This window comes from Dicentrarchus labrax, unplaced genomic scaffold (assembly GCF_905237075.1).
Source record: "Dicentrarchus labrax unplaced genomic scaffold, dlabrax2021, whole genome shotgun sequence".
Classification (NCBI taxonomy): domain Eukaryota; kingdom Metazoa; phylum Chordata; class Actinopteri; family Moronidae; genus Dicentrarchus; species Dicentrarchus labrax.
Window position 1 is genome coordinate 30,341,402 of NW_026136705.1, and position 144,179 is coordinate 30,485,580.

At 41.0% G+C, this 144,179-nt stretch overlaps 7 protein-coding genes and 3 non-coding genes across 14 annotated transcripts in view; 3 read left to right on the top strand and 7 right to left on the bottom strand.

Annotated features, from left to right (window-relative positions):
• kctd7 (potassium channel tetramerization domain containing 7) overlaps positions 1-4,519 on the bottom strand; it is an 8,910-nt gene extending 4,391 nt beyond the window's left edge. Inside the window, exons 1-2 of the mRNA XM_051401072.1 lie at positions 4,211-4,519; positions 1,503-1,672 (exon numbers count right to left, since the gene is read on the bottom strand). Coding sequence (XP_051257032.1) covers positions 1,503-1,672; positions 4,211-4,519 — 479 coding nt within the window. The remainder of the gene's footprint in view (positions 1-1,502; positions 1,673-4,210) is intronic.
• A 64-nt stretch (positions 4,520-4,583) lies between these two features.
• Positions 4,584-12,856, top strand: myl10 (myosin, light chain 10, regulatory). 2 transcript variants are annotated; one of them, XM_051401074.1, is made up of 7 exons: positions 4,584-4,692; positions 9,385-9,477; positions 9,819-9,894; positions 10,922-11,026; positions 11,324-11,402; positions 11,802-11,850; positions 12,679-12,856. In XM_051401074.1, the coding sequence occupies exons 2-7, from the start codon at positions 9,442-9,444 to the stop codon at positions 12,781-12,783; spliced, it is 450 nt and encodes a 149-aa protein (XP_051257034.1). In that variant the 5' UTR covers positions 4,584-4,692; positions 9,385-9,441; the 3' UTR covers positions 12,784-12,856. The 2 variants fall into 2 exon arrangements, with proteins under 2 accessions (XP_051257034.1, XP_051257033.1); XM_051401073.1 differs by lacking the exon at positions 4,584-4,692 and adding an exon at positions 7,301-7,398.
• A 37,465-nt stretch (positions 12,857-50,321) lies between these two features.
• pgk1 (phosphoglycerate kinase 1) lies at positions 50,322-61,507 on the bottom strand. Its single transcript, XM_051401664.1, has 11 exons — positions 61,315-61,507; positions 58,463-58,513; positions 58,018-58,173; positions 57,777-57,921; positions 55,520-55,623; positions 55,304-55,423; positions 53,956-54,070; positions 51,591-51,770; positions 51,330-51,507; positions 50,918-51,016; positions 50,322-50,815 (listed from the first exon to the last, which is right to left on the bottom strand). Exons 1-11 carry the CDS (start codon positions 61,377-61,379, stop codon positions 50,775-50,777), a joined length of 1,254 nt encoding a protein of 417 aa, XP_051257624.1. The 5' UTR covers positions 61,380-61,507; the 3' UTR covers positions 50,322-50,774.
• A 1,287-nt stretch (positions 61,508-62,794) lies between these two features.
• LOC127364480 (cytochrome c oxidase subunit 7B, mitochondrial) lies at positions 62,795-65,435 on the bottom strand. Its single transcript, XM_051402069.1, has 3 exons — positions 65,308-65,435; positions 63,605-63,726; positions 62,795-63,024 (listed from the first exon to the last, which is right to left on the bottom strand). The coding sequence occupies exons 1-3, from the start codon at positions 65,342-65,344 to the stop codon at positions 62,941-62,943; spliced, it is 243 nt and encodes an 80-aa protein (XP_051258029.1). The 5' UTR covers positions 65,345-65,435; the 3' UTR covers positions 62,795-62,940.
• Positions 65,436-65,632: 197 nt separating this feature from the next.
• trnal-caa (transfer RNA leucine (anticodon CAA)) lies at positions 65,633-65,743 on the top strand. Its single transcript has 2 exons — positions 65,633-65,670; positions 65,698-65,743. It is a non-coding gene; the product is annotated as a tRNA-Leu (tRNA).
• Positions 65,744-66,618: 875 nt separating this feature from the next.
• On the bottom strand, positions 66,619-73,027 carry pgrmc1 (progesterone receptor membrane component 1). Its single transcript, XM_051400767.1, has 3 exons — positions 72,687-73,027; positions 69,263-69,418; positions 66,619-69,026 (listed from the first exon to the last, which is right to left on the bottom strand). The coding sequence occupies exons 1-3, from the start codon at positions 72,979-72,981 to the stop codon at positions 68,932-68,934; spliced, it is 546 nt and encodes a 181-aa protein (XP_051256727.1). The 5' UTR covers positions 72,982-73,027; the 3' UTR covers positions 66,619-68,931.
• A 2,748-nt stretch (positions 73,028-75,775) lies between these two features.
• Positions 75,776-83,546, top strand: rab24 (RAB24, member RAS oncogene family). 4 transcript variants are annotated; one of them, XM_051400762.1, is made up of 8 exons: positions 75,776-75,945; positions 77,034-77,102; positions 78,109-78,187; positions 78,895-78,962; positions 79,126-79,225; positions 79,566-79,616; positions 80,245-80,331; positions 81,561-83,546. In XM_051400762.1, the coding sequence occupies exons 1-8, from the start codon at positions 75,829-75,831 to the stop codon at positions 81,629-81,631; spliced, it is 642 nt and encodes a 213-aa protein (XP_051256722.1). In that variant the 5' UTR covers positions 75,776-75,828; the 3' UTR covers positions 81,632-83,546. The 4 variants fall into 4 exon arrangements, with proteins under 4 accessions (XP_051256722.1, XP_051256723.1, XP_051256725.1 ...); XM_051400763.1 differs by having other exon boundaries at positions 81,564-83,546; XM_051400765.1 differs by having other exon boundaries at positions 80,245-80,304.
• Positions 83,547-87,370: 3,824 nt separating this feature from the next.
• Positions 87,371-112,686, bottom strand: nsd1b (nuclear receptor binding SET domain protein 1b). Its single transcript, XM_051400949.1, is given in 24 exon segments — positions 87,371-89,859; positions 90,117-90,318; positions 90,408-90,514; positions 91,624-91,765; positions 91,878-91,994; positions 92,102-92,224; positions 92,369-92,628; positions 92,720-92,925; positions 93,438-93,594; positions 94,673-94,852; positions 94,936-95,136; positions 95,519-95,642; positions 95,803-95,940; positions 97,535-97,803; positions 98,376-98,418; positions 98,755-98,855; positions 99,905-100,145; positions 100,148-100,229; positions 100,346-100,475; positions 101,119-104,134; positions 104,270-104,442; positions 107,015-107,156; positions 109,567-110,345; positions 112,530-112,686. Coding segments are annotated over 23 exon segments (7,641 nt in total). The 5' UTR covers positions 110,329-110,345; positions 112,530-112,686; the 3' UTR covers positions 87,371-89,134.
• A 21,156-nt stretch (positions 112,687-133,842) lies between these two features.
• On the bottom strand, positions 133,843-133,953 carry trnal-caa (transfer RNA leucine (anticodon CAA)). The gene is made up of 2 exons: positions 133,916-133,953; positions 133,843-133,888 (listed from the first exon to the last, which is right to left on the bottom strand). It is a non-coding gene; the product is annotated as a tRNA-Leu (tRNA).
• Positions 133,954-134,844: 891 nt separating this feature from the next.
• trnay-gua (transfer RNA tyrosine (anticodon GUA)) lies at positions 134,845-134,933 on the bottom strand. The gene is given in 2 exon segments: positions 134,845-134,880; positions 134,897-134,933. It is a non-coding gene; the product is annotated as a tRNA-Tyr (tRNA).
• Positions 134,934-144,179: the final 9,246 nt, after the last annotated feature.

Consider the following 144,179-nt stretch of genomic DNA (forward strand, 5'->3'; position numbering starts at 1 on the left):
ATTTTATTTATTTAATTACTTATATGGTTACAGCTCTCATTCTGCCAGCTCCTTCTGTTTAAATCTTTAATACACATCTCCTCACACAGCGGCATTCATACAGAACTGACCTTGCCCCGCCACCCCGCTTACATCAGTGCTACATCTTCACTCTGCTTGTTTCCACATTCATATTTAAAGCTATTTGCTTTTGCTCTTTAAGCCTCACCGACGCCGCTGGCTCCAGGGACGCTGATGTCAGTCGGTTGGTTCACCTCTTCGCTCCAAATAACAAAAAAGGCTAAAGCTTTAATTACACCGCAAATGATCATCATGATTTGATGTCATATTATTTTAATGTAACAGCGGCAGTGGAAGAAATAGTGGAGCTTGAAAAAAAATCCCCAAATGACTTTGAATAGCTTACTTTAAATTAAAGTAGTGTTCGGCCAGTTAAATGCTTTTAACATGAAGCTGCAGCAGTAGGAAATGTTCAGTTTTCATCAGCAGCAACTTAATGTTTTAAGGAATTAGTTTCCAGACTGCAGCTGCAGGGTGTGCGTGCAGCGACACGACAGCTCCTCCAAAAAGTAGAAACCAGAACATCTGGATCCCCCGCTGTGGCTACTGTTAATTTAGGAAGTGCTTGATTCGATATGCAGCAGAGTTTTCTATGAGCCGAGCATTTTAAACATTAATATCGTAGACGATCGTGTTCATTTAACTGTGGGGAGCCAAAATCAGGATTGTGATTAATATTCGATTAACTGTGCAGCCCGAGGTTCTCATTACGACGCTGACTGCGGGAGGAAACACAGACGTTTTGGTAATACTGAATCCAGAAGTTTCCACACCTCTAACAGGCATTTATGTTCGTTGAAAAGCAACAAGTAAGAAAGGTGAAGCAGCACAGAAATAGACACTGTATGTAAATCAGTTTACAGCGTTGGCAGAAAGCAGAGACCAATTTGTTTGATAGAAAACTGACTCCTGGATACCTGTCAGAATATAATGAGTTCCCATCAGCAGCTTTAAAACCTTTCAGACTGCAGACGGAGCTTAAATGTTTGTGCTCTCGGTAAACTCGCATATAATCCTCCTCTCCGCAGAGCTTCTGTCACACTCATCAGAATATATTACTGCCACCAGTCTGAAGACGGATAACAACCACTTTAATAACCACAGAAAATCTACTGTTAATATCTGGCCCCGCTCCCTGGTCGGAGGTCACACACAGCCCTGGTCGGAGGTCACACACAGCCCTGGTCGGAGGTCACACACAGCCCTGGTCGGAGGTCACACACAGCCCTGGTCAGAGGTCACACACAGCCCTAGTCGGACGTCACACACAGCCCTGGTCGGAGGTCACACACAGCCCTGGTCGGAGGTCACACACAGCCCTAGTCGGACGTCACACACAGCCCTGATCGGAAGTCACACACAGCCCTGGTCGGAGGTCACATACAGCCCTGCACAGAGGTCACACACAGCCCTGCTCGGAGGTCACACACAGCGCTACTCACCCAAAATATGTCCCGTCCCGATCGATGAAGTAGCGCCCGTCGGCGTCACGTGGGATGTAATGGCGTCCGCTGAACATGGCGGCCAACATGGTGTCCTCGAACCGCCGCAGCGTGGACAGGCGAGTGGTGAAGAACGTGCCCCCGACATTCAGAGAGATGACCTCTGGGAACTTTACATTGAGAACGGAAATATAAAAGCTTGTTAATAAAAGAGCTAAATGGATGAAACACTAAAAGAACGATGAATCTAACGGAAGAAGATCAATGCGGTCGCAGCACGCCACTGACTGCAAGACCCAGTGCATGATGGGTAACGAAAGAGCTGACTGGCTCTCTGTGTGAATGTTTAACTTTAATTTTAGACTGTTAGCTTCATGTTGTCCAATGAAGGTTTAATCTGTTCACAAACATATCCTAACAATAAAGTTTATTTATATAAGTCTAGTTTAATGCTTTAGATCTTTTACTGTATATGTATTATGTATTATATGTACTTTAAGTAAGAATTATTAAATAATTTAAACATTTGTTCATTTGTTTTATTTTTAGGATGTGAGCACATAAAAGTAACCGGTTTAAAGGATTTTAAATTACATTTTTTATTTGTATGGTAGCAAATCATAACGTTATCTTTAAATATATTAAATAGTAACAATAATGTAATTATAGTTTTCATAACTATGACTGGAAGCACTTGTATTAACTTGGTTCCCTGATAATAAATGTACAGTGTATTTGTGTATTTACCACTAAAGTTTTTCCTCATAATATGTTTATATAAATCTAGTTTTTATGCTTGTTCAGATATTTTATTGAGGTGTTTGTGACATTTGTTGACAATTACAGGTAAAATAAATACAGCATTGTTGTTGTTTTAGATGCAATCATTAGTAATGAAGTAACTAATAACTCCTTTAGTAACATGATATGTACCTATTATGGTTCCTCCTTGTATATAGGACTGTATATATTAACCCACCTACAGTACAGAACTTTATCTTTTAACCTTGTTTGTTTACAATTGGAAGAGCTAATTGACCTTAATTTGAATGGTTGCCAAGGAGACGCTGCTGCCGCGCTCTGATTGGTGGCTTTTACTCAGGCTATATTTACACATACATATATTTCACCGGTGCAGTTTGTCTGTATTAATTTCAGCTGATAATAACAGTCTGAGGGCTGAAACTCTGACAGGTAATTAACTATGTCACCACTAGGAGGCGCTGTAAGATAACCAGCTCGCTGTTAGTGGTCGTTAATAGTTAATTCCAGTTAAATGTTACAGAGCCGCCCACTTCCTGTGCATGCACACACTATATTTAGTGGAAACCTGCTGATTTCTTTGGCAACAAAAGTTGCTGTTTCACAGGCTGCATCCAGTAGACCAAACTCCATTCAAAAAACAGCTAATTTAATGCCTCTGTGTTTATCCACAGAGCTGTGAACAGGCTGTGTGAGGCGCTACGTGTCTGACTCCACTGATATAAGAGGATTATAATGCTGGAGATCCATCAGGCTGCACACGCTCGCTCATTAACTCAAGTCACGTGACAGCCAATCAGGAGCAACCACTGACACCTGTAAACACCCACATACAGCAGCAGATACAGAGGACTGACTGTGTGTAATGTGATCAGCCACTATGGACACAACTATTATATAAATATATATCTATATATATATATATTATAATGTGACAGTGACTCCAACTGTGGCTGTATTTATTCATTCTCTGATTTTAATGTATTATTTTTATATGTATTATTTTACTTATTTTATACAGAAATTTGGGTTTTGGTCCGATTAAAGCTCTAATCGCAAATCACTTCGCAATATTGGTCAAAATAATCGCAATTGTATCATATCGTGCAGCTCTAGTTGTAACTAATTATGTTTTTGGTGGGTAACTAATATTATTACTGAAATGTAATCAGTTACACTATTATTAAAGATAAAATGTTCCTTTATTGATCCCCTGTGGGAGAGTTACTGGAGAAAGTAATGTCATTACTGAAGTTTATTATTAATTAGTTAGAGTACTAGTTACTGGGGAAAGTAATATTAACTGTAAGTTAAATATTAACTGTAAAATTATTACTGAAATATATCAGTAAATAGTTACACTAGTAGTTACTAAGGAAAGTTACATTATTACTGAAGTTTATTATTAATTAGTTACTGGTGAACAGTAATGTATTACTGTAATATTATGAATAGTAATAACTTACTGCCCAGCACTGTTTGAAGTTAAATATGGAGTTTAAAGTTAAATATGGTGTTTAAAGTTAAATATGGAGTTTAAAGTTAAATATGGTGCTTAAAGTTAAATATAGTTTTTAAAGTTAAATATAGAGTTTAAAGTTAAATATAGTTTTTAAAGTTAAATATAGAGTTTAAAGTTAAATATAGTTTTTAAAGTTAAATATGGAGTTTAAAGTTAAATATGGAGTTTAAAGTTAAATATGGTGTTTAAAGTTAAATATGGTGTTTAAAGTTAAATATGGTGTTTAAAGTTTAATATGGAGTTTAAAGTTGAATATGGTGTTTAAAGTTAAATATGGAGTTTAAAGTTAAATATGCAGTTTAAAGTTGAATATGGAGTTTAAAGTTTGAATATGGAGTTTAAAGTTATACATTGTCAGTGTGCTGTTTGTTACCCTGTGTGCTGGTTGAACCGGTAGAACCGAGCGGTACAGCGGCCTACCTACCTCCTGCTCCCCGGCGCTCAGTGAGGGGCGGAGCGGCTTGCTCAGGCTGAAGTTCGGCGCTGGGGAGGCCGGCTTTCGGAACTCGTCCTCCGCAGAGTCCGAGCTGGACATGGCATCGCCCGGTTTGTCGGTGTCACCCGCGGCCGAGAATACCACCATCACTCTGGGTAGAGGCAGCGTCCGTCTCTCCTGAATGAACCTCCTCACCCGGGTCGTCGCCGCGGCGGGCAGCGGGCTGAAGGGCAGCGACTGGCGGTCTCTGCTGCAGCCGTCGGAGCCGTTGGAACCGCTCGAGCCATTCTGCTGCATGCGCGCGGCGAGCCAACGGTCGGCACAAATCAGGGGAGGACAGCGCGAGCCACAGCGCGCGACTCACAACAAACAACAACGCAGGAGGGAAGGTGGGGCGCGAGCGGCGACAGGGACACACCCCGCTATCCACAACGACAGCGGAAGTAGGAAAAAACAACACACACCCTCAGGTTAATAAAAAAAATAAAAATAAACAACGTATAAAAGAGAAGAAGTTACGTTTAATGTTTAATGCAGGCTTCATTCTCTGTTAGCTGTCCGCTCTGCTGGGCCCCGCGCTGTCTTACGGTCGTACGTGCTGTGACGTGACTGCAGCGCATGGCGTCATCACGTCAAGCTTCTTGGTCGCGAGGGGAATCCGTCAGGTCTCATAGATCTTATCAATATTATATAATATAATATATATAATATTTAATATAATATAATATAATATATAATAAAATATAATAATATTATATAATATAATATATATAATATTTAATATAATATAATATAATATATAATATAAATATACATAATATTTATATAATATATATATATATAATATTTAATATTATATAATAATATAATATAATATAATATTTAATATAATATAATATAATATATAATACAATACAATATTATATAATAATAATATAATATATATATAATAATAATATATAATATAATATATATAATATTTAATATTATATAATAATAATATAATATATAATATAATATATAATATAATATATATAATATTTAATATAATATAATATAATATACATAATATTTAATATTATATATATATAATATAATATGATATAATATAAAATATAATAATAATATATAATATAATATAATACAATATAATATACAATATCATATAATATATAAAATAATATATAATACAATATCATATAATATATAATATAATATAATATATAATAAATATAATAATATTATATAATATAATATATATAATATTTAATAGAATATAATATATAATATATATAATATATTATATATATTATATATTATATATTATATAATACAATACAATATAATATAATAATAATATAATATATAATATAATATAATATATAATACAATATAAAATAATATAATATAATATATAATATAATATAATATATAATAAAATATAATAATAATATACAATATAATATATAAAATAATAACAGTGAAAGAAGTACTCAACATATTTAATTTAAATAAGTTTAAAATAACTAATATTACTACAGAAGTCCATTTCTGCCAGTGTCATTATAATGAAAAACCTTCTTAAAAATATTGACTTTTTATCTCAACATTTTTTAATTAGTTTATCAATATAATGACATAGTATCTCAAAATAATAAAAACTATTATTATTATAATAACTTACAGAATCCTTTCTTCTTCGTTACATTGGCTACTATTCTGTTTTTTAGATATTTAAAAAACTATTGAGCCTCATCTGATTGGTTAAAAATCCCCTCCACACGTTTTAATTTATATAAAAAATTGTATGTTTTGGATTATAATTTGTCTCAAATGTTTTTTTTTTTCCACAAATAAGAAACATCGATAAGGTCTAAACTTAATTATTTCATAAAATTACATCATTAGTAAAAAAAAATCCTTAATCTACAAAAATGTAAATATTGCTCCCAAACTGGGGTCGGGGGCCACCACGAGGGGTCACCGAAGCTTCATAGGTGGCCGCAAGGCCTTCTTGATTTCAGGGGATGTAAAAAAAACGTAATATAAAATATGCACAGTAGGCCTTTATCTCAACTTTTGGTTCATTGCTATGAAGAATTGTAAATGTAGTAAACACCAGAGGCAAGAAAACACAGAATTTGTCAAAAAAGAAGCTTATTAAGTCTGTATGTTTGTTAAAAACTAATAAAAATACATAATACAAACAAAGAATAGTATAATAAGTTCCTTAAACAGGAAACAATCTGCTCAAAATTAATCCAAATCACTGGTTTTACACAAACTTCTTCCAGTTACTGAGCTCACTGTTTGAATCTAATATGAAATATCCATAAAATATGTCACGGAGTCAGTTTATTAATGATAGAAAAGGGCTCCCTCGTGGAAAAAGAACCACTGCCATACAGTATATCTCAGCCACCAGAGACTCATTTAATCAAAGTACAACTGTGTGCACATACAGTACATACAGACCAGACACAATGGATATAAAAATATACACCTGCTTTAGATAACATATCAGTTATCCAAAACATGTGTCTGCCCTGTCAAGGTCGTGTGTCCACAAGTTATAAGAGATACAGCAGTTTTTCTTTTATTAACCATCAAAAACATCTGCTTCTTCAACAACTCGAGGTTCAGCACGAGTGTTTTCATACTATAAAGTAATTAAAGTAAATTAATCTGCTCTATTTCTGTCCCGAGCTGCTCTTTGATTCACGATGAAATTGAGAGAAACTGAAACGTAAACACACAAAAACTGAAACAGAACTTATGAAATTAAATCAAATTGAAGGTCGCTTTAATGTTTTAAAGCCCTCTTCTAACCCTCGGGGGGGTATTATTTTATTATAGGTCTAATGTGGGCGCTACTGTGAGCTATGATTAGCCTGGATGAAGCTTCAGGTATGAGCATTTGTCCATGGCTCATTCCCGCCCTGTGGTGACAGCTCCTCCTGTCAATACAGCGGATAACAATAGAAGTTTTATGGATGATGAAGATGGGTGTAAAGTGTTCGGCCTCTATAAGGCAGGAATACCTGGAATATTAATCCACCCCCGATTGTCTAAACTTAGCCCAGGTGGCTGATGTGTGGCCAGGTCTATAAAACAGTGGAGGCAGTGTTGGACGTTATCTCTCAGGTTCAGAACGTGTGAAGAAACTCCTCATCATGGTAAGACTGAACTCCTTCACATCCTCCTTTATTTGTCTGTAGCCAGAATGTTAGAAATACTGAGGTCACGGGTTCGAATCCCACCGCGGGGGGTTGAAATGGGTGCAAATCTGTGCATTTTAATACGATTTCAAAGCAACAATATTAACTTATACACTCTAAAAAGTTTGATTCAATGTTTTCTAGTTATGGCAACATCACTGTAAATCCAGATAAGTGCATTTAACTCAAAGTAACACAAATAAAAAAATTTTAAGTTTAAAAAGATTCTTGATTAAGCTTTTACTGGTAATTTTAAGTGGCACTAACTTATTATTACCAATATTCCTGATTAATAACTTTTAACTGGGTATTTTGTTTTCACAGCACTAATAAAGTTATTTTCACTTGGAATTACTAAAGTTATTAGTTTTAAACCCCCCCAATGAAGATATTTGAATTTAAAAACATTATTGTGGCACAATAGTAAATCATTTAATATAAATAATCTAAAAGGTGGCATTAGAAATTAATAAATTGTTGTTTTTATAAACAATTTTTAATTCTTTACTCATCACTCTGTCTAAAATGTGGCCATAACAGATACATTAACTTTTAATAATTAATTAATTAACATCATGTCATCGTGTGCTTTGAGTAAGAGATAATGCCTGACGAGGTATCCATTATCAGGAATTAATGGACGACATGGAGGCCATTAATTCCTGATAATGGACACCTCGTCAATCTAAATTAATGCCTTAAATTCGACAGCATTTGAATATTTGAATTTGAAAGCATATGAATATAGTTACTATTTGTATTATATATTGTGGCAGTAGTAATGTTTGCCTCCATATTTAATCTTCAACCTGTTTGGCGTGTTTTTATTAAAGTTGCTCTTGTGATCCAACGTATACACTCGTGCACTCGTGACTCTTATATTTCAGTGTCACTGAAATGAAGCCAAACACATAAATAGCTGAAGCTAAATGCCCTTGATGAGCGTTATCTTCTGACTCTTCTGCCCTAAGCATGAACACAGCAATTTTTAAAACAGAGTTAGACCAAAGGTACTGTTAAAAACTTTCTTTCTACACTTTCTTTTAGTTTATGCTCAGGGAAAAGTTGTTTTACAAAGCTTTGCATTTATTACTGCACGCATAATTGGACTTTGGTGCACTTTGAGAGTCTAATTTCATGTTATTCATATGGCATTTGGTGAGTTAGTGTAGTGACCTGGGTGGGAAATTAACATGTTAAAATTAGAACATTTACCAGCTACTTACAGATAAATGTTTAAATTCACCAGCCATTCAATAGTAAATAATAATTTTCCAGAATTTGGTTGGTGCTAATTTGCAAACCTGGTCATGACAATGAAACTGGATTCTTAAAAATAAAGTGTAGGCAGAAACAAGGAAAAATCAACATGAAGTGTTCATAGAAACAGTAAATAATCTAATAAACATACACATGAGGTCCACAAGTAAAAGTTAAAAGAGTAAAATACACAACCTCAAAAAACAATGGCTAGCTATATAGCTGTTGTATTAGCATGTGGTAGCTAGTAGTAGTGGCTAGCTTCATAACCGTAAGCTGAAACCAACTTCTGCAGGCGACATAAAGGAGATATCAAATAAATACAACAAGAGGTATAGGCAGAAACATTAAGTTCTCATAGAAACAGTAAATAATCTAATAAACATTGACATGCAGTCCACAAGTAAAAGTTAAAAGAGTAAAATACATACAATATACAATGCATTAGGCTCGGACAGCCAGTATAAGCTAGTGGCTAGCTTGGTTAGCAGGAAGTTGATCACAAAAAAACCCCAAAACTTCTTAGTAAACTACTAAATGAGCGGCAATAAAAGGAGAACGTATGGATAATGCTCCAGCAAGGAGTTAAACTGCTTGTCAGTTAAACTGCCACGGAACTCTGCCGGCAGTTGGTTGCTACAGCAACGGAATGTACGAACAATCTCTCTCATATTCTCCCATCAGTCCCCGAAGAAGGCGAAGAAGAAGGCGAGCGGCGAGGGCGGCTCCAACGTGTTCAGCATGTTTGAGCAGTCGCAGATTCAAGAGTTCAAGGAGGTGAGACGACTAATGGCAGCTACAGTTTTTATAACAATAATTATTCTGTCTGAGCGAGTCGTTGTTAATGTTAGACTATCCCTTTAACTTATTACTATAAGCTTAAAAACTTTAAAATTAGCTCCATTACCATCTATCATAATAATACAATAACACTGAGAATAACTACTTTTAAGCTCGTTAAAGATATTATAACTTATTTCCTGAATATTTGCTCAGCAATGTTGAATACTGATTAATTAATTAGGGCATTGACAACATTAATCAGATGCTTTAAGGCCTGTTTCTGTTATTGACAAACTATAATATTATATTATAAAGATCTCTGTGTGTCTCTGCAGGCTTTCACCATCATGGACCAGAACAGAGATGGTTTCATTGACAAGGGCGACCTGAGAGACACATATGCTGCTCTGGGTGAGCTGCCTCTTCCTTAATAAAGTATTAATATATATAAAGGAAAGAGCTTTCGAGTCTGAAAAGTAAAGCCAACTCAGAAGTGTCTTAAACCTGCATTCTATGTAACAGCCAGCAGGGGGCGCTCCACTGGTTGCAATAACACACAGATACCATTCAGTCTTATGGAGAAGTTGATGTATGAGCTCAGTAAACAGTTTCCTGATGAGTTTCTGGTCTCAGTCTCTAGTTTCAGTCTTCTTCCATACAGCATGATGTTCATTTAGTAACTGATGGTCCCATTTAGAGTAAAACAGACCATAAAGCAGGGTATGCTTTAGGGCGGGGCTACCTTGTGATTGACAGCTCATTCTCAGTGAGTCCGTCCAGCTCAACACACCAAACTCAGATCAAACTGTCAAACAGTGCTGATCAGATATGGATCCAGATTCTGTTGTTGACTGTTTCTCTCCTCAGATCTGTTCACAAACACATTTTACTGTTTATCTGGAACACCAGATCCTGTGTGAGCAGACGAGCAGCTCAACTCGCAGTACGCCACGTCCACCAGCTCGTGTTCGGTTGAAAAGACAACCACATTTTGAAGATAGTTAAACATGCTAACATTGTTGCAGAGAGTTACGCTAGAAGATGCTACTCTCATATCTGTACAATAAATATGAAGCTACAAGCAGTCGGTTAGCGTAGCTCAGTACAGAGGAAACAGGGTTGAACCGCTAGCTTGGCTCTGTCTAACCATTCAACTGTATTAACGTGTTTACAGGGTTTTATGTGGGTTGCTATATATGTCGCACTATCTTTATTTACTGCCGAGCAACGTGACTTCCTGTAGTCTCTGCTGGTTGCCTGGCAACCACAGCGAGGAGAGGTCGCTGCTCGCTGTTTGAGGGTAGATAATGAATCAAATACAACAATAACGCACATTACTAATATTAATGTAAAGAAACTGAAGCCAGGGCTGGTTGTGTGTCCGGCTATATATAACCTCAGCAGGTGAGTTCAGACTGACCGTGTGCTGTTTGTGCAGGTCGTCTCAATGTCGGCAACGATGAGCTGGACGAGATGATGAAGGAGGCTCCCGGACCCATCAACTTCACCATCTTCCTCGCGATGTTTGGCGAGAAGCTCAAAGGTCAGTCGGGATATCTGAGAACTACAGCTGAGTTTAAACCGTGTGTATATCCAGATTATACTGACGTCTATAAACCTCTTTTATTAGGATTTCTTTTATCTTATTTTAAACTCCGGCTACACCACGCCAACGAGAGCTGCGGCCACATGCATATAAAAAAGCCTTTAAACAGTCAATAAGCTGCAAAAATGTATTATTTTAACACATTTTATGAAGCTCAATAAAGAGATAGTTCACCATCATGTTTATTTTTCTCCCTTTCTGTGGTATTAAAGCTGTATTTGTTAAATCTTTTAGGAACGGACCCAGAGGAAACTATTCTCAACGCATTCAAGATCTTTGACCCCGAAGGAACAGGCGTCCTACGAGGAGACGAGTGCGTATTTTATTCATATTCTGCACAACACTTAAGAGTCTGTAGCCACACTGAGCTACAAACTAACATGTTGATGTTTAGTAATTGGGGCAATTGAGGTATAAATCTAAAGATTTGACCTGAAAAAGTCTCATTTATCTGCTTATTAGCATGTAAAAGCTTCCAAAACACAGGTGGGGTACTTACTGACATATTTTATGTCACAGTATATGACATAAAAATAAGGTTGTGTTAACCACAGACTTTATTTCAGGCATCTAACCCCAAAAAACCCTCACTGACTTTGAGGAGGGGGAACCAGAAATGCTCACCTGAGAGTTTTAGGACTCATTCCTGCAACACTTTGTTTTTGTTGTGATTAAAAAGTTAAATTAACATATGATAATTTTCCTTTCACAGCATCAAATATCACCTAATGTCTCAGGCCGACAAGTTCACAGAGGATGAGGTAATGATGCATTTATCTGACACACAGGGATACTAGCATGATCAAAGGGTTAATATCAGATTCATAACACCTTCACACTGAGGTGCGTTTGTAATTGTACCGTACGTCCTGCCCGCTGTGTTGTGGTAGATCAACTATCAGGATAAAGCAGCAGTGAGTTTTCTGATGGGAGCTGAAACTGTGAACTGGATCGTGGGAGTGAAACTGAACTCCAAAACCACAAAGATTCAGTTGCAGACTATAAAAACTACAAAATACACACATTAATACACAATGTTGTTCCTCTAAAACCAGCTGTCAACCACTTCTGGTGTCAAGGATCCCAAATTAATACACATCAGACCCTGGATTCTTCTCAAGGCCATTATAAATGCAATTTACAACCAATTTAATGTCGATAATGGCAAAAAAAAGGACAAAGGATATGAAGGAAACTCAGTATTGGTTCCGTGTCAGTTGTATTTTGTATTTGTTACATAATCAATACAAACTTTCCACAATAACATTATTTAAAAGCTGAAACTGCAAAAGAAGTTTGTTAATTAACATGTTATATCTTCCTTTAGAGCGAGCCAGGCTAGCTGTTTCCCCCTGTTGCCAGTCTTTATGCTAAGCTAAGATAACTGTCTTCCTGGCTGTAACTGTAAAAGAAAGTGAATCCGTGTGTTTTCCCAAAATGTCGAACTGAACCCCGTCAGAGTTTTTAAACTAAGAACTGTGCCAAGTTTCAGTTCACTCTCTAAATGTTTATATATATATATATATTTTAGATAATTCATATTTTGCTCTGACGGATATAAATCTAATATTTAATCCCGCTTCCTTTAGATAAACCAGATGTTCTCGAACTTCCCGCTGGATGTTGCCGGAAACCTGGACTACAAGAACCTGTGTTACGTTATCACCCACGGAGAGGACAAGGAGCAGGAGTGAAACCGCCATCGGAGATTCTTCGACCATCACTTTCAGTCTTGTTTCACAATTTAACAATAAAAGTTTCATACGAGTTCTTTGTTCATTGATCCCGTATTGGTTTGAATTATATAGTGTACGTTTTTTGGCCGTCGATAGTATCCGCGGATACAGAGTCCGGTGTTTATATTTACCTAAAGTATCCGACACGTTCAATAACAGCTACAGTCGGTTTCTTTAGCATTTAGTTCGTTAGCTTATAAAATAACTAGTTTGGTCCAGGGCCCTTCTGGCAAGATGATTTTAAATTAGCTGCTGTATTATTTTTATTATAAAGCAACAAATTTTATTTTTCACTTCCACGAAACAAGAAAAAGGGAGTAAACTGGGTTTAATGTTAGCTAAAGCTATCTCAACAGCTAGCCTCAAACAGAGCACAGTCCTGCAGTTGGACCTGTTTTATAGCTGTGAATGTATAAATCTGTTATCTAGTCATAAATGATAACATCTACAGTTTAAGTCGTATTTAAGGAGAACTCGCAGTGGATCAGAGTGGTGATTTCGCGTCCACCTCAAACCGCACACAGGCTGTAGATGTGCTGCTTCAGGGAGGTTGTCTTTGTCTTGAGTGTGACGGATGTGGCGAGGTGTTGAAAGAGGAAGCAGAGTTTTTACTGCTGCCACTGTCTGCAGAAGAATGAAGGCAGCCGGACAGCTGAAGGTAAAAGCAGCAACGTATCAGAGAAGAAACCTTCTGTTGGTGAGTTTTTAAAGCGTCGTATTAACTTTGATTGAAAGCTTCAGGACTCTCAGACACTTAAATGTGACCAGAGAGACATTAAACAGGACAATGAGGAGAAGTTAGGGACAAAAAACTAAACGTGGGTCAACGTAAATACCTCAAAATTAAAGTATTTGCTCACGAATCTGCTTAACAGATTCATTTTACTACATTTCAGAGGGACTTTTTACCTTAAATTGATCTTCTAGTTGTTTTTATTAGTTACTTATGAGGTTATGATTGATAATAGTGCAGTAGACACTATGAAAGAGGCTCATTCAGTAGTTTTTGTGATGTTTAAAGTACATTTTAGTGGTAATACTCGTGTTCTGGTGTATTTTTACAGTGTGGTATTTCAGCTTGTGTAGCTTAATCTTCCAACACGACCAAAAACAACAGAAACAACATTTAAATAATGATTTAAGTAATAAATATTTATTAAATCACATGCTAATCGCCTGTTTTTCATTGAGTTTCAGTGTAAATATGATATAAATATATAAATAGTGTGTGATAACTTACTGGCTGGTAAGGGAAGAAGGAGAAGGAATTAGTGTTGACCAATTTAAGAGGGAACTAGAGGCAATGTTGGAATTACACCATAAGTAGTTTTAAATTGACCAAGTACTTACAAATAATACCACATTGGAAGAAGGAAGTGTTGTAGAAACTTAAAAAGCAGTTATATAAATAATATTATATAAAATATACGATATATTAAATGTCTCAGGTACAAAGAAAGTTACAATAAACATAAAAAAGTTCAAATTTAAAGATAAAATCTGTATGTAGTATGTGACTGTTGTAAGTTACATTAATGACATTAAATATGTTTTAAATACACAATAATAAGTTATATTGAGAGGTGTTTCTAATGTTTAGTCAGTCAGGAGTAATGATACTTTAAATAATAAAGTGCAACCAGCGCTAAAGTGCATAAAACAACAATAAAGTGCATAAAATCCAAACAGTACGAACAACTTTAATGTACTTTTACTTAAAATATCTTAAATTTACTACTTTTCAGAAGAATATATACTTTTAAATCCACTAAAATGTATCTGATAGTTGTAGATTTGCAGTATTTAATGCATTAGGGGCCATTTTGTGTCTTAAAAAGTTATTTTTGTGATGCTTCTTTTACTGTATCTGGATCTCTTAACAGAGACATAGTTTATAATATTACATTATCACTCTGTTGAATCAGTGCTCTGTCATTCTAAAAAATACAGTAATTCAAGTTATTCAATGTTTATTACTTCCTTATTCTTTAACCTCTTGTCTCCTTTACCTTGTACGAAGCATCACGACCCCACGAATAAAAACAGACAACAAAGGAAAAAGTCTGACAGAGAAACTGCGACTGTGGAAAGATTTTATTTTCCAGTTTGACTCGAGATATAAAACTAAAAACCACACAGAGCCTTTGAAGACATCAACAACAACAACAACAACAACAACGTTACTGTTTTAGAGTCCAGACCTCAGTCCAAAAAGGTCGAAGAGATAAAAGAATGAGGTTTGAATCTGTTTAACCGCGTATCTTTAATCTGCTTTTATTCATGTTGCACTGCCCACAGTTAACCTGCTGATATCTGCAGCGGCTCGTAGGAGATTTATAGGATTGTTGCGGCTTAAAATACCTTTTCTTTCTTTCTATTGTTTGTTTTTAAACTTTATTTTTATCATTTTCAGTCAGAGTCATCGTACAAAAAAAGATATTTGTGTGGTAAAAAACAGTCAGAACTTTACCAATATCAGTATTGTTTAAGTATATTTTTTGGGCTTCTATGGCCTTTATTGTAGTGACAGCTGAAGACAGACAGGAAGGGGGGGCAGAGAGAGAGAGGGGACGACACACAGCAAAGGGCCGCAGGTCGGATTCGAACCCTGGGCCGCTGCAGGAAGGGCTCAGCCTCAGTACATGGGTATCTACCCACTGAGCCAACTGGGCACCCCAGTATTGTTGATTTCAAGCTTGATATTTTTCTATATTAATACATTTCTACCATCAAAAGAAACAGTTTTGTCGTATAAAAATATCACATGATGTTCTGACGGTGGTTTTCTGTCCAATTTACAGTCTAATATTTTAAAAAAAAGCTACTTTATTCCGTATAATTTCCTTTAAAAATGTCATAAATAAACAGTTTTGCCGTGAGAGATCAGTGTTTTACTGTTTACGGTATTTCATTGTCACAGTTTGACAGTTTTTTGCCGTAAAATCTAAAAACAATCACTCAAATAAGATTTCCAGTTTTGGATTTTCACACTTTTTGGTGTCAAACTATTTTCATCCATTCAAAGACTGTCGGAGAATCTTTAATCGGCCACCTGCTGTTAATATTTGTTGTAAATATCCTTCTTCTGCAGCCAAGTTAGCAAATCCCAAATATATAAACGCTAAAATTAAAGTCCTGATTTCACACATCAACCCAGAAATATGACACGATCTCCGACACCGAGCGTGTTTAGGTTTGTTGCCTTTTTATAGCTTTTCTTTTTTTAAATCATAAATAGTTTATTGTTTTCATGATAAACAAAACATTTGGAAGTTTCACAACCACAAATGTCAGAATTAAATCGACATTAAGCAAAAGTGAAATGGAAATATTACTAAATACGTCCAAGACAAAATATATATATATTTAATTAAATAAAATAATAGTAATAAACACAAACATGTACGAACTTACAGACGTACACAGAATAAGGAATATTTAAAAGTTTACAGCATTGGTTGTTATTTAATAATTTACGCCACAAAACCACAAAACTCTTTATATATAAAAGTTGTCCTGCAGCTTCTCTAAAAAAAACTTGTGATGCATGTTGTGACGTTTTTAGGCAATAAAATTCAGGAGAAAGTGAAAACTGCTCAAATATTAGCGATTTATTTTGTGTATAATTGATTAAAAATCAAAAGGTAATTTGTTCCAGTGAGAATAAAATCACTCGTTTGGAGACGTATGGTCAAGGTCGCGTAGAATTGATGAAGATCGGTTGAATTCACGTTACTTGTTGCGATCGCGACTTCCTGGGGGAACTGCGATGTACTTCAGATTTTATCACAGAGTCGATTTTATCAAAGATTATAAATTCAAAAGCACAAATTGGTGATTTTTGTACATAATATATTAATTATATATAAATTGAGAGCGACTACCATTTATTAATGAACAACCCGTTTGGGATTTGGGATTTGGGACCGATTAAAGCTCATATATTGTAGGTTGTAAGCAGACTGCACTTATATATCTCCGTTCTCCGACCACTCAAAGGCGGTTTACAGTAAACGTCACATTCACACACCGATGGCACAATCTAGGGTTCAGGAGCCGGGGATCGAACCACCAACCTTCTGCTTCGTGGACGACCTGCTCCACCAGACCTTGAACTCTGGATGAACAAACTTCCTTTTTCAAAGATAACTGAGGTTTCTGGGGTTTCCCTCCACTGCAGTCCTGCTCTGCATTCATTCTCACTGTCCAACAGCTAACTAGCTCGCGAGCTAACCGGTTTTACTGGCACAGTGAACGACATCAAACAGGAAGGAAGTGGTGAAGTAGTAAACCCTCAAGTAGCCTCTCGATTTGCTGCTATCACACCAGCTAGCTGGGTTAGCATCTTCACCTTTAAGGATACTGCTATTATTATTATTATTATTATTATTATTAAAGTGGGTCAGGAGTATTTATTGTATCTTAACTTCTGCTGCTTGACTTCAGGAAGAATCATAATAAAATTAGCATTAAACTGAGATAACGACTTAATTATTGAGTTTGGGTGACATTTTCCTTTTATCCACTAATGAATATATGACATAAATATAAATTAAAAATAAAAATAAAACATGTCAAAGATCCAGTCTGTAATCTTCTGTCTATTAATATATTGTAATTAAATAATTAATTTATTATTTATTGCACAATATAGTTTAGCTTGTTTAAATTATTTAAATTATTTATTTATTTATTTATTTTAAGCAGAAATTCTGGTTGGTTTTGGGCCCAAACCGACTTCCAGATAATTTATCTTAACTAAAATACAAAATGTTGAAACATAGAACATTTTAAGTAAAACAAACTCAATTTTGTGAGTTAAATTTATTATTGGTTAAGTAGCTTTTATTAGTAAACAAAGTTTAAAGTTACAGAAATATTCCTGATTAATTAGATATTATATTACCGTCATTTTCTAACTGTAGCTCTTTAAATGTTCTTTAACTTACAAATTTGTTGGTTTTACTTATTATTTTTTAAATTAACCGTTTTCTGTGCTTTTATTCCAACGTCGATCTCGACAAGATAAATCTGCGAGCGAATTCCACAGATTATCAGTTTTAAACGTTTTTACTTTAGTTGCACAAACTTCAGATATAAAGTCGTCGATTGTTTGTCGTTCTTCTTTAACCTGATTGGACTCGTTTGGTTTCTTATTCTGGGTCAATTAAGCGTCTTCAAACCGTCGCTGCTTGAAAAAGAAACAACATGTGGTTCATGTTAATGTGTTTTAGGGTCAGCAGATCTGAGTGCAGAGAATATTTGACTACATACTTTCTTTGGGGTGTGTGATTGTTCTTAAATGTCAGCGTTCGTAGGTGTGAGTCCCCTGAACAAACTGCTCACTACGTTTCAGTTTCGTTTTTTGGCCAACCACATCCTGTGGTTCGATCAGGCTTGTTAACAGGAAAACAGCAGCAACTTCAACCATGACGGACTGAGTAACTGTTGACTTCTGACCATTAAAACCAGCAGTAATATAAATATACATATATATTATATATATCTGTAACATTAATGCATTAACATGTCTATAAACTCTACAGTTATATTCTGTATGTAGTTGAGTTGACTTACATTATCACTAATGTTTCCTACAATGTTCAAACTCAGAGAAAGGTCAGCTCCGGAGGACCAGGAGTCAAACCCCGGCAGGAGAACCACCTCCTCTCCATCGGTCTCCATCGGTCCCGGGTCCGCTGTGTTCACACTGAGCTCAGCTAGCTCCAGTACCCAGCTACAACCAGCTACCGCCGACTGCTGCTCTGTAGGCTGAACAGCTGCTGATCACGCAGATCAATACACACATTTACAGATCTGCCGCGGTAGAAGTGAAGCAACAATCCGGCGTAAAAAGAGCCGATCGAGAGTCTCGTCTGAGTTGTAACCGATTATTTGTTTGTATTTCCAGCTGTTCATCAGTCACACATTGACTGTTTAGATCTTGGTGCTTTTTAACTCTATTTGAACCTGATGAAGGATTTTAGTCATCGGACGTCTGGATCTTAAGTTATCAGAGAAACAAGCTGAGCTAACGTTAGCAGCAGCTCCTTCGTCCTTTCTCTGATGAACTTCGTCAAGCAGAAATTATTTTACATTTCCTTAAAACATGTATTATATCTGTAACAGGTTGCAGTCACATGGCTGATGATTTCTGTCTGTCTGTCTGTCTGTCTGTCTGTCTGTAGGTATGATAGGAAACTCCAGTCTGTTGGCTGCTGTCCTGACTGTTGTGTCAGTGATGACCATGAGTCTGCTGTCTGCTCTCTGTCTGCGATGCAAAAGGAAATCCAGTAAGTGAGACTGTCTGTCTGCATGTCTGTGTGTCTGTCTGTGAGACTGACTGTCTGCGTGACTGTCTGTGTGTCTGTCTGTCTGTCAGTCTGTGTGACTGTCTGTGTGACTGCCTGTCTGTCTGTCTGTCTGTCTGACTGTCTGTGTGACTGACTGTCTGTCTCTGTCTGTCTGTCTGTCTGTGTGACTGTCTGTCTGTCTCTGTCTGTCTGTCTGTCTGTGTGACTGTCTGTCTGTCTGTCTGTCTGTCTGTCTATGTGACTGTCTGTCTGTGTGTCTGTCTGTCTGTCTGTTTGTGTGTCTGTCTGTCTGTCTGTGTGACTGTCTGTCTGTCTGTGTGACTGTCTGTCTGTGTGTCTGTCTGTGTGACTGTCTTTCTGTCTGTCTGTCTGTCTGTCTGTGTGACTGTCTGTCTGTCTGCGTGACTGTCTGTCTGTCTGTGTGTAGAAACATTTAAGGAGGAACTTTTCACTACAGAAGCGTTTTTTCATTCAGCTGAAAATTTATTTTTTGTCTGTTTTTCTGAGTAATTTATTTTCTTTATTTTTGAGCATTTGAAACAATTTCATTCCTTATTGAAGCTCGATTTAATGGAAACAAACATGAGCGGCTTGTTTAGTTCAATCAAGTGTTACTTTGATCTGTGTTTCAGACACTGGGAGATAGTCCTGTCTTTAAGTCATATAGAGGGTATTATCATTAGTCTGTCGACTCTACGCAGGAACCCGAGGTAGAGAGCTGAAGATGGGGCATTACGTGGGCAGGAGTCACCACGAAAAACAGAAAAAATTAGGTTTTTCTTTTTCAAGTGAATGCAATACGCTTCTGTATTTCACAATTCTACTGTTTAGGTAACAGTTTATTAAACAAACACACACACACACACACACACACACACACACACACAGTTAATCTACATCAATCATTAGCTAGAAACATAATTAAACGAGCGCGCAGTGCCTGAACATTAATTATTATTATTTATTGTTATTACATCAACAATTTCCACCAAATTGATTTGTTTTATTATAATTTAATATTATTAAAGTGTCAGAAACTTATCGAACAACTTAGATTTAATTAATAAACCAATAAAACACAATAAAGTCACTAATTAACTCCACTGAAGAACTCTGTGATATAATAAGTCATAAAATAATTGACTAACAATAACTTTACTTTGATGCTTTGCGGCCCCAAACGCCCCGTTTTATTTCTAAAACCGTGATACAGTCCTCGTTAAAAACAGCTGATTAGAGTTATGTCTTGTTTCGGGGATATTTGGGGCTCCGGCTCCAGTAAAGGAAGATAATCTCCATCGTTTCCTCTCAGACACGAAGCAGGTGGATGGAAACAGACCTCTGAAGCTCCCCGAGTGACGGCCGCAAGTAGTTTCCAGTTCCTAGCTTTTACTCTTTATCTCGTACAAATGAGTCAGAAAACATCAGTCCTGTATGTGTACAGTAACCACACACACACACACACACACACACACACACACACACACACACACACACACACAGTTCAGAGTTTAATTTCTTTCTTTATTTCTTGCAGAGGTCATTCATGAGGAACATCAGATATACAACCCGCAGACGTTGTGAGTGTTTGTTCTTTATTCTCCGTCAGATGATCGAGGAACTCGGTGACGTCATTAAAGTTCTTTGATAATAAAATATATTTCTTTATGAGATTTTTATTCATTTTTTTTTTTTACGTTTTCTGTGCACAGCCAGCGCGGGGGGAGTTTGTTCGCTGTGACACAATCAAAACCAGGTAGCTAAACATCAGCTGTTGTTCACCTTTAACCTCAGATAATAAACTAATTAATTAGCATCTTTAACTCACTTTGACACTTTTTATTTTTCAGTCACCAGAGCCAATCAGATTCCTTCAACAGCAATGTATGTATATATCCCTCCACACGTCACATCTGATCACATCTGATCACATCTGATCACATCTGATCAGTCTGTAGTTTACAGAGTTTGAAGGAACAGTCGGGTTTGTTTTTTGCACACAGACGAATATAAGCTATAAGATAAACACACTCACATATGCAGTAGATTCATGTTGTCATACTAATATATAATCAATACAGCACATTATTACTATTATTAAATGAGCTTCTCTGTGTCTCTGGCTTTGTGAACATTCATATTAAACTGGGGTTTACGCATGTGAACTGGTATTTATGGCAGGAAACAAGGTTTTACTTTGTTTTTTAACCAGTAAAAAGTTATAAAATGTTGTTATGAACTATTAAATAGGCTATAAATTATCCTGGGCATTCAAATTAATGCAGAAAACCCTGAATGTCTTGCATTTAGCTTTCAACTATTTCTTCACAGCGTATCCCTCCGCCCAGCTGTTTCCTGTTTATGTAGGAATTAAACAAATGAGACACAAACTGTTAATTAATTAACTTTATGGTAATTGTTTTCTCTTTAGTGGAACTGGTGAAGAATCTCCACCAGGTAAACTCATCATGTTTTAAATTTAATATAAAGAATGTAAATTTATTCTGATGTCAAATATTTGAACAATAGTTGTTGTTATTTTTAAGATAAATCCATCAGAGGTTTTAGTTTAATCTCTTTATATTCCAGCCGACTTTGATGATGAACAAGACTATCAAAACATCACAGAAGGTAAATTTAAGTACATAAAACAATAAAATACACATAATTAATATTTATTTATTTGTTTGCACTTATATTTCTCATTGTTTAACTGTGTTATCGCTGCGTCTTTGATATAGTTTCAACAGGAAGTGCAGAACATACATATGTGTGAGTATTTCATCTCTTGTCATTCACTTCACACACAATATATATAATATATAATATATATAATAACAATTTGTTTACATTTTAATTTAAAAATCATCAGAATTCAGTCTAATTGATGATGTGAAATATTAGTTTAAACATTATATATGTGTGTACATCTTTGACATTTAACTTCTTATGAGTTCACAGATATCAGATTCAATCTTTGGACAGATGGGATTATATTTTTTTCCTAAAATGGTAGAAAAAGCTTTGAGTTAGTCGTTCAAATTTTAGGATTTTTACTGTTTTTAGTTGACATGTGTGACGGGCTCCAATCTTTATATTCCATATAAATAAAAGTTACACATATTTAAACAGTCGGGACAAATTCTGCATATTTGAGGGAATTTTCTACCATTTCTGGAAAGAAACAGTGGTTGAATTTGTCCAAATACTGAATATAATGTGATAAGAAAAAACAGCAGATCATAAAACTAATTTATATTTTAATGATCAGATTGTTCTGGATTTGTCTAATAAATTATTTAAATGTAAAATTTAATTTACACGCAGAATAAAAAGGTTTAAAAATGTCATATTTGTGTCTTTCCACAGAGCTCCACTCGCGATCTCAGTGTATGAAAATGAACTTATAGAAAAAGAACCTGGTGAGAAATTTAACAAAATACTTAATAAATAATAATTTGATAAATAATAACGTTAAATTAAAGACTTTGAGTCTCTCTCCTTAGGTACAGATGCTCCTCTGGCTGTGGATGTCTACGCAAACATCACACTGCCACCAGTAAAAGAAGGTACGATCAATCAGTTCTGATCAGTTCCGATCAGAGATAAAAGCTCACAGGATCAATGATACGATTATATTGATCCAATCAAACTGTTTCGCCAAACAGACGAGGACGACTACGAGAACGCCGACTATCTGGAGCAAGTTGTGAACGAGGAAGACAAACGTGAGTAAAGAGCATCGATTATTGATCACAACTTTAAGATATTAACCGACAGTTCAGGAAATCAATCAGAAACTAATTTGATAATTGATTAATAATCATCTTTATGGTAAAAATATATTCTGCTTTTCTCTGTTTTATATCAACAATCTTTTTATTTATATATAAAAAAGGATTTTACTTTTAACTCTGGGAGATTGTGATTGACATTAAAATTAAAATATTAATTGATTAATACAGAAAATGAATGAAAGAAAATGACTTCTTTATAGAGACTGAAGAGGACTGGAGTATCAGTCCACATATATACTTTACTTACTGTACTTTAAGTTTATTTAAAACTTCTGGAGCACATTTGATCAGGATAAACTTTAGTATAATTTAATTTTAGGGTTTGTTACTGTCCGTGGGAAACCGCAGACCTGCGTTGGTTTCCTTTAACCGCGACTGTTCTCAACCCGCAACCGAACTGCGTCAGTACTGATTCCCCAGACCAGCCACAGTTATTCTCCACCGCATAATACCAAACAATATTTATATATATTAAAAAATGCCTCTTTAACGAGGCACCTTAAAACATATGTTTTGAGCTGTAAACTGAGTTATACGACTGTATTGAGATTAAACATCAACGCTGCTGTTAAACATTAAATATATGAAAATCTGCATTTTGTGAGTTAAATATGTCTCAACTCGCCCTCTAATGTTTTAAATCAGCCTGAACGTTTTAAGAACTACTGAGAGTGTCGACTGTTTACATCACAACATTTCTATAAAAACAGAGTTCCTCCGCTCTGAGAGTCTGTATGAATGTAAACTGATGGAGACGCATCATTCACAGGAGGTTATGCCAACTGTTGCTAACCCTCTACTCAATGTGTTTGTATTGTGGCGCAGTGGTTCCGACTTTAGACGCTGTAGAAGCACCGGACTGCGATCTTTACCTTGATCCCTCACTGACACACAGGTTTCAGCTACAAAACGTCAAGGAACGATGTGACCTCCTCGCTCAGTAGCACTAAACCCTACAGCACACGAAGGCTTTTAATGTTTTGGTTTGTTTATTTGTTTATTTATAAAGAAAAAAAACAGGTTTCCGGACCAGATTCACACCTCACTGACAGAAGGATGTTTTAACTTTATATAAAGGGCACATTTAACCATCAGCTACTCACAGGAAGTAACAACAAAAAATAAAACAGATATTGTTGACAACAACAACAACAACAACAACAACAACAAACAGAATCACATGTAGTTTTACAGGAAGACACAATGATTGAATTTTGATATCGAAATACAAAGAAATTGAGTTGTTGTGAATGCTTTTTGTCATAAATTGTTAAATATGGGAACAATATAACTGAGGATCTGATCTTAAAGGGTTAAAATTATGATTTCTTAGAGCGACTGTGTTTAATTTTTTACATAAACTTCCATTATATAAAGTATGTTTAATATGTCTTCTACATTTCAACATCAGTAACTCTGTGATCGACCTCGTCATCTGGTGAAGCCGTGAACGTGCATTTATCCAAATTCAGTAACCCTGACTCCACCTACCTGCCTCAGTCTGGATTAGCCTTCATGAAACCTGTTAATCCAGGATGGTCAAGCCTCACTTTTTCAGTTATCCTGGATTTCTTAATTGTGCTTCGGTGAAACAGTTCCCAGAATTCCCCGAGTGTGCAGCCAGTTCCCAACTCGCTTCAGCCATAAAGATATGTTATCACACCGTGATTGGCTGAGAGTCATTGATTACAAGTCTCTGTGCAGCAGCTGATCTCAATAAACCTCCAATCAACTTCCAACCTTCTCTATCATTGAGTAAACTGATTATATTTTATAGATATTTCATATAATATTCAATAATAACAATAACAGTAGAGAACAGCTGATAAACTGAACAATGAACAGTGAACTCAGTCACTGCAGGAAGTTTGTGTAAAACCAGAGATATTGATTCATTTTGAGCAGATTATTAGTTTTCTGTGTCTGTATTGTGTATTTTGTTTATTTTTAACAATTTTACAGACTAAATAGGTTTCTTTTTTGACAAATTCAGTGTTTTCAAAGTTTTTTTTTTTACACCCCTTAAAATCAAGAAGGTGTTGCAACTTAAATTAAATAAAGAAAAGGAAAATTAAATACAGGAAGGACAGTGCAGACAAAACACCACAAAAAAAGATATTAAACATAACTTTTGTTTTGTTTATTATCAGGTTGGAGTTTAGAGGAACCAGATTATGTGAATGAAAACGGGGACTGAAACCTGATGAGGACTCCAGGAAACACCAGCCAGAACTTTCTGCTGTACAACAGTTTTTATTCTTCATATATGTGTTATATATTATAAAATAACTGAAGCTGTAAAAACTCCATTAAACTCCAAGAGATCAAATGGAAAATATTAAAGAATTTGGTGTGAGCTTTAAAGATCCCCATCAGACATGTATTAAGACATTTATACAATCAGTCTGTTTGGAACAATAATGTGTCTGATATGTTTTATTTCCACATTAAAATCCATAAAAGGTCATCTGCTCTCTTCTACCTCATTAAAAACTCCATCATCTGTGAAATATGCAAATTGTGTTAATTTCTAAAGTCTCCTTCTCCTCTGACAACTGAAAATGCAATAAATATACTTCAAGTTAAAGTTCAGCATTCAAAAAGTATGTATGAAACAACAATCTGGAAGAAGTCGTTCATTGTGATCAACCTACAGTTTTTTTCCAGACAGATTGACAGATTGACAGATTGACGTTGGTCAGTGCGTTTGAGGTTTCATCTAACGGTGGCAAAGATTATTGTTTCGCAAGAAACAGGAAGTTGTTCCGGGAATTTCACCCAGAGATCAATTAGTGATGCGTTCTTTCACAAAGACGTGAATTTCAGGTTCCAACTTAATATACATTTTATTTTAGTTCAAAGGTAAACAGACACTCCATGTCTGCGCTGGAAACTGGAGGGTCTCGGAGAAAACTCACGCCAACACAGTGAGCTCTCTGTACTCCCCAACGCAAAGAAGGTCCAGGACTAGAACTGAACCTCCACCTTATAGCTGCAAGGCGACAGTGTTAAACACTGAGGCACCTGTGTGGCCCAATGACACCTGATGTCCTCTGTTATATCCAGGTGGAACAGAACATTTATTTACCTTTTTTTTCTATCGTTTTAAATGTGGGGAACCGAACCCTTATATGGTTAATATAAGTACCTTAACATAAAGTGTTACCCAATATTTAATTATATTTAATGTGTAAATACATATTTTGTCTGAGTGTAATGTGAAAAATTACAACCTGTAAAGTATTTTAAATAAATACTGTAAATATAATAGTTTGAACTTATGTGAAAACGTGTAGCTTTTATTCAAATAATGTAAAAAATCATCCAGTGGTGGTGGCAGTGTGTAACTGTTAAATATAATCCAGAAAAATATGATCACATTTAACCTGGTGAGACTTTTGTATGTTCTGTCATTTGCCAACACACAAAAGATAGCTTAATATAAATTAAATGTGGGATACATGTGCAATAATGTTAATGATTATTTATTGTTTTTTTTATACCAAAGATAATGTCAAATTGTGGTACTTTAGAAATTATACAGTTTAATTTGATTTCGTTTAATGATTTAATTGATTTATTGAATTTTATATATTTAAACACGTAACAATCAAACGTCAAAATATTAATACTTTGGCTGAATTAAAAAAGTAAGAAATTATACTAAATTAATCATCTGTGAGCCTAAAGAGCCGATTAAACTAACTACTAACTGACAATGCTGTTTCACATCCAGGTGGGGAAAAACTTTTAACTTTTTTTGTTTTTCTCATTTAAAATGTGGGGAACCGAAGCCTCTCGGAGGAAACCCCACCTAAACCCAAGTCTGTCCTATAATCCCCCCGTGAGACTGCCAAAGATGTCTGATCTGAACTGGACTGTTGCACAGGGTGGTGCAGTCTTAACCCCACGTGACAGGGTCTTAACAGCATCGTGTCTGATCAGCTGCTTGATTGTCTCAATGCGGTGACGGTGTCTCAATGGTGAGACACCGTCACGTAGGGTTAAGACTGCATCACCTTGCATCGTGTCCAATCAGCAGCTTGATGCTCTGGACTGTGGTGTGAGGTGGGACAGTCTTAACCCCAGGTGACAGGGTCTTAACAGCATCATGTCTGATCAGCGATCTGGACTGTTGCACAGGGTGGGTGCAGTCTTAACCCCAGGTGACAGGCTCTTACCAGCATCGTGTCTGATCAGCGGCTTGATTGTCTCAACGTTGCTGGTGAGACACTGTCATGTGGGGTTAAGACTGCACCACTTTGCATCGTGTCCAGTCAGCAACTTTATGCTCTGGACTGTGGTGCGAGGTGGTGCAGTCTTAACCCCACATGACAGGGTCTTACCAGCATCTATCTGATCAGCGGTCTGGACTGTTGCGCAGGGTGGGTGCAGTCTTAACCCTATGTGACAGGGTCTTACCAGCATCGTGTCTAATCAGTGATCTAGACTGTTGCCTAGGGTGGTGCAGTCTTAACCCCACGTGACAGGGTCTTACCAGCATCGTGTCTGATCAGCGATCTGGACTGTGGCGCAGGGTGGGTGCAGTCTTAACCCCAGGTGACAGGGTCTTACCAGCATCGTGTCTGATCAGCGATCTGGACTGTGGCGCAGGGTGGGTGTAGTCTTAACCCCAGGTGACAGGGTCTTACCAGCATTGTGTATGATCAACGATCTGGACTGTTGCGCAGGGTGGGTGCAGTCTTAACCCCACGTGACAGGGTCTTACCAGCATCGTGTCTGATCAGCGGCTTGATTGTTGCCTAGGGTGGTGCAGTCTTAACCCCACGTGACAGGCTCTTACCAGCATCGTGTCTGATCAGGGGCTTGATTGTCTCCACGATGCTGGTGAGATACTGTCACCTGGGGCTAAGACTGCACCACCTTGCATTGTGTCCAATCAGCAGCTTGATGCTCTGGACTGTGGTGCGAGGTGGTGCAGTCTTAACCCCACATGAAAGGGTCTTACCAGCATCGTGTCTGATCAGCGATCTGGACTGTTGCGCAGGGTGGGTGCAGTCTTAACCCCACGTGAAAGGGTCTTACCAGCATCGTGTCTGATCAGCGATCTGGACTGTTGCGCAGGGTGGGTGCAGTCTTAACCCCAGGTGACAGGGTCTTACCAGCATCGTGTCTGATCAGCGCCTTGATTTTCTCAACGATGCTGGTGAGACACTGTCATGTGGGGTTAAGAGTGCACCACTTTGCATCATGTCCAGTCAGCAACTTTATGCTCTGGACTGTGGTGCGAGGTGGTGCAGTCTTAACCCCAGGTGACAGGGTCTTACCAGCATTGTGTCTGATCAGCGGCTTGATTGTTGCCTAGGGTGGTGCAGTCTTAACCCCACGTGACAGGGTCTTACCAGCATCGTGTCTGTTCAGCAGCTTGATTGTCTCAACGATGCTGGTGAGATACTGTCACGTGGGGTTAAGACTGCACCACCTTGCATCGTGTCCAATCAGCAACTTTATGCTCTGGACTGTGGTGCGAGGTGGTGCAGTCTTAACCCCACATGACAGGGTCTTACCAGCATCATGTCTGAACAGCGATCTGGACTGTTGCGCAGGGTGGGTGCAGTCTTAACCCCAGGTGACAGGGTCTTACCAGCATCTTGTCTGATCAGCGGCTTGATTGTCTCAACAATGCTGGTGAGATACTTTCACCTGGTGTTAAGACTGTACCACCTTGCAACGTGTCCAATCAGCAGCTTGATGCTCTGGACTGTGGTGCGAGGTGGTGCAGTCTTAACCCCAGGTGACAGGGTCTTACCAGCATTGTGTCTGATCAGCGGCTTGATTGTTGCCTAGGGTGGTGCAGTCTTAACCCCACGTGACAGGGTCTTACCAGCATCGTGTCTGATCAGCAGCTTGATTGTCTCAACGATGCTCGTGAGATACTGTCACGTGGGGTTAAGACTGCACCACCTTGCATCGTGTCCAATCAGCAACTTTATGCTCTGGACTGTGGTGCGAGGTGGTGCAGTCTTAACCCCACATGACAGGGTCTTACCAGCATCGTGTCTGAACAGCGATCTGGACTGTTGCGCAGGGTGGGTGCAGTCTTAACCCCAGGTGACAGGGTCTTACCAGCATCGTGTCTGATCAGCGCCTTGATTTTCTCAACGATGCTGGTGAGACACTGTCATGTGGGGTTAAGAGTGCACCACTTTGCATCGTGTCCAGTCAGCAACTTTATGCTCTGGACTGTGGTGCGAGGTGGTGCAGTCTTAACCCCACATGACAGGGTCTTACCAGCATCGTGTCTGAACAGCGATCTGGACTGTTGCGCAGGGTGGGTGCAGTCTTAACCCCAGGTGACAGGGTCTTACCAGCATCGTGTCTGATCAGCGCCTTGATTTTTCTCAACGATGCTGGTGAGACACTGTCATGTGGGGTTAAGAGTGCACCACTTTGCATCGTGTCCAGTCAGCAACTTTATGCTCTGGACTGTGGTGCGAGGTGGTGCAGTCTTAACCCCACATGACAGGGTCTTACCAGCATCGTGTCTGAACAGCGAACTGGACTGTGGCGCAGGGTGGGTGCAGTCTTAACCCCAGGTGACAGGGTCTTACCAGCATCGTGTCTGATCAGCGGCTTGATTGTCTCAACAATGCTGGTGAGATACTTTCACCTGGTGTTAAGACTGTACCACCTTGCAACGTGTCCAATCAGCAGCTTGATGCTCTGGACTGTGGTGCGAGGTGGTGCAGTCTTAACCCCAGGTGACAGGGTCTTACCAGCATTGTGTCTGATCAGCGGCTTGATTGTTGCCTAGGGTGGGGCAGTCTTAACCCCACGTGACAGGGTCTTACCAGCATCGTGTCTGATCAGCAGCTTGATTGTCTCAACGATGCTCGTGAGATACTGTCACGTGGGGTTAAGACTGCACCACCTTGCATCGTGTCCAATCAGCAACTTTATGCTCTGGACTGTGGTGCGAGGTGGTGCAGTCTTAACCCCACATGACAGGGTCTTACCAGCATCGTGTCTGAACAGCGATCTGGACTGTTGCGCAGGGTGGGTGCAGTCTTAACCCCAGGTGACAGGGTCTTACCAGCATCGTGTCTGATCAGCGGCTTGATTTTCTCAACGATGCTGGTGAGACACTGTCATGTGGGGTTAAGAGTGCACCACTTTGCATCGTGTCCAGTCAGCAACTTTATGCTCTGGACTGTGGTGCGAGGTGGTGCAGTCTTAACCCCAGGTGACAGGGTCTTACCAGCATTGTGTCTGATCAGCGGCTTGATTGTTGCCTAGGGTGGTGCAGTCTTAACCCCACGTGACAGGGTCTTACCAGCATCGTGTCTGATCAGCAGCTTGATTGTCTCAACGATGCTCGTGAGATACTGTCACGTGGGGTTAAGACTGCACCACCTTGCACGTGTCCAATCAGCAACTTTATGCTCTGGACTGTGGTGCGAGGTGGTGCAGTCTTAACCCCACATGACAGGGTCTTACCAGCATCGTGTCTGAACAGCGATCTGGACTGTTGCGCAGGGTGGGTGCAGTCTTAACCCCAGGTGACAGGGTCTTACCAGCATCGTGTCTGATCAGCGCCTTGATTTTCTCAACGTTGCTGGTGAGACACTGTCATGTGGGGTTAAGAGTGCACCACTTTGCATCGTGTCCAGTCAGCAACTTTATGCTCTGGACTGTGGTGCGAGGTGGTGCAGTCTTAACCCCAGGTGACAGGGTCTTACCAGCATCGTGTCTGAACAGCGAACTGGACTGTGGCGCAGGGTGGGTGCAGTCTTAACCCCAGGTGACAGGGTCTTACCAGCATCTTGTCTGATCAGCGGCTTGATTGTCTCAATGATGCTGGTGAGATACTTTCACCTGGTGTTAAGACTGTACCACCTTGCAACGTGTCCAATCAGCAGCTTGATGCTCTGGACTGTGGTGCGAGGTGGTGCAGTCTTAACCCCAGGTGACAGGGTCTTACCAGCATCGTGTCTGATCAGCGGCTTGATTGTTGCCTAGGGTGGTGCAGTCTTAACCCCACGTGACAGGCTCTTGCCAGCATCGTGTCTGATCAGGGGCTTGATTGTCTCCACGATGCTGGTGAGATACTGTCACCTGGGGCTAAGACTGCACCACCTTGCATTGTGTCCAATCAGCAGCTTGATGCTCTGGACTGTGGTGCAAGGTGGTGCAGTCTTAACCCCAGGTGACAGGGTCTTACCAGCATCGTGTCTGGTCAGCGCCTTGATTTTCTCAACGATGCTGGTGAGACACTGTCATGTGGGGTTAAGAGTGCACCACCTTGCATCGTGTCCAGTCAGCAACTTTATGCTCTGGACTGTGGTGCGAGGTGGTGCAGTCTTAACCCCACATGACAGGGTCTTACCAGCATCGTGTCTGAACAGCGATCTGGACTGTTGCGCAGGGTGGGTGCAGTCTTAACCCCAGGTGACAGGGTCTTACCAGCATCGTGTCTGATCAGCGCCTTGATTTTCTCAACGATGCTGGTGAGACACTGTCATGTGGGTTAAGAGTGCACCACTTTGCATCGTGTCCAGTCAGCAACTTTATGCTCTGGACTGTGGTGCGAGGTGGTGCAGTCTTAACCCCACGTGACAGGGTCTTACCAGCATCGTGTCTGATCAGCAGCTTGATTGTCTCAACGATGCGGTGTGAGATGAGTCTTACCCCAGTGACAGGGTTTCAGCAGGTCTGATCAGCGTTGGACTGTTGCGCAGGGTGGGTGAGTCTTACAGTGACGGGTTTAAGACTGCACCACCTGCATCGTGTCCAATCAGCAACTTTATGCTCTGGACTGTGGTGCGAGGTGGTGCAGTCTTAACCCCACATGACAGGGTCTTACCAGCATCGTGTCTGAACAGCGATCTGGACTGTTGCGCAGGGTGGGTGCAGTCTTAACCCCAGGTGACAGGGTCTTACCAGCATCGTGTCTGATCAGCGCCTTGATTTTCTCAACGATGCTGGTGAGACACTGTCATGTGGGGTTAAGAGTGCACCACTTTGCATCGTGTCCAGTCAGCAACTTTATGCTCTGGACTGTGGTGCGAGGTGGTGCAGTCTTAACCCCAGGTGACAGGGTCTTACCAGCATTGTGTCTGATCAGCGGCTTGATTGTTGCCTAGGGTGGTGCAGTCTTAACCCCACGTGACAGGGTCTTACCAGCATCGTGTCTGATCAGCAGCTTGATTGTCTCAACGATGCTCGTGAGATACTGTCACGTGGGGTTAAGACTGCACCACCTTGCATCGTGTCCAATCAGCACCTTTATGCTCTGGACTGTGGTGCGAGGTGGTGCAGTCTTAACCCCACATGACAGGGTCTTACCAGCATCGTGTCTGAACAGCGATCTGGACTGTTGCGCAGGGTGGGTGCAGTCTTAACCCCAGGTGACAGGGTCTTACCAGCATCGTGTCTGATCAGCGCCTTGATTTTCTCAACGTTGCTGGTGAGACACTGTCATGTGGGGTTAAGAGTGCACCACTTTGCATCGTGTCCAGTCAGCAACTTTATGCTCTGGACTGTGGTGCGAGGTGGTGCAGTCTTAACCCCAGGTGACAGGGTCTTACCAGCATCGTGTCTGAACAGCGAACTGGACTGTGGCGCAGGGTGGGTGCAGTCTTAACCCCAGGTGACAGGGTCTTACCAGCATCTTGTCTGATCAGCGGCTTGATTGTCTCAATGATGCTGGTGAGATACTTTCACCTGGTGTTAAGACTGTACCACCTTGCAACGTGTCCAATCAGCAGCTTGATGCTCTGGACTGTGGTGCGAGGTGGTGCAGTCTTAACCCCAGGTGACAGGGTCTTACCAGCATCGTGTCTAATCAGCGGCTTGATTGTTGCCTAGGGTGGTGCAGTCTTAACCCCACGTGACAGGCTCTTGCCAGCATCGTGTCTGATCAGGGGCTTGATTGTCTCCACGATGCTGGTGAGATACTGTCACCTGGGGCTAAGACTGCACCACCTTGCATTGTGTCCAATCAGCAGCTTGATGCTCTGGACTGTGGTGCAAGGTGGTGCAGTCTTAACCCCAGGTGACAGGGTCTTACCAGCATCGTGTCTGGTCAGCGCCTTGATTTTCTCAACGATGCTGGTGAGACACTGTCATGTGGGGTTAAAAGTGCACCACCTTGCATCGTGTCCAGTCAGCAACTTTATGCTCTGGACTGTGGTGCGAAGTGGTGCAGTCTTAACCCCACATGACAGGGTCTTACCAGCATCGTGTCTGAACAGCGATCTGGACTGTTGCGCAGGGTGGGTGCAGTCTTAACCCCAGGTGACAGGGTCTTACCAGCATCGTGTCTGATCAGCGCCTTGATTTTCTCAACGATGCTGGTGAGACACTGTCATGTGGGGTTAAGAGTGCACCACTTTGCATCGTGTCCAGTCAGCAACTTTATGCTCTGGACTGTGGTGCGAGGTGGTGCAGTCTTAACCCCACGTGACAGGGTCTTACCAGCATCGTGTCTGATCAGCAGCTTGATTGTCTCAACGATGCTGGTGAGATACTGTCACGTGGGGTTAAGACTGCACCACCTGCATCGTGTCCAATCAGCAACTTTATGCTCTGGACTGTGGTGCGAGGTGGTGCAGTCTTAACCCCACATGACAGGGTCTTACCAGCATCGTGTCTGAACAGCGATCTGGACTGTTGCGCAGGGTGGGTGCAGTCTTAACCCCAGGTGACAGGGTCTTACCAGCATCGTGTCTGATCAGCGGCTTGATTTTCTCAACGATGCTGGTGAGACACTGTCATGTGGGTTAAGAGTGCACCACCTTGCAACGTGTCCAGTCAGCAACTTTATGCTCTGGACTGTGGTGCGAGGTGGTGCAGTCTTAACCCCAGGTGACAGGGTCTTACCAGCATTGTGTCTGATCAGCGGCTTGATTGTTGCCTAGGGTGGTGCAGTCTTAACCCCACGTGACAGGGTCTTACCAGCATCGTGTCTGATCAGCAGCTTGATTTTCTCAACGATGCTGGTGAGACACTGTCATGTGGGGTTAAGACTGCACCACCTTGCATCGTGTCCAATCAGCAACTTTATGCTCTGGACTGTGGTGCGAGGTGGTGCAGTCTTAACCCCACATGACAGGGTCTTACCAGCATCGTGTCTGAACAGCGATCTGGACTGTTGCGCAGGGTGGGTGCAGTCTTAACCCCAGGTGACAGGGTCTTACCAGCATCGTGTCTGATCAGCGCCTTGATTTTCTCAACGATGCTGGTGAGACACTGTCATGTGGGGTTAAGAGTGCACCACTTTGCATCGTGTCCAGTCAGCAACTTTATGCTCTGGACTGTGGTGCGAGGTGGTGCAGTCTTAACCCCAGGTGACAGGGTCTTACCAGCATCGTGTCTGAACAGCGAACTGGACTGTGGCGCAGGGTGGGTGCAGTCTTAACCCCAGGTGACAGGGTCTTACCAGCATCTTGTCTGATCAGCGGCTTGATTGTCTCAATGATGCTGGTGAGATACTTTCACCTGGTGTTAAGACTGTACCACCTTGCAACGTGTCCAATCAGCAGCTTGATGCTCTGGACTGTGGTGCGAGGTGGTGCAGTCTTAACCCCAGGTGACAGGGTCTTACCAGCATCGTGTCTAATCAGCGGCTTGATTGTTGCCTAGGGTGGTGCAGTCTTAACCCCACGTGACAGGCTCTTGCCAGCATCGTGTCTGATCAGGGGCTTGATTGTCTCCACGTTGCTGGTGAGATACTGTCACCTGGGGCTAAGACTGCACCACCTTGCATTGTGTCCAATCAGCAGCTTGATGCTCTGGACTGTGGTGCAAGGTGGTGCAGTCTTAACCCCAGGTGACAGGGTCTTACCAGCATCGTGTCTGATCAGCGCCTTGATTTTCTCAACAATGCTGGTGAGATACTTTCACCTGGTGTTAAGACTGTACCACCTTGCAACGTGTCCAATCAGCAGCTTGATGCTCTGGACTGTGGTGCGAGGTGGTGCAGTCTTAACCCCAGGTGACAGGGTCTTACCAGCATTGTGTCTGATCAGCGGCTTGATTGTTGCCTAGGGTGGTGCAGTCTTAACCCCACGTGACAGGGTCTTACCAGCATCGTGTCTGATCAGCAGCTTGATTGTCTCAACGATGCTCGTGAGATACTGTCACGTGGGGTTAAGACTGCACCACCTTGCATCGTGTCCAATCAGCCACTTTATGCTCTGGACTGTGGTGCGAGGTGGTGCAGTCTTAACCCCACATGACAGGGTCTTACCAGCATCGTGTCTGATCAGCGGCTTGATTGTCTCCAACAATGCTGGTGAGATATTTCACCTGGTGTTAAGACTGTACCACCTTGCAACGTGTCCAATCAGCAGCTTGATGCTCTGGACTGTGGTGCGAGGTGGTGCAGTCTTAACCCCAGGTGACAGGGTCTTACCAGCATTGTGTCTGATCAGCGGCTTGATTGTTGCCTAGGGTGGGTGCAGTCTTAACCCCACGTGACAGGGTCTTACCAGCATCGTGTCTGATCAGCAGCTTGATTGTCTCAACGATGCTGGTGAGATACTGTCACGTGGGGTTAAGACTGCACCACCTTGCATCGTGTCCAATCAGCAACTTTATGCTCTGGACTGTGGTGCGAGGTGGTGCAGTCTTAACCCCACATGACAGGGTCTTACCAGCATCGTGTCTGAACAGCGATCTGGACTGTTGCGCAGGGTGGGTGCAGTCTTAACCCCAGGTGACAGGGTCTTACCAGCATCGTGTCTGATCAGCGGCTTGATTTTCTCAACGATGCTGGTGAGACACTGTCATGTGGGGTAAGAGTGCACCACTTTGCATCGTGTCCAGTCAGCAACTTTATGCTCTGGACTGTGGTGCGAGGTGGTGCAGTCTTAACCCCAGGTGACAGGGTCTTACCAGCATTGTGTCTGATCAGCGGCTTGATTGTTGCCTAGGGTGGTGCAGTCTTAACCCCACGTGACAGGGTCTTACCAGCATCGTGTCTGATCAGCAGCTTGATTGTCTCAACGATGCTCGTGAGATACTGTCACGTGGGGTTAAGACTGCACCACCTTGCATCGTGTCCAATCAGCAACTTTATGCTCTGGACTGTGGTGCGAGGTGGTGCAGTCTTAACCCCACATGACAGGGTCTTACCAGCATCGTGTCTGAACAGCGATCTGGACTGTTGCGCAGGGTGGGTGCAGTCTTAACCCCAGGTGACAGGGTCTTACCAGCATCGTGTCTGATCAGCGCCTTGATTTTCTCAACGTTGCTGGTGAGACACTGTCATGTGGGGTTAAGAGTGCACCACTTTGCATCGTGTCCAGTCAGCAACTTTATGCTCTGGACTGTGGTGCGAGGTGGTGCAGTCTTAACCCCAGGTGACAGGGTCTTACCAGCATCGTGTCTGAACAGCGAACTGGACTGTGGCGCAGGGTGGGTGCAGTCTTAACCCCAGGTGACAGGGTCTTACCAGCATCTTGTCTGATCAGCGGCTTGATTGTCTCAATGATGCTGGTGAGATACTTCACCTGGTGTTAAGACTGTACCACCTTGCAACGTGTCCAATCAGCAGCTTGATGCTCTGGACTGTGGTGCGAGGTGGTGCAGTCTTAACCCCAGGTGACAGGGTCTTACCAGCATCGTGTCTAATCAGCGGCTTGATTGTTGCCTAGGGTGGTGCAGTCTTAACCCCACGTGACAGGCTCTTGCCAGCATCGTGTCTGATCAGGGGCTTGATTGTCTCCACGATGCTGGTGAGATACTGTCACCTGGGGCTAAGACTGCACCACCTGCAGTGTCCAATCAGCAGCTTGATGCTCTGGACTGTGGTGCAAGGTGGTGCAGTCTTAACCCCAGGTGACAGGGTCTTACCAGCATCGTGTCTGGTCAGCGCCTTGATTTTCAAAATGCTGGTGAGACACTGTCTGGGGGTTAAAGTGCACCACCTTGCATCGTGTCCAGTCAGCAACTTTATGCTCTGGACTGTGGTGCGAGGTGGTGCAGTCTTAACCCCACATGACAGGGTCTTACCAGCATCGTGTCTGAACAGCGATCTGGACTGTTGCGCAGGGTGGGTGCAGTCTTAACCCCAGGTGACAGGGTCTTACCAGCATCGTGTCTGATCAGCGCCTTGATTTTCTCAACGATGCTGGTGAGACACTGTCATGTGGGGTTAAGAGTGCACCACTTTGCACGTGTCCAGTCAGCAACTTTTGCTCTGGACTGTGGTGCGAGGTGGTGCAGTCTTAACCCCACGTGACAGGGTCTTACCAGCATCGTGTCTGATCAGCAGCTTGATTGTCTCAACGATGCTCGTGAGATACTGTCGCGTGGGGTTAAGACTGCACCACCTGCATCGTGTCCAATCAGCAACTTTATGCTCTGGACTGTGGTGCGAGGTGGTGCAGTCTTAACCCCACATGACAGGGTCTTACCAGCATCGTGTCTGAACAGCGATCTGGACTGTTGCGCAGGGTGGGTGCAGTCTTAACCCCAGGTGACAGGGTCTTACCAGCATCGTGTCTGATCAGCGCCTTGATTTTCTCAACGATGCTGGTGAGACACTGTCATGTGGTGTTAAGAGTGCACCACTTTGCAACGTGTCCAGTCAGCAACTTGATGCTCTGGACTGTGGTGCGAGGTGGTGCAGTCTTAACCCCAGGTGACAGGGTCTTACCAGCATTGTGTCTGATCAGCGGCTTGATTGTTGCCTAGGGTGGTGCAGTCTTAACCCCACGTGACAGGGTCTTACCAGCATCGTGTCTGATCAGCAGCTTGATTGTCTCAACGATGCTCGTGAGATACTGTCACGTGGGGTTAAGACTGCACCACCTTGCATCGTGTCCAATCAGCAACTTTATGCTCTGGACTGTGGTGCGAGGTGGTGCAGTCTTAACCCCACATGACAGGGTCTTACCAGCATCGTGTCTGAACAGCGATCTGGACTGTTGCGCAGGGTGGGTGCAGTCTTAACCCCAGGTGACAGGGTCTTACCAGCATCGTGTCTGATCAGCGCCTTGATTTTCTCAACGTTGCTGGTGAGACACTGTCATGTGGGGTTAAGAGTGCACCACTTTGCATCGTGTCCAGTCAGCAACTTTATGCTCTGGACTGTGGTGCGAGGTGGTGCAGTCTTAACCCCAGGTGACAGGGTCTTACCAGCATCGTGTCTGAACAGCGAACTGGACTGTGGCGCAGGGTGGGTGCAGTCTTAACCCCAGGTGACAGGGTCTTACCAGCATCTTGTCTGATCAGCGGCTTGATTGTCTCAATGATGCTGGTGAGATACTTTCACCTGGTGTTAAGACTGTACCACCTTGCAACGTGTCCAATCAGCAGCTTGATGCTCTGGACTGTGGTGCGAGGTGGTGCAGTCTTAACCCCAGGTGACAGGGTCTTACCAGCATCGTGTCTAATCAGCGGCTTGATTGTTGCCTAGGGTGGTGCAGTCTTAACCCCACGTGACAGGCTCTTGCCAGCATCGTGTCTGATCAGGGGCTTGATTGTCTCCACGATGCTGGTGAGATACTGTCACCTGGGGCTAAGACTGCACCACCTTGCATTGTGTCCAATCAGCAGCTTGATGCTCTGGACTGTGGTGCAAGGTGGTGCAGTCTTAACCCCAGGTGACAGGGTCTTACCAGCATCGTGTCTGGTCAGCGCCTTGATTTTCTCAACGATGCTGGTGAGACACTGTCATGTGGGGTTAAGAGTGCACCACCTTGCATCGTGTCCAGTCAGCAACTTTATGCTCTGGACTGTGGTGCGAGGTGGTGCAGTCTTAACCCCACATGACAGGGTCTTACCAGCATCGTGTCTGAACAGCGATCTGGACTGTTGCGCAGGGTGGGTGCAGTCTTAACCCCAGGTGACAGGGTCTTACCAGCATCGTGTCTGATCAGCGCCTTGATTTTCTCAACGATGCTGGTGAGACACTGTCATGTGGGGTTAAGAGTGCACCATTTGCATCGTGTCCAGTCAGCAACTTTATGCTCTGGAATGTGGTGCGAGGTGGTGCAGTCTTAACCCCACGTGACAGGGTCTTACCAGCATCGTGTCTGATCAGCGCTTGATTGTCTCAACGATGCTGTGAGAGAGTGGTTAAGACTGCACCACTTGCATCGTGTCCAATCAGCAACTTTATGCTCTGGACTGTGGTGCGAGGTGGTGCAGTCTTAACCCCACATGACAGGGTCTTACCAGCATCGTGTCTGAACAGCGATCTGGACTGTTGCGCAGGGTGGGTGCAGTCTTAACCCCAGGTGACAGGGTCTTACCAGCATCGTGTCTGATCAGCGCCTTGATTTTCTCAACGATGCTGGTGAGACACTGTCATGTGGGGTTAAGAGTGCACCACTTTGCAACGTGTCCAGTCAGCAACTTTATGCTCTGGACTGTGGTGCGAGGTGGTGCAGTCTTAACCCCAGGTGACAGGGTCTTACCAGCATTGTGTCTGATCAGCGGCTTGATTGTTGCCTAGGGTGGTGCAGTCTTAACCCCACGTGACAGGGTCTTACCAGCATCGTGTCTGATCAGCAGCTTGATTGTCTCAACGATGCTCGTGAGATACTGTCACGTGGGGTTAAGACTGCACCACCTTGCATCGTGTCCAATCAGCAACTTTATGCTCTGGACTGTGGTGCGAGGTGGTGCAGTCTTAACCCCACATGACAGGGTCTTACCAGCATCGTGTCTGAACAGCGATCTGGACTGTTGCGCAGGGTGGGTGCAGTCTTAACCCCAGGTGACAGGGTCTTACCAGCATCGTGTCTGATCAGCGCCTTGATTTTCTCAACGTTGCTGGTGAGACACTGTCATGTGGGGTTAAGAGTGCACCACTTTGCATCGTGTCCAGTCAGCAACTTTATGCTCTGGACTGTGGTGCGAGGTGGTGCAGTCTTAACCCCAGGTGACAGGGTCTTACCAGCATCGTGTCTGAACAGCGAACTGGACTGTGGCGCAGGGTGGGTGCAGTCTTAACCCCAGGTGACAGGGTCTTACCAGCATCTTGTCTGATCAGCGGCTTGATTGTCTCAATGATGCTGGTGAGATACTTTCACCTGGTGTTAAGACTGTACCACCTTGCAACGTGTCCAATCAGCAGCTTGATGCTCTGGACTGTGGTGCGAGGTGGTGCAGTCTTAACCCCAGGTGACAGGGTCTTACCAGCATCGTGTCTAATCAGCGGCTTGATTGTTGCCTAGGGTGGTGCAGTCTTAACCCCACGTGACAGGCTCTTGCCAGCATCGTGTCTGATCAGGGGCTTGATTGTCTCCACGATGCTGGTGAGATACTGTCACCTGGGGCTAAGACTGCACCACCTTGCATTGTGTCCAATCAGCAGCTTGATGCTCTGGACTGTGGTGCAAGGTGGTGCAGTCTTAACCCCAGGTGACAGGGTCTTACCAGCATCGTGTCTGATCAGCGCCTTGATTTTCTCAACGATGCTGGTGAGACACTGTCACGTGGGGTTAAGAGTGCACCACTTTGCATCGTGTCCAGTCAGCAACTTTATGCTCTGGACTGTGGTGCGAGGTGGTGCAGTCTTAACCCCAGGTGACAGGGTCTTACCAGCATTGTGTCTGATCAGCGGCTTGATTGTTGCCTAGGGTGGTGCAGTCTTAACCCCACGTGACAGGGTCTTACCAGCATCGTGTCTGATCAGCAGCTTGATTGTCTCAACGATGCTCGTGAGATACTGTCATGGTGGGTTAAGACTGCACCACCTTGCATCGTGTCCAATCAGCCACTTTATGCTCTGGACTGTGGTGCGAGGTGGTGCAGTCTTAACCCCACATGACAGGGTCTTACCAGCATCGTGTCTGATCAGCGGCTTGATTGTCCAACAATGCTGGTGAGTTACCTGGTGTTAAGACTGTACCACCTTGCAACGTGTCCAATCAGCAGCTTGATGCTCTGGACTGTGGTGCGAGGTGGTGCAGTCTTAACCCCAGGTGACAGGGTCTTACCAGCATTGTGTCTGATCAGCGGCTTGATTGTTGCCTAGGGTGGTGCAGTCTTAACCCCACGTGACAGGGTCTTACCAGCATCGTGTCTGATCAGCAGCTTGATTGTCTCAACGATGCTCGTGAGATACTGTCATGTGGGGTTAAGACTGCACCACCTTGCATCGTGTCCAATCAGCAACTTTATGCTCTGGACTGTGGTGCGAGGTGGTGCAGTCTTAACCCCACATGACAGGGTCTTACCAGCATCGTGTCTGAACAGCGATCTGGACTGTTGCGCAGGGTGGGTGCAGTCTTAACCCCAGGTGACAGGGTCTTACCAGCATCGTGTCTGATCAGCGCCTTGATTTTCTCAACGTTGCTGGTGAGACACTGTCATGTGGGGTTAAGAGTGCACCACTTTGCATCGTGTCCAGTCAGCAACTTTATGCTCTGGACTGTGGTGCGAGGTGGTGCAGTCTTAACCCCAGGTGACAGGGTCTTACCAGCATCGTGTCTGAACAGCGAACTGGACTGTGGCGCAGGGTGGGTGCAGTCTTAACCCCAGGTGACAGGGTCTTACCAGCATCTTGTCTGATCAGCGGCTTGATTGTCTCAACGATGCTGGTGAGATACTTTCACCTGGTGTTAAGACTGTACCACCTTGCAACGTGTCCAATCAGCAGCTTGATGCTCTGGACTGTGGTGCGAGGTGGTGCAGTCTTAACCCCAGGTGACAGGGTCTTACCAGCATCGTGTCTAATCAGCGGCTTGATTGTTGCCTAGGGTGGTGCAGTCTTAACCCCACGTGACAGGCTCTTGCCAGCATCGTGTCTGATCAGGGGCTTGATTGTCTCAGATTCACCTGGGGCTAAGACTGCACCACTTGCATTGTGTCCAATCAGCAGCTTGATGCTCTGGACTGTGGTGCAAGGTGGTGCAGTCTTAACCCCAGGTGACAGGGTCTTACCAGCATCGTGTCTGATCAGCGCCTTGATTTTCTCAACGATGCTGGTGAGACACTGTCATGTGGGGTTAAAAGTGCACCACTTTGCATCGTGTCCAGTCAGCAACTTTATGCTCTGGACTGTGGTGCGAGGTGGTGCAGTCTTAACCCCACATGACAGGGTCTTACCAGCATCGTGTCTGAACAGCGATCTGGACTGTTGCGCAGGGTGGGTGCAGTCTTAACCCCAGGTGACAGGGTCTTACCAGCATCGTGTCTGATCAGCGCCTTGATTTTCTCAACGATGCTGGTGAGACACTGTCATGTGGGGTTAAGAGTGCACCACTTTGCATCGTGTCCAGTCAGCAACTTTATGCTCTGGACTGTGGTGCGAGGTGGTGCAGTCTTAACCCCACATGACAGGGTCTTACCAGCATCGTGTCTGAACAGCGAACTGGACTGTGGCGCAGGGTGGGTGCAGTCTTAACCCCAGGTGACAGGGTCTTACCAGCATCTTGTCTGATCAGCGGCTTGATTGTCTCAACAATGCTGGTGAGATACTTTCACCTGGTGTTAAGACTGTACCACCTTGCAACGTGTCCAATCAGCAGCTTGATGCTCTGGACTGTGGTGCGAGGTGGTGCAGTCTTAACCCCAGGTGACAGGGTCTTACCAGCATTGTGTCTGATCAGCGGCTTGATTGTTGCCTAGGGTGGTGCAGTCTTAACCCCACGTGACAGGGTCTTACCAGCATCGTGTCTGATCAGCAGCTTGATTGTCTCAACGATGCTCGTGAGATACTGTCACGTGGGGTTAAGACTGCACCACCTGCATCGTGTCCAATCAGCAACTTTATGCTCTGGACTGTGGTGCGAGGTGGTGCAGTCTTAACCCCACATGACAGGGTCTTACCAGCATCGTGTCTGAACAGCGATCTGGACTGTTGCGCAGGGTGGGTGCAGTCTTAACCCCAGGTGACAGGGTCTTACCAGCATCGTGTCTGATCAGCGCCTTGATTTTCTCAACAATGCTGGTGAGACACTGTCATGTGGGGTTAAGAGTGCACCACTTTGCATCGTGTCCAGTCAGCAACTTTATGCTCTGGACTGTGGTGCGAGGTGGTGCAGTCTTAACCCCAGGTGACAGGGTCTTACCAGCATTGTGTCTGAAGAGCGGCTTGATTGTTGCCTAGGGTGGGTGCAGTCTTAACCCCACGTGACAGGGTCTTACCAGCATCGTGTCTGATCAGCAGCTTGATTGTCTCAACGATGCTGGTGAGATACTGTCACTGGGGTTAAGACTGCACCACCTTGCATCGTGTCCAATCAGCAACTTTATGCTCTGGACTGTGGTGCGAGGTGGTGCAGTCTTAACCCCACATGACAGGGTCTTACCAGCATCGTGTCTGAACAGCGATCTGGACTGTTGCGCAGGGTGGGTGCAGTCTTAACCCCAGGTGACAGGGTCTTACCAGCATCGTGTCTGATCAGCGCCTTGATTTTCTCAACGTTGCTGGTGAGACACTGTCATGTGGGGTTAAGAGTGCACCACTTTGCATCGTGTCCAGTCAGCAACTTTATGCTCTGGACTGTGGTGCGAGGTGGTGCAGTCTTAACCCCAGGTGACAGGGTCTTACCAGCATCGTGTCTGAACAGCGAACTGGACTGTGGCGCAGGGTGGGTGCAGTCTTAACCCCAGGTGACAGGGTCTTACCAGCATCTTGTCTGATCAGCGGCTTGATTGTCTCAATGATGCTGGTGAGATACTTTCACCTGGTGTTAAGACTGTACCACCTTGCAACGTGTCCAATCAGCAGCTTGATGCTCTGGACTGTGGTGCGAGGTGGTGCAGTCTTAACCCCAGGTGACAGGGTCTTACCAGCATCGTGTCTAATCAGCGGCTTGATTGTTGCCTAGGGTGGTGCAGTCTTAACCCCACGTGACAGGCTCTTGCCAGCATCGTGTCTGATCAGGGGCTTTATTGTCTCCACGATGCTGGTGAGATACTGTCACCTGGGGTAGACTGCACCACCTTGCATTGTGTCCAATCAGCAGCTTGATGCTCTGGACTGTGGTGCAAGGTGGTGCAGTCTTAACCCCAAGTGACAGGGTCTACCAGCATCGTGTCTGATCAGCGCCTGTTTTTTCAACGATGCTGGTGAGACACTGTTGTGGGTAAGAGTGCACCACTTTGCATCGTGTCCAGTCAGCAGCTTTATGCTCTGGACTGTGGTGCGAGGTGGTGCAGTCTTAACCCCAGGTGACAGGGTCTTACCAGCATTGTGTCTGATCAGCGGCTTGATTGTTGCCTAGGGTGGTGCAGTCTTAACCCCACGTGACAGGGTCTTACCAGCATCGTGTCTGATCAGCAGCTTGATTGTCTCAACGATGCTCGTGAGATACTGTCACGTGGGGTTAAGACTGCACCACCTTGCATCGTGTCCAATCAGCAACTTTATGCTCTGGACTGTGGTGCGAGGTGGTGCAGTCTTAACCCCACATGACAGGGTCTTACCAGCATCGTGTCTGAACAGCGATCTGGACTGTTGCGCAGGGTGGGTGCAGTCTTAACCCCAGGTGACAGGGTCTTACCAGCATCGTGTCTGATCAGCGCCTTGATTTTCTCAACGATGCTGGTGAGACACTGTCATGTGGGGTTAAGAGTGCACCACTTTGCATCGTGTCCAGTCAGCAACTTTATGCTCTGGACTGTGGTGCGAGGTGGTGCAGTCTTAACCCCACATGACAGGGTCTTACCAGCATCGTGTCTGAACAGCGAACTGGACTGTGGCGCAGGGTGGGTGCAGTCTTAACCCCAGGTGACAGGGTCTTACCAGCATCTTGTCTGATCAGCGGCTTGATTGTCTCAACAATGCTGGTGAGATACTTTCACCTGGTGTTAAGACTGTACCACCTTGCAACGTGTCCAATCAGCAGCTTGATGCTCTGGACTGTGGTGCGAGGTGGTGCAGTCTTAACCCCAGGTGACAGGGTCTTACCAGCATTGTGTCTGATCAGCGGCTTGATTGTTGCCTAGGGTGGTGCAGTCTTAACCCCACGTGACAGGGTCTTACCAGCATCGTGTCTGATCAGCAGCTTGATTGTCTCAACGATGCTCGTGAGATACTGTCACGTGGGGTTAAGACTGCACCACCTGCATCGTGTCCAATCAGCAACTTTATGCTCTGGACTGTGGTGCGAGGTGGTGCAGTCTTAACCCCACATGACAGGGTCTTACCAGCATCGTGTCTGAACAGCGATCTGGACTGTTGCGCAGGGTGGGTGCAGTCTTAACCCCAGGTGACAGGGTCTTACCAGCATCGTGTCTGATCAGCGCCTTGATTTTCTCAACAATGCTGGTGAGACACTGTCATGTGGGGTTAAGAGTGCACCACTTTGCATCGTGTCCAGTCAGCAACTTTATGCTCTGGACTGTGGTGCGAGGTGGTGCAGTCTTAACCCCAGGTGACAGGGTCTTACCAGCATTGTGTCTGATGAGCGGCTTGATTGTTGCCTAGGGTGGTGCAGTCTTAACCTCACGTGACAGGGTCTTACCAGCATCGTGTCTGATCAGCAGCTTGATTGTCTCAACGATGCTCGTGAGATACTGTCACGTGGGGTTAAGCCTGCACCACCTTGCATCGTGTCCAATCAGCAACTTTATGCTCTGGACTGTGGTGCGAGGTGGTGCAGTCTTAACCCCACATGACAGGGTCTTACCAGCATCGTGTCTGAACAGCGATCTGGACTGTTGCGCAGGGTGGGTGCAGTCTTAACCCCAGGTGACAGGGTCTTACCAGCATCGTGTCTGATCAGCGCCTTGATTTTCTCAACGTTGCTGGTGAGACACTGTCATGTGGGGTTAAGAGTGCACCACCTTGCATCGTGTCCAGTCAGCAACTTTATGCTCTGGACTGTGGTGCGAGGTGGTGCAGTCTTAACCCCAGGTGACAGGGTCTTACCAGCATCGTGTCTGAACAGCGAACTGGACTGTGGCGCAGGGTGGGTGCAGTCTTAACCCCAGGTGACAGGGTCTTACCAGCATCTTGTCTGATCAGCGGCTTGATTGTCTCAATGATGCTGGTGAGATACTTTCACCTGGTGTTAAGACTGTACCACCTTGCAACGTGTCCAATCAGCAGCTTGATGCTCTGGACTGTGGTGCGAGGTGGTGCAGTCTTAACCCCAGGTGACAGGGTCTTACCAGCATCGTGTCTAATCAGCGGCTTGATTGTTGCCTAGGGTGGTGCAGTCTTAACCCCACGTGACAGGCTCTTGCCAGCATCGTGTCTGATCAGGGGCTTGATTGTCTCCACGATGCTGGTGAGATACTGTCACCTGGGGCTAAGACTGCACCACCTTGCATTGTGTCCAATCAGCAGCTTGATGCTCTGGACTGTGGTGCAAGGTGGTGCAGTCTTAACCCCAGGTGACAGGGTCTTACCAGCATCGTGTCTGATCAGCGCCTTGATTTTCTCAACGATGCTGGTGAGACACTGTCATGTGGGGTTAAGAGTGCACCACTTTGCATCGTGTCCAGTCAGCAACTTTATGCTCTGGACTGTGGTGCGAGGTGGTGCAGTCTTAACCCCAGGTGACAGGGTCTTACCAGCATTGTGTCTGATCAGCGGCTTGATTGTTGCCTAGGGTGGTGCAGTCTTAACCCCACGTGACAGGGTCTTTCCAGCATCGTGTCTGATCAGCGGCTTGATTGTCTCAACGATGCTGGTGAGATACTGTCACGTGGGGTTAAGACTGCACCACCTTGCATCGTGTCCAATCAGCAACTTTATGCTCTGGACTGTGGTGCGAGGTGGTGCAGTCTTAACCCCACATGACAGGGTCTTACCAGCATCGTGTCTGAACAGCGATCTGGACTGTTGCGCAGGGTGGGTGCAGTCTTAACCCCAGGTGACAGGGTCTTACCAGCATCGTGTCTGATCAGCGCCTTGATTTTCTCAACGATGCTGGTGAGAACTGTCATGTGGGGTTAAGAGTGCACCACTTTGCATCGTGTCCAATCAGCAACTTTATGCTCTGGACTGTGGTGCGAGGTGGTGCAGTCTTAACCCCACATGACAGGGTCTTACCAGCATCGTGTCTGAACAGCGATCTGGACTGTTGCGCAGGGTGGGTGCAGTCTTAACCCCAGGTGACAGGGTCTTACCAGCATCGTGTCTGATCAGCGCCTTGATTTTCTCAACGTTGCTGGTGAGACACTGTCACGTGGGGTTAAGAGTGCACCACTTTGCATCGTGTCCAGTCAGCAACTTTATGCTCTGGACTGTGGTGCGAGGTGGTGCAGTCTTAACCCCACATGACAGGGTCTTACCAGCATCGTGTCTTACCAGCATCGTGTCTGAACAGCGAACTGGACTGTGGCGCAGGGTGGGTGCAGTCTTAACCCCAGGTGACAGGGTCTTACCAGCATCTTGTCTGATCAGCGGCTTGATTGTCTCAACGATGCTGGTGAGATACTTTCACCTGGTGTTAAGACTGTACCACCTTGCAACTTGTCCAATCAGCAGCTTGATGCTCTGGACTGTGGTGCGAGGTGGTGCAGTCTTAACCCCAGGTGACAGGGTCTTACCAGCATCGTGTCTGATCAGCGGCTTGATTGTTGCCTAGGGTGGTGCAGTCTTAACCCCACGTGACAGGCTCTTGCCAGCATCGTGTCTGATCAGGGGCTTGATTGTCTCCACGATGCTGGTGAGATACTGTCACCTGGGGCTAAGACTGCAACACCTTGCATTGTGTCCAATCAGCAGCTTGATGCTCTGGACTGTGGTGCAAGGTGGTGCAGTCTTAACCCCAGGTGACAGGGTCTTACCAGCATCGTGTCTGATCAGCGCCTTGATTGTCTCAACGATGCTGGTGAGACACTTACCTGGTGTTAAGACTGTACCACCTTGCAACTTGTCCAATCAGCAGCTTGATGCTCTGGACTGTGGTGCGAGGTGGTGCAGTCTTAACCCCAGGTGACAGGGTCTTACCAGCATCGTGTCGATCAGCGGCTTGATTGTTGCCTAGGGTGGTGCAGTCTTAACCCCACGTGACAGGCTCTTGCCAGCATCGTGTCTGATCAGGGGCTTGATTGTCTCCACGATGCTGGTGAGATACTGTCACCTGGGGCTAAGACTGCAACACCTTGCATCGTGTCCAATCAGCCACTTTATGCTCTGGACTGTGGTGCGAGGTGGTGCAGTCTTAACCCCACATGACAGGGTCTTACCAGCATCGTGTCTGAACAGCGATCTGGACTGTTGCGCAGGGTGGGTGCAGTCTTAACCCCAGGTGACAGGGTCTTACCAGCATCGTGTCTGATCAGCGCCTTGATTTTCTCAACGATGCTGGTGAGACACTGTCATGTGGGGTTAAGAGTGCACCACTTTGCATCGTGTCCAGTCAGCAACTTTATGCTCTGGACTGTGGTGCGAGATGGTGCAGTCTTAACCCCAGGTGACAGGGTCTTACCAGCATTGTATCCGATCAGCGATCTGGACTATGGTGCAGGGTGGGTGCAGTCTTAACCCCACGTGACAGGGAAAACCCCATGTAAACTCATCAATCATATTATTCACCGGTTAAATTGCGATCCATGGCAGTAATGTCACTGGCCTGATTTTGCAGGATCTTCTTGACGGCTTCAGAAAAAAATTCTGTTTTGGCTTGATCCATCATCTGTTTGTATCCTTGGGTCTTTGAAAGTGAAAGTGTCCTAAAAAATCTGTACCTGCTGTGCTGTCCTTGGACTCGATGTGAAAGTGCTCAGACAAATCTGAACTGAGCTAAGGTTGATCTGGAACCTAGATGTAGATTATCAGAAAGAATGTTGGTTTTTGTATCAAAGTAACATTCTATTGGGTTTGATCTTTGAATGACATCATGACATTCTGATGACATCACAGCAAAAGATAAAAGGAATTTAAAAAACAACATTCCGATGTAAAAACTATTTAAAAATAAACAAACTTTGCCAATATTTGACTGATTTAATCTTACAAAATACACTATTTATAACAAAAATAAATAAATAAAAATAGATTGAATTGAATAACGTTTTAGAGTCAATGTTTTTGCAGCACAGTTAGCATGTGGTCAGAAAGTTATATTAATGGTGTACATTACTCGCAGATATATAGGCAATGTGTGAGCGCATGGAAGCTAATGTTAGCTAGCTAGCCAATTACCACAATGCTAGCTAATTATTTGACTGATGGGGAGTTTTGTGGCATTTTAGTGTTATAAGTGTATTTGAAATGACAGTTACCCAAAAATAAAACCAGATAAACCTGTTGAACTGTGCTGTACTTTCAATTTGTACAAAGCAAAAACGAGATCCTGTTCTGATGATGGAATACTTTTAACATGAAGTTCAAATCAATACATATGATACCCTAATATACCCCCTACTACCTGAATATATAAATCATTGTGTTTTGTTAGTTGGTCCTCTTCTAGTGGCAGAGTCTGCCATGTTGAAACCATGTTTCTACAGTGGCACAGAACAGACAAACCAAACACTGGCGGTAGAGAGGGACACACAGCCTGTTCTCATTCCCAGGTTGTTAAATACAGATGCGAGTGGTGTTCAGTTTGTTGCAATCAGAAACTTCACCACTAGATGCCACTAAATCCTTCACACTGGTCCTTTAAATAAATAAAAGATAATGTTGCTTTTTATTTGCTGAATTTGTACATTTACATTAAACCTTCGTTCTCAGAGGTTTCCTTTTTAAATATTGATTTCTGTGTTAACTTAATCAATAATTGGCAAAGAATTCCATGTTTTCATTGCTCTTTATTTTACTGAGTATTTAAAGGAATTTGTGTTTGCCTTAGAGCACCAGTTCCCAACCTTTTATCTTAAGGGACCCCTTTCTATCCTTCAGTAAACTGACTCAGTGACATATTTTATTAATATTTCATATTGTATTAAAAACTGAACAATGAACCCAAACAGTGAACTCAGTAACTGCAGGAAGTTTGTGTAAAACCAGTGATTTGGATGAATTTTGAGCAGATAATTTCCTGTTTAGGGAACATTTATACAATTCTCTGTCTGTATTATGTATTTTGTTCAATTTTAACAATCAAACATACTTATTAGGTTTCTTTTTTTACACATTCAGTGTTTTTGTCTCCTTGAAGCTTGGCCATTGTTCTATTAGACAATTTACTTACATTCACAGAAGTGAATCTACTGTGTATATTTTTTAAGTTTTCACTTAAAATCAAGCCAATTATTTCCTGAGTTTTCTCTTCTATGTATTTTGTTTATTTTTAATTAATTTTTTGACAAATTCAGTGTTTTCTTAGACCTACTTTGTATATTTTTCTTCTCTTCTTTCTCTTACACCCCAGATTCTAAACTGTATTTTAACAGACATTAACCTAAAGGACCAGTCTGTAGATGTGATTTAACACCATCTAGTGGTGAAGCTGCAGATTACAACCAGCTGAATAAATGCTTCATTTACCAACATATTGTATTATGACACCAGTGCATTGTGGGTTGCCATTTGAGAAAGAGAAAACAGTCACAGAGGTTTTGACAGAGACGGTTTTATTGTCATCAACAGAGCCGAAGTCAGTGTGAACAGAAAATATAACGTCACACACATCACATGAACCGTTTCTTATATATATATATATATATATATATACTGAACGTATACACACACTGAGGGGGGGGTGCAGCCCCAGCGAGGCTATGCAAAAGTATACACATTCACACGAGAGCCGGTGTTTAAGTATCTCAGCGGATCCTGATACGACCTTAATAAACCGTCTGACAGCTTCCATCTTCAGCGTGTGTTCATAAGGCAGGAGGCTCTACTTGATACAGACGGCTGGTAAAGCAGGTGAGTTCAGGTGATTTCAGGTGATTTTACACATTGAGGAGTAAACAGGAGTCTGACTGAGGAGCAACACACCTCTCACACACACATACACACACTTACACACACTCACACACACAAACCAGCGGGCTGATGGGAAGTTTAGACGCTGCTCAGTGCGTCCACACCTGGCAGGACTTTACCTGAGGACACAGAGAGAGACAGACAGTCAGCATCGAGCTCCAGCACACACACACTTTTTATTTATGTGTCTGAATGTTGTTGTTGTTGTTGTTGTCTCTCACCCTCCAGCAGCTCCAGACTGGCGCCGCCACCCGTGCTCACGTGGCTGACCTTGTCTTCTGTGTTCCACTTGGCGCAGCAGGTGGCGGTGTCGCCCCCACCTGGACACAAACACAATCAAACTTTATTTGTAGAGAACATTTCGTACAGTTCAAAGAGCTTCAGACGATAAATATGATAATATTTTACAGGTAGAACGTGAAAAGTTATACTGAAAACTAAATAAAGTAAATTAAAAATGAAATTTACAAAAGAAGATAATAATGTGTAAAACTCATTCCTTGGTTAAAAAGGTTTTAAAACATTTCTAATTCACATTTTACGGTTTTATTAAAACAAAATAAAACACATCTGCAGCTCAGGTTGCAGTGTTAGACCCACAGACAGATTAAACAAACAAACAAACAAACAAACCGATGATTGTGATGCAGCCTGATTTGGTCACTTCGACCACTTTGTCCATCAGGTTCTTCGTCCCTTTGGCAAAGTTGTCCCACTCAAACACGCCGACCGGACCGTTCCACACGATCTGCTTGGCCCGGCCCACCGCGGCGCCGTAGGCCTTCGAGCTCTCTGGTCCGCAGTCCAAACCCTGCGGAGGAAAAGAGCGGGAGGTTTTAATCTGAACGGCGTGGCGTGGGAGGCGGGCGTCTGTCCGTCAGATCCGGTACTCACCATCCAGCCAGCGGGGATGCCCGCGGCGACGGTTGCCGTGCCAGTGGTGGCTTTCTCATCGAACTTCTCGGCGGTGACGAAGTCGACGGGCAGCGTGATCTTGACGCCGTTCTTCTCCGCTTTGGCCATCAGGTCCTTGACGATGCCGGCGCCCTCCTCGTCGTACAGAGAGGTTCCGATCTGACAACGGAGGGAAAACGTTAAAATAACTAAAGAGACAATTACAGAAACACGACATCATCGCTTTATATCGCCACTCGCGTCCTCCGATCAACGAGGTTTTATTGTACAAATAACAACGATTTAAAAGAAACCTTGAAATATGTTGGCTTCAGATGATTGTTTCATGTTGATGAGTTTAAGAAGTGATGATGGACCGGGACTCTTCACTAAAGCAACTTCATATTTATTAATACAATTAATTTACATAAAAATCACTTTAAAGTTGTTTAAGATCAAAACGTTTTCCCAGAACTATTAAAGCCAAATAAATCTATTTAATAAATCACATTATTCTTTAGAGTTCAGATTATTATCATTATAAGGATAAACCACTGATTCAAATTAAATCCTTTTTAATAATAATAATAATAATAATAATAATAATAATAATAATATCGATCGCACTCAGACTGTCAGAGGAAAAGAAATAAAAGGTTTAATAAAGTGAGTTTGTGTAAACTAACGTTGTGAAACCGCTTTGTTTAGTTTTATCTGAACGTCACGTTCATGTAACCTATAAAGAGTTTGTTTAAAGGGTCAGTTCACCCAAATGATAACAGAGATTTCCACACTGCAGCTTTATATCTGAGCTCTCTGTTACACTTCAACCTTAAAGCTGAAGTTACTTTAATAAAGCTCCAACTACAGTTCGTACTCTGGCGGTTGTAACCAGGAAGTGTAACGTTCTTCATATACAGCACGTTTCATCTCCAAGGCAACCAACGTTTGAACAAAAGCACAAACAAAACAAATTATTAAAAAAAAAACATAAAGAGGAAACAAATAAAAGCGTCCAGAATAAAAACAATAAAGCAAACTGACACACGATTAATTAAAGATTAATTCAGTAGAAAACAGGAAGCTCAGATCTTAGTTTAAACTCTGACTCAGTAACCAGAACCAGACCTGGTTCTACTGGCTAATAATAATAATAATAATAATAATAATAATAATAATAATAATAAGCACCATCATACGTTTGCTGAATTCCCTATGATACGTTCCTGTTTGCAGTGCACACACACACACACACACACACACACAGTTACTTTTATACTGAAGAAAACTTTATATTGTAATAATAAAATAACATAACGAATGTCTGTTTCTATTATTATTATTATTATTATTATTCCCAAACAGTTGATTAGTGATCAGAGATGATGAAGCAGAACTCAGTGAATCTATCAATGTGATCAGATCTGATCGAGTTATTGGATTCAGAAAAGGCTCAAACTGCAGCAAACGAGGGTTTTATAGTTAATAACCTTTAACAGCTGCTATGAGCCGTGTGTCAGTGCTGCTTCAACGGCTCCTGTGACTAATAATAAATAATAACTAATAAACTAATAATAACTAATAATAACTAATAAACTAATAATAACTAATAAACTCTAATAATAACTAATAAACTAATAATAACTAATAAACTAATAATAACTAATAAACTAATAATAACTAATAATAACTAACTGTAAACTCCAGCCTCCCCCAGCCTCCCTCCCCTCTCGCAGTATCTGTGTTATTGATTCTCAGAATCTGGGAACATGAAACCTGAAGTGAACCTGATAAATGTTCCTTTGTGATTTGAGTGAACTGAACCTTTAAATAAAGTTTATCTCCTTTAGAATCCGTCAGACGTCAGACTCTCAGATTCTCTTGTGAAACCAAAACGTTTCCCAACTGTTTGAGTGTCGATCAGCTCGGTCGCCGACAGGTGAACAAACACCTGAAAGTTCATTCAGGATCCGTTTCCACCCTGAAACCTGCTTCATGTGTTTCACACTGGAGGCACATTGAACAACAACAACAACAACAACTGTATATAGCTGTATATAATGATGTCATACTGAATGCTAAATGTGTGTCACTGATGTTTTAGAGCCTATTTGAAGGTTTATTAACTTTTTACAGGATAAAACTGATTAAAAACAGTTCGATTCGTGTCCGACTGTCAGACCCAGAGCATGATGGGAAACCCCTGACTCTCAGTGTCTTCAGTTTCTGTGGTTTTAATATTTAAAATGTCTAGATTGTAGCTGTTTGTGTGTTTGATAATAACAAGGTTAAAGTCTGTGTGTGAACGCGGTCTGAAAGTCGACCTACAGACACCGACTGCCCCCCCCACCGGGTTCTTCCTCACCTCCATGTTGTTCAGGACTTTGAGGAAGGTGAACGCCATCCCGCCGCCGATGATCATCTCATCGACCTGATCCAACATGTTATTGATCAGCTGGATCTTATCCTTCACCTTCGCTCTGCAGACAGACAGGCAGAGAGAGAGACAGGCAGAGAGACAGAAGAGAGAAGAGAGAGAGAGACAGACAGACAGACAGACAGACAGAGAGACAGACAGAGAGAGAGACACAGAGGGGGAGAGAGACACAGAGAGACAGACAGAGAGAGAGAGAGAGACAGAGAGAGACAGACCGACAGAGAGAGAGACAGACAGAGAGAGAGAGACAGAGAGAGAGAGACAGGCAGAGAGACAGACAGACAGAGAGAGAGAGAGACAGGCAGAGACAGACAGAGAGAGAGAGACAGAAACAGAAAGAGAGACATAGAGACAGAGACAGACAGGCAGAGAGGCAGAGAGACAGACAGACAGAGAGAGACAGAGAGAGACAGAGACAGAGAGACAGACAGACAGAGAGACAGGCAGATTATTTATGATCAATTAAATATGGAAATAATCTCCATAAAGTCTCTAAAAGACGAGATTTTATTATTTAATCTGAATTCTTTTGTTTTGTTTTGGACTCTGTGGTTCTGGTTTATTAGTTGTTGTATTTGTCTGATATCAGCTGTACAGAGAGAATATTGATCTACAGAGAGAATATTGATCAGCTGCAGTCTCACATTGTCTCAATAAAAGATAAAACAGTTGCCGCGGCGATTACTTTCCCGGCTCATAAACCTTCAGACTCTCTGATCTGGATCCTCTAACGACATCTTACTGGTTCCCGTAGCAACACGCCCCAGTTACTGATTACAGCCCATAAATCAACAATCAATCAGTATTCAGCTACCAGAGGATGTTTATCAGTTTGCTCTCTGTGATCATTACACTCCAAAGCTCGCTGGATGCTGATTGGCTGCCGGATGCTGGCGGTTGCACAACGGGCTGAAACGGACTCTGACACAAACTGAGGTTCTGTTGGAGCCGCAGAGACACAGACGTAGGATATTCTCACTGTACTCTCTCCCACCTGTGTAACATCAGCTGCATTCTTCATTACAGACTATAGAGACTATTTATTATACACATATATTTATATATTAGCTGTATTCGCTCTGATGAAGGAGAAAACTATTATATAATAATATAATAAGTAAAAGTGAAGAAGACGACGACGACACTGTGTGACCTCTGAACTCTGCAGGTTATATAATGAGCTTAAAGTCTCTATTCCTGGACGAGAGAGAGAGAGAGAGAGAGAGAGAGAGAGAGAGAGAGAGAGAGAGAGACAGACTTCATGAACCTGTCTCACCCTCCGAGGATGGCGAGGAACGGTCTCTGAGGTTTCTCCAGAGCCATCGCAAAGTAGTCGAGCTCCTTCTTCATCAGGAAACCTGCCGCCTTCTGAGGAAGATTCACCCCCACCATGGAGCTGGGACAGAGGAGGAGGAGGACAGAGGAAGAGGAAGATGTCATTATCATATAAACTCAATAAATCACGTCACCGTATCCATGGCAACCAGCTCACCTGTGGGCCCTGTGAGCCGTGCCGAAGGCGTCGTTGACGTAAACGTCTCCCAGCTTGGACAGAGACGCCCTGAAGGAGTCGATCTGCTCCTGGGTCGCCTTCGTCTGAGGGACAGACAGACAGAGTTCAGACAGACAGATAGACAGACAGAGTTCAGACAGACAGACAGACTCTCTCCTGAAAATCAGACACTGTCTCATTTTCATTATTATGAGCAGCAGTTACATCACCTCGATTCAAAATTCAAAAGACTCAAAGAATGTTTCAGACATTTCTCTGTCAATAAAAATATCCACATTTTTAACAATTAGTAGATTAATCTGTTAGTTGTTGACTATTTAATTAATTGGTAAATAAGTAGATAATAAGTTGTTTGTTAAACACATTCTCTGATTCCTCTCTGACATTAAACTGAATCTCTGTGGATTCGAGGACGTCGCCTTCAGCTTTGGGAAACTGTAATCAACATTAATTTGATAAAACGACTCGGGGCTGAGCTCCTTTAGGTCCGTGGGTCTTTGTGGATCAGGTTCCTGCTGCTCTTTAACAGGCGAAGGTCGCGACTCTGCGACTGGAGGACAGAAAAAGGTCAGAGAGCACTTCAGTGTCGCTCAAATGTCAGACGAGTGCTTCGTTACTCGAGCTCCTCCAGCGACAGCAGGAAGACGTTACAGAAATATTCCTCCGAGCTCCGACTGGGAGAAACGTTTGTGTAGTGAACTAAAAATAGAGTTTCCTGTCTGATACAGTACAGTAGGAACCGACCCAGCAGACCACATACCGAGCCAGCAGACCACATACCGAGCAGGCCTCTCGGGACAGGAAAAGCAACCCGCTGACCTTCAGGATAAATGTCAGCAGGTCAAAGCCCCCCACACACACACAACCTCCACACCCCGGGATCTGTACTCTGTCAGACCATCTGCATCCCTGAATAATGAGGGAGTCCTCGCTGCATCCAGAGAGCATTAAGGACTGTTTTAGTGGCTCTACAATAATCAGGGTTCACAGTCTTTAAGAAATCACTTTCCAGGAACTTTCCAGGACTTTTTCTTGACAATCCAGGACAACACTTCCTCACAAACGGTCATAAAATCTGCGAATGACTACATTAATCTGACCACAGCTCATCAGTAACAGTTCAAATCAAGTCGAATTTATTTTATTTTACAGGAAATTCCTCTTCTATAAAGTTAAAGTAGAGCAGTATAGAGTTCACTGCACGTACAGTTAACATCATACAACATCATATTTATCTGATTCTGTATGACTGCAATACAGAACCAGGTTTGTGCGGAGATCTGAGTGAGGGGCTGAAATACAAACACTTCCAGGTGTTTCCACAACTGGAAAACTAGTCTCTATATTTCCAGGTTTTCCTGCCAAAACTAAACCAAAGATTAAATAATCTAACAACTGAAAGACAGAAAACAGACAAATAAAAAAATAAAAAAATCAGGATATTGTTTCCTCAGTACGTCTCCATCTATCACATTAAATTACATCTCTAATATAAATAACATACACGTTATTAATAATATAAATAAAGTAGAGCGCTACAGTGTGTGTGTGTGTGTGTGTGTGTGTGTGTGTGTGTGTGTGTGTGTCTCTGACATCAGACGGTGACGCAGCGGTTTCACTGCAGCTGGAGTGACTGAGCACTTTTTCCTCCCGTTGACCGAACAAAGTCAGCCGGACGGAGAGAGAGAGAGAGAGAGAGAGAGAGAGAGAGAGAGAGAGAGAGAGAGAGAGAGAGAGAGAGAGAGAGTCGGACTGGTTCTGTTCTTCCAACGTGTTTTATAGAAGAATAAATATATTGATCAGTAGAGGTCGTTACTGGGTTCGACCCTTCAGAACCTGAAATGTTCTCTTTTGTTTTAATGAACTAAAATCAGGTAACGAGCTGTTTCTCAGTTTAAACACTGATATCTAACAGTTGGAGGTTTAAACACAAATATTAATACAGTGTTTTATCGATGAGCTTTTGTTTTGGTAGTGCCTTCTCTGTCTTTTATTTTGACGACCTCCGATAAAATACAGGCTGCAGCGTCTATAAGACAGGAAACTGACGCTGGTTCACATGGATAAATTCATAATACTCTATTGTTTCAACTTTACTCTTTTATTAATATTTAAGTGCTGTTGTTGTTGTTTGCTGTTGTTGTTTTTATTGTAGATTTTAATGTATGACGGTAAATGTTTGCAGGGGTTAGGGTTAACCCTAGCACCGATGAACGGCGCCCTCAGTCAGACTCACCTTGTTCCCGGAGGCGTCTTTGCCTTTCCCCTCCTCGGCGACGTGGAAGCGGAGGTTCTCCAGCAGGATGACGGACCCGGCGGCGGGGCTGGCGCAGGCGGCTTCCACCTCGGCGCCGACGCAGTCCTTCAGGAAGGTGACGTCCCTGCGGAGTGACAGAGGAGCAGTGAGCGACACAGTTTCTGATTGGACGTCTCTCAACGAGCTCCGCCCCCCCCACACACACACACTCACAACCCACCTCCCCAGCAGGGTCTTGAGCTCGGCGGCGACCGGCTGCAGCGAGTATTTCTCAGGCATGGGGTTCCCGTCGGGGCGTCCCAGGTGGCTCATCAGCACCACGGATTTGGCTCCGTTGTCCAGGCAGTGTTGGATGCTGGGAACGGCCGCCTTCACCCTGGAAACCAACAGCAGAGAGATTAAAGCTCAACTTCCTGTTTTATTTATGATTAAAGGTTCGTTTATTATAGAAGAACGTTTCTGCCTTTAAAGAAACTTAATCTTGGTTAAAAAAAATCATAATTGTGAGATTAAATCTTATAATTCTGATTTAACGTGAACTCTTTTTCATTATCGAGGTTAATAAAAAGTTTTAATCTTATTCTTTTTATATTTACTGGCAGAAATGAGCTTTAATAGTTTATTGATTTGAGCTTGAAGACCAGAGAAGATGGTTCAGACTTTACCTCTGGTTGTTGGTGATCTGTTTGTCCTTCATTGGAACATTAAAGTCGACCCTGAAAGAGAAAAATCAACGTGTTACTGATGTGATTTCCCACAATCCCGCTGTTCTCCAGCTGTGAATGAAACATTATCAGAGTTCAAAGCCAAATGTTTACTTTCTGCATCTGGACCTTCAAATATTATCTGTATGCATCCACCTGATTCAATACTTTTATTAATATGCAGGTCAGCAGTAATTTAGGTTAACTCCATTCTGTCTAAATAAATAAAAAATTAACTAAAAATAGCACATTTTACATTTTAGTACTGTTAATGTTTATTAAAGTAAACTCCACCTTTTTACAGGGTCAGTAAAGTTGTTTTTACTCAGAGACAACTGCACAAAAATGTAATTAATTTAACTTTTAAATGGCCGGAAATGAAGAAACATCTTTAATTTTAAAGCCTTTAACGTCGAGTTCCTGTTTATCTCCCCTGCAGAGTTCATTCTGGAGCAATATCCACCTTCAGTCTCTTACGCAATGAACACCCTGTTGCTGCAATGCATTGTGGTGCCCGTATGTTTATCAGGCTTTCAGTACAAAAACACAGCCAACAGAGACAAAAGCTCAGACACCTCCATTATCTGGAGGCTTGTACCCAGAATTCCTTTTTCACTGGCGCCGTCGCATTGCCCCTCCTGCCGAGCCGCGGCCGTGCAGCGATGCACGAGAACACGCTGCATCCCTCGTCCTCCAGGCGGTTACGTAACCACCTCCCTCCTCCCTCACACACACACACACACACACACACACACACACACACCACACACACACACACACACACACTCTAACAGCGGTCCACTGTCTCAGCCTGAAACCCAACAGTCAGCATTCAGCGGATCAGCACACCTGCAGTAGTTTTCCGCTCTGAACCGACGTTCACACTCCGGTCTGCACAGTTCATCCAGATCACAACATAACTGAGCTTTATTCACATTAACTGCAGTATTTTAATAATAAAGTAGTTGTGCAGAGATTCCCTGACCTACAACTGTTGATCTCCAGATGGAAGAAAACATGTTTGTCTCTTAAAGACGTCAATTAAACATCATTTTAATCTTTTTCTTCCAATAAAAATGTAAATTACAACACAAAACTAATCGTGAATCACATAACAATCATAACACCTGTGAACTTTAACTGTATGAAGCTCTATCGGACTCTCTGGAGGCAGAAATAATCTCTGTGGATGAGTTAAACAAACAAAACTAAAGAATAATTTAGATTGTAAATTCAACAGTCAACCATCCTTTTTCCTTTGTCCTCAGAATCTGGCAGCTGATCAGATTTCCACCAGGCGCTACCGACTCTACAGCAACCGTCCCTCTTTTTAATTCTGGGCCAGCAGCTCACCCACAATGCACTCTGTCTGCAGCTGGAGGTTCATCACACACACACACACACACACACACACACACACACACACACACACACACACACACACACACACACTCAGCGAGCTCTGACAGGCCTGTGTGTGATACGAGGTGACTGATTGTCTCCACTAACTCCGCTCAGAGTGAATTTTGACCTTTTGACGGCGAGCACGGCGAGCTGGGGGCCGCCACCGCTGCCGCCCGTGAACCTTGTCCTATGCTGCCCGGCGTTGCACCACCGACCCGAGCAAACCCCCGAATGGCCCTCTGACATTTTCACACAGGGTGTCGGTTTCAAGTATCCAGGCAGGGAGAGTTTAAAGGCTCCTCGTTCTTATTAACTTAAACTAAAGAGATTATACTCGCAGGAGACGGAGGAAGGGATTAAAACCTGACTGCCTACGAGCAAGGCACCGAACCAGCTGGTGGCTTAAAGACGACTGCACCTGAACAGTGATGGGATCGTTACTCAGGAAATGTAATTTAGTGTTTTTAATCAGGGTTGATACAGATTATTAATACCCAATAAAACCAATAACTTCTATATATTAAGTGTCAGCCTATAGAACAACCAGTGTTTGAGTGTAAAGTACATTTATTGTATGCAAGTACAATTTATACTTTATTCTTCCACATTTTGGAGGCAAATATTGAACTTTTTACTGCACATTATTAATACAATATATAAATAAAGATGTATTATTAGAGACTGAGCCACCCAGCAGTATAAAGTAATTAGAGTAATGAACGAGTGAATGAGTATTTTTACTGTTGATCTGCAGCTTTTAAAACATGAAGCATGTTTAATTAAATGTATTTATGTATTTAGTTATTAGCTCCTCTCTGTCTGCTGTAGTGTAGAGTTGGTTCAATACATCCATCCATTACTGCAACCTTACACTGCTCGGTCTCATTTATTTTATTTATTTATTCACAATGGTGTTTGATGTAGTTTATCAAGAAAAACTACAAACATGTGCAGCTTCCTCTTCCTGCTATCTGGAAACTTCCATTAAGGCTCAAATATATCGATCACTTCCCATTCATTTGAGGATTTTAAGGTGGAATGACTCAATACATACAACCTGAACGCCCACTCTGACTCTCTCAGGTTATTAATGCAGATTGAATGTCACTGATTACAACCTGTAAACGTTGGATTACTGCAGTGCTCTCATTTAATCTGACTCATCTCCATCCATGCAGCATCTCCTCTCGGGCACGTAACGTGGAGGGAAAACGTGACAGCCACCAGGTTCGCTTCCTGTCCTCCAGAACTGAACCAGAACCTACCAGAACCTAGCAGAACCTTTCTGTCTGCACATTACAGCTGTGGGACAGTTCAGGGTTTAACGCCGCCGGAAGGAAGAAGACATGTTCCTTAGCAAGATAGCTTCACGTCAATTAGCATCGTTAGCTCGCCGATTAAACGCTCACCTCATGATGACGCGCTTCCCCTTCACGTCCACCTTGTCCAGGGTGAGTTTGTTAGACAGAGACATTGTTCGCTGGGTGTTCGCTGAGTGTTCGCTGGGTGTTCGCTGGGTGTTCGCCGGGTTTCTCCTCCGCTTCCTTTCGGCTGGTTAGCTCCCGAATGACAGCGGTGACCTTAGCGCGGAGGTACAGCGGCGGGGGGCGGGACGGAGCGCACCTCCTCGCTGCTGATTGGCTCACAGCGCGGAGGCACAGCGGCGGGGGGCGGGACGGAGCGCACCCCCTCGCTGCTGATTGGCTCACAGCGCGGAGGCACAGCGGCGGGGGGCGGGGGAGCGCACCTCCTCGCTGTGATTGGCTCCAGCGCGGAGGTCAGGGGCGGGGGCGGGACGGAGCGCACCCCCTGTGCTGATTGGCTCCGCGCGGAGGCATAGCGTTGAGTTCGATTGGTGGGGGACATTTCTCCCCTCGCCGCTGATTGGCTCACAGCAGGGCGACGCATTCGATTGGCTGTGTTCGCTGACGTAACTTCATTGATGCGATGTTGTTTTATTTTCTTTTATTTATTGTACAATTTATATTAATTTCCTTTTATGAAGTATACATTATAAGAGCAAATTATTTATATATATTATATAATTTGTATTATTATTTATTTATTTTAATTTTTATATATATATAATAATGTTAATGTACCTGAAACCTGTCCTGCCACATTCTGTCACATTTTGTTATATTATCCTTTTTCATTCTGATGCCTTAATGTTCTGAACCTCCCAACACAGCTGACTAAGACTGGTTTTAATTCAACCAAACTTATATTATTATTGCACATGTACGGTTTAGTGTTTTTAGTCAAGCTGCTTAAAATATTTTGCACACTATTGTACTTGCACATATTATATTTTGTAATATTCTTATCTGTGATAAGATTGTATTTGTACACTGTGTAGTCTTTATTGCACTATATTCCCCAATGCTGCTGTGTGCAACTTAAACTTCTCCTACAGGGGATTAATAACGGTATATCTAATATCTTATCTTACTTATATTTGCATAAAGATAATGTAATAATCCTGAGAGCGCTCATTCTGCACATTTAGTGCTTTTACATTTGTTACATTCAGTTGCCAATAGTTCTGTGCTTTTACTTTGGTAACATTTTAAAATCAAGATTTCTATTTTTAAACTACTTTTACTTTGTTAAAATACTTCTTCCACCCCTGATAAATGAGAAAGATATAGAGATTAGTTTGTTTTGTGGTGTTTTTATTCTCTCTGACCACCAGAGTTCAACTCGAATGGATGAAAATCAGCTTCATCAATCTCACAATTGTTCACATTTTGTTCCTCAGCAGTGACTTTCTGTTTTTAGGTAAATGTACAGTAACAAAGGGTATAAAAAAGCAGCACTATATGATAGTAATCACACAATCATTGTAACAAACAGAGCTTCTGTTCACAGATTAAAAGAACAAACTGATCAGTGAAATCACACTTTAATTTATTTGGAAACAGTAACATGTTGGAACAAACACAGGCGTCATTCATCTGTACAACCAGAAGGTTTATTGTTATTATTATTGTTTATTATTATTAGGTGGGAAGTGGGTGAGTCATGGCGGCTCTTCACTCCTCGGCCTCTCTCCACTCCTGGGGCATCACCTTCCCAACAGGTGACATATTCCAGGTGATGCCGGTCTGAGTCAGCACCTGCACACAGACAGGAGTTCGTTTTCACTTTTTATCGTCACACAATTAAACAGTCGACTCCAATTTCACACCTAACAGGGTTCCCAGAGGACGGCGCTCATTGTTTAAGGTACACTGTTCTGTTCTCACCACAGCTGATTTTAAAGCTCTCGCAACTGACTGCAGGTTTCCTCTAACTGGGATTTAGTTCCAAGATAGTTCATCATTTTAATACATTTCCAGGTTTTATAGGACATGTGGGAATCCTGCCAAAGCTAAACCTGAATAATCTAACAACTGAAAGACAGAAAATAGACAAATAATAAAACTGTCTATGGTCAAAGTCAGACCTTTTTTAACTCTGAAAGCCCAATTAGAAGTTGTTATTTTTTTAAATTTGCAGTTTAAAATAGCATGTTACTTAAGATTTACAGTCTCTCTCTATTAGACTTCAGTTTTCTGTATTGTGACAGGAGAGTCTGGGAGGTATCAGTATGTCCCGTTCACTTCTCCTGACGTCAAAATGTGGCACTTATAACCTGAAGCTCCCCTGTGAGCCGCTGTGTGTCCGTTCAGGTCGTATTTATAAATAAACGCTTACGTATGCCCACACAGCCGTGCAGAAGACGGTGCCTCCGATCATCAGGCCGTTGCCGTACTTGGCGTGGAAGTCTGGGGCGGTGGATCCATGCCTCACCTGCCTCGCCTGCCTCACGGCCTGACCTGGACCACAACAAAACACAGTACTTGTGGTTATGACGGGGCATTTTTTACAAACTTATGTTCTCTATAACTCACCGTTCGAACGGCTTTTAAAGAGCAAAATTCAACCATGTTTCAGGCACTTTCACAGCATTTAAATGTATAAAACTTTATCATCACATCCAAGTTCCTTTCACTGGTCACTTTGTTTATTTTACCAGTGTTTCATATCGACTTTGTATGTTTTGATCATGATTATGCAACGAGTGCAGCAGAGGACATTATCTAGCTATGAAGGACCAGTGACAGGACACAATAATTAATAAAAGATTATTCTCACTGTGTCAATGAAAACACCAAATTATGTTGAAAATAAAGAATTATTCTAAGCTTCCTAACTGGAAATATAACAATTAAAGGAATCAATGATTTCCCAAACGTTCAAGACTTTGTATAAACCCTGATAACTTATAGAGCTTAAAAAAACAATGAAACTGAAAATAATGTCAAATGTAAAATCAGCAGGACTCATAAAGCTGAATATTCTGATTAAAACGGACTCAGCTAACATTGGTTGATCTCAGACAGTAATTCACACTGTGGACACATGGTGGCCTCGTATGATCCCGTTCACACTGAGCCACCTCCTGTAAATACAACAAAGACAGGGCTGCGTTCAAACATATGATCTATAAAACCACTGAGGCTGCACAATTAACCTCAATATAGCCAGCTTCATAACCAATAACCAATAACCAATCACTGACGCTTTGCTGAAAGGTTAAAGGTGTATATGTTAGATTTTATTCAGGGAAAATGACCTGTGTGATGGTAAATATGCTCATTCCCTCATTAATAGTGAATGATGTTGCAATATCAGTCAGAATAATGAGAATAATGATGTTTGTACCGCAGTGTGCAGAAATACTCTGCATTAAAATAGTTTTAGGTACTTTGAGAAGAGCTGCTGCCAAAAGTTGCTGAAAGAAAATGGGGAAACATTTCCAATTAAATTACAGTTAAATGCTCCATTATTGGTGATATTAGCCCATATCTGAAATTATTATTGATTACACTAAAAACAATAATAAATGGAAGAAATGGTTCCTGCAACAGCCGGATAATGAGACTGTCCTTATTTGCCCTTCCTTTATCACACAGTCCGATTTCATGTGCATCATCAGGACTACTAAACGAATCTTCACATTTTAAAACACTAAAGTATATTTCTATAACTACAGGAAATAAACATAAATGATTAAATAAATATAAATATAATTCTGATTATCCTGTTTATAAAGGTCTGTGTGTCAGACAATGACACCTTAATAAAATCTGTTTAAAAGCCTACATCGAGATTTAACACTAAAAAACAAACTACTTTAAGTTATTAAAGATAAAAAGATAAAAAGATAAAAAGATAATTTAATCACATAAACATTTGGAGAGGCTGCTGTTAGCATTAGCTCGCTGTTAGCACGCTGACCGCGGTCACAGAGCGACGGCGGGCGGCTCGTGTTCGAGCCCGGCTGCTATTGACCCGTCCTCCGCTATAAATGTATAAAGACAACACATACTTCTGTTAACGTCCCGGGTTCTTACCGGAGATGTTCACGGCGGCTTTAGCGAACCGGTACATGTCGACGAGCTGCGTTCAGTTACCCTTGAACAACGGAAGTGAAATATGGCTGCCGCACGAACACACGCCGGAAGTTACGACTGCTAAATGGGAGCATGCGCAGACCCGATCTAAACGCCGAAAGTGTATTAAACGGGAGTGAAATATACATTTTCAGAGATTAAAACACACTCATAAAGCAATGTATGCTTATTTCTGCCATAAATACATCAACCTATAGACACTTTATACGTTTACGGCCGCGGTTTAATAGATAAAACTGTAACTGGCTCCTGTTTAGAGCACCGTGTCAGGATGGCCGAGTGGTCTAAGGCGCCAGACTCAAGGATTATCTCCTTCCGCAGATACGGGACTTCTGGTCTCCGAATGGAGGCGTGGGTTCGAATCCCACTTCTGACACATACCTTTTGTTGTGTTTCATGATTATAAAAAAACAACAAAACAAAACATAGTAGTGTTTGGATAATCAATATATGCTCTCTACAACAACTTTTAGAGAGATATAAAGAAATCTCCTGCAATGTAACGGTATAAGAACATATGATTGTTAGGTTTGTTTCTTCTTTTATTCTTATGTTCATTTAATTGTTATTCGTTGTTGTTGTTTAAGTTTATGATCATATTTTCTCATTGTTTGTTTGTTCTGTATGTTTAGGACCCCAGGAAGACAACTAATGGAGATCCTTCATAAACAATAAACATCCAAATACTGACACACAAAATATTCCTACTACTACTAATATACTACTATTACAGACTTTAGAAATTAATATTCACTGCTTTACTATTGTGTGAGTTAAAATATCTTCATTTTCCAAGCAAATAATGACATTTGTGAGTTTACAATTAAATCAGCTTATATTTCTGCTCTTGCCTCATGAATATTTCTCTTAGCTTTAATTATGCCACATTTTATTTAAAAAAAAAAGACTAAAACTTCTAATTAATCAACTAATGCAATTTACAATTAATATTAAAGATAATACACAAAGACAACAAAATCAGTATTTAATGATACTGAGAGGAGGAAAATATCAGTATAGTAGTAACTATAATCTGTAAAACCAACATGGTGGTAAGAACATTAAGAGACATTAAATCATTAATATGGTTCACAGGAGATATTTAAATACACTGTATGTAATTTGAGAATAAACTATATGTTAAATATACTGTGAGTAAGTCCAATCAATGTGTGTTCATTCAGTAAGTCGTGTTGTTATTTCATTTAAGAGCTTTAAAATAAAAGCAGAGGAATAAAGAGTGAGTCTTCATTTTGGTCATTTTCTTTATTAAATCAAAATATCACTTTCAGGATTATAACAGTATTATGACATTTAGTTTATGTATGTACATGCATACTGGAAAAAGTTCCCTCTTTGAATCTGAAAAGCGTCCGATCTCTGCAGAGAAACATCGTTAACGGACGATCGAGTCCTTCCATAAAACTTCAGTGTTGAAAATTAACAATATTCTCTAAAATAAACGTTTGATTCTTTGATCCATTTGAGGATTTAGTGTCAAAGACAATGTGAACCAACCATGAGCTGAATGAGAGTTACTTTATGTTTATGGTTTTCTGTGATGTTGAGAAGTGATGAAGCCTTTTGTGTTACAGTACAGATAATGTACTAAAATATACCAAAATCTGTATTTGTAAATACCAGTACAGCAACTTTTATAAAGAAAACTCTCTTTCTGTTAATCATTCTCCTTCATCAGAAACATTTTTCTTAAAAATATTTCAACTTCTGATCAATTTCAGGCTTTAATGTTGTGTTAGCCCCGCCCACTCCATGTTTAAGCCCCGCCCACTCCACGTACAAATACAGATAATGGCGTACTCGCTCATCCCTACTAGAAACGCTACTGCGTGTGAATGAAGGTTTCATATTTTAGTTGTTTTTGGGGGAATAAAACCCGTTGCACATTACTTATATAGTCTGACCTACAGTCCAAAATATAAAGGAAGTCAAATTATATAGTTTATAAAGCAAAGAAAAGCTTAAAATCTTCATATTTGAGAGACAGCAACCAGAGACTGTCCGCTGAGATCGAAGACCTGGACCTGGAATAGTGTGAACGCCGCCAAAGTCTCAGGATTGTTTAAAGAGAAACGTCTCGACAGAAATCAACACTAAAAAGTTTGAGACAGCAGAAACAACACGATGTGAAACAAACATCTGTACGACGTTCTAACCGGTAACGCGGTTTATCAGGAGAAAGTGCTTCCATCACATCTGTTTACGAAACAATCTTTACATCGGCTCAACGGGGCTCGGTCCACTCGGCCCGGGTCTTCCTCTCGTAGCGGCGTCCATCCTGACGCTGGGTCACGGTAACTTTGCACTCTGGTTGTAAAGATTCAGAGCGGAGCTGAGATAAATCTAATGTACGGAAACGTTCAGTGTTAAATTAAAGGTTTGTAAGAGGTGTTCTGTTAGTGACATCACAAACAGCAACCTGGTTAATATTTCATATAATAATAATAATAATAATAATAATAATAATAATAATGTAATAATGTGAACTATATGACCTGGAAATAATTGAGGTGCTGCAGTTGGACCTTGTTGGAATTTTACCGGCTAAGCTAAACTAGCTTTTGTTTGTAAAACTGTTGTTATCTTGTTTAATTTGCGTTTGTGTGTCCTTAATCATCGACAGTGTTTATAACAGACAGAGCTTCTGAGTCTGTGAAGTGTCTTAAACCGGTATTTTATGTAACGGCCAGCAGGGGGCGGCTCCATTGGTTGCAATAACACACAGATACCATTCAGTCTTATGGGGAAACGAGTCGACTTCTCAGTTGATGTATGAGCTCAGTAAACAGTTTCCTGATGAGTTTCTGGTCTCAGTCTCTAGTTTCAGTCTTCTTCCATACAGCATGATGTTCATTTAGTAACTGATGGTCCCATTTAGAGTAAAACAGACCATAAAGCCGCCATTGTTTCCAAACCAAGAGCAGCTCAACTCGAAGTATGTGACAAAACCTAAACCTCTGTAATGGAGGTGGTGAGTGCAAAGTGAGCAAGACCCATAATCAGACTGAAGACCTTTTTCACAGCAGCCATTTTAACATGAAACAGAAGAGACCTTTAAGAGGTATCACTGGTTTACCCTACTAGTTCATGTGAAAATGGCTGCTGTGAAACTAGAAGAATAAGACCCAGGTTAGGAACTGTGTCCTCGGGCGTCGAACCCTCGATGAAACTACTTCCTGAGATCGTTTCTTTCAATGCGAGCGGAGCCGAAAGGAATGTGTCCAACCTGCAAACACACCAGCAGCGACATAAACAACAGAGCTGTGGATGAACCGATGTGAACGAGCAGATTCATCCACAGCTGGTCCGATGCATTTAAACATCAACTGATCTAAACTCTACCAGCGCTACTTCGGGATGCGTACATTTAACTGTTAATGCCTTCAAATGAGATAAATGGGATTCAGTCGGAATATAAAATCCAGGATTGTGACGGTGCAAAAATACTAGAATGCATACGGGAGCGTTTTCTCCGAGCGGCCCTCAAAGGCATCACAAACAGACATTAAGGCATCCATCAGGTTTCCTTCCGGCTTTCATTGTCTAGTCCGTCTTTTTGTCTTTTCCCTCCTCGTCGTCTGTGTACTCTGTGGGCTCCTCTCCGGGCTTCAGCAGCTTGCCGATGTAGTCGTACTTAACTGTGGAAGAGAAACAAAGTTATTTACAGCCTCGGTAACGTCAGGGACAAAGCTGGAACGCTTCGTCCAGAGGAAACTCTTCTCAAGGTTTAAAAGCTTCTGGTGGTAATGAAAAACCTAAAGTCTCAGCAGTCGATGAACTTTTAATTAGTCGCAGAAAAACTGCGTCATTTCTGCTTTTTTCTGTCTAACAAGCGGCTGTTGTAGCGTGAACATCTGGTCACATCTGCACTCACAGGTGAACTGGGTCTCCCACTCAGAGAGGCTCTCCTGCTGCATGGCGTTCAGGTCGGAGAGGTCGTCGGGTTCGTCCTTCAGCGCCTCTTTCTCCAGGCAGAAGGTAGCGAGACCTCTGGACGCGTCTCTGCCCGCAAACACTCCGTACGGCCCGTCTGTAGAGACACACAGTGAGCTGGACGTTCAACAACAACGGCAACACTATTACACCAAACTACCGGGAATGTCTCGGTGCTCGTCTGATGTTCAGGTTCAATCAGAGTTGGGGAAGAAAGTAATACATGTTAAGTGCATTAATCTGAATGCCCAGGATCGTTTAAAGCCCATTTAATAGATAATAACATTTTACACACATTTTTTTTTACCTTTTAGCAGATAAATCACAATAAAAAGACGGAAATGTTTATAAGTTTAAACATTTTTATGAACTAATGGTTTTCATTGTGCCAGGTTTTTCTACTTCCAGATCATACAGCATTAGCGTGGTGATATTCTATCATTTTCACAAGAAAAGATGAAAACCAACAATGAACTCATCCTACTGTAAAGTCTTATCTGTTGAGCCGAAGTCAGATATATTACAGTATCTTATTCCTTTGTCCCACAGAGCGCCATTGTTGTCCAAAGATGAATAAAAACACTGCTGCAGTTATTAATCGCCACTATAACTCCCACATACAGCGTCCCGCTCACTAAAGGAACCTAATGTGTATTAATCCACAGCTGAAAATAGTCCCGAACCATTGACTCTTTGCTTAAAAACTACAGTGAGCAGCTGTTACTGAGCCCAGTGTGCTTCACTGAATGAGTTTCAAACAACAGGTTTGTTTTCGTTCTGCAGCTTTCAAACACACAAAAAACATTCTCTATAAAATCTACAAAGGGAGGGAGAGGATCAAACAAACTATTTCAATATTTACAAGCACAAACAAACTATTTGCATTCGGGCTAAGCTACAGGAACAAGCTAATCCAGAAAGAGACGCTCGAACGCCTGCTGGCGGCCGGCGCACATCCCAAGAGGAGAGGAAGAGACCCCGGAAGAAGAGCTGTGTACGGCGATTAATTGGGAATTAATTACAATATAATATACTGGAATATATTTCTGCTGCTAACGTTAGCTCAGCTTGTTCCTCTGATTACTTAAGATCTAAAGCGTGGATGGTAAAAATGTGGCTTACTCTTTCTTTATTCACATATTTCTTGATTTTAACTTGTTTTTGTGCATTGTTAGACTGTAGTTTAGGTAAGATATATACAGTTGCTTGTGTTAAGACCGTTTTCTCATTATATTGATACTTTTGACTTTCTATCCCCAAATTTGGACATATTTAAATTTTAACTTAACATGAAAATTTTTTTTATTATCAGGACTTATTAGTATTAAGTTATCAGCTTTTTTCTAAAATTATGCAAATTATTTTATCTCATAATTTCAACTTTTTTTTATCTCAATTTTAACTCAACATGAACATTTTTTACTTTCAAGGTTGTGGAAATGATTTTATCTCATAATTTTGACTTTCTATCTTCATTCTTTCATCAGATATTTCTTGACTCAAACATTGTTTTGGCCATTTTTAGACTGTAGTTTAGTTAAAGTTCTCATACAGAAGCTTGTGTCAGGATAACATTTAACATTCAAGACATTTGACTTCTTCTTTTTATATCTGCACCAAAACTTTTAAACAATTCGAGCTCTGAATGTTACGAGTTTAAAAAAGTGTCCTTGAGAAAGACACCCACCTCGCCGTCCTGTGGGTGTATTTTAAATCCCTTTAATGAAAGGAGCAGGAGTTTTGGCCGTAGGGTTGGGTGTGCAGGGTGTGCAGGGTTTGCGTGTGAGCTATTATTTATGCTGGCCAGAGGTTACACGCCACAGAGGTTACCATCGGAGATAAGATAAAAACAGAGAGGTCTGACTCTGCGTCTGTTTCCAGAAATGTGACAATGAGGAATGACGGAGCAGATTCTTCCTTCAGAGAACTGGAGACGATAATCGCTTCAAAAGCTGCAAACAACAACAGATATACGAGTTTCTATTAAATCAACTTTTGGTGTAAGATCACCGGAAAATACCAACTGTTATGTTTCTGTTAACTCAGAACGAGCTGTTTTTATCTACAGAGAGAGACTCTTCTAGGGAGTCCGCCATGTTGAAACCACCATTATCTCAAATTAAAGTTTTTTTTTTTAATTCTACATAATAAATATAGTTCAGTAACTTTATTTCAGTCAACTTTCTTCCAAGTTCTGCTAGTTGTTCACTGAGTCCACTTATATCTGAATAAAACGTTGGAATCACTCTTATTTATTCTTTAAGTCATTGGTGAGTTTCTTGTTTATTTCTAACTGATTAATTAATGATTCACTGAAAACTGCAAATGCAAATCGGTTTCTGACAATTACAGACACACAAACATAATTATAATAATTATAATTTAACCATAAACTAACTACAGTCAGGGACATCAAATGTTTAAAATAAAATAATAAAATCTACAAGAGAGGGAGATGATCAAACAAACTATTTAAATATTTACAAGCTCAAACAAACTATTTACATATATATATTTACATATATATTTAAACACTAATCCAGAGAGAGAAGGTCAAACGTTCCCTGAACGCCACACCTACTAACTGCCTGAGAACATCCCAAGAGGAGAGGCAGAGACATCGGTGCTGTTAGGGAAAGAGCTATGGACTGCGATTACTCAGCATGTATGGGAATTAATTACAATATAATATATTCTAATATATTTCTCACATTTTGTCTGATGGTCCCTGCTAAGTTTGTTGCTAGTTGCTTTTTAAAATAAAGTCACTGAGAGTCGGAAAAGTTGCTAAATCTAGCGAGGAAGTGGCCAAAGATAGTCAGAAGTTATCATTTTAGCATCACAATTAAACTATTATGTTGATGTGATATCTGTTGGCGTCTGTACCAAATAAAATATGTTTAATCAGGTCTGGAGATAAGATTTGTGGGCCAGGGTACATTATAATGCTGTTTTTTCTCACGTATTTGACCTTTAACAAAAAATTTATATATTGTGATCGCGAATTTTTATTCTTAATAAAGCTTTCTTAAAAACTTTCGAAACATGGCGGCGGCTAAGTTATTTTATTTCCTACGGGGTAACTCAACTTCTTCCACAGACGATCTCTGATGTTGTGAAACGGGATCTCGGCTAGCGAACTGGAGGGGGCGTGGCGTTAGCCTACAGTTACAAATGTAACACTTTATAAAAAAAATAAACGTTAAATAACGACTTTTAACCGGTACTAATGTCGGTGAGCTGCCACCGCGTCACAGAAATTCAAACTGAACCAACGGTTTCTCGCGAGCGGCCGTTGGTGACGTTACGTTCGAAACGCGAGCGCGAGGACAGACTATAACGTGCGCAGCCTCGGGTGACGTTACCTGGCCCGTAGAACTTCTTCCCTCTGGTCACGTCGAACACTTTCCCGTTGACAGCCATGAGGATCCGCGGGTTCTCCAGTCCGTCGTAGGGCTTCAACTCTGCGAGGGTGAAGTCTCTCTTCTTCAGCTTCGGCAGCGGCTTCTCCATCTCGCCGAGCTCCGGCGGTTTGTCTCCGCGGAAGATTTTGTAGAGGAGGAACAGACAGAGGCTGAGCAGGGTGAGGTTCAGCGGGGAGGTGAAGATCTCCTGAAAAATTCCTCCAGAAGTTAACTCGCTTTCCTCCGCTTCAGCCATGTTGGTTCTCTCTGTGTCCGCTGCTGTGTGTGTGTGTGTGTGGAGGAGAGTGTATGTGTGTGTGTTGGGTGGGACTGGTTGAGCTCATGAACTCTCAACCAATCAGAGCTGCAGCCTTAGAGGCGTCACTCAACGGTTCTGACCAATCGGCTTCTCGTGGAAGTCCTTTACCAAAATAAGATGAAAACTATAACATTTTGAAATTAAAAGTAATTATTATGCTAATTATGTTATCTCATTATTTCGATAATTTCTTTTTGTTTCATATTTTTTGACTTTTTTGTTAACACGATTATACCTTAACAAAATAAAGAAAATAGAATAGCTGAGGAGTGTTTTCTAATAATTTAAAAAACAACAATACGGGCTGTGTTTTAATATATTTACATTTGTGGATGAAAAAACAAAAACCTATAATCCTATAAATAAAGTATTCAACAGTAAGTATGCCACAAAAGTAGCTAACTTATCTATTTATTTTAAAATATATTTATTCAACCAAAACAATTTTTTAAAATGTATTTATTATAAATAAATATATATTAATATAATATACTGTATATGAGATAAACAGATAAAACATAAGATTGCAAAATAAAAATGTACAAATGAATTCATTTGAAATTATTTTTTATTGATCAAATTTAAATTGTACAAATATGATCCACCAATATTAAAAACAATAAACAAATGCACATATCAAAAAAGAGAAAATAAAAGAACAATGCATTTGAAATAAAAAATAAAAATGAAAGACAAGGTAAACAAAATAAAATAAAAAATCACATTGTACGAGGGAACTGTAAACTTACAGTTATAGTATATAACTCATAAACTGCAGCATACATATACTTCTATCACTATATTGTCATATATTGTATTATAATATATATATACCTATATACATTTTCTATTTTCTATATATATTGTGTTAGATATTATATCTCCGCTACAGAGCTACTGTATTATTTGTTTATATATGTATAACTGTACATAGTAGTTTGTTTTGTTGACCTGTTGTCCTGTTTATTTATATTTATTCTGTGTTTGTACATTGAGTCAGATTCCTGGAATGTGTGCAAATAGCTGATCAATAACAGTTAAAATGATTATTGTTCTTATATTATCAGAATCAGAAACATTATTATTTATATTCTGTAATGTTTTGTGAGCAACTGAAAATTAATAAAAGTATTACTGATTTTAATTTGAAAGGATTGTAAACACTGCATCCACACTTCCGGTGATTGTCTCTTTAATTCGGGCACTTCCGCTCCCTGGAAACCGCCTCTGTGGCCTCTTTGGTTCCGACCCAAACAAACAAAGCTCAGATGGAGAGTTCTTCTTCTCGGAAACGTTTAACGGCTGCAGGCAGCGGGTTCCCGCCAGTGAACCGGACGAGGTCTCGTTAAACCGACTGAACCGATGTCCGGTAACGGAATCTAACGGAACCATCGCGTCACTGCGCAACAGCGGCGGCAGCAGCGCGAAGCTAAGCTAACGTTAGCTCTCGGTATCCAGCGGGTTGTCCGCCGCCGTCTTCTCTTCCAGCCCCGGTAGGAACGGACCACTGCCCCGGTAGGAACGGACCACTGCCCCGGTAGGAACGGACGACCGCCCCGGTTCGGTTCGGCTCGGTTCGGTCGGTGGTTCCGGTTCTGAGAGACTCGTTGAGTGACGCTAGCGGCTGTTAGCTCGGTGAGCTAACGTTGTGATGTTCATGTTTGTGATCAGATTAAAATCTTTAATCTGATTTTATTAAAAGTCTCTTTTGTTTTTCTGAAGGTTTTTGAGATAAAGGTTATTATTGTAATTAATTATTATAGTTTCTGTATTTTTTAAATAGATTTTATTTTTATTTCGTTTTAATTTCTGTTAGTTTCCAGAACTTTAATCTTTTTATCTTTTTACTGCTTCAAATGTTTAGTTTTTATTTCTTAATGTTTACTTTTAGTTTTTATTTCTTAATGTTTACTTTTAGTTTTTATTTCTTAATGTTTAGTTTCAGTTTTTATTTCTTAATGTTTACTTTTAGTTTTAGTTTTAGTTTTTGTTACATAACGTTATTTATGCTGAGTTTTACTTTCAGTTTTTATTTATTAATGTTTAGTTGTAGTTTATTAATGTTTAGTTGTAGTTTATTAATGTTTAGTTGTAGTTTATTAATGTTTAGTTGTAGTTTATTAATGTTTAGTTTTAGTTTATTAATGTTTAGTTTTAGTTTATTAATGTTTAGTTGTAGTTTATTAATGTTTAGTTGTAGTTTATTAATGTTTAGTTGTAGTTTATTAATGTTTAGTTTTAGTTTATTAATGTTTAGTTGTAGTTTATTAATGTTTAGTTGTAGTTCTTTATGTATGCTGAGTTTGAGTTTCAGTGAACGTTAATAATATAATAATATAATAATAACCTTGCTGCAGGGACAACAGACATGTTGAACTTTAAGATGATTTAGTGAATTAAGAATAAATAAATAACATTTTATTGTAACATCAGGTAAATGATAATTATCAAACGCAGCTTATATAATATTTACTAATCCTTTCATATCTTTATAAAGTGAATCATTTTGGATATTTAATCCTAATTTACAGTCTGGAGGGAAATCACAGTTTCTGTTAGGAACCGTTGACCTCTGACCTCTGAGATCACTCGTCCACAGACGATAAGAGGAAGTTAAAAGATTTGTAAGAAATCCCAGAAAAAGTTCAGATTTTGGTAATAATGACTTTACAGTATCTATGACTCCTCATTCATTGTGTGTGTCCTGTTATTTCAGCCCCCACCCCCCCCCCCCCCCACCCCGCCCTCCCGGTCTCGTGCTCGGCTGTTCCCGACCCGTCTACTATGAGCGCAATGCGTGTGGATGCCAAAGTGGTGATGCTGGGAAAGGAGAGCGTGGGGAAGACCAGCCTGGTGGAGAGATACGTCCATCATCGCTTCTTGGTCGGCCCGTACCAGAACGTGAGTGTCAGCTGCTCGGGTTCAGTCTCCGTATCGGCCCATTAGCTGAAGGCCTCGCCGCCCGCTGCCGGGATGAAAGGCAGTATCTGTATGTGGAGCCTCTGGGGGAGGTTGTGGTAATAAAGTCTGGGATCATCTTAAAGCCTGAAAGCAATGATAGGAACTGTGGAGGCAGCAATGTTACGGTGTGTTTCTATAAGCAGATTCTGCATTAGACAAGCATTTTTGTAAGACTGTCTCGTATTAATGTTGATCTTGTGATCTGTTCAATAACTGTGATAGGAAGTCATACGGTGGCTTTTTGCACAATTTATTTAATTTAAAATTGATTTGAATTCACTTTTTTCCTGATGAATTGATACAAAATGATCAGAACTCAAACACCAGGTCAGTCAGACACAAAGGTGTCAGGCTGTGGTTTCACGGGGGGGGGGTGCGTGGGTGCTGTAACCGCTCTTTGGCTGGGTGCAGACACTTCCTGTGACTTCCTGTTGTCACTGTGAGGCTGCAGGTTAAAGAGTATGGAGCTGAGTGTTTGGATGATCAGGTGGTTATATTCCCTGAGACTTTAATACTTTAAATAAAGGTTATATATATATACACCAGCATCTCAGACTAAAACATTGGGACAGAAATAAAATAAAAACTCACCAAAACTGTTTTCCAACAATCACCAACTCTGGTTTGGTGGAAATAAATCCTTAATTCACCGACGTAGATGATAAAAACAGCAGTTTCAGTCGGAGCAGACCGGCTATGGAAACAAACCACAGAGAGGCTGCGATACAACACAGGCAGAGGGAGAGAGACACCGTGTGACTGTGTGTCTTTTAATTATTGTTTTAAATCTCAATTTATTGTTAGTATGAGTAGAAGCCGGCTGTGTGTGTGAATTTAAATTAAAATGTGTTGCAATATCTGCTGAGTCATCGGCACTTTACAGCGGCAAGAACTGATCAAATTAAAAAATAAAAAGAACAGTAATGAGACTGAGAGTGCTCTGGGTCTGCAGGGACTCCTCCTCCTCCTCCTCCTCCTCCTCCTCCAGCGTCTGATGCTTTACTGCGTTTGTTTTCTCTCCCTTACAGACGATCGGCGCCGCTTTCGTTGCCAAACCGATCCAGGTTGGAGAGAAAGTGATTACCCTGGGAATATGGGTGAGTAAGAGGCCACCCAGCATGAATTTGAGACTGCGTGAGAGTCGGAGCTCTGGATCTGATAGGCAGTCACATCACATCAGCTGCCCTCATCTTCACGATGTTTATTTCTGGAGGAAACTTCTTCTCCAGGAAGTAAAAATATACACTAAAGATTAAAAGAGCCGACTGAGCTTTACACTCCTGTAAGACTGACAGACGTATATGGACAGTTTAAAAAAAAAAAAAAAAAAAAGGATCAAAATCGATGCATCAGAACATAAATATCATCTTTTTTATTCCTCACATGCTTCCTTATTAAAACCTGCTGCCTACATTACCCACAATGCAACTGGAACGCCTACAGTTGGGTGCTGTGTTATGAAGAAAATAAGCAGTTTAATGTACATTTGAGTAAATAAATAAACACTATAACCAAAATAAAATCAGGACTCAGAGGTTTTTGGTGATTCCTTTAACTTTCCAGCATTGAGGGGAAATTGGTTCAGAGCTGTGGAGTTTGTCCCACTGGGGATTACACAGAGTTTAAAGCCTGCACGGGGGGTTGTAGGAATGTCGACTGTGTGCGGCTGTAACATCAGATCTCTACGGAAGACTAATAGTGCCGAGAATACGGAAGATCTTTTGGCATTTTCAGAATAAAGTCGAACTAAATCCAGAGAAAGATTTGTTTAAGAATAAAATAAATGTGAGAATAAACTCTGGTCCATCAAATAAAGTCAGGAGAACGACTGACTCCTCTTTTTATGTGTTTATGTGCTTAAAGAGAAATAATCTCCTTGTTACTGAAGTAGTCTTTCAGTTCTTCCTTCACAGGTATTTTATAGAAGCAGCCATAACGATAGTAGTTTGATTCATTCTCAAAAGTATGACTTTTATTTTGAAATCAAAGTTTATTCCTTTTTATCTGCCACTAATACTCTACCAGCTCTGAGGCATTAAATGTCCAACAGGAAGCAGTTATTATTGTGTGTTTTACTGTGTGTATTTCCTCCGTCTCACTCAGGACACAGCTGGATCCGAGCGCTACGAAGCTATGAGCAGAATCTACTACAGAGGAGCGCGAGCCGCCATCGTCTGCTACGGTGAATCCCTGTTCCCGATCATCTTTATAGAGGAGTGACTCCATATCGGAGGCCTTTAGTAACAGCTGGACTTCATTTACAGTCATTACTGCAATATGCACACTTAATGCGCAAGCTCACAGAGGCATATTTAACTTTAAACGCAATATTTTCTGTAAATAATGCGATAAATTAAACAGAAATAATAGAATAAAAACATTGTGTCAGTACTTAGAAACAGATAAAATCTATAAATTATTGTATTTGAGCAGCTTCGTCTCATCAGGGACCTCATTATTGGCTTTATTGTTTAAAGCGAGGAGAGAGAGGAAGAGCAGTCGCAGTATGATGAAGCTGAGAGGAAGCGAAGGAAAGGTTCAACTGGAGGTATTGATCCTCCTCTGAGCGTCGAGTTCGTCCTGAGCGTTCGTTTGTTCCACAGAGAGGAAGCTGTGTCTCTCAAGAAATGGCCGGTGGCATTTCCCAGCGGATTATTCACACCGCTGTCATCTTTTATTCATCTTCTCCTTCTCCTCCTTTTACCTCCCGTCTTATTTGTTTGTTGTACTGTTAAACCTTTACAGCACAGATCAAATAGTAAACATTGTGTTTGTGTTCGTATATTTCGAGTATTAGGGCCAGACTACGAGGGGAAAAAACATTTTTTGGGGGGGATTACGAGGATAAAGTCGTAAATATATAATATAATATTAAACTTTGTGTTTCAGATCTGACCGACAGCAGCAGCTTCCAGCGAGCTCGGTTCTGGGTGAAGGAGCTGCAGAACTGCGAGGAAGTAAGAGAACCTTTCCTACTTTAAATGTAATAGAGATTCATCATAAAGGTTGAGGATTATATTGTGGTAATAACACACTAATGCAGTATGTTTTATCTGCTTTATTGTGGAATGTTTTTAATCCTGTTTCGGGCCATAATTATGTGTTTATATACGACTCCAGCACTGTAAGATCTACCTGTGTGGAACCAAGAACGACCTGGTTGAAGCCGATCGCAGCATTCGTCAAATCGACTACCATGACGCTCAGGACTTTGCTGAAGGTATTCCCAGTCTCACTGTAATGAATCTCTGTAAATACACTGTGATATTAACCAGAGGTCAGTTGTTACCAATGTACAGAACTCTGACTAACAGACACCGTACATGGTGGTTATTTCGGTATCTTCCTGTGTGCACTCGTAATGTTAAAAGGTTTAAAGAGTCATCTGGGTCGTCACTATAACTCCTTTTGTTGTTTTTTTGTCTGCATTGTCCCAGGAATAATGGCAGTAATGGTCTCTCTCTCTCTCTCTCTCTCTCTCTCTCTCTCTCTCTCTCTCTCTCTCTCTCTCTGCCGGCGTCTATCTGACCTTTAACCTCGCTGTTGTTCTTTGCTTTCAGAGATCGGTGCGCAGCATTTCGAGACCTCCAGTAAAACGGGAAATAACGTGGGTGAGTCACAGCTTCAGTCATCTGCAGGACGCATTTAACCTCAGCTGAGGAAGTGGATTCACCTCAGATCTCTGATACTGAACAATATGGACACAACAAACACACCAACGTTGGATAGTTATATAAATTTGCTGAACACAAGTTATATTGACAACTTCACTGATAAACAGAAAAGAGCTAAATAGAAAAATGAATCTGTCCAAACGAGTCTATTAAGTCTGTATGATTGTTAAAAATGATTCTAAATACATAATAAACTTAGAGAATTGTATAAAAAGCTACTTAAAATATCAGGAAAACTCATATAACTCATATACTCAAACATAATCTAGCTTTGTTATACATTGAATATAATGTGAAATACACATAAACTATGTCTCTTAAGGATTATTACTTATAACTCACAGTGGTAACAGCTGTCTGTTGCCTTCACTGTTGCATTCTGGGATGAAGGATGTCTTGGTGAAAGTGAACTTGTTTGAACTCGCTGCTGCGCTGTCGGCGTGTTGGCGTGTTGGCGTGTTGTAGATCAGCTATCAGGAATGTGAGCGGACTCGTTTTGTAATCAGGTCGAGATGAATGAGCCGATGCAAACTGACGCCCCCTCGCTCTTCCTCTGTTTTGACAGATGACTTGTTCCAGAAAGTCGCCGAGGATTACAACAGCACCGCCTTCCAGTATATGACCGGTGAGTGTTTCCTTCACGCACGCTCAGGTTTGTTTGAGTTCTTTATATAATCTTAAAATATAACTACAGATTGAGCTCACAGCGGAGACGACACACAAAGACCAAAACTATCTAATTATGTCAAAGTCAAGCTTTATTGAAGCATTAAAATCTACATCAGAAGTATGTATTGACTGTCGTTGGGTATAAACTCATTATAATGGACTAAGTTTCTCCTTTAACGTCATTAAAATAAAGCCTGATACGAATATTATAGCCAAATTTTGATGAGATTTTTGAGGTTTGATGGGGTTTTTTTCCACTTTCATAGTCTGGCCTGAAGTTTTACTTGCCATAAACAACATATAATCTTTGTTGTTGTTGTTTAATTAGTGCCAGTAAACTTTCTCGACATGCCAAATGACATGTTTTATCAGCCATGGTCTCAATCTTGCGGAGTTTCACCCACGTCCTCGAACGCCAACAAACTGAACTCCTGTTTCCCCCGCTGGAGCTTCAGCTCATAAATTCAGTGTTCTGCCTGCGAGTGCAATTCTCAACAGAGATGAGAAGGAAGCTCTTTTACTTTCATGATCATCTCTGGAAAAACGTGTTTCATTCTCTTTAATCATTTGCCAGAGTTGCTAGATTTTCCAGGCCGACGAGGCGTTTTATTCCCCCCCGACAACTCTTATTGTTGAGGTCTGTGATTGAGAAGACTTACAGGTTCTGACAGAAGAAAGGGAAAGGGCCAGAATAAATAGATTATAACTGGCAAAGCGGTGGACGTTAATGTTGTGTCACTTAAATATGAGACTCAACAGTGGTCCTCGAATTGATCCCTGGGGAACGCCACAAGTGAAGCAGAGCAGATGTGAAAGAAGCTTCCAGATGCAACGGAAAGATTTCTTACTGCACGATTTTAAATAAAGCTAGTTCAGAATTAGTCCCTTAAAGGCATATTTAGACAATTTAGGAGCTTATTTATATGAGGATGAGAACAACACTCATGTCTTCATTCTACATGTGAAGCTAGAGCTAGCAGCGGGTTAGCCTAGCTCAAGGCCTGGATACAAGGTCTGTCTCTGCCCAGCAGCACTTTAAAAGGTCACTAATTAACACGTTAAATCTCGTTTGTTTAATCTGTACAAAAACCAAAGTGTAAAAACAGGTAATGTGTTGATAAAGTGTCTGAGAAGCGGTCGTCTGCTTCCTGAACTGATCCCAAAGCTGCTAAGTTAAATATTTTGAACATAAAGTCTCTTCCTCTGTTTCAGCAGAGGAAACCGGCGTCGACTTGGGCCAGAAGAAAGACTCATATTTCTACTCCTGTTGCCATAACAACTGATGCTGAGCAACCGGGGAGGGAAACAAGACGCGGTCAACTTCCCTCTCCGACTGGGAGTAAAACCTGGAAATGCTGGATGGATAACTCTGATCCAAGGAAAAGAAATGAAGCAGGAATGTTTATACTTTGTTAGATAAGTTTGTTTCTTTTTGTGCCATAAAGAACTGAAGAGGATCCCCTGCTGTCGCTGGGCGGGTTTAATGCTTCTCGCCCAGCTGTGTGTCGTGTTTTATCCTCTCATCAGCTGTTCCTCTGAGCTGGAAGTGAACATATCCCCAAAAGCTGCAGTGTCAAACAATCTAAAGCAGGGTGACCTCTGCGTTGGCGAAGGAAAACGGCGACCCCGGCGGACTCGATCGAGGCTGATTGTTGTTGTAGCGGCTGCAGTGCTTCAGGAGGGTGAATGGGTTGTTTACAGCGTTTTTGTTTACCTCCAACTTTATTTAAACCTTGTGGTGGAAAGTCCTCATGAGAGGAGTGAATCCGACCAGGATGTAAAAACACTCCGGTGTCACTGAAACGAAAAGTCAGGAATGAAATGATACCAATGATCTTTATAAAGGCCTTAAACCCGCAGTACAAAGTGGCTTTATAGAGCAGTTCTCAACCTCAAATACCCCCTTATTGAACCTAATGCTAGTTCTGGTCCGGTGCTGGTTCTGGTCCGGTGCTGGTCTGCTAGCTCAATGTTAAATTCATAACATCTACGTGATAAATGGCTGATAAATACATCACTCTCTGCAGTGTTAGCTGTTGTTACCAAGGTTTATGCCATGATGCTACTAATTGTTGCCTCGATTGTAACATCGATGTGAGAAATTAGTTGCTCACTAAACAGCTAATAAACACACAGCTGGAACCAGTTCTGGCTCCGAACCAGCGGACCCATATTTGATGAGATGTGGTCTGATCAGATAGTTAATCTACAGTACAGAGAGTTATTATGGGATATCAGTGTGAAACTTAACAGAAACTTTTAGTCAATGAAATAATAGTTATATTAAATTCCTCGGTTGAGAACCACTCTTCTACAGTTTTGGCTCTTCATAGTTTACCACAACTTTTGCCAAGTGACGGCCATGGATGTATTAACAGAGCTGGATACGGCGCCTCCACTCCGCCCTGCTGCCCCCCAGTGGCCACTCGTGGCACTGCAACAAGTACAAGCATTTATTATTAATCCTTGTATAAAGAAGTTTTATATTTATTAAATTCTTCCCAGAGCCCCGAAAAGCTATTTTTATTTCCATGACGTCATGCTGATGTAATGAAGTGGGCGGGGCCAGCAGGAGAAACACTAATGAGCGCGTGCAGCCTGAAGTTCAGTATCCAGTAATGATGCATCCATAGTGACAGGACCTTTTGCTGCTGACGCTTCGATTCTGTCTGAAATACAATAAGCTCATTTTAAGGTGGTTGGTTAAGTTTTCACAACTTCAGCCGACTGAAGGAAAATCCTTCGGGTCACTTTTCAGCATTTAAATCTCTAAATTTTCTATTTTGTAATTTCAAATGCAAAAGTTCTCGTATGGAAATCTGACCGTCGGCTTCTCCTTCAGTCGTCTCTGCGGCGGTGAAACGTTTGTGTTTACCAGAGAAGATGAAAGTTCCCCTTCGCTGTGTTGAAAGTGCAGATTTCACCAACGCAGGAAGAAAAGAAACGAATGTTGTAATAAGGTACAAACTGTCATCTCCGTGTCCTCATCTATATTTAACCTCAAGACTCACTAATTTATTGCCTTTTTTTTTAAGTTGGCGGGAGGAAACGAACGGACACCAGTTTCCTCGTGTTGCTGCTTTGATGTGTTGATGTTTCACGTGTTGATATTCTGATGCACAATATTTTTTATTGAGGGCTGTTTGACCGACTGTACAAATATGTTAAATGTGTAAAATTAAAAGCTTGTTAAAAGAATGTTTCGAAGCTCTCACAGACCTTAAATTGCATTATGAAACTCAGTATAATGGCAATATGTATAAAATTGTTAAGCGTGTTTGTAAATCATCACAAATCTTTAAACGTTATTGCATCAACAGAAGTGAATTTCCAGCTTTGCACCTTTTTCTTTTTCCACTTGAAGATAATTTTGCTGGTTTCAGATGTCTCGTCTCGGTCGGTCGGCACACTGAAATCAATTTGTGCCTCCAGAAGTTCCCATAAACCAAATAAAATAACTTGAAGCCAGCAAAACTGTCAGTGAAACTCAGCGTCTGCTGTGGTTCAACATGGTTTATATCTCCGGTTTCTTAAACTAAAACATGAAATATACTACCGTAAAACTTCCAATAAAAGCAGGGTCCCTTATTGACGCAGGTCTCTTTTAAAAGCCTGCTGTGGCTACACGTTTTGACAAATAAACGCAGGTCTCCAATAGAGGCCTGGTCTGGATTTTATAGAAATTATCTCGATGTATAAAACCTCTTAAAACCAACCGGGTCGCCTGCTTGAGTGAGTTTTAGGTCGTCTCTCTTACACAAATATAAATGTTTAAACTTCTGTCAGTATGTACATAATGAACATCGTTAGATCAGTTATAGATTCTCCACAATTCAATCGAATCGTTCACTATATTTTACGAAAACGATCAACAACAAAGTTTAACGTTAATTCAATCTGACTTACCGGTAACACGGTAAACAAGAGAGAAGGAAAAACCTCTGAAGCATCATAATCATCATTTTAGTTGTCAAATTTGCTGAACAAAACTCAAGAGAAGCTGCAGTTAGTTTAGTTTTGTGCTAAAGGAATTAAAGGCCTGTCCCAAATAGACGCCTGTCCCCAATAAAGGCAGGGGGAGTTCAGTGATATAAACAAATAAACGCACGGGCTATTAGAAGTTTTACGGTAATTTAAAATAATATTATCAAAGTCCCACAAAAGCAAATAAAAACCTAAGTTGTTTCCTGTAATTTTTAGTTTCAGTATCAGCTTTCGTCTCCACTTCCTCCTGTAAAATATCTCGGATTGTCCCGTCTGCTAACATAAAGGCTTCATCAGCTGTACTGCAGTCGGCCACCAGGGGGCGATAGAGAGGGTTTACCTTTGTCCATCTTTATATATGTTGATGGTTGTAACGTAGTGTGCACATGTACATCCGGGATTAGTCAGGAGCTAAACTGGGATGGTAAAGACGGTGGGCGGAGGTCAGATGAAGGGTTCTAAAACGCTGCAGTCGTGACTCCAAACTGGAACTACTGGGAAGAGAAATGTGGACCAGCGGGACCGTTTACCACCAAACCAGCTCTGGTTCTTGAACTGGTTCAGGATTCAACAATAAATTATCTTATCGGTCATAATGGTGGCACTTTACTGGTATTTTCTCAGGCGTACGCGTCATGAAACGTCTGTTTTAATCGATCAACTTTATATTGAAAACTATTTATTAAATAACACCTGTTACTAACACCTAATTAATTATTATTATTATTAACCAAAACTGTTAAAAAACATTTACTACATAAAGAAATAAACAATTATTACATTATATTATTAGAGTGAACGTTTTTAAAAGTCTTTAAAACTCCTAAAAAGTTTATATTTAACATTAGTTCTATTAGTTTGTTTGTGAGCCGTCAGGAAGCTAAAAGTGTGATTGTTCCACACTGAAGGGGCCTTTTTCACAGCAGCCATTTTGACATGAACTAGTCGGGTAAACACGGGTGTTACTGATGATAATAATTAAGGTTCAGTTCCATTTAGTGTAGAACGGCAGCACCCTGACTCTGTTTGACCGAAATGGAACGGAGCCTTAATTAGTGGTAACAGCTGTGTTTACCCGACTGGTTCACGACAAAATGGCTGCCGTGAAAAAGGTCTATTTGGTGCTTCAGGTTGGATCTGTAACAAACTGCTGTTAGCTACAGTCGGGTTTCACCAATAACTTCAATTATTATTTTTCTTTATTGATTAATAATATTACTTTAAATTATTATTTACAGCTGCGAAGTTCTGATCAATAATGTGAGATAAATGTCAATAAATTATTATTATTAATTATTCCAGTCATTGTTTGAAAAAGAGGTTAAAATTTGCTGCATTTAAAACAATAAAACAATCCAGATAATTAAAATACGTAGAAATATAAAATATATTGGCAAAATTTAGTTTTAAAACCACCGATTTGAACCATTTTGAGACATTATTGCTGGATAAAGACTTTAAATGTCGGTTTTTATAACAAGTGGAGAAAGAAAAAGATTTCTATGTTCAAACGAATCCATCAATCCGTCCGTTAAAGTATTTATAAAGTAAATAAAAACAGGAGTTGGTTTGGGTGTGACGGACAGATGAGCATGTTTATAATGAAGGTGATTAAATAAAGATTATTATTATTATTATGATGCATCGCTCTGTATCTGTGACTATTAAGTGTTTACACTCATTTTCACAATCTGGATTATGTGTTGATTTATTTTATACTTTGAGTTATTTCCTGTGTGTTTATTATTGTTTGTGGTCCAACAGGTTTCTATTTGTTTATGTAGTATGAGACTGTTTCATAACCAGTTATATTATATACAACATTGTATTTTTTACTTCACTATAATTATTTATCAGCTTTAGTTTTTAGTCAGTTTATGAATTTATGCAGATTTTTAAAGTGGATATACATTACAAATATAACATTTTTAGACACTATATTCAGATATTTACACATTTTAATGTGATAATCCTCATAAAGATTTACATTATCTGACAAAGAGCTCTTAAAACTATTAATTAAACTCTTAAAAGTCCAAATTAATAACATTTCTCACTGAGGTCTAACAGAGTTCTCTCAGTGGACGCTCTGTATTGTCGCACTCTCTGTATATAGACGATAACACACAGTGGAGTTAATGTCGGGGGGTCAAAGGTCGACAGCACAGAGACAGACCGTTCCCCACGCTGCTCTTTGACCTTTAGATAACAGCCGAGGCCACAGTGTTAATGATTAAAGAGACGACATTATAAACATCAGGGGCTAAAAGAGGCTTCAGAAGGTAAAAATCCAACAAAAAGTTCATTAAAAATTATATTTATGGTATAAAATCTCACGTTAATAAAAAAATTACTAAATTATAATAAAAAAATGATAAAAAATTATGAAATCCTTTAATCTTCTCATGTTTTCTATATGTGCTAAACTAAATGTGTATTTACTGTACTGGACAGTAAAATGTGAACAAGTTATAACATTGTTTATTTTCATTAACTAGATCCAGTGAGGCTCATTAGCCTTCCTGATCTGTTTAAAAGCACTTGGGTGGTTAAATAATTACATTCGCTCACTAGATCTACAATGTTTAATTATGTGATTTTATTTAATTAAATGAATTTAAAGCCATAGATGAGTAAGGTTTTAAATATCTAATATGATTTAAAGATGCTATAATCAATAAAACATTCATGTACACCGATCAACCATAACATTATGATTTATGATAACATTATAAAAAGTCACAATTATGAGATAAAAGGTCAAAAAAAGGTAAAACATTATGAGATAAAATAAAAAATTATAATAAAAAGTTAAAATTATGAGATAAAAGAAAAAAAATCTGGATAAAATTAAGAGTTAAAAAGTTTAAATTATAAGATCATAATTCTGACGTTTTATCTCATATTATTGATCACAATCTCACAAACAGCATCGTGGCCTAAATTTTTAACTTACTGTTTTCTCTGTAACTTAATATATAATAAAATATCTGACCAGTAAATAAATGAATAAATAAAAAACGAGGCCGGCACAAAGCTTATTTCATAACTTCTTTTTCTTATATATTTATATAGCAGTTGTTTTAACAGGTGAACGGTTGAGATCTAACAGGTCATAATTACACTGGAATGAGACATTGCTTGTTGGGCAACTGTAAAAAGGCATTAGTAGGGACACTTCTCCAACCATTCCTTAAAAATATCTCCAAAGAAATACACTCTAAGGCATTGGCAGATCACACACAGACAATATTAAGCTTGAAGACAGAGCGAAACACGTGTGGCAAGAACACATAACTGCGAGTGCAAAGCATCATGGCCGTCGTTTCAAGCGTCTCGCGTCCAATCTGAAGACTTTAGTTTCCTCCTCCGGCGGACAGCGAGAGACGAGGAGGGAACGAGGAGCTCCCCTCGCCATCGTTTGTGCGTCACAGAACGGTTTATAAATAATGACTACAGAGCACAGCGTACACACTGGAGCAAACCTACAGACCGCCAGCAATCATCAGGGCGAGGCGTTCCCAGCGTTCGATGCCGTGGAGGAACAGTCCAACGCTGAATGTCCATTTCTAATCCTTTTTTTTTTTTGGCATTAAATTTAGATAAAGTGTCTTTTCGAATACTGGCTGCTGGCAGCTTCAGTCCAGAACTACGGGGCCACGCCAGGCGGCCGATCACATGATCAAACAGCATCTATCGATCGGAGGAAGTGGAGAAGATCCGGAGCGTCAACGGAAGCAACGGCGTCCACAACAAACCGAATTCATCCTACTGAACTCCTGAAAGACGTAAACAAAGTCCACCGACCCAAAAAGCAGAAATAAGACGCTTCCTGTTAGTCCCGCCCCTTCCGGAAGATAAGAGATGCTACGTGCTAAGCTAAGCTGTGTTGGAAAGACGACAACATTTTGAAGATGGTTAAAAGATAAAAGACATTTATATAGTCACATCTGAAGTTAGCTAATGTTAGAAAATGTTAACTGACTAACAACTGATTCATACTAGTTCACGTTTCGATAACATTTGCTATAATATGTAACTCGCTAGCTAACAAGGAATGTAGATAATCTTAAGATGTGACTTTATATCATAAATACCATCTTCAAAATGTGGTTGTCTTTTCAACGTAGATTAGCTTAGCATATAGCATATCCAAAGATAGGAAAGAGCAGAGAGGGGGCGGGGCTTAGGGAGGCTCCAGTTGAGGCTGGTTGGTTCATTCACAGATAAACTTTGTGTGACTGCCGAAGAGTTCGCCGTACCTCGGCAGGAAGCTACAGCGCCGTCCTCTCTCCAGCGTGAAACACACCGGCTCCGCGATGCTGCCGACACAACGACCGCCTCCAACTACTGACACACACGACACCTTAAATACTACAGAAAGAAAATAAAAACCAACGGAAACCAGCAGGTGAAATCAGTCAAAATCTGGAGAAAACAAGTGAAAGTCGGAGTGAAATATGCGTCTTTGTTTCCTCTCAGGTGAAGGTGCAGTCAGCGCCAGTGTGTGCAAAGTCACTGAACCGTGTCCGACAGCGTGGACCGAGGAAATCCAGGAAAAGGTTTAGTTTTTTTTTTAATAGCGATTATGAGGACAAAACTAAATGAATACTAAATAAAAGTATTTATGAGATTCTACAGTTTGTTTTTATTCTTTTACGGAGAATTTATTTACGTGTTGATTTAGTTTTGTCCTGAAAGTTCCTCCGTACATCCAGCTGCTCGTTGGATACAAACAGTGACAGACTGGGCTGCTTGTGTGATGCCTCCTCTCCGTAGTGACTCCTCCAGGTCACTGTGCGTCACTCCTCCTCCTCTTCCTCTTCCTCCTCCTCCTCCTCTTCATCATCGTCGTCCTCGTCCTCCTCTAAATAATCCTCCTCCACCTCCTCCATCACCTCCCCATCCTCTTCCTGAGGGTCTGATTTCTGCCTCCCGACCTCGCCCTCCTCCGCTGACTCCTCCTCCTCCACTTCCGCCAGCTCCTCATCCTCCTCCTCTTCCTCCTCCTCCTCCTCCTCCTCCTCCTCCTCCTCTTCATCCCTCTCCTCCTCGTACGACGAGATGGGCGAGTAGTGCGGGAGGTCAAACACGTGCGGGCTGCTGGGAGCGTCCGAGCTGCTGTTCGGTGGAGGCGAGGCGGCGGGCGCGGCGACGGGAATAGTGATGGGCACCGGGATGGAAAAAGCAGGAAGTGACTCGGCGCCGGCGCTGATCTCCTGGACCCTCCTGGTGCTCGGGGTCACGCCGGCGGCGGCGGCGTTAGAGGCGGCGGACGGGATGACGGCCATGCCCAGACCCGAGGGGAGGGACCTGGGTTCAGACGGGTACTCCCGGATCTCCCCCGGCTCCAGCGGTTCGGGACCACAGGGGTCGTGCTCGCTGCACAACAGCTTTCCGTCCCGCTTGGAGATGAAGAGCAGGCCGTCGCGGTGCTGGTTGCAGTAGGAACTGGGACACATCTCGCAGAAGGACGCCGCGTCTTTACCGCAAATATCGCACTGGTGCCACGGACATTCCCAACGACCTGCGGAGAACACGACAAAACAGAGGAAAACAAAAACAACTAAAGATTTGTTTGTTTTTATGTTTGAAAGGTTTTTCATTCTGTGTTGATTCTGGCGCCCCCTGTGGACAAAAGAGGTCCACCGGCTAATGTTTACATCCTGCACGAGCCACACGCTTCCTTCTGCGCAGTGATACGTAGAAAGAAAGTAGTTCCTACATAGGACACACAGGAAATTACACAGGTTTTACCAAAATAAAAGAAGTCTGTGCACCGACCTGCGGGCCTCTTGGTGAGGTTGAGGCAGTCGGCGTGGTAAACTTTGGGGCAGCCGGGTTTCTTACAGGAAACCATCTGTCCACCGTCTCCGCAGCTGAAGCACTCGTCCTCTCGCTCTTTGGTCACCACAACCTTGTTCTTCCTCTTGCCGTGGCCCCTCCTCTTCAGCTTGCGACCTTTGTCATCAGACGGAGGATTGTTCTGGTTGTTGGGAGAGGAGAGGGAAAATGTTACACCCCGGGTACCTCAGGTGGCGATACATAATCAGAGCAGCACGCCGCTCCGCTCACCTTCGGCCTGACGCCCAGGAAGCCGCTGCAGTTCGGCGCTCCGCATTTACAAACCGTCTTCCCGTTGCCCAAACACTCCAGGTTGTAGTTGAAGGTGAGCTCAGTGCCTGAACACACACACACACACACAGAAAGGGGTCTGCACATCGTTTTGAGCCTCAGGTGGTGTTAAGAGTCGATAGTAGGGATGGGGATCGTTAATATTTATTGATATCGATACCTTTATCGATACTCCTTATCGATCCGAGTCTTTATCGATACCACTATCGATACTTTTCTATTATTTGGTGGAAAGACGACGCGACAATATGTTTTTAATAGAACTGGTATTGCTTTTATTGCTTAACAAGTGAGCATAACAAAAACGTTTCTAGCCTTCAGTAAACATGGCTAATGTAATAGGCCACTTCGAAATGACATAAAACTAACAATAGAAAGAATATATCAGCAGCACCAAATGAAATAAATAATATGCCTAACCTAATAGTCGTTTTACTGAGCCAACCTGAACACATCATCACGCAGCACGTCTGAAACTTTATTTACTTTTCAAACTAACTAGCTTGTATGCTGCCGATTACAACACGGATTTCACAACTGCAAAAGTATTTTTAACTGACGGGACAAGCTACAAAGTCTGTGTGTGCGCTTACCGCTGGTACTTTGAGTGGATGATGAAGACGGGCCTGTCTGCGGTGCGGCGGCAGCAGCAGGAGGAGGAGGAGGAGACAGTCGAAGGTACTGCACTTGGCCTTTATTTGATGCACAATGCTGATGTGCTTGGCCATCGAGGTTGTGTTCCCCCCTTTACAAGAAATGATTTTGCAACATGAGTTGCATTTCGCTTCCTCTTTATCTTTGAGCTTGGATGAAGCCAAACTGTAGACCTTTTCGCCCGTTCAGCCATCCTCGCGAGCAAAGTTAACTGCCAGACTTCACTTGTTTTACTTTTAATACCTGTTTGCTTACAATTTCATTCAAAACCATTGGTGGACACGCTGCAGTGAGTGGATTGATTAGATTTAAATGCCGTGGACACACAATTACGTTACAGGACCTACGGGAGAAAAAAAAACGACGAGACTCGATAGTGGTATCGATAAGCCCAAACGTTATTGATTTTTGGGTTTTGAAAAAAGTGGAACCGGGTCCTTGATAGAACCGGGTTTCGATCCCCATTCCTAGTCGAGAGTGCATGCGGGTGGCGGCGGCGTACCTGCAGCGACGTCCACCAGAGCGAACAGCCCGACCCGAGTGTCGCCGCTCACCGTCCACTTCTGCGTCTCACAGTTGGGCTGACAGCAGTGGTTCATGAAGCGAGCCTCGTTCCCCTTCGGCCCGGCGTCGATGATCCGATCCTAAACACACACACACACACACACACACACACACACACACACACACATTGATCGTTAACAACGTTAATAAAGTTTGTATAAAGTTTTATTTCTCAGAGTGAGGCTGCGGCACCTTGTCCAGAGTCAACATGTAGAAGTTACAGATGTCGTTCTCCTGAGCGTGTCGGATCCTCGACCTGCACTCCTCCTCGTCGATCACCTCCCCGACGTACTCGCTCACAAACTGACCCTGAGAGCAAAACACTGATTACTGAACCCGATCCGCCTACCAGAACCAGAACCAGAACCAGAACCACTACCACCATCAGTATCAGTACCAGCACCAGTATCAGTTACCTTCTTGATGTCGTGGACACAGCGGAGTCCCCAGCCTCGAGACAGCGTCCTGAAGATTTCCACCTGACTGTACTGACGCTTACTGAACGCCTGGTTGAGGCAGCGATCGCCTGCCGGGCAAACCTACAGGTCCAGATATTGATCAGATATTGATCAGATATTGATCAGATACAGGAGGATGTATTAGATATGTTATATAAGCAGATAATAACGGGTCCGTTCCTTCATGTAGCTGCAGTATGAACCTGTGACGGAGGGATTCGGTACCTGTGGGTGACATTCGTACAGCAGCATCCGGTTGATGCACTCGGAGTCCATCCCACACGGACTCTCGTCTGTCGCCTTACAGTTGCAGCGCGGGATCTCCGACAGGTCGGCCGTGAAGATCTGAACCTTTCCTATTGGTCGATTCACCTTTATGTGTTTGTACGGAGGAGGTTTCCTGTCGTTCTTTCTGTCCTCTTGAAGCTGTCGAAGCTCTTTTTCCGCCTGAAGCTCACGAAACCGAACAGCCGCCTCCTCCAAAGCTGGAGAGGAAGATCAACAGTCACAAACCAACAAACAAACAAACAAACAAACAACATCGTGAAACACTTCGTTATAAAAGACACTGGACACCTTTCTTGTAGGTGGCATCGACACCTTTCCCCATCTTCTCTTTGCTGTTGGCGTCCACGTCCATATAAGGGAAGACCCGGGCCTGGTAGGTCCACAGGTAGTCGTTGGAGCCAAAGAAGTGAACGGGAAACTCCCCGACATCGTGCCTCATCCGCTGGATGTTCTCCGGGATGGTTTTGGGATGGCTGACCTCCGCTGGCCACCATCTTTATAAAGGAGGAGAGGAAGACTGAGTGAATGAGTGAATGAGAGCAGATTGTGTCTGATGGTGGAAATAAAGGTTTTACTTCCTTAAAACAGCCGTTTTTTGAATGGAGTTTGGTTTGACAGTGTGGGGCAGAGGGGATTTTAACCTCAATAACTCCCATAAACTGAGCTGATCGACCTTTTAATAATGAACCTTGTAAACAGCAGAAAGTAACACAGGAAGTGGAGATAAAACCCTCCTGTTTTCCTCTTCTGTGGTCTCGTAGTAAAAGATCGATTAATGAACACATTAGGTTTACAATGACGTCACATTGAACAGACGACCAAAACAGAAAAATGAAGAGTCTGAACATGTCAGGACACTCATCAATAACAGATTTTGGCTCCTAATAACTAAAAAGCAACACGGTATTCTTCTTTTATGGCATTAAATTGGCAAAAACCTCCTTTATGTTATATTTATGAAGTAATAACTGTGCAGAGTCCTTGCTGCTGTAGATTAAACACTGACCTGTACCGGCCAACCTTCACCCACAGGATGTCCTTGTAGCGAGGTTTCTTCCCGGCCTTGCAGTCGTTGCAGTACCAGCTGCCTTTTGGCATTTCCATGTTCAGACACTCCCGGTGGAAGGCAGCAGGACAGGACTCACAGCACAGCAGACTGCCCCCTGCAGGACAGGAGGAGCAACAGCAGAGTGTGTGTTTACACGCAGCATTTTAGCCTCTTTTAGCTCGTTGTTTTGGTTTTAGCTTAGCACGAATACTGGAAAACAGGGGGAAACAGCTCCGTGTCCAGCTCTGTCCAATGGCAACAAAAATCCACCTACCAGCTCACTAATTACCACAGTGTATCGTATTGAATTAAAGGTTATATGTATGAGATTAAAGCATTTATATAGCACCAAACAACTGCTGTTTTTATCATCTAATTCAGTGAATTAAGGATTTATTTCCACCAAACCAGAGTTGGTGATAGTTGAAAAGACTTTAAAAAGCCGGTTTGTGAGTTTTATTTAGTTTCAGTTCCGTTTGAAATGTGTTTTAAAATTTCCTATGTAAAATTACTGTTTTTGTAAATGGAGTCTGGTGGGCGGTAGTGTAAATTATTTTGGTCTGAGATGTTGGTGTATATAAGATCTTTAATCACTAAAACATAACTGACAAATCTCTGTTTTAAAGAGGGTTGTTAGCCAGCTGCTAATACTAGCTTTATATTTACCGTACAGACTACAAACAATCCTCTCGTCTAACGCTCAGCAAGAAAGCAAATAAAAATATTTAATGAGAATAATTCCCAAAATGTCTTCCTTTAGACTTCAAGATGGAGGTTTATTCGCTCAGCTGGACCCGACTTTAGGATAATAGTCAGTACAATTATTATTATATACAATTATAATATATTGTATGCAGTAGAATTGAGACCAAATATCTAATTATAATGTAAAAAATATCTTGTTTATATTTTATGAAATCTCATTATATCAACAAACTGAGCAAATATTTGTTACGAGACGTGCAACAATTAATCAATTACTGTTAAATAATTGGCCATATTGTAATATTTTGATATTCAATTAATCATTTTTTAAGAACAAATATCCAGATTCTCTGATTTTAGTTTCTCTAATGTAAATATTTTCAGTTTTCTTTAGTTCAGTGTTTCTCTAATGAGGGTAAACATTTAACTGTACGTTTGATAAACTACATTTTATATTTAAGATTCATATTTTAATTGAATCTAATTACCTTCGGTGCAGACGAAGCACCAGCTGACGTTGACGTGTTCGTGGTTCTTGACGCCGCGGCGGGGGGTGAAGTGGTTCGGACACACGATGCTGTTGTTGGAGAGGACGACGCAGCCCGCTGCCATGCAGAGGTCAGTGGCGTGATAGGCTACGGGGCAGCGAACGCACCGAACCAGACGACCTGCAGAACAAACACACAACAAACACACAGTCAGAGCCTGAAAACAAACGACAGCGACACACAGAAAACTACCTGAGCGTCACCTTTAGAGACGGACGGGCTGCTCGGGTTGGTGATGAAGCAGGTGAGACAGACGTGGATCGAGCAGCGGAAGCCTCGGTTCACCGGCGCGGTCGGGGCGAAGTTGGCGATGCACTCGCCGTGGTAGAACTTCCCACAGACGGGAATCATACAGCGCCGCACGTCCTCGCTGCGCTTCTTACAGACGAAGCACGTGTGGACGCCTGAGAGGAAAAAAAACTGAGATTCATTACGACAATATTACACAGCTTTCAGATTTAACACTAGCTAACCACGTTAAGTTAATGTGTAAATGTATTCTCGTTAGTGGAAGAGCTTTTGTTTACAAGTACGGATGGGAGGAGCTCTCTGATTGGTGGGTTTATTCGGGGCTATGTTTACTTATATATGGGACCAGTTTTGTAAGAATTGTACCTAAATAAAATAAAAGTTTGGGACTAAAACATCATAAATTAAATTAAATTTAAATATGTCTTTAAGAGTTTCTTAAAATGTAAACTTTAAATAAGTTACACAGATTTTGCTTTAACATTCATCTTTAAATTACATTTTTGGACCTTTAACACCTATAAAACACAGTCGTACCCGATTTGCACTCCGGACAGACAAACTTCCCTTTCGGGGCCTCGGCCAGGGAGATGCAGGGCAGGTGGAAAGCTCCACAGCACTGACCCTCACAGAGCAGCAGCTCACCTGTCTTCTCACACACCTGGAACAACACACACACACACACACACACACACACAGCTTATAAAGACACAATGAGAGAGAGAGGATCTACTGACGTATGTTAGAGGAACCACAGACTCGATTTCACCAAAAACCCTCAGAGGAGTCGGAACTGGAGGAGCTAAAAGGGGGAAGCTCACCTGACAGATGTTCTCCTTCATGGAGGCGGGGCCTCCTCGATCACCTATGATCTTCCTGGAGGGTAAAAGCGGGTCGTCACACAGCGACAGGTCGTCCTTTCCGGAAGAGAAACTGTGATCCAAACTGGACGGATCGCCCTGAAAAACACAGAAATAAATCAGACGTACGTAGTTTAACCTGCACGAGCAGCTAGCATTACTGTATTAATCTTATTTAACTATTTGTTGTTCATATTGTTTTTATTGTTATTTTCTCATATTTATATCTTACTTGTTTACTTATTTATTACATATTGCTTTTATTGCCACTCCTGCTGCTGTAAATGTCCCCGTTGTGAGATTAATTATTATTGATTATCAGTTTTTTCTGCAGTGAATTTGCTTCTAAAATGACCTTTAAAATAATTTCTATTCTTTTGTGACAGTTTTTGTTCATCGGTGTCTTCATCTTCATCTTTGTTTGATCGCCATCTCCTGGTGACTGCTAACAGCTCAGGAACACCACTGACGCTCCTGAATATTGTCTGAGGATGGATTCAGCTCCTAAATTAAAATAACTTCATGAATGGATTTTGATTTTGGGCTAAAAGTCGAACTAAATATGTGAATTTTGGCCGATTACAGACTGATTTCCTGCTCTGATAAATATTGTAAATTCATAAAATCAACTGTTTAAATCTGTTACGTTTAAAAAGTTTGGTTAAAAAGCTAAAAGAGAGTTTATTTACATGATTTACTTCATTCCTTATTGTTGAATGTAAACAGTAACAGTGTTAATCAGTGACCTGCAGGGTGGTCTGATTGCTTCTGTCTCCACCAACGTACCTGATGAACTAACAGAGCTAATAACTTAATAACTTATTAACATGTTAAATGATGTTTTAGTTAATTTAGTTAGAGAATAGTAAAATCTTTGCTCGTTGGCGCAGCGACTCGTAGACAACAACAACAACAACAACAACAACAACAACAGTAACTGATTCACTAAATTATCTACATAGAGAATAAACACACTGTAAAAGTGGATTTAACTAAAAAAATTACTGAAACTAACTTAATTCTTTAAAAGAAAAATTTCTTTTTAAGTTTAAAAGACGAAAGTAGCTTCAGTAATTTTAGATTTAATTAAATTTTTTTATTTGTATTTAGTAAAAATAACTTAATCAAGAATGTTTTAAACTTACACAAATGAGTTTGTGTTAATTAAAATGCTCATCAGTTATCTGAGTTAATAAAACTAAAAACATGTTAGTAAAAGTAAACTTAACTTAATTTTAAGTTGAAAAACTTAATTAATAATTGATTAAGTTAGTTTTAGTGATTTTAAGTAACAACGACTTAATTTTTTAAATTTTTATTTGTATTGTAAAAACAATTAAAAGAACTCAATCAGGAATATTTCTGTAAAAAAGTTGGTTTACTAGTTAATTAATAGTAAAAGCTACTTTAGTAAGAATGTTTTTGAACTTACAAAACTGAGTTTGTCCAACTTCAAATGTTTGATGTCGTCAGTTTCAACAAAGTTTTCAACTTTCATTCAAAAATTGTTGAAAAGGATTTTATTGAAAATTTTAAATCGAACACAAACTCTTATTTTGTAAGTTAAAAAATATTCTTGATTAAGTTAATTTTACTTGAAATTTTCAATGCAATCAGTTTCAACAATTTTTGAGTTAAATCAACTTATTTAGTGTTTCAGTAGAATAATGTGACAGAAGTAAAGATGCCCGACCTCTGACTCCGCTGTGTCCTTTTTGACTTCTTGAACTTTCCCGTCCTCCGCTTGAGGAGCATCGACGTCCGGCGTCTCCGTCTCCGTCTCCGCCTGGGCGGGTTCTGGTGGGTCGGCCGCCGGCGTGGAGGGAGCCGGGGTGCTGGGAGGGGGGTCTGTCTGAACGGGGGGCGTGGTGGGAGGACAGATGGGGATCTCTGTAGCGGGCGGTGTGGAGCCGGACGCCGTCAGCTGCTTACTCTTTGATTTTAAAGATGGCGGCGCCGGATCTGAGGAAAAGACGCGTCAGAAGTTTTTATTTAAGTCACAACACTGAAAAACGAATTAATTTAATTTAGATTCTAATTTTAAATCATATTTTCTCTCTTTTTCTTTAATTTTCTATCACTTTGGTTTTATTTAAAATTCTGGAAATGAGGGAAATTACCTGAAAAATATACACAGTGGGCCTCTATCTCAGTATTTTATTAATTTCTACGAAGAAAACTAGAAGTTTATATTATTTAAGACCTGATAAACAGCCTCGTCCTGCGTTAGAAAACAACCACGGAGCTGATTAAACAACGAGAAGAAAACACTGAATCTGTCAAAAAAGAAGCCAATTAAGTCTGTTTGATTGTTTTAAACTAACAAAATATATAAAAGAGACAAAGAATTGTATAAAAAAATCATACAAATCTCTGGTTTTACACAAACTTCCTGCAGTTATTGTGTTCACTGTTTGTGTTCATTGTTCAGTTCATCAGCTGTTCTCTGCTGTTATTGTTATTATTTAATATAATATAAAATATCTATAAAATATGTCCCTTTACTGGACGCTGCTGTAACATGATTCACAAACCTGATTGAGGAGCAGGATTCGAACAGTTCTTCAGTGTTTTGACCTGTAAGAGAAACAGGAAAATCAAACTGTTTATATCAAACTGTTTCCATGTTTGCACGTTGCTGATCTGAATACTTTTGTTTTGTGGTCAACTGTTGATTAATTAGAACGACACAGATTCAACAAAAGCAAATTTAGGCTGAAATTATCCAGAACTCAGCAACTCACACCAAATACATCGAGATGGATAAATAATACTACAGGTAAGAGGATGATGTTGATACTGTGGGATTAACCTCTATGATCAGACTGAATCCAGACTGTATTATATAATATGTATATTATATAAACTGGTACCACACAGACCACAGAACAACAGAACAAATCCATGTCGTACCTTCTTCTTGGGCCCCGTTGACGCCTCCGCCTCCAGACAGTACTCCAGGATCTTCTGGGTGGGTTTCCTCTTCCGCTTCCTCCCCAGCACTGGAGCGTTTCCTGTCAATCAAACGTAAAATAAAAGAGGTTATTCAACTGGAATATTAAAGTTTAATGTGCAAACAGCTCAGACGGCACCGACCATTACAGAGAGAGAGTTCAGTAGGCTGATAAAGCTGTGTAGTCAGCGATTTATTCACTACCCACTGAACTCTGATTGGACGATTGTTTCACAAAAGCAGAATAAAGACATCCAGGTTAACTAAAATAAAGTCTATTCAGAGCATCCTGGATTCATAGGTTCGAGTAATTTGGATAAAAAGCAACAGACCATGAAAGTCGATTTACTGATGTTGAAAAGGAGAAAACTCTTTAAACATAATTTACATAATGAAAGTTTATATAAAACATATTGTGTTTTGTTGCTTTATAAGTTTAATTCATGTTTTTAATATCACAGACCTCTGCACAATTATTAAATAACTGTACTGAGTGGCAGTATGTAGCCCACCTGGAGTATTTAAACCACTTTCTGATCGCAGTGATTTCTGATTGAACAGATAAAGCTCCAGGATCAATCAGGCCTGATTGTCTGGAGCTGCACAGAATAAATCTCCATGGTAACGTGTGCGCCGCTGCTTTCATGAAGCCGAGTCATGAATAAACTCATCCAGGATAAAACCCCGGCTTATTCTGCTATCTAGGTTTTATCAAAACCTTCTGGTGAAGATACAACAGGATAATATAATAGGATATATAATAAAAAAACTACTTAAGATCCATAAGAGATAATAGAGATTGGGAATAAACCAACGCCTACAAACTGATTTTAATGTTGTTATGGATGAATTTCATTTTGTGATTCATTCAAGCAAAAAAAAAAAAAAAAACTCCAGCAGTGAGTCTCCATAAAGCCTCATATTAAAACAGCAGAAATAAACTTGTTTACAGTCTGATACAGGAAACAATTTTGGTCTTTTTAGGTAATTTACTCGTTTATGTACGTGGGGTGAATTTTAATACAACTCACCACAAAAAAAACCCAATATATTATTATAATATCATATAATAAGACAGTTTTTGTAACTTGCAGACAAACGCAGCCTCACCGGTGTCTTTGACGGGGCCTTCGGACAGCAAGGGATCAGCCTCGGGGGGAGGAGTTAGTGTGTCAATGGAGAGCACCGGTGCATCCTGGGAAGACGTGTTTTCAGTGCTGGGAATTTGTAGTTCATAGGGTGTTGTTGCAGCGACTTCCTCAGGAGGCGGCGTCTGTATTTCAGGAAGTAAGCTCAAGGATGGGTGGTCGTGTGCATCCTTGTCCAATCCCGAGGGTTCAGATGGGGTGGTAGCAGCGGCGGCAGCGGCAGTGGTGGTGGTGGCGGCGGCGGTGGTGGTGGTGGTGGTGGCGGCGGCGGTGATGGGCTGAGGGACCTGAGAAAACAGACAACGTGATTTCATCAATCGGGGGATTTCATGCGTCGCTGAATGCCGAAGTATTATGTAAACTATATAAGAACAATTAATTATAAAGTTACAACAGATCTTACTTTGTATGAGTTTTACCTTTCCAATCAACTGGAGAGGCTTTTTGTTTTTTCTTCCTCGTGGAGAAAATCTGGTCGTATTCTTCGGTCCATTCGATCAGTCTCTTGCTCGGTTTTCGTATTCGTTTGTGTGCTGAAAAATATATATGTAAGAAAAAAAACTAGATTCTTTTAATTCCTGTAGTTTATAGTGAAAAAGCAACCAAACCTCCCAGTGAACACAACCTCCAAGACAGTTTGACGACGGCGGTACCGAGGTGATTTATGGAGTTTCCTGATTCTTCTTGCTAAATGAAGCTAACTGTCGCCAACAGTAATGTTAGCTGCCATTAGCTAGACAGCTTGTGCAGCTAATGTTATGTCTCCCCCCATGTCTCTTTTATCTTTTAACTATCTTCAAAAAATGGCTGTCTAGATGAGTTTAGCACATAGCATGTCTAAGTACAGGAAAAACAATTCCTCAGGTGGAAAAGTCTCTGCCTCTGATTGGCTTCTTTGGTTTGGTTTGTTAGGTTTAGGCTTTAGGTGTGAGATTGGTTAGGGTAAAAATGTCAATTCAAAAGGGTTATGCCATCAGAGGCAGAATACGACGGGTCACGTCTTCACCAATTACAGGGCACAGGAAAGGGGGAAGTTGACCCAGGTTTTGACCGAGGATTGCTCAACTGTTATTGGAGCACAAAGCAAAAGAGGGCGGTGCTTAGGAAGGGTCAATTCCGGGTGGATTTGGGTCGGATTATGCTTCACTATTTTGGACTCTAAACTAGAATCCTTACCTGTTGGTGCCTTGTCGCCTTCTCCAACATTTCGCATCAAGCTTGTGTTGGACTCAGTGCAGTCTGCAACAAGGCCATTCGGCTGCTCCAGACATAGAGTAGTGTTGCACCCCCTCTGCTCCAAAGGCACCATGTTCTGTAGATTCTCATTAACCCTGCTCCACCTCTCATCCTCCTCCTCCTCTCCAACCACTCCTTCGCCTCCTCCTGCCTGCCTCTCCCAGCTGCAGGTCTGTATGCCCAACAGGGACTGGACCCTTGATTGGCAATCCACTCCTGATGATGGCAAAGACTCCAGTCCTGGGAAACCCGGTCCAGACCTGGCAGGACGACAAGGCACTTTGCGGTTGGCTTTCTTTTTCACCCCAGTGGAGCCGCCCCTTCTGTTGTAGGGCCTCTTGGATGTCTGACTTGTGCTGCCTTCATTCTGTGTGATTTTGAATTTGTCTGAACCTGAACTGTTAACATGTTCATTGAGTTGATCTTTGCCTGCAGGCGTAGCCTCCCCAGGCATCACTAGGGGTTCCTGCTTAACATGTGCACTCGGAGGCCCAATTTCCAGTTCTAAGGGGGTCCCTTCCCGCTCTCTAGTGTCATGCAAGTCTTTTAGCATCATAAGGAAAGTGCTGAACTTGTAGTTTGTGTCTGCTTTGAAAGAGACGGGTTTACCATCACCCTCATTCGTCAGTGACTGGAAGGAGACCTCCTCCACGTTTTTAAAGGCATTCATAAAAGAAAATGGTGAGGAAGGCGAGGACGAGGTGCATATGTCAGAGGAATGATCTTCCTTCTCTGCCTTTACCTTGGAAGTAAGAGGTATGAAGTCCATTGGTGGAGTTGAGGATATTGAGAGGTTTTCATCTTCGCTCTTGACTTCAAAGTCAGTTGAATCCGAGAAAATCAAAGGTGAGGTGCTACAGCTAGAAAAGGTGTCCTGATCATACTCGCCATTGTCATTACAATGAGATTTTACTTTAGTGCAAAAGTTCCGTTTGGCCTCAGGATTCCAAGTGGACTCATCTTTACTTTGTGGATTTAAGAGTTCTTTCTGCACAACCTCCTTTCGGGCTCTTTCACGCTTCCTCTGGTCCGCCTCCTGCAGTGCCTTCAGGGCTCGGGTCATAAGCCGGCTGCTGGCCGGGAGGTGGGCAGGCTGCTCATTTAGTAGTTTATTCACTTTCTCTGCAATCTGCTTTGATTTGTAGACAACTTTCTTGAACTTCTCAGAAGACAGGCCTTCGGGGAGGTTCTTACAGGCTAAATTCGCATGCCGTTGAGAAGACAGCGGAGTTGTATTAACTACTGTACTAGTCACCGTCGTAGGTTTAGGCTCCGAGCTTCCTAACTGCTCAGACGACGTGCTTGTTACATCTGAGGCAGAAGTCTTCTTACCTTCTGACCGGTCTGATTGGTTCGTCTCATTGCTCTCATTGTTCACAATTAAAACTGGTATCCTTTCCGCTTCTGGACTACGTAACTCATCAGACACACTCGCCACATCGGAGGCAACGATAGCTTTACCTTGTGATGATTCTGATGAGAGACGAAGAATACCGGTCCCACATCTTGCTTTTAACTTCTTAACTGAGACCTTTATGGATTCTGAAGAAATGACCGATACCTGATCTATGGAGACGCTTGCCTTGCTTTTCACACTATCTGATTGTTTTGAGGACGTTTTAGTTGCATTAGTATCTTTTTCATTCCTTTTTGTACATGCAAGTTGGTCCTTGGGACTAATGGTTACACTGGAGGTTAGGAACTTCTTACCTTTTATGTCCTTGCGTATTAATTTGACAAAAGGCAGCCTACACTTAGAGACCAGACTTGTTTGCTTTTCTAGCCTTGATAATGAGTCAGTAGTGTCAACATTTGAACTAGAAAGTGGAGTCTTGTTGCTTTCTTTTTCTTCTGCTTGGTGAGAAATCCTGTCAATCACATAGACCTTTTTATTAGCCGTAATGTCTGAATGTTCAGTTCGACCGACACCCTTTACACTCTCTGAAAACCTGGATTGGTCACTGAAACTGGGCTCAGAGGCCTTTTTTACATCTGAGCTACCTAACTGGTCAGACACTGTGCCAATCACAGTGCCAGTGGTATTACTGGCTGTCTGTCTCTTTGAATATTCACACTTGTCAGAGAGTACAGCAGTCTCAACGGAGACCTTCTGTCTGTCTGACAATCCTGATTGGTCAGCAGGACTGCCAGTTGTACCAAAAGGTCTATTAGCAACCGGGGTGTCTTTACACTTCAAATATCCTGATTGTTCAGGCGGTAGAATTGTTTCAGGAGGTACCAGAGTCTTATGCTTGTCCAACAACCCTGACTGGTCATTGTGCCCACCACTGGAGGAAGCACTAGGAACAAGCGTCTTTTTACTTACAGATGAGTTCTTTTTCTTACAGGGCACCTTACTAAATAGAGTGCGGTCTGGCATCGGACTGGTCGTTTTAGGGCGTCTGTCTTTGCCTGACTTACTGAACCAAAGACCGCTCTGAATCTCTGGCTGCTTCTTCGCCTCTTTGACAACTGTAACAGATGGTTGAGTCAGGACAAGCTTAGACTGACGTTCAAGTGCTTTAGGACACAAAATCTTCGGGACTGAGTCAATGTCAGAATATGGGCACTCTCCATTGTCTCTAACTGACTGGTCAGGGCTATGACACAACGCCTTTTTGGAGTGTTTACTATTGAAGTCCTTTGACGATTTACTTGGTTTCTTCTTGCCAGAAGATTTCCTTAAAGTGCTTGGCTTTGTTGGAGTTGTTACTGGGGATGAAATTACTGGGGATAAAACCAATCCATTAGTCATGTGCGATGTCTCAGGAAGAGTGGGTGAAGTAGAAGAAGGAAAGGTTGGATGGGTCTTGTTCACTCTCTCCGGCATTGAACTGTCGTGGAAGGCATCGTCTATGGACGAAGAAATGGAGGAAGCCATTTTGGGTCTGTCTGGGAGAATAGATTCAGCTTTTGCTACACTGGATTTCCAAGAGTTCTGAAAACGCTTTGCAATCTGAAGAAAGACAAAAGCAAACACGGATCAATCTTTGCTCGCATTTTAGTTCACAGAAGAATTTGTTCACAGTGTTCCAAGGAAACCAAGACCAAAGTTTTATTAGGGATTCATCGGTTATGAAGTAGTAATTACAGTGTATTTGTAGTTCTGCTCCCTTTGCTTCCCCCTCCGGCGCAGCAGGGGGAGCTGTTCGAATTCAAAGCCTCCATGGAAGGTGTGGGTTGATTTCTCCTCAACCCAGATTAGCTCCACAGGCTCCCCAAACGTCCTGATGTGGTAGAGGCGACAGGGCCGGTCACTGGGTTCTGAAACAACAACAAGCTTCAGTCAAACTTCATCATCCTGCACAGGAAGTACAGGAGTGCAACAACCAAGCAAATAGTTGCTTTGAAATCCAAGAATTCTGAACTCTCAGACGTTACTACAGTCAAATCTGCAAACTACCAAAATTTATAATTTATAATTTGACAGTGGAAGTAGAAAAATCCACAATACCAACAGTTTTTGGGGATTTACATCAACCTACTGAGACGTTCGGACAATCCAAAAGACAAAAGCTTTTGTGACTAAACTTAAAACTGCAGAAATCCACAGCTGCAAGAGAAAAACATTTATGACATGAAAACATAGAACAATCAGTGGATGCAAGTTGTTTGACATAACTGCTTTCGACAGGGTTGGATAGTTTGTGTCTCTGTTGACTTTCTTCAGCAGTAAGTTTTATAAAGTCGCCCAAAAATCACGACTTAAGTTTGGGATTTTTTCACCTGCGATTCTGGTTTAACAACAGGTGAGCTGCATGTGGAGGAGTCTGGTTGCAAATGACGTTAGTGTTGTCACAATACCAAAATTATTGTTTCGATACCGATACTAAGTCAAGAATTGCGATTTCGATACTCTTCCTGAAAAGGAGAAACACTCTCAAATATTGCTGTGCTTTATTTTAAAACCAGGACAACATTTTAATCAAATAGCACACTAATAAATGAACATATGGATAGCAGATATATTAAACATTTGAACAAAATATGAAATATCAAAATATAAAAAATAAATTAGAGCAATGACATTCAAGGTAAAAAAAATAATACATTTAGCAGCATTATCTCAGTTATCATAAGAAACAAGAGAAAACATAACTTTATCTTGATTCTGAACTTTGAATAAAAACATGAAAAGTGATTTTATTAAACAATGTAAACATTCAAAAGATTAAATATAATAATGCCTGGGGTACTTGTTGTGCTGCTCAAACATAGCTTGGAGGGTTGGCTGCTGCTTTTGAGGAGTTGCTCTTTCGGAGCCTGTGGCTCCAGACTTCTGTAGCAGAAGAAAATGGAAATATTTAAAATATGATGGGGATAAATTTGTCATAACAGAGGACCTAAATAGTTTATGTGTGATAGTAACAATAACTTGTGTCTAACTTAGCATCTCTATATGCAGCTAACATTTACTTATCCATAACCTCTGCGGTCTGTGCTCTTTAAATGCTGTAATAACCTAATAGAAATAAATCACTGACAAACATGCACATGCTCTGATTATAATCATATAGCCTATAGATCATTTTAGCTGATGTTTTGATTGCTTTATTTTAGCAGCTTGCAAATTATTAACGTTATCTGTCAAAGTTGCGTTTTCAGAGATGTTGAATTAGCCGTAGGCAGGCTATTGGTTAGCCATGAGGATAATGCCCATAGTTAGTCTACTATTTCTCTAGATAGCCTCGTCAAACTACGGTGGTGCAAAATAGTGACTTCTCACAAAATAAACCATAGCCTACTCATTTGACTTATTTAAGGGCATGAACGTGATCGTGTTATCTTTCACATACTAACCTGTCGGTCTTTAAACTCCTTGTACAACTCGGCGTGCTTGTTGGCCAAGTGTTTCTCCAGGTTCGAGGTGTTGGCTTCCTTAGTTTGCATTTGTTTGTAGCACTGACGACAAACAGGTATCTACTTATCGGTAGCTTTGCCCTCACTGTCAGCAAGGTAGGCAAAGTACTTCCATATTTCACTCCTCGCGTCAGCTTTTTCTACCAGTCGTGGACCGGCGGCCACAGTCTCACTTGTGCTCGCACATGCAGCGATCTCGTTAAAGTGTTTGTCACATGACAGCTGCAGCTTCTTTGCACAGACGTCCATAGGGAGGCACTGGAAGAATGCATTGCACCCCAAACATGAATACGTCTCTTACAAATCTGGTCATTCTTAAAAGAATCGATACTAATACATTTAGGAATCGTGACGTTTTTAATTTCTGATAATCGCAATACTTTTGAAGTATCGGTGCACCGTGCAACACTAAATGACGGAGCCTATCGAAATGATCTAAACCAACGTGGTAACAAATGACATCAGTATCAGCTGAGGCGTTTACTGCTGGCATCGGCTTGGTCGGTTCTCATGACATCCCTACTTCCCATTTTAAACATGGATATATAAAGAAAGCTGCGTTGGAGGCGGCGCTCCTTTTCCTCTGAAAGCTGCTCAGTAGCACATGAAGCCAAAACAAAGCCACTTCTCGCTGTAAAGAAATTACCCAGATTACTGCTTCTTTCTGAGCTCTAACATTTCGGGTTTAGTCCTTGAATGGGGATAAAATGATTTAATCTTACAGCTTTATTGTTATTGTTATCTTTTGGCTACAACTTCAAATTTAATTTAGGTTTAAATCATTAAGAGTGATGCAATATTGTGTTTTAATGGTGCAAATTAAGAAATTCAGAGGTTATTTTCAAGTCTGGCTAACATAGTCTACACACATTTTTGTCCCACCCCTAACCAGGATGCCATTTACAACTGGAGACCAAAATAATCCATATGACACAATTGAAAGAAAACTCAGTTATCAACAGTGTTTCAGGCCCACCTTTCACTCTGTGGTAGATTCCCTGCACGGGGTCAATGGTCACCTCGCAGGGCCACCACGGTCTCCGGTTGAACTTTGCCCAAATAACTTCACCTTCTAAAAACTTCACAGGCGGCAGAGGCTTTTTCTTCAGGCTGTTCTGCTGTTGGACAAAATAACAGAGATAAAAAACTGCAATGAGAAAATTAGAAAGGTTTTATATTCTGTGGGATTCTCTGTTGCTCTCTGATGTGGCAGGAAATGTGAACCAGCTGTGAGGTGAATTAAATAATATTTCCGGTAGCGATACCGATTTATTTATCGAGGAAATAATCAGCACAAAGATCCAGATTATAACTCCAATAACTATTTAGATTATCTTCAGTCACAAATGAAAATGTATGCTCTAATACTGGCATAGAAGAGGACAATGAAAGCAAAGACGAAACGTGGGTGTTCAGTTCTCTCGCACTATTAAACTAGTGGTTCCCATCCTGGAGGTCGGACCCCCTCTAGGGTTCGCCAAAGCTTCACAGGGGGTTGCAGGGGTTTCTTGATCGTAAGGGGTGTAAGAAATCTTTAAAAATATACACATTAGTACACCTATATCTCAGCATTTCATTTGTTTCTATGCAAAAGGACTAAATGAAATGGTCATTTTTAAAGTTCAGACTATTATTTAAGATACATCTCGCCTCAGCTTGCTTTAAAAAAGTCGTTAAAACATGAAAAAATCTGAAAGAAAACATTGAAGTCAGAAAATAAGCCTACTAAGTTTGTATAATTGTTAAAAAATAAAGGACGATACAGAATACAGACAGAATTGTATAAAAAGTCCCTAAAAATATGAGGAAAACTCTTCTATACTGTTGTTGTTATGCATTGAATATAAGGTTGGGAACTACTAGTATTAAACTGCATGAAGAGAAGGTTTGCTACCTTTTATGTTCCATATGGGTCAAAGGTTTCAGTTTCTGACCAACAATGTTCTCTACAGGCTTTAAATTTAGCTTCTCTTCCTCCACAACAGGTTTGAAAGCGCAGTAATCACAACTACTGGCTGTATATCCTTTTTGTAAATGGGAGCAACCGCTCACAGCAGCAGGCTGAGCGGACCGGCGGGGTACATTAGCAGGCCTGAGTTATGACCGGCATGTAGCAAGACTGACTGGCCGGAGGGCTGAAACCGGCTGCTGCGATGATGTAACCCTGGCTGGAGCATTTTAAAGGAGTAGTTCAGTATTTTGGGGATAAGAAGCTCGTAAGTTTTCTTCCCGAGAGTTAGATGAGCTTTTAATGTAGATAGAAAGCAGTAGAAAACTATTGTCCCGATACACAGTATGATAACACGGTTATAAATGCTGTATAACCTCAGTTAAAGGGTCCAAATTGGAAGCAGGTCTCCTTTACTAGCCTGGTGTAGCTGCACGATATGACAATTAAAGGCAGGTCCCAATTAGAGGCCTGGGGCCAGAAGCATAAAACGTATTCATACGCAGTTTTTTTCTTCAATCATCCTCCTGATGAGTCCCACAATTTCCTATAAGGCCCGTCCACACCAACCTGATTATCGGCCATCGGACAGTCGGGCGAGGTCGGTGACTCGAGTCGGTTCGGTGTGTCCCGTGCCGTCGTCAGGCGGAGTCGGTGTCGGCGTTCATTTTGGCCGATTCTACATGTAGAATCGGCCAGTGGCCGTCGGCCTCAATGACCAATCTCATTGGTGAAGTGCTAGCCCTTGACTAGCAAATCAGTGAGTGCCCGAGAAAACCGGAAGTGACGATGGTAAACATACTATGCCAATGCCAGTATCTTGTTATTATTAGCCAACGTATTTTCCGTTCAGCGAGTAATGACAACAACGATCCTTCTCGACTACTATCAACACTCTCTGATGAAAACAATGACTGACGACAGCATGCTCTGTGCTTACTAGGTCTAAAGTGATCCGTCATTTCCTTTAAACGGCTTGAAACCACCCCTCCAGTTGCCTGATTCACGTACGAAGGATCAACATTTAGAGACGTTTGGAGGAGAAATGACGGAGGAATCGAAGCAGCTGATGAAGAAGAAGAAACTTAATTTTACAGAATGTCAACTGGAGGTAACGGAGGATCAAACTGACTAAAGAGAACTTGTTATTTGGATCCATAACAACAGAATGAAGTAACGTGAATGAACGAGCCGTTAAATTGGTTCTTATTCCTCAGTATTACAGGATAATAACGTCTGAGCTGCTGTATTTTCCGACTGTGTTAGTTGAATCTAAAGATAAGGCTTCCGATATCCGATGAGTAAGTTGCGGCAGTATCAGCACCTGATACCGACACTGGTTCAGATCTGCAGCATTATCTTGTTTGAAGGCAAATTACGTTTTCCGTAATTCCGGGGAGAAACAACAAAACCAGAGTGTTGGCGGGTCCTCGCCACCCGTTATTTACCACAATAATACCCAGTGAGGTTCCAGGTCGTGTACAGCGAGTGAGTGAAAAAGTAATCCAGAAAATATTTTATGCTTTTGTAATAAAGGGCAGATAGAAAGTCCATTTCAGGGTAATGAGGGTAAAACTTGCCATTGAATGCCTCGAGGGACTGTCCCCGAGCAGGAACAGCTCAGTGTCGCTCTCCCACTCGTCGTCCGAGCCGTCCCAGTACCTCCGGCGCTGTCCCGAGGACTGGGACCTGGTGACCACCTTTGCCGACACCAGCGCAGCATCTTTGGGGCCCCCGGGAGCAGGATGAAGGACCGAACTGCCCGCCCGCTCGCGTTGAGGCGACGTAACCTCCCGCTCTTCTTCATCATCCTCAAACAAAGAGGATTCGAAGTGTAGGAAGCCGTTGGCGAAGGGGCTGTTGCTGTCCAGGGAGAAGGCCGGACTCGGCGGGGCCGAGAAACAAGCTTCTGTCTTTTTCTCTGCTGGCGTGTCTCTGCTTCCTGTTTGGACCGCAGGTTGTTTCGAGGGTTTACCGAAGCTCTCCTCCCGGCTGGCATTCTGGGAGCCGGAATAATTGCCACCGTCACCCAAGGAGTCCCTCTCCTTCTTACTCACGCCCCACTCCCAGCTCCTCTCCGGCTCCCTCGCCGGCAGGACCAGGTCCGGCTGGCTCACCATGGAGGTGAGGTGCTGCAGCCTCCTGAGAGGACTGTAGGAGGAGGAAGAGGAGGAGGAGGTGGAGGAGGAGTGGTCCCTCTGCGTGAACCCGTACACATGCTTGAGGGAGGAGGCGGCGGCAGACATGGTTAGGCCGATGCGGTGGTCATGGTGTCTGGAGAGGTCACGGCCTGGGGTCAAAGGGCAGCTGGACTGGTGAGGGCCCGAGTAAGGCCCGCTCATGCTGGCATGGTTCCTCCCTGGAAACACGAGCAGAGGATTATCAGTGAGGAGTGATGCTAAATGAACAAACTCGCTCTAATTTTATGATATTGTGCAACAAAAAGTAAAAAGAATGGAAAAGAAAAAGCCCAAATTAAGATTAAATTCAGTCAGTAGACGAAGAATTAACATGAAAATACAAATACTGTTTAACTTTTATATAAAAAGTATCTTAAGTAGAATTTGTTAACTCCTGTATTTTGAATTTATTACAACTTAATTCATCCTCATACTTTGTGCTGTCAGACGTTCCACTTAACGTTTTTAACGTCTCAAAACATCAACAACAGTATCTTAAAGTCATAATGAGAAAATAAGTATCTTCGTATAAAGTTAAAATGAAAACAGAATATTTTCAGAAAATGGCAAAGATGAGAAATAAAGACAAAGGTCAAAGGTTCCCAAACATGTGTTCAACGACGGTTTCAGGTTATTTGTTCTCTCAAAAAAAGCAAAAGGTCCCATAAAGATCCAGTGTTTGGTTTGTCCCTTCTGGGCTCCTGTAGAAACATGGCGGACTCCACTAGAAGAAGACCCTCTGTAGATAAAAATGTCTCATTCTAAGGCAACAAAAACACAGTTATTGTTATGACCAGGTGACTAAACGCTAATAAAATACATACCTGTGAATATTATAATCAATAAATCTCCTCGATGTTTCAAACTGGACCTTTAAATTGTGTATTTTGTTTGTTTCTGAAGGTCAAAAGTTCCCACAATCACAAAGTCGTGTTAATAAGAAGAGAACAGATTATAATATAATCACATAAAGATCTATTGAGTATGATATTAATGGAGATATTGTCCTTCTCTAAGAACACAACTGTAGTATTTGATCTATTGTCTCAAACTTAAAGCTCCAGTGTGAAACATCGAGGAGGATTTATTGTCAGAATATAATATTAATAATAATAATAATAATATGTTTTCATTAGTGTTTAATAACCTGAAAATAAGAATCGTTGGCTGGTCTTCTGGCGCCATCCTGAACCGCCATGTTTCTACGGCAGACAAACCAAACACTCGCTGTAGTTACGACCTTGTCGCGTTGTTTCGCAGATTTAGCTTCCACCTTACGCTGCGTCCCGAACGCCCTGATTCGGGAGGGTGAGGCAAAGGGGTTGCAATCTGCAACTACACCACTAGATGTCACTTTAAATATATATAATCAAGTCCAGTCCAACAATACTATGTCCTGTTTTCCTTCAAAATAAAACCCACTGATGAAGCGCTCTTAATCAGGAAACGAGGTTATTAATTCAAAAAATCCACCGATGATGGGCACTGACAGCGTAACCATGGTTACCAGGCGGCCAAATGGATGTGACCTGCAATGGCACAACAATTGTTATCCCCCCGGACTTCACTCGGACTCGAACCTCTCTGGTTGAAGACCCAGGTCCTGATGAGACCAGCAGTGTCCTGTTATGTTGTTGTTTAATATTCTTGATATTCTTCTTTAATCCAACAATAAATCCCATTTCAGTTTCTAAAAGCTCAATAATCTGCTGTGAAGTTGTGATGAGCTCCTTTTCTTCCTCCACACAAACACAATCTGTCTTCCGGCGATGTCAAAATAAAACGCAAACACACACACTGAAGACCTGATGTGACATTTCTGGCGCACCGCAAACACCGTCCGCAAAACCTCATCCCGCACAATTATCGCGATATGATGAAAATGACATCAAGTACGATAAGGTCAGCGAGCCTGAATGCGACCACACACACACACACACACACACACACACACACACACACACACACACACACACACACACGGATTATCATTATTATTATTAACGCCGCTGCTGTAAAAACACACTGGATTTAAAATGGATCCGCGCGTGTACCTAACGCGCGCGTGCACATTTAAGTGTGTGCAACTGCATGTGTGTATGTGTGTGTGTGTGTGTGTGTGTGTGTGAGTGTGAGTGACTATATGTGTCGCTCGTGGCTCCACGAGACAGAAACACCATCGCTGCCATAACATGACTCGACGCCGAACACAGACTAACCCACGCACACACTGACTCACACACACATGCACACACTCCTCCACAGGCTTGCCTTCCGTCAGATGCAGCAGTGTGTGCATCAAACAGCAACAAAAATCACGCAGAAAACGCACGACGACGCGGGATCCGTCGCGAGAATCTTACCATTCCGGTGTCGGTCACCGCGAACGTGACCCTCGACCCGCTCATTGACGCGTTTAAATGCGCCAATTTCCAGTTTTTTGAGAGCGGATGAGGAGAGTCCCAGCGGCAACACTACTAGGCCTGGATCCTATGAAACACTCACCCCCCCGCCTCCCTTCAATCTCCCTCCTCCTCCCTCCCCCCTCCCTCCTCCTCCTCCTCTCATGCGCTATAAGCCCGGTCCATCCAGCGGCCCCTGGAACACAAATCCAAGCGCTCCTCCGGCGACACTCCTTGTTGCTTTATAATAACTTTATAATTCTCCATCTTTTGTTTGTTTTTGTTTGTATGCCTCCCCCCCCTCTCTCTCTCTCTCTCTCTCTCTCTCTCTCTCTCCTCTCTCTCTCCTCTGGTTGTGCTCACTGCCAGGCGTCACCACCGCCTCCCTCCCCTCCTCCCCTCCCCAGCCGGTCCACACAGCATGGAGCAGCACAGAAGGGGCCGTGAATCTCTCTTCTGGGGAGAATAAATAAATAAATAAATCAAATCTGAGCTTGACAGCCACAAACAAAACAATAATAACAGAAATAAAAGCGCACCGGACGACCACGCGTCCCCTGCACGGAACACCGCCCCTCTCCTTAATTACAAGCATCAATTATTAACCAGAACCAGGCTGCCATCACAAACTTGTGCCAACATCTCCTCCTCCTCCTCCTCCTCCTCCTTCACCTCCACCTCGACTCGCACTTATTGGGCAGCAGGAGATTTTTTAAATAAACACAATAAAGCCTCCTCAGATGATAAATTCTCATCGGTCCAGCAGAAAGGAGGAGAAACGGTTGCAGCAGCTACCCGGAAAAACAGGCGGGTTTCCTTTTTCCCTGAGCCGAGTTGCTGTTCAGTCTCTGGCTGCACAACCCGGTCCCTTCAAAATGGAGTCCTCCAGCCTTAGAGGAGGAAAAAATAAAAAACCAGAAGCAGCAGGCCACAAAGTGTTAATGCAGAGCTCGATATAAAGTTCACACACACACACACACACACACACACGGAGAAAGTGGGGCTCAACGCGCACTGTGCCGTACCCCGGAGGGTTTCCTGGAGCCTGTCTGGGTCCTGGATCTGCCAACGACAGGAACATGGGCTCTTTACATGCTAGGCTTCCCAAAGTCACTGTCTTATGAGCGTTAGTGCCACGACAGGGAGGCACAGTGTGTGTGTGTGTGTGTGTGTGTGTGTGTGTCTGTGTGTGTGAGCCAAACGGAAACATTTATTTTAATGGCACTTTTACGCACCGACTGCTCCGGTTTTTGGAGGTTTTCTGCGTTTTTGTTGTCAGTGGAGGAAACAACCGGAGGAGCTTCCCTCCCGGTTCTCTCTCTCTGAACGAGGAGCTGATCCTGGAGGCTCCACGGCCGAGAAACACGTCAGATTGGGTGGGTGGGTGGGGGGACGGTGGACATTTCTGACGGTGGACAGTGGGGGAGGGTTGTTTCAAGTGTTATAATGTTAAAAATACCCCCACCAACACACACTGTATGTCTCTCTGACACACACTAACCAGGAGGCGATGTCTGGGAAAGTGAACGGACGCCTCCAGCCTCCTGTGCGAGGGGGGGTCTGTTGGTTTTCATGGGGATAAAAGATCTGGTTCACAGCTGAGGACACAGACTCTTTATGGGGGGGGGGGTTCTGCAGCCACACACACGCGTCACACTCCTCGGTGAACATCCTCAGTCCGCCGCGCTCAGGAGGACTCTCTGCGTCCCGGACTGGATCCTAAACCCTGGGGTAGGGGGGCAGACAGGAGAGGGAAGGAGAGAGAAAGACAGGCAGACAGGAAGACAGGCAGACAGGACAGGGCCTGCTGCTGCTGCTGCTGCTGCGGGTTTTTTTTTTTTTTTTTTTTAGTGCAGCGCAGAAACAGCGCCGCGCACAGGCCGCACTCGGAGCGGGTTCCGGACTTCCCATCAGAGCTGGTTGTGATCTGACTGGAGCTGCGGAATGAGTGTGAGCTTCAGAAACAGACACATGCAGTCTGAGTACACTGTAACCCGGGAGAGGATCCAAATAAACCACAATAAACTTAAATATTGTAAATTACAAAATCTGACCTCAACATCATCAGAATGTATTATTATTATTTATTAATTACACCTCAGTTATATACTGTAGAATACTTATATTTATATCTTATATATTGTCATTTATATTGTATTATAATGTACATAATCATATGTTTCTATTCTTCTATAAATATATATATATATTGTGTTAGATATTATAGTTTTATTATTATTATTTGTTGCGCTTTCAGCTTCGTCAGCTATGATGAGGAAACTGTCTCACATGTTGCTTTTATTTTACTCTCTTCTTCACAGCAGCGGGAAAAAAACATCAGTAGCCATGGCTTCATGAAAAGTCACACAGTGCACCACTGCTACCAAACGTAAAGTGTCCCGAAGTGACGTAAAGTGCCCAAACACGTCTTATAATACAGGTTCATAACAGAACAGGCTGGTCGTAATTCTTACAATATGGGAGTATATCAAACACATGGGATGATATAACTTCAATCTAATGTAAATAATATGCTTGATGAGAATACACCCCCTCTTGTTCTCATCATCTCAAACTGAATAACATGACCACACACTTTCAGTTTCCAAAGAACCCCCTCTTGAACTTGATAATATTAGTCTTTGCTACAGGTTTTGTCAGTATGTCTGCGGTCATGTTTTCTGATGGACAGTAGAATGTCTATCTTCCCCTCACTGAGTGCTTCACGAATGAAGTGATATTTCACATCAATGTGTTTGGACCTCTGTCTGTTCACAGGGTTCTTACTCAATAGCTCCCTGATTGTCTCCATAAATCTTTGTACAGCTGTACACTTTATTATCCATACCATTTAACAGTTGGGTTAGATACACACATTCCTGAGTAGTGGTTGCTAGACCGATGTATTCGGCCTCACAAGTTGAAAGAGCCACTGTAGGTTGTTTCCTTGATTTCCAACTAATTGCAGGCCCTTGTTTGGTCAGGCTGAAACAATAACCTGTAGTGCTACGTCTGTCTGCTACAGAAGATGCCCAATCAGAGTCACTGAAAGCAATCGGGTTTAGATCCTCCTCACTTTTCTTGAAACTCAGCTCGTAGTCACTTGTACCTTTTAGATATCTCAAAACATGTTTGGCAACCACTAAGTTCTCTGCTTTTGGCTTTGCCAGTGTTTGTGATAATTTACTAACAATCCCACTAATATCTGGTCTGGTACAGGTCATGGCATGAATCAGGCTCCCGACAATCTCACGATACTCTTTAGGATTAACAACTTCATCTTTGTTGCTCTCCTCATTTGTGACACCGTCCAGTTTTGGTTCACATGGCGTGGATCTGGGTTTACTCTCCGACATTCCAAATCATTCAAGAATTTTTAGGATGTACCTTTTCTGGCTCATTTTGATTTCCTCTCCCTCTTGTTCAAACTGTATGCCCAAGGATGATATTTTCCCCAGATCTTTCATGTTGAATCTAGCTTTCATGGTGTCTTTGAATTTGCTGAGTAGGTCATTATTGCTGGCTGCAATGATTAAGTCATCTACCCAGATGATTACAAGGATTACGTCATTTTCTATATACACAGTGGTCAGATAGATTTCTCACTAAGTTGTTTTGTTCTAGGTGATCATTTAGAAGTTTGTACCAGTTTCTCCCAGATTGTTTAAGGCTGTAAAGGGATTTCTTTAACTTGTACACCAACTTCTTTCCAGTTACTGATGTCTTTTCAAAACCTTCTGGTTGCTCCAAGAATATTTCTTCATCCATTGGAGCATGTAAATATGCTGTTTTAACGTCCATTTGATGTACGATGAGGTCGTTTTGGACAGCTATCTGCATCAATGCCCGTACTGACATAATATTTGCTGTTGGGGCAAATGTCTCATGATAGTCTATGCCTTCTGTTTGATTGTAACCCTTAGCAACGTATCTGGCTTTAAAGATTTTTCCCTTTTCAGCATTTTCTTTAAGGGCAAATACCCATTTTCCTCCCACTAGGTTTCTACCTTCAGCTAACGGGGTCAGTTGAAATGTGTCATTTTCTTTAAGTGAGTCGATCTCTTCCTTCATAGCTTGTTTCCATCCGGGCGCCTCGGGTGATGTCAGAGCCTCACTATAGGTTTGGGGGACTCCACATACAGCCCTGTAACAATAATCAATACTTGTATGGGTTACATCATTATCTTTAATGTCTGTAAGATAATCATCTAAGTATTTTGGAGCCCTCTTTTCTCTTCTTGGGTAGCAGTGATTTTGACTATGGTTAGGTCTTGTGTCTGAACTGTTCTTGTTTTCACCTAGGACTACATTTTCTGTAGTTTCATCCTGTTGTGATACATCTGTTTTGTCTGTTTTTACATTGTCCTCGTTCTCATCTGTGACCAGTTTTTCTGTCTGTCCTCATTTTGTGACATATCAGCACTGTTCTCACTAGCAGGGGTTTTACCTTCACATCCCTGTGCTTCTGACACATATTCATCAGTTTGTGTCTGTTGTTCAACACTTTCCTTTCTGATGAATTTCACCAGTCTATGTTTTGACACTTTTTCTGTCTGTGGATTACAGACCAGATATTCTGGACTGTTCTCACTGTGCCCCACAAATATTCCTTTCTCACATCTGGGGCTCAGTTTCTTATGACCATGCTTGTATGCATAACACTCTGCTCCAAACACCCCCATTTTAGAGAGATCTGGCTTTCTTCCTGTTAACATGAAGTATGGTGTATTTTTGGTCCTGTCATTGTAACCTCTGTTACGAATATGAGCAGCATTTTGAACAGCATAAGACCACAGTATCTTTGGTAACCCCTTTTCTAATAACAGACACCTTCCCATCTCAAAAAAGGTTCTCCACTGTCTCTCAGCAGTGCTGTTTTGATGGGGAGAGTATGGGGATGATGGCTCATGTCTTATTCCTTTATCCCTCAAAAGTGACTGGAAATCATTACTCGTGAATTCTCTACCGTTATCTGATCTGATACATTTCACACTGCCATATGGAGCACTGTCTGCGAGGAATTCTTCTGTTGCAATTTATATGTCACTCCTGTTTTTAAGAAGTAAACACACTGCCCTGAAAAATATCTGTAATTAATGGCATACTTATGTCCATCCTGGCTAGTTGCTCAATGGACCTTAGCAGTATTACCATTCGAGCACTAGCTTTTGCATCTGTTTTTATTTCTGTTGTTTGAATTTTCCTGTGTGCAGACATTACATCTATCTTGGTTTGCCTTATCTGCCCACATACAGTGTCCTAAATCTCATGCCCTGTTTTGACATAAGTTAGTTCACTTTGTCACTGGACATCATATCATTTATTGACTATCAACACATTGTTTGGTTATTTACTGTTCTCAGGTAGTAGAGTCTCTCATGCACCTCAATGCGGAAGACAGTTCCATCTTTGTCTGTGAGTTCATTTTGTCCCTCTTTGAAAACCACTTTGGCTCCATCGTCTGTGACTGTTGACTATGTTCTGAGGATACGTTGGTATGAATAAAGCTTTCCTCAGTGTGACAGGGACACACCTTCCAGTTTTGTCCCTCAGGATCACTTCTGCGTCACCTCATTTCAGTGCCACGTTGTTCTTCCTGGTTCCGTCAGCTAGTTCCACGATGTGTTTCTTCGGATCGAAAATCTCATCAAATATCCTGAATTTGTTTTTGTCATTTATGATGTGTGATGTGGCCCCACAATCTACCATTAGTCCGTTCCTTCTAATATTGCTCGGAAGAAACTTATGACTAACTTTGAATACAAATGTCTGTTCATCCTCTTGATCTTGTTGTCTTTCTGCAGTTTGTTTTGCATCATCTCTATGCTTTGTTTTTCTCCTGCATGTCTCGTCACTGTGTGTGGAGCTCCTATGGTAGCTGCACCACTTTGGTAATTTTTTTTGGCGGCAGTCTCTGGCAATGTGGCCACGGTTTCCACATCCATAGCAGGTTATCGACAACACGTCCACTTTCATTACATTGTCCATTTTTGGTTTTGTGTTGAATTTTTCTGTCTCTTCATAGCTCCATAGTTTACTTTTGAATTGTATAAACGTTAATTCCTCGCTGCTCTGTGTTGTATGAATGGTGAAAGGCTTGTAGGATTCTGGTAGGCCCTTCAGAATCATAGCTATTATCAGCCCATCACTGATTACCTCCTTTGTGTTTCTTAGGGAGGTTGCTGCCTTTTCAGCTCGAATGATATAGTCTGTCACAGTTTCTTCAGGCTCCTTCTTTAGAGAAGTGAGTTCAGTATACAAGGCAATAGTTCTGGGTTTACCTTGACTGGCATTATCCTACTCTGTAGTATTTCTAGCGCCTTTTACCGTCATCTGACGCTTCTCTCATTACCAACGACGGGCTTTTGTCTTCCAGGAACTGAATTAGCTCCGCATAGGATTCTGCATTCTTCTCTGGGTCTGGGTCGGCGGTGGAGAGTATTGTGTCCTTCAGGCCAATTATTCTCAGGTGGCCGAGGAATTTTACTTCCCACAGTTCATAATTATTTTCGTCTCCGTCGAAAACTAACCTTTGCCATCTTCCTCCTGTGCTGCGCCTGGGCCCATAACCTGTTGCGCTTTCAGCTTCGTCAGCCATGATGAGGAAGGATTACACGGAGGAAACTGTCTCACATGTTGCTTTTATTTTACTCTCTTCTTCACATTACTTATATTTTTTTATGTCTCATGAGCAATTTACAGTTTAATTGTTATTTACTTATTTATTTATGTTTTATTGTTGGTTACAAACTTAACGTGTATTTACAATCAGTAATTAACTTTATTACATTTTACAGCTGTATGTTACCTGAGTAATAAACAATAACTTTAACTAACATTTACACTAATGGATGCTGGGTAAAGTTTCAGTTAATAATTTAACACATTATTATTACTTTGGTTAGACTAACAGATTTTATTAATGTAGGAAATAAACATTATAATGTTCTTTTATATTTGAATAAAACATAAAACTCAAACTGTATTTAAAATAAAAGACTTATAATGTGAAGTTATAGTTGTTTTTTTAGGTTTTACCGACTAGAAGTTCAGACGAGAAGAAGTTTAACGAGTCAACAGAGAAAATTTGTTATAAAAAAAAGCAATATTTTAAAGACATAATCAAAAAAATTAAAGTTAATTGAATTCAAGTTATTTTAAACAAACTTTACACAATTAAAATAATAAAGAAAATAAAGTCAGTGGGGGAAGTATTCAGATTCTTTATTTAATTAAAAGTAGAAGTTTTAAAAAATACTGTTACAAGTAAAAAGTCCTGATGACACAAAAAAATTATACAAACAGACTCAACTGGCACTGACTCAAGTGACATCACTTAAAGGGACAGGCTCCTATTAATAATCACTGAACTAAAGATGCTGTTATATTAATATAAGTTAATTTGCTGTAATTTGTCGGGTAAATTCTCTTTTAGAGTCAAAACAAACACATTTGAACTCCCGGTGAGCTGATTCTGATTAAATTTGAGGTTATTTATATGTTTAATATTATATCTGAACATTTGCACCAATGACATTAAGCTTTATTGATAATAAAATGCAGCTCCAATATATTAAACATATCAATAACTTAAAATTTACCAAGAAATGAATCAAAATCAGCCCATTTTTTATTTGAAAATTGTCATAAAAGGATTCAGGATCCGCAAAACCCCCCAAAACTAACTCTTATATTGTCCAAATGAGCCAATTAGACATTGTCTGTATAGGTTGTTCTGTTTATTAATGCTGGTGTAAAAGCGCTTTGAGTGGTCAGAAGACTAGAAAGGCGCTTTACAAGTACAGGTCCATTTACCATTTACCATTTAATAAATGCTAATTGTGCTAATTCCCCAAGTCCAAGTAGCGTGTGTACATTTCAGTAGTGAAACCCACATGACGCGACTACAGGAAGTCTCCTCTCAGTGAAACTCACACATTAGTTAAAATAGTTCCAGCAGTCGAGCGCTGCCTATGCCCTGAATCAGTATTTCCGATGACGTAATAAATAATAATAAATCAGTCACTGAGAGAGCTTTTACTTTAAATAAAGTTCCACTGTTGAGGCGGGAAAGTCCCTCTTCTGCTTCATCAGTCTGTTCAATGTGCTGAACATACACTCTAAAAATAAACATACTGGCTCAACAAAAACAGCCGTTTGCTTCCATCTTTTTGAGTTTGAACAACTTTTATTGAATAATAGTAATTATTATGGTTAATAAATCTGCTGCAGAGAATCAGCTTCTCCTCTACAGTCAAATATATGTTTCATTATTTAATAATTGTGAGCATAAAGACAAGTTTTTAAATGGATTATTCATAAAAATTAAGTAGTGTAATGTTTTTTTTTACAGTGTGTATAATAATCTGATTGATGAGTTATTCATTAAGGTTTCATTATTGATGGTCCTCCGCTGTGATATGACTCAGCTGAGAGCAGCAGTGGTTTCTGTTCTGGTAACAAACGTCTGAGACAGAAAGTTTTCATCAGATTTGAGTAGGTTTTCATCTCCTTTTATATTAAAACTGTGGAAATGTAAATATATCCGACTATTATACGACTTCAGACTGAAACACTGCTGTAGCTAATACATAATGTAGCTAATACATAATGTAGCTAATAGATACTGTAACTAATACATAATGTAACTAATACATAATGTACTAAATAATACATAATGTAGCTAATAGATACTGTAACTAATACATAATGTAACTAATACTAATGTAGCTAATAGATACTGTAACTAATAATAATGTAACTAATACATAATGTAGCTAATAGATATGTAACTAATACATGCTGTAGCTAATACATAATGTAACTAATACATAATGTAACTAATACATAATGTAACTAATACATAATGTAGCTAATACATAATGTAGCTAATACATAATGTAACTAATACATAATGTAACTAATACATAATGTAGCTAATAGATACTGTAACTAATACATAATGTAACTAATAGATAATGTAACTAATACATAATGTAGCTAATAGATACTGTAACTAATACATAATGTAACTAATACATAATGTAGCTAATAGATACTGTAACTAATACATAATGTAACTAATACATAATGTAACTAATACATAATGTAGCTAATACATAATGTAACTAATACATAATGTAACTAATACATAATGTAGCTAATACATAATGTAACTAATACATAATGTAACTAATACATAATGTAACTAATACATAATGTAACTAATACATAATGTAGCTAATACATAATGTAACTAATACATAATGTAACTAATACATAATGTAGCTAATAGATACTGTAACTAATAGATAATGTAACTAATATATAATGTAACTAATAGATAATGTAACTAATACATAATGTAAGCTAATGTAATGTAACTAATAATACTAATACATAATGTAGCTAATACATAATGTAGCTAATACATAATGTAGTATAGATAATGTAACTAATACATAATGTAACTAATACATAATGTAGCTAATAGATACTGTAACTAATAGATAATGTAACTAATATATAATGTAACTAATAGATAATGTAACTAATACATAATGTAGCTAATAGATAATGTAACTAATACATAATGTAACTAATAGATAATGTAACTAATACATAATGTAACTAATAGATAATGTAACTAATACATAATGTAGTTAATAGATAATGTAACTTGATAATGCTAATAGATAATGTAACTAATACATAATGTAACTAATACATAATGTAGCTAATAGATACTGTAACTAATAGATAATGTAGGTAATAGATACTGTAACTAATAGATACTGTAACTAATAGATACTATAGCTAATAGCTAATGTAGCCAATAGATAATAAATTAAAGCTGCCAGCAGCATTGGGCGGGACCTCACCCTCCATGCAACTCGGGCGACACGCCACATCACCCCACGCCCAAGCCTTCATCGCCGGAAGCCAGAAGCGCCACGGACACGCCGTTTGATGCACAGTAAATATTCGATTAACTTTTGATAACCAATGTGTGTAGATTGAAGTGATCGAATTTGAAGTCAATCTGATAAAATCTGTAGGAGGAGTTAGTTAAAACAGAAGCCCTTAAATGCCGGAAATAGCATCACAGTTTGACATTCGATTCAACCTGGCCAACTTTGAGCGAACGCCACGGACACGCCCTTTAACGTACAGTCACAAATAGCACAACTTTTAATCAGTAACAATTTTTTGACTGTACTGACCAAATTTGAAGCAGATCCGATAAATTCCCTAGGAGTTCGTTTGTTCAAATATAAGACCACGGAATTCAAAATGGCAAACTTTGACGGCACGCTATGGACATGCCCTTCAACGTACAGTCACAAAAAGCACGGCGTTCATTCACCAACATTTTTCGACTGTACAGACCAATTTTGAAGCGGATCCGATGAATTCCCTTTGAGTAATTTGTTCAAATACAAGGCGAAAAAGTGAAAATGACAAACAAAATGGCTCCCGAGAGTGAAAATGAAAATGAAAATAGCAAACTTCCTGTGGGTTTTGGGGCATGGGTCCAAGAGGCTTTTCTGTAGGTCTCGGCAGGTTTCACGTGCCTACCGAGTTTCATACATATTGGTGAATAATGCCGCCAGGGCGGCTTTGTTGAAATACTGTAGGGGGCGCTGTTGATACGATTTTTGGTATGTGACCTTCAGGCACCACTCAACACGTGTCGTGTGATTTTCATATTCATAACTATTACAGTCTCTGCACAGTGATTTACACTGCCACCAGAGCGCCACCTAGTGGCCTGTTTTTTTTCTCCTTTTTAAGCGAGCCTCAGGAAGCCATAGGCAAGCATCGTACCAAGTTTCATTTTAATCACACTTGTCGATGCGGAGACATAAACTTCTTCATTTTAAAGAGCGCCACCTAGTGGCCATGGCCTGAAATTGTGCACAATACCAATGTGGAGAAATGCTCCACTTCCTTTTTTGACGAAAAATCTACAGGAAGTGCTAATTTAATAACGTGCTTATTTTTTGAAATATCAAAATACTTTAAATACTTTTTTTGCCAGGACGGTCTCCAGATGCTACGTGCAAAGTTTCTTGCAAATCGGACCAAAGGGCATGGATGGAACACGAAAACATTGATTTTGGACATTTCACGCTCTAGCGAAAAAAAATCTAGGCGGAAGTTGGCGTGGCCTATATTGGGAGATTCAGCTCCATTCACCGAACGTGTGGATATAAGGTTTTTGAATGTGAGACAAACGATGCAGGGGTTATTAGCCTATCGAACTTTGCCTAAAAGTAGCGCCCCCTAGTGGCCGATCTGAAAGCGACGCACTGAATATCCAAGATTAGACCAGACCCGACAACTTTGCCAAATAAAATAGACTTTGCGTATATGTTCAGGGGGTCAAAAATGCAGTGAAAAGGCCTGAGAAGAATAATAATAAACGGACCAAAAACAATAGGGACCTTCCAGTTGATACTGGCTCGGTCCCTAATAATGTAACTAATAGATAATAGATACTGTAACTAATAGATAATAGATAATGTAACTAATAGATAATAGATACTGTAACTAATAGATAATAGATAATGTAGCTAATGTTTTTCCTTTCGCAAACTTCCTTTAACTTCTCCACTGAAGTTATTTATTTGATGTATTTACATCATTTAGTATTTACATGTACACAGAATTAAAGACGACAGGTTTGTTGATGAATTAACTAATAAAAGTGACTTTGAGTTAAAGTTCGGCTGCAGCTCTCAGGATGTTTGTTTGAGTCCAATTAAACATTTCAAGACATCAGGAGGATTTTAGGGAGTTCTTCAGGAAGCTGAATGTTCAGTTTAACCCAGTGGACACGTTTCACCTCCCTGTGGGCTCATTTTAATTAATCTTATTTATAATTTTAATACATAACACCAACAGAACTGAAGAAATTTGAAGAAATATTATGTCTGAACATTTGCACCAATTACCCTTTATTGATTTATTGAGCTTTATTGATTTTAAAATGCAGCTCTAATGTATTAAGCATAAAAATAACTAAAATAGACTCAAAAATGAATCAAAATCAGCCCTAAAATAAAGCCACCTTCGATTTAAACGAACATTTTGTATTTTGAAAATGTCAGAAATGGATTCAGCTTCTTCAATAACCCCTAAAACCTCTCTTATATTGTCCAAATCAGCCAATCAGCTGCTGTAATATCGTCTGTACAGCTGATTATTAATGCTAATTATGCTAATGTCCCAACATAAGTCAGTTTCTAACAGCTGGAGATCTTTAATTTATATTTCTGACATAAAACTGGTTCATGTTGGCGGCAGGAAGATTAAAATGTCAAACTCTTCCTATAAAAAGTGACGTCATGAAGTCATCGGCTGAAGATCTGCCAGGAGAGTCGACGGTTTCCCGCCCTTCGCTCAGACCTAAGATGTCTCCTGGCGTGACCTCCCAGCATGCAGCTCGCCGTCGTCACGTTGTGTTTGTGTACGGACGCCAAACAAAGACGACCTCCTTCGCTGCTTCGCTCCGAGCACAAGGCTTCATTCTTCCTGTGGAGGCCGGAGAGAGTGGAGGGAGGGAGGGAGAGCGGAGTGAGGGAGAGAAAGCAGAGTGAGGGAGGGAGGTAGAGGGAGGCAGAGGAGGGGGGAAGAGCAGAGTGAAGGGAGGGAGGATGTTGGCAGTTTCCTGGTAGAGAACCGGCTGTTCCAGGCGTCTGCAGCCTCCCTCCTCTCTCTGTAAACTCTGTAAAACAGTTATTAAGTTATTTATTATTTACATTAATTAAACAGTTTTAATGAACTTGTGCAGTATTTTAATTATTGGTGATTTAAGTTTGTTCCATAAACTCATTTTTTATAAGTTTATATAATAACAGAAATGTGTTTTAATGGTTCAGAGTTTAGATTTTTTGTTTTTATTTCAGTTTATTATCATTAAGCCCAAATATGCATCCAGATAATTCTTAATGATCCTCAAAGTGTAAAGATTTGATGTTTTAATTATTTTAACAAGATTTGTTAACACAACATTTGTTTAAGTTACAGAAAGATTCCTGAAAAACCTTTTAGTCTGTATTTTGTTTTCACAGGACAATTAAAAATGACAAAATTTACTCAATTAAAATTACCAAAAGTTTCTGTATAAACAATGTTTTTCTTCAACTTACAGAATTAATTTAGTTTTACTTAATATTCTTGTTTATAATCAGTTTTGCAGGATATCAGTCGCAGTAACAATTAGATTATATAATGATAAGTTAATTATAAATAGTTTTTTATTGTACAGGTAATAATTTGCTTCAGTGGAAATTCAATGTAACATTTGTACAAAGGAAAATATATTTAAGTTAATTTTAGTCTAACTTTAACTAACTGAAAGTTATTAGTACAATTAACTTTATTTACCCAAAGTTACCGTAACAATAAATACTTGAGTTACTTTAAATCAAATATATTTTATGCTTAAATTGTTTATAAACTTAAATCAAACAAAATATAAATGTTTTTATTACAAAAAAAACACACTTTTATCTTTTAAGCCGGATTTTACTTGAACTTTAATTAAAAATGTTCTTTTTCTACATTTATTGTTATTTTAATAGAAATCACTTTGTAATGGGGGTTTTGAAAGTTCTCCATAAATAAAGATTATTATTATTTAAATGTATTATAATTAACTCTGATATGTTTCGTTATTTTCTATTTATTTTATTTATTTAAAAATTAACCTGCGTAAGAACATTATAATTGTTATTTACACTTTGTATTTTGGTGATAATTTAATTATTGATTACAGTTTTAAATTGCTAAATTAGAGACTGAATCAATCAATTATTGGCTATTGGTTCCCTTCTTTAAGGGTGTTCCCCCGAGGAACTTTAATATTAATTAAAGTTATAAAATTATTAACCACATTTTATAACCAGAATTAATTGATTGCACCAACTCTGTTTGGTAAAACACATATTTATTGATTTAACACATTTAACACATTTAACACACAAACTTACTGAACCTTCCTCCAGTTTGATCAGCAGCAGCATATAAAATAATAATCATAAAGAATTACACTAAATGAACAAAAACAGTTAACATTTGATTTAAGATTTAGAGGAATGCGAGAAAGAGGTGATTTAACCTTTCAACCTTTAAATCTCCTCAGATTCCCACAACCGTTCATATAAAGCACTTTAATGAATATCAGGAATATTAGAATCAGATTTATTTCTCTTCACAGAAAGTCTGTGATTCCCTCGATATAAAGTCTGCACCTCCTCTTCATCTAATGTTGGTTGTTTACTCACTTTAAACACAACTAATTACAATTATACATTTTCCAGCAGTAGTGAATCAAACAGCTTCCAATAGAGAGAAATGACATCGTCTCTGGTGGATCATTACACATAAAGTTGCTGAACGAGGTTACTGGGATCAATAACGTCACACGGTTAAAGTTTCCTTAAACAAACAGAAATAAACAGGAAATAACAAGAGACAGCGTTTAAAAAAGGAAAAATATTTTCTACTGTACATTGCTGCAGACAGATCGATGGTTGATGGCTAACAGCTCTGATTAACACAGTAAAAATACAGTAAAAATACTTAATACTTTATAAACTTTATAAATACACTATAATACAGTAAATATACAGTATTTATTATACAATATTATACAGTATGATATAAACTGTATTATATAATACAGTATATATAAGCATTATACAGTATAATGCTTATATATACTGTATACTGTATTTATACTGTATAAATACTGTATAAATACAGTATTATAAGCATTATAAGTATTATACTGTCATATCCACCTACCTCGTGTCCATAAAGAAACCTGTCTACAAATGTTTGTTGTTTGTTTATAAATGTTTAACTGTACATAGTAGTTTATGTCTGTTTATTTGAGCTTGTTGTTCTGTTTATTTATACTTATTATATATTGTGTTTGTACATTGAGAGCAACCTGATATATGTTCACAGACCTGATCAATAAAAGTGATTCTGGTTCTCAATCTCATCGAACTCCTGTAAGAAAGTGAATAAACTTATTTCCAATAAATATTATCAGAATCACAATATAAGTTAAATATGTAAATCACAGCAGCTGTAATGTTTTATAAATGTTCTATATAAACACTTTTCTCTTGCTTTGGATGGAAGTAAAGTTAAAAACTGAACACAGTCACAGTTAATCACAGTATGATGTGTTATTATATTATTAAGTAAAATAATTGCCATTAAGGGAATTATATCTAAATTTCACTTCACAACCTAAACTATTATAAGTTTTAGTAAAATGATTTTGAACAATTTCAGTGATTTACACAAACAAATAACAGGTCGAAATATTGTTAAATAAAATAAAATTATAAAAGATTCAGTTGAACCTAAAAAGAGCCTGAATTCACTTCACTAACTCATATATAATAATATATTATAAAACTAACAGTTATTATAAAAGTTTATTTCTTTCTTCTGTTATTTGACTGAAACTACAAACTCTGTTGTAACGACGTCTCCTGTCCACCAGGTGGCAGAACAGCACCTGGAATCAGTGTGAACTTCTTCTGCAGTCTCTCCTCTGGAGTCATACAGTTTCATAAATAAATAAATAAATACATAAATAAATACATAAATAAATGAATGAATGAAGCTGACATTAACAGTATTAACAATTCACTCTTTTACACGCATTTATTTTCAAAATAAAACCACATTTCCTGTTTTGTTTTAATTCATAACATTTCACATTAACTGTAATCTTTGTACTTATTAATAAATAAATAAATAAACATTACAAACACTATTTGTACCTTATATAAGAGACACGTGTCTGTCCTCTGGTGAAACCTGTAAGTCAAAGGAAAATAAGCTTATATAAAAGGTAAAATGAGGTTATTATATATTATATTATAGTAAAAAATGACTTAAAAAGTCTTTGAGCATTAAACTGGTTCCTGTTATATAATAATTATATATAAATATAATTATATATAAATATAATTATATATATATATTAATATATAAATATTACTGCTTTATTAAAGTTACTATATAAACTGTTTAGTAGTTTTGGCCTGATGAATGTGTATTCATCCAAAAGGCCTTTTACTCGTTCTTTCTCTGGAAGATTAAACAAATATTAAAAGAGTGAAAGTTAAAACCCGTCTGACCTCTGACCTCTGACCTCTGGACAATCAGAAAGTTACCTTCATCGTCAGTTTCAGTTTCTCTAACGGCCACTAGAGGCGTTTTCCTTATGGAGTTTTATTTCCTCTAGATATCATCACTTTAGTAAAGTGTGTGTGTGTGTGTGTGTGTGTGTGTGTGTGTGTGTGTGTGTGTGTCTTCCTGTTGTTTTAGATTCCTCCTCACCCCCCCACTGCTGCCAACCCGTGACCTCTGACCCCTGCTGAACCCAGCTGTCAGCTGTCCTGGCCTCCATGAAACAACTCTCTCTCTCTCTTTCTATCAACTCACTTTCACTCTTCAGTTTCAGTTGGAAAGTAACTGAGTACTTTTACTCGAGTACTTCACTCTACTGTAACTTTAGTTGAATATTTCCATCCACCATCTCTCAGAGGCAAACGTTGGACTTTAACTCCACACAGCTTCAGTCTCTTCACATATAAAGATTTTACATAAAAACTTTCAAAATAAAAGACCTTGTTAAAGATTAAACCAGTGAGTTCTAAACTTTCTGACCTTTGACCTCGAACAATAACGCAGTCCCTGGTTGTGGCTCTTCATCATGTTTCATCTGTCAGTTCCACCATTCAAACTTCTGACATTTCAGTAGCAGTTTGAGGTTAAATGATCAAATATTTCACAAAAAATACAAAAAGATTTAAGAAAAGTTCATAAAATAAAAAACTAAAACTGAATCAGAACTTCTCTTCCTCTCTCATTAATCATCTGACGCCCCCTCGGACTGATCTGTTGACCCTTTGGAGGTGTTTTGTGGCTCCATAAATACAAGCATCCTTTAACTGATTATTTTATTGATTACATTATTACAATTTATTCCTAATTCATGAGTAGTTTGTATAATTAAGTCGTGTTTTTTAGGCACTTTTATGAGTACTAACTGAACCCATCCATCTTTTGGTTTGTGAAGACCGTTTTGAAGTCTTGAGTTTGCCGTTATGGTCGTCGCTATGCAGCCAGCGGAGGGTCACGTACTGCGAGTTGAGCTGCTCTCATTGGCTGCTCAGTTTCAACTTGTCTGTATCAGGAAACAATGGCGGCTCGTCTGCTCACACAGGATCTGGTATTCCAGATAAACAGTAAAATGTGTTTGTGAACAGATTTGAGGAGAGAAACAGTCAACAACAGAATCTGGATCCATATCTGATCAGCACTGTTTGACAGTTTGATCTGAGTTTGGTTGAGCTGGACGGACTCACTGAGAATGAGCTGTCAATCACAAGGTAGCCCCGCCCTAAAGCATACCCTGCTTTATGGTCTGTTTTACTCTAAATGGGACCATCAGTTACTAAATGAACATCATGCTGTATGGAAGAAGACTGAAACTAGAGACTGAGACCAGAAACTCATCAGGAAACTGTTTACTGAGGGCATAAATCAACTTCACCATAAGACTGTATGGTATCTGTGTGTTATTGCAACCAGTGGAGCGCCCCCTGCTGGCTGTTATATAAACTGTTAGTGGTTCATGTTCCTGCTGACAACCAATCAGAATAAGATAATTAAATCTTAAGTTATTGTCCTTTTATTGAGTCCACAGGTGGAAAATAATCATAATAAATAATTGTTGCGCTCGGAGAGAAAAAAGAGAGAAAGTCCAGATAATAAAAATAAATCTGTGAATCTGAACCTTAATAATCTCACAAGTTATTAAATAAATGTTCCTTAACTGGACCATAACTTTGTACTAGAGTCCAGTAACTGAGTAAATGTACTCAGTTAGTCCCCCCCTGACTATAAGGAAATTTGTTTCCTATATATTGTGTATTTTCAATGTGTTATCATGTTATTATAATATATTGGATTTTTCACTTTGAGTAAAGAAAAGAATTTAAGATCGATAAATACTTTATTTCAGGTATTATCCAGATTCTCTGCATAAAAAATACAAATTAAAAGATAAAAACAAACATTTCTAAATAAATAAGATGATGATGAAAACCAATAAAAGGTGAATAAAACACAGTATTAAAACTCTCAAATCTGTAATTTTAGTTACAGTCTGTGAACCTTTACATAACTAATAATAATCAGATGAACACAAACACACTCGTCTACTTATTCCTACCTATGAAGATTAAAAGTGACTCTGACACAGAAACGGCCGACGACTCGCTGAGATGTTTTGAAATCTTACACTAAATATCCTCTCTACTCTCATCAGAACTCATTACCTCCTCCTCATATACATAATCCTCGTTAATCCCGCTCGTCCAGCGCCAACAACGCGTCAAAGACGGAGCAAAAAAAAAAAAAAAAACACTCTTTGAAAACGAAAATCCGCCTCCAGACAGAAATATCTCAGGACACCATTAAAAAATGTCAAATTCAATTAATGCCTTTTTTCTCTCTTCTGCTCTTATTAGACACCACACACACACACACACACACACACACACACACACACACACACACACACACACTCTACACCACACACACACACACACACACACACACACACACACACACACTTATGTAAAACCTGAATGAAAGGAAGAGGAAGTCCTGAGGGCTTTGATTGGGAGAAAGCTCTTGTGCTGCTGAGAAAGGAGAAGGTGAATAACAGCCCCCGCCAGCACAAAGTGGAGTGGAGGGCTCCATTCTCCCGGCCAGAGAGGGAGACCCCTCACTGGGGGGCGGGTGAGGACCCAGAGGGCCCTCGGCACCCGGGACCCTCGCTTAATGAGAAATTCCTGGGGATTTAGAGGGGCGCAGAGGTCTTCATTTTCTCACTGCGCCCACGGGCCCCCGGTAGCCGGGTGGTGAGGGTTCTCTTTCAGCCCAGAGGAAGGGAGAGTCCCCCCCCCCCACACACACACACACTATAACATCCCCATTCAACAAGAGCAGGGGCCCGCCCGCCTGCTGGATTATGTATATGAGATGAGGGTTGTAGGATCACAACCTGCCACCTCCTGCACACTGCAAAAAATGTCAAGTCATTTAAAGCTGCACCTGCCTCTACAGAGCAGGGGTGGGGGGCGGGGGTCTCAGCCGGGGGGTCGGTGCTAATTAAGACGGCGGACATCCTGATGAGTGTCGACAGGGGAAAAACACGAGGCGTTTGCCAAAATCATCAGTTATGTAAACAGGTTTTAAAAGCTTACGGACATCTCGAGCTTTTTATGTGTTTTTGTGTCTGTCAAAGTTATTATAAACTCAATTATTAAATATTATACTAAATATTAAATTTGGTTTAAAAGATTTATTTATTGCCACTTAATTAAATTCACGTTTGCAAGATAAAAGTTCTCATTCATTGTTTGATAAAAGTTTTAAGTTGGAAACATTATTTCTATGAGTTGTGTTGACATAAATAACGTTGGGAAAAGTTTATTTTTAGCCCAATCAACTTAAGAACTGAACCAATTAAGCAAACTGTAATTAAAAATACATTTGATTGTAGATTGAACTCAGTGTAGAACATATTTATTGAACATAAATTCATTACAAGTTGTCAAAACTCAGTTTGTGTCTCAGCTTTTCCTTTATGTGTGTTATGTTTATGGATCTCAGTCTGCAGAAATATTCACATTTAATAACACATGAATGTTATTAGCATAAAGTGCCTGTAAAGAGGAGACTGGTGGGGTCTCACAGAACCCATTTTCATTCAGATATCTTGAGGTCAGAGGTCAATGGCTACATTTGGTACCAATGGAGGCGTAAAGTCATCTAGTTTCATATGATATCAGTATCTTCACTCTAGCTTTAAAACAGCCTCTGAAAGACAACGTGGAGTGGAAGAGGGAAGGGGAATGGGGTGGCCAATCAGAGCCCCCCCTCTGGAAACGCCCCTGGTAAACATGTTTATTTCTGCTGTAAGGTCAAACATGGATCCAGCCTCTAGTGGCCGTTAGGGGACGAATCAATCAATCAATCGTTGCAGCTGATTGATTAGACTGACACGATGAGACAAACACATTAAAGTAGAATCCACATCCACTCAGCACCTTTATGTCTTTTAGTACGACGTTAAAATCTGGAAGGTATCAAGGGATCATTTTGTTTCCTCCCTCTTCGGCCTGCGGGGAGTCGACGCAGATCTTACCCTTGCGGGAGTTAATTCTCCAAGTGTCTAATTAGAAGAATGGGCGAAGCATTGAGGGGCCGTCGGGATCCAGCTGCCCCTGTCAGAGCCTCCCAGCACCAGGCCTTTGGACCCGGGGCCCCCGGCTGGGACACTCTTACAGCCGGGGGCCCCCGTCGCCTGAGCCTCAGATCTGGAGGGCCGCGGCGTCGGACATTGTGCGGAGAGAGCTCTCGCTGAGGACGGACAAACAAACTCCAGTCGGCTGTTTGACGGCTTCACAGGTAGAAAGGCGGCGTCCATCTTTCCAAAACTCCTCAGAAAGCCGCAGCTGAACATTGACCTCTCATGGCTGGACCTCTGCCGCGAATGGACGAGATCTCTGTGTGCAGAGCTGCTGAAGTGATTTTACTTTTAGATTGTCAACATTATAAACAGCTGAACTCATTCAGAAAACCCTCCAGAGCTCAGATAATGTGTCAGATTCTGGGTTTTTGTCTCTGATACGTATCCAGATACATCCACTACGATGCAATCTGACACAGTTCTTCACATTTGTTTGATGTAGAATTCAAATTTCTGAAATTAGTTCTGCTCCCTACTAAAGATTTTCCTAGTCGACGTCTAAATAACAGATTCGTGACTTTGGAATCTGACCATCGACCGGTTTATGTTACATTTAGATCGATCCAGGGGTCCGAATACCGATGCAGTCGCATCTTTAACGTTAACTGAAAATTGCTTTTATTAGGTCTTATTTTTGTACCTTTGGCCATCTTTTCTATCAATATTAATCATTTGAATTTGACTCCGGTTTTATGTTTCTCTATATATCTATAAACAAACATCTGTAGACAGACAATAGTGCAAAGGATACTGAAATACATATTTTACATGGAGGTATCTTTATGACAGTATTTATAGTATGCAAAGAACTGAATTTCCAGCAATTTAAAATAAGTAATGAATGGTTTCATTAAGAGTTTGAGGGTTGTTTTGTACAGGACAGTTGGTAAAAAAAAAAAAAAAAAAGGTATGTGTCAGAAGTGGGATTCGAACCCACGCCTCCATTCGGAGACCAGAAGTCCCATCTCTGTGGAAGGAGATAATCCTTGAGTCTGGCGCCTTAGACCACTCGGCCATCCTGACATGGTAAAAAGAGAACTTCAACCAAGAAAACATCTTTTGAGTAGTGAACTAACTTTTTTTACTCATGGAATCAACACAAGTCAATTTGTCAACAAAGCTCAGTGTGCAATGGATGAACATTTAAGTTTAAGAACAATTAATTTTTGAGTTTAATTAATGTGAATGAGTTCATTTATGTTACTTCTTTTATTAACTGTTTAGAGCAGTAATAATAAATAATATAATGTTTATTATTTTGCAGATTGAGTACTTTTGGTACTTTCAGTGTATTTTGATGCTGAACTTGTACAATGTGGTATTAGTACTTCAGACACACACACACACACACACACACACAGTGTTGGTCAGTACCATCTTAGAGCCAAACAACCCTCCTCTTTAAACCCAAAGCACAGCCGGAGGCTTTGGCAGAGAAAGTGATCTCCAGTCGGGCTCTCAGCGTGACTCTCTGTGGACGCGGCCGCAGGAAAGCTTGGGATCATTATGCGTCTATTCTGGGGAAAGAAAATGAGGCTTTCACTTAACTGTCGAGTAGAGAAACGGCTGCACTTCACCTTCATCTCTCCGCTGTTTGGATTCAACCTGAGGAGAGTTTCAGGATTTAGAAAAATGTAAAAATTAGTTTAGTCCTTATAAGATTAACTGTAATGTTGATATTTCTCTTCTTAGAATTCATGACACACTAAAAATCACCGGGTACAGTCTGTGATTTCTGCCACTAGATAACGTCAAAACAATAAAAAAGGTGAATTTTAACGAGGTGGTGAAGCAGTGTGGGATCATGAAATTTGTTGTATCACCATCATTGCCGTCAGTTTCTCCTGATTAGGATTTCCTTCATAATCAGAAATACTTTATTGATCCCGGGGGGGAAATTTATTTAAAAGCACATCCTTCGAGCCGGAATTGAACCAGCGACCTAAGGATTCCTGTTATGAACATCCTACAGTCCTCCGCTCTACCAACTGAGCTATCGAAGGTTGACAGTTGAGGAGGTTTCTACCAGGAGCCCAAATGATCCAGAGAGGTCTCAGGTCATGATGCTAACGGACTGAGCCGAGCTGCTGCTAACGTTAGCTCAGCTTGTTTCTCTGATAACTTAAGATCCAGACGTCCGATGACTAAAATCCTTCATCCGGTTCTAATCTAGAGTTAAAAAGCACCAAGATCTAAACAGTGGATGGTAACAATGTGGCTTCAGACTGGATCAACAGTCAATGTATGACAGTTTCTGGCAGACGACATTGTTGGAAACATTTGGGATAATGTAAGAACACAACTCAACTACATAGAGAACATAACTCTATATATTTATAGACATTTGAATGCAGGAATGTCACATATTAGAGGTTTAACATTTGTTTTCAGTGGTTTTATACCTTTTGTTTACGGCTTAAATCTGCTGCAGAACTGCATATTCTTGAGTCAAGACTACTTCAGTCACTAGAGAAGATGATTAATAGTGTCTGAAAGTGAAGCTGAACAACAACCACCAGGTGTTATTTCTGCTCTGTGTACACAGCGACCATCAAAACCAACCTCTAAATCCCTCTGAACACACCACTAGGAGATCCTCAAGGACCGAGTCTCGCTTTTCTCCCTCCGGCTAAAAATTAAACATCCGAGAGCCGCTTGTTCACTATTTATCCCGAGTGTAAAGAAGTCGTCTTTGCGGGAGAAATGTCCAACTAATTGGTTTGTTAAGACGAGAGAGGGTGTGAGGGGAGAGACAGGGAGAGAAATTTCCCTTTTCTTTCAGTCCAGACAGGTTAAATGTGCAGTTAGGATCCAACAATGGAGCCGTCCTTTCACATGCAAAGATGAGGTATATGGAGCGAGCCAGGTTTTGTGGCCGGTGTTCAGACTTCAATTGAGAGGCAGCAAAGCGTGACGGTCTCCCCTCCCCTCGGATGCCTCCCACTTTTCCTCCTTCTCTCATTCTCCCTCCATCCTTCCACCTCTCCTTTCGTTTCAGCTCAATATCCCAAAGAGTTATGTTTACATTGGACGATCTGACTCAGGTGGAGAGTAAAGGTGTTTCATCTAAGAGACCAACGTCCCACCACAGACTTGCTTTTGCTTTTTTATTAACATACTGACTAAGCTTTATTGTGGTGGCCATGAACATAAATTGTAGATTTCCTCCTGGGTTTGTTGCAGAATCTAAACAAAATGGGGTTCACTTTATTTTTATTATTGTTGTCCCCAACTAAACATGATACTAGTCGATTAGTCGTTGCACGTTTATGATATTAGTTTACTAATTATAATATGTATATGTGAACAGCAGCCTGTTAAACAGCTGTAATGATTGTGAATCAGAACAAGCAGCAAGGAGACTGAACCTTTAAGTTCCTTTATTCCAACACAGTGTAACATCACACAGTCTGGTTGTTCAGCACACAGAATAAATAACTGAAACTGATCAGACTGATCGATACGATGGATGATGGATAACATTTACAGTTACTGACTAATTAACTGGCTACAAACTGGCTCCTCTTCCTCCATTTCATTCCTCTCCTGTCGCTGCCTGAACCCGCCAAGTCATCATCCCCAGAGTCAGAGTCCTGGTCGGAGCCACTGGACATCAGCTGGCCTCCGTCACTCTGCCCCGCTCCGGTTCTGTGGCTCATTTGGGCCCTGCTCCCCGGCAGTATTCCTCACTGGGTCCCTCTGCTGCTAAACTAGTAGTGTTTAAACTCCCCCCTGTCCGTCCAGCTCCCAGTCCGGGTACAGACAGCTAATAGGACCGCTAACTAGCTAACAGCAGCTAGAACAGTTAGCATATGCAGCAGTAACAGACTTCCTGCGTTACAAAAGAAACAGCAATTCTCAGATACTTTATAGTCCTTGTTAGTATCTGCAGGTTAGTGTTTATTCTGCAATCTGCACTTGATTTCCTTGAAGGAGAAGATTTTAAAGAAAGATGGTGTGGATCAGAGACAGAAAACTTTCTGTTAATGGATGGAAATGTACTTTTATTAATCCCTAATTGACTTTTTGTTCCTTTTAGTGGCTGTAGTCACTCATAATAACTGGAGATGCTACATCCCATCTCAAACCAGCACAACAGAGACAGGACAGTGGTGAGACGGGGGGGTTGTGGACAGAAAGAAAGGAGAGTTTTTGGGGGTGGTGGCGGAGGGGATATTGGGTAGCGTAGGGGGTTTGTCATTCAAAGACTGAAGCCGTGAAATGGCGCTTGTAAAAAGCCCGGCGCTGGTCGACTCATTGAGTTGTCAATCTGCCCGGCAGGTCCCCCCGTATGATGAGACCTGTCAGAGGGAGATCAGGAGGGGTGGGGATGACCTAATGCTAAATCACCTCCCTCCCTTTTCTCCTCTGAGGGGTTTGAGTGACACCCCCACTGGCCCACAATACCACCCCCCGTGGCGCCGTGGCAGCCGATGGACAGGACCAATCAGGACGCTGGACGCAGGATCACAGGTCAGCGGGAAGACTGGAAGACACTCGAGAGAAAGTTATATCAACACCTCAAAAGGTTCCTGCTGAAGTATCAATCAGGTTGATTACCAGCTAACATTAATTGTACAAGTCAATAACAAGTCATAAGAGAAAACACAATAATTCCAAGACACCGCAGGAACGTTAACGTCACATGAACTGGGACTTTTTATTTATTTTCTGTGGCAGCAAACAAACACAGTCTGTCAGTAACTGCAACCTGAACTCATCTACACACTTTTTGTCTGACTACAGTAACGTTACTATACCTCAAACACTCGGAAACACTCACTTCCTACAACAAACCGGCACAGGTTACTCACAATCCAACTTCATTAAAGGGGAAGGTTCGGCTGGTAACACACAGGTGCTGTTAGGCTGTGGATTGAGTAAGTAAAACTACTAATATCCCACTTCAAAAATACTCCATTACCCCGTGGGGGAATAACAGAAGCTGTTCTCCACTGCTGAAAATAATCCTTACAGAGAGCTGTTTTATTTTACTCAATTAATCGATGGAATAACCGATAAAATACTCGATTACTTAATTAACTGATAGCTATAGCTCTACCCAGGTTTAAAAATACCGGACTTAGCCTTAAAGTCTTTCAGTTGGAGCAGTAACCCAACAGGAAGATAAAGTATCACAACTTCAGACTGCATTAGAGGCGAAGGTCCAGTGAAGCGAATAGAGCCACATCGTCGGCGAAAAAGCAGAGACGTACTTTAGAACTTATGCTTCTGTTAGATTGGTGTTAAAAATCACAAACAGAATCGGCGTGAAAGCAAACAGGGAACGAAACACTTCACCCAGAACGGATCAGCCTGAACACAAACAAATACAAAAAGCATGCAGCAAGAAAATTCACAGATTGCATCTTCAGGAAATGTTTTAAAGCCTAATTTGCAGTTTTTCAGACGGCGAGGGGGCAGGTGGCGACACAAACAGCGTCACCCGTTGGCCTTTAGTCCTCTGTCACCTCCTTCCACCTATCACACCATCCCTTTGTCTGCCTCCGTCTCCCAGAGTTCAGCTCTGCACCAGACGCATTGTCCCTCTTTGATGACTTGACGTCTCTGTCTGTCACCGAGACGCAGCAACACACCCCGGTCACAGTCGGGCATCCTGACAGAGTCTCTCTCAAAGGTTACATGTCCATCTGATCTGACAACCATGATAAAGACTTTCAGCTTCAGTCAGAATACAAACAGGAATTTGACGGCAGATGAATATCACTGCTGCTTTGGTGCCAGGTATTAGGCTGATCTTGTTTGAGAAGATTCATTTTATTTCTTGTTTTAATGTTGATTTTGTGTTTTATTAATCTGTATTTAATCAGGAAGTTTCACTGAGATTAAATTTTTTTTCCCAAGAGAGACTTGAGAACAAGGAACATTCACAAAAACATCACATAATAGACAAGGACTTCAGACAATTTTAATTTTTAATTAATAAGAAGAGTTTAGATACAACAACCTGCAGTTTAAACTGCCATTTTGCATTTAGAAACCCCCCAAACCAACTCCTATATTGTCCAAATCAGCCAAGCAGTTGGTGAAATATTGTCCATATATGTTATTATGGTAATTCTGCTAATATATAACATATGCAAGTTAGCATTCTGCAGTTTCTTCCAACTTTGGGGTACTCAGCATTTCTGGGTTAATTTTTCTATTGAGAGAAAAAAGGTTGAGAACTACCGTCAGAGAACCTGTTTTTGTTTTCAGTCACAGTCAAAGGGAAGTTTTTATATCGAGTCAAGTGGAAAGCACATTTTTAACAATATAATTGAACGTTTTAGTGTAAAAACCATATAAGACACAAATTATGAATCAAAGCAGAGTATTTTTATGTGTCTTAAAACCCGTCTGGAGGGGATCTTTAACAATTATATTACACAGAAGTTTAACTCCACAAAATCCACCACAAAAAAGGCTTCATCTCTAAACTCTTGTGTAATTATCCAACTAGTGAAAAGTAGTCTTTAAATCATCATATAAAATATAAATGAGACTGACAGTAAATGTTGGCTGAGAGAAAGGTCCATACAGTATCTACTGTATATTGTCTGCTCTCTGCTTGTGTCTGCTTTCATGTAAATACTGTAATTTGTTTAAAATGTAAAAGCCAGCCTTTACATTTGAGATTCAAAGCTGGAAGGAGAGACAGAGGAAGGAAAGATTTGCATGAGGCAGGGTAGTTTGTCCTGTACAGCTTTATGACACAAACACATGTCTACAGACTTTTGTTATATGAGTGAAAAAACAACCATAAATATTATTTTCTGTTTGTCACAGACAGACGTTGCCTCTTCTTATACCAGCTCAAAACATTTCAATTTAAACATTAAAGGAGACCTATTATTATACTCTCATACAGCATATACAGAGGGTCAAATAATCATGTAAACATACGCAAAAGTAACACCAACGCTGCCCTGAGCTTCCAGTCTAGGCCGTCACCTAACAGGACGGCTATGTTAGCTGCACTGTTGACCAGGTACCAGAAGCAGCTAGGTAGTTAAAGTAGCTAACTGCTATCAACAAGTAGCAGAAAACTTCACTGACATTTTTCATATTTTCAAACCTAAATCCTAAAGCAGATGAACTTTAATCGGGCCCAAAAAAATCAAGCCTTGAACCGACCCCGAAGATCAGGTTACTTTGTGGTTTTGAAATGAGAAAAATAAATACATTTTTGGCTTTCATTCCCCAATTTTTGTTTTCTCAAAAACAAAATTTACACATAATCCCTGACGAAGATACAGAAAAATAGAAACACATGTCAAAACTAGCATATTGTCAATATTTTGACCCCCCAAAATTTCTCAAATCACATTTTTAGTAATGTTATAGATCGTACTGTTATTAGATCGTACTGTTATAGATCGTACTGTTATTAGATCGTACTGTTATAGATCGTACTGTTATTAGATCGTACTGTTATAGATCGTACTGTTATTAGATCGTACTGTTATAGATCGTACTGTTATTAGATCGTACTGTTATAGATCGTACTGTTATTAGATCGTAATGTTATTAGATCGTACTGTTATAGATTGTAGTTATTAGATCGTACTGTTATAGATTGTACTGTTATTAGATCGTACTGTTATAGATTGTAATGTTATAGATTGTACTGTTATAGATCGTACTGTTGTTAGATCATACTGTTGTTAGATCATACTGTTGTTAGATCATACTGTTATTAGATTGTACTGTTATAGATCGTACTGTTGATAGATCGTACTGTTGTTAGATTGTACTGTTATAGATCGTACTGTTATTAGATCGTACTGTTATAGATCGTACTGTTATAGATCGTACTGTTATTAGATTGTAGTTATTAGATCGTACTGTTATAGATTGTACTGTTATTAGATCGTACTGTTGTTAGATCGTACTGTTATTAGATTGTACTGTTATTAGATTGTACTGTTATAGATCGTACTGTTATAGATCGTACTGTTATTAGATTGTACTGTTATAGATCGTACTGTTATAGATCGTACTGTTATTAGATCGTACTGTTGTTAGATCGTACTGTTATTAGATTGTACTGTTATAGATCGTACTGTTATAGATCATACGGTTGTTAGATCGTACTGTTATAGATCGTACTGTTATTAGATCGTACTGTTGTTAGATCGTACTGTTATTAGATCGTACTGTTATAGATCGTACTGTTATAGATTGTAATGTTATAGATCGTACTGTTATAGATGTTGGATGTATAGATTCTCTGTGAGCAGACGTCCGTGTTCGTGAGAAACTCCTTTTCCCACTTGTTTTATTTTTATTTTTTTTAAAACAAACTCTTCCGTCTTTTAAAATGAAAAGAGGTGACTCACTATTCTTCAGTCTCGGCTCAGTGAAACTGTGGGAGGACATTTCAGGAATACTTGCTATGTAAAAAAAGCTCCAGTAAAGTTTTTATGGTGAATCAAAAACCTTGTGGTGTGTTTTTACGAGTGTTTCTGCCTCTGTGTCACACTGACAGTAAAATACAGGCCTCAACACACAAACTGTTTTCAACCAACAGAGAAGCATCAAAAAAATATTTATTCTTGTCTTTCAGTCAGCTCAAGTGAATCCATGTCAACACATTGTGCCTAACTTTCTTTATCAGCTAATATTGGCATAATTTAATATATCTGTGGGCATTAATGATCATTTAAAGGTGATGTTAGTGTTTCACTTCAACGCCTGTGGGAGGTAGAACATTTGTTTTTTTAATTTAATTTAATTATTTATTTAATTATTCAAGTGACAATTGACTGTTGACTCCATTTCTAGCTGCAATGATTGTCAAGCTTTCTATTCTCGTATTACACAGTTTACAAAGATAACAGCAACCACCAACAGCTAGCTAGCTAACGTTAGCTTCATGAGTTGGTTAAAGGTCTCTGGCTTTTAATGTTTCCAGCTAATTGAAGTCTTGTAAAATGGGTCTGAAAGGTGGATATTCAACAACCTATGAGTGAGATTTAACAATAATTTTCGACATTGATTGACCCCACATTCACAAATGCACACTGTACACTGTTGATGTACTAGTTGTAAACTGAGCTTTTTGTCACGTAAACTGCAAACCACAGTAAGGATGTCCTTGGCCTTGGCAGTAACATTCAAATGCTAACAAAACATGTAGACCAAATAACACATCTTTTTGGTTTTTTGATTGATATTTAGTTGGCAAAACAATCCCCAAAAAGTTTCTCTCCTGTAACATTTACATGTACAATGTTTTGGGAAGAAAATGACATTAAACTGTTCCCAAAAAAACCAACAAAACAATCCCCAAAAAGTTTTGCTCTTACTACAGTGCCACATTCAGAGCTTTGGCAAGACCGTTCCCAAAATTACATGTATCAATGTTCCCAAAACGTCATAACAACAAAACAATCCCTAAAATCTTTCTGAACTCTTTAAATGCCAGGTATCGCTCTTACTACAGTGCCTGTCTGCTAGCTGCTGTCTCTGAGCTCTGACTGCACAATAGCTGGTTTATAGCAAACGCTCCATTTAGCTTCAGCGTAATTTCATCAACACAAAAACAAACGAGACTCCAGGAGAGTTCGTGACATTTAAAATATGCGTCTTTCAGGAACACCCACAGATTCATGTGACAGCTCGGTGACATCTGGACATCAGAAGTGACAACAACAGCTCGTCCCACAACATGTGGAACGACTTTGTTTGTGTCTCACTGAAAACGTTTCTTGTTCCTGGAGTTAAAAATGGAGAGTCTATATTTTAGGACCGTCAGAGGTGGGCGGTTTGTCCCGGCACGGCTTGGCATGGCTCGGCTCAGGAGGCCCTCTGGGACTGGCCTTGTTTGTTTGGACAGCAGGCAGTAATGTGGCGAGCTGCAGCCCAGGAGACTGACCAGGAATGTGGCTGAAGGTCTCATCTGGCCTCATCAAAAGACGAGCGTGAGCCTCTCTGCTGTCTCCTCTCTCTAAAAAACCATCAGCCCTGAAATTACTGCTGGACCTGCCAGACCTCACAGCTCCACGCTGTCTCTTAACGGCACAATGAAATGGCAGAAAGGATATTCAGTCAAAATCCAAATGATTGACCTTTTGTTTTTCCTGCAATATAATTACACAATTATACATTTACATGCACACTAGCAACAGACCTGGTTATTCGTTATATTATTATCCAGGTTCCTGATCGTCTCCCAGACTATCATTTCTGTACGGACGTGAAAGTATTTTCAGTTACTGACTTTTCCTGAAAATGTTTTATGATTAAATATTTATTTAAATTGTATGTGTGATGTTTTATTCCTAAATTATACAACTTACAATGTAACAAGCCTGCATTGACATTAGTATGACAATTTAGATATGTTCAATATGTCCCATCCATCCCACTGTACATAAATGAAGCCATAATATTCCTGTCGACTCAATCGCGGCATGAAACTCTGTTTTTATATCTTAAAATAACTCATTAAAACCAAACTGATGATAAAAATTAACACTTGTAGAAACATCAGTGTGATAATGACAGAAACCATCTTTAGGAAAACATTTATTTGACTCAGATTTTTTATTTTGTCCCATCTGCTAACATAGAGGCTTTACGACAGATACTGCAGTCAGCCACCAGGGGGCGATAGAGAGGGTATGGCTTCACTTTTGGAGACCTCTAATGTCGTCTATCTTTATATATGTCGATGTTGCAGAAAGGTCAGGACAGGATCTCTTCAGCTTCAGCCTGAATAAAACACCAATGTTTTACACCAACAGCAGCAGTTTAAAGGTTCGTCTGACCTGCAATATGTCTGTTTCTGAAAACTGACCACCAAAATTAGTTCTTGTTCTTGAACCGGTTCTGTTCAAGACACTTGAAACCTTATTGCTATCTAGGGAACTGGACCACGTTTCCATTGTGATCAAGGATGCGTGATCAGCAGAGGGCGTTGCACAGTGCACAACGACCCGAACAATAAGACACGCCCATCAACAGTTTGGGTTCCGAACAAGATTATTTCAGTTCATTTAGTTCAAAACTAGGTGTGGACGTCTGTTTTAAGTTGTCTTTCTTTGACAGTTGTCAAACATCTGGCTTTGTAGCTGATACCCGTCGATCCAAAGATGATCACCCTCCCCAAATGTTTGATATTCACCTGAAATACCCCCGGAAGAACTTCCAGCCCACCATGAACTCGCCAAGGAAGAGCCTGGAAACTAAATGTGATCATAACTAATAATGAGGATGACAAAAACTATAAATCACCTAAAGGG

Bases quoted from the DNA above. Each gene is read 5' to 3' on its own strand.
- rab24 (XM_051400762.1), top strand. From the start codon at position 75,829: ATGAGCGCAATGCGTGTGGATGCCAAAGTGGTGATGCTGGGAAAGGAG. The intron at 75,946-77,033 runs GTGAGTGTCAGC...TCTCCCTTACAG, and splicing joins TGGTCGGCCCGTACCAGAAC to ACGATCGGCGCCGCTTTCGT. The intron at 77,103-78,108 runs GTGAGTAAGAGG...CGTCTCACTCAG, and splicing joins TGATTACCCTGGGAATATGG to GACACAGCTGGATCCGAGCG.
- pgrmc1 (XM_051400767.1), bottom strand. From the start codon at position 72,981: ATGGCTGAAGCGGAGGAAAGCGAGTTAACTTCTGGAGGAATTTTTCAG. The intron at 69,419-72,686 runs GTAACGTCACCC...GTGTCTCTACAG, and splicing joins GAAGAAGTTCTACGGGCCAG to ACGGGCCGTACGGAGTGTTT. The intron at 69,027-69,262 runs GTGAGTGCAGAT...TCTCTTCCACAG, and splicing joins GTGGGAGACCCAGTTCACCT to TTAAGTACGACTACATCGGC.
- pgk1 (XM_051401664.1), bottom strand. From the start codon at position 61,379: ATGTCTCTGTCTAACAAACTCACCCTGGACAAGGTGGACGTGAAGGGG. The intron at 57,922-58,017 runs GTGGGTTGTGAG...GTCACTCCGCAG, and splicing joins CTCAAGACCCTGCTGGGGAG to GGACGTCACCTTCCTGAAGG. The intron at 51,508-51,590 runs GTGAGTACCGGA...TTTCCTCCGCAG, and splicing joins GCATCCCCGCTGGCTGGATG to GGTTTGGACTGCGGACCAGA.
- LOC127364480 (XM_051402069.1), bottom strand. From the start codon at position 65,344: ATGTACCGGTTCGCTAAAGCCGCCGTGAACATCTCCG. The intron at 63,727-65,307 runs GTAAGAACCCGG...GTTGTGGTCCAG, and splicing joins AGCCGCCGTGAACATCTCCG to GTCAGGCCGTGAGGCAGGCG. The intron at 63,025-63,604 runs GTAAGCGTTTAT...GTCTGTGTGCAG, and splicing joins GCACGGCTGTGTGGGCATAC to GTGCTGACTCAGACCGGCAT.
- myl10 (XM_051401073.1), top strand. The intron at 9,895-10,921 runs GTGAGCTGCCTC...CTGTTTGTGCAG, and splicing joins AGACACATATGCTGCTCTGG to GTCGTCTCAATGTCGGCAAC. The intron at 11,851-12,678 runs GTAATGATGCAT...CGCTTCCTTTAG, and splicing joins ACAAGTTCACAGAGGATGAG to ATAAACCAGATGTTCTCGAA.